The 144,179-nt window shown below is 40.7% G+C and overlaps 1 protein-coding gene and 1 long non-coding RNA gene across 3 annotated transcripts; one reads left to right on the plus strand and one right to left on the minus strand.

Moving 5' to 3' along the window:
• Positions 1-25,079: 25,079 nt before the first annotated feature.
• Positions 25,080-84,393, minus strand: LOC127427953 (protein FAM107B-like). 2 transcript variants are annotated; one of them, XM_051675928.1, is made up of 5 exons: positions 84,110-84,393; positions 58,552-58,609; positions 36,639-36,870; positions 28,776-28,932; positions 25,080-26,650 (listed from the first exon to the last, which is right to left on the minus strand). In XM_051675928.1, exons 1-5 carry the CDS (start codon positions 84,131-84,133, stop codon positions 26,534-26,536), a joined length of 588 nt encoding a protein of 195 aa, XP_051531888.1. In that variant the 5' UTR covers positions 84,134-84,393; the 3' UTR covers positions 25,080-26,533. The 2 variants fall into 2 exon arrangements, with proteins under 2 accessions (XP_051531888.1, XP_051531889.1); XM_051675929.1 differs by lacking the exons at positions 58,552-58,609; positions 84,110-84,393 and adding an exon at positions 56,737-56,923.
• A 15,749-nt stretch (positions 84,394-100,142) lies between these two features.
• LOC127427954 (uncharacterized) lies at positions 100,143-102,805 on the plus strand. Its single transcript, XR_007895007.1, has 5 exons — positions 100,143-100,280; positions 100,594-100,683; positions 100,756-100,817; positions 102,130-102,499; positions 102,630-102,805. It is a non-coding gene; the product is annotated as an uncharacterized LOC127427954 (long non-coding RNA).
• The last annotated feature ends 41,374 nt before the right edge of the window (positions 102,806-144,179 follow it).

Below are 144,179 nucleotides of genomic sequence, written 5' to 3' on the forward strand. Positions count from 1 at the left end.
ACCTCACCATGTTTACATGGCTGGCATCACCTAGCAACCTACCACCAGGGACACCACACATAGTCACAGGAAAGGGTGTCAGGTGTGCCAAAGTTCTTAGGTGCTCATGTGAACAAGCAGCTCTACCTGACAACATTCTTTAAAATTCCTGCTCTCAACTCGGGTGGGGCAAGTAGAAAGTCTCCTTCTTTGTCCCTTGGTGGTTAAGATATCAGAAACTACCAGTATTTCATGCCGAATGACATAGATTTTGAGCCATGTCTTTGCATGTTTGCAAATTAGTAGAGAGGGGGGCGTTAAGGTACAAATGGGGGGCGTTTATCAGTCATAATAATCAAATCTATTGTCAAGTTTCTCTTCGCATTAAAACGTTTATCAAGACTTGGAGTATATTAGTTGGTACTCAATTATACATGTTGGTATGCATTTGTAACATGATTCATCTGATTTTGAAGTCTAGTGACACATCTGAAGTATCTGGTTTAGCAGATATTTAGTACATATTGTACCTCTGAGCATAAAATCAGTGAGCCCCGCACCATATAGTGTAGGAAAGAATGCTGTTGAGGTGAGGCCTGACAAAGCACATAGCCGTGTTTGACTGTGCTCAGTGTGTGGCCGACCGTGGCTGAAGCCCAACAACCATTGGGTTAGCTGGATTTTTGCGCACTTTTGTAAACATGTTTGTGCCTCGTGCGGCTGCTACGAGGTCTGTCAGTCATGACAGAGTTCTGGCATACAGAACAGCAAAGACTAAAAATAGCATTCTCGTTCCAGGCACACAATGGCGGGGAAAGCAAGAGAGTTGTCCTGGGAATGTGGAAGAAACCTCTTCACAGGGTCTTTCCTGCATGCATGCCTCGCAATGATGATTTACCTTTGTGTTGTGACATGTTCTCTGACATGAAGAACTCTGACAGTAAAAACAGGCATAGAAATGAAGTGTCATGCCACAAACTCTGGTTCACAACAGCGGGGAAACTGTTGCCCTGGGCTGTCCAGATATTCTAAATTCTCTGTGTTGTGAAAAGGCAGTCTTCTGATAGGGTGGTAACAACAGCAAAAACCACCCAAAGACCTGCCAATTTCCTAGGCAGAGATCTTGGTGACCAGAGTGCCAATTCTTGGCATTGCACTTTTAACCAGCACCACAAAGGCGGCTGCACTAGAGACTTGAACTCTTACTGAATAGGGAGAACATCAAGTTAAAAGGTGCAATGTAAACACATTACTAACCCGGAAGAATTTTTGAAGAGGTACTTCTTTGCTGGCGCATGTATGCAAAAGGGTAGATTTCGTCCTCGCTGACCAGTTGCAAGAAGCTCAGCGAAGCATTGGTTTGGGTTCCAAAAGCAAAAGAAATGCGAACGTTGACCTGAAAAAGGAAAATTATGATGGTGTGAAGCTGGGCTCCATCTTACAGTTGTGCTCAAAAGTTTGCATACCCTGGCAGAAATTGTGAAATTTTGGCATTGATTTTGAAAATATGACTGATCATGCAAAAAAACTGTCTTTTATTTAAGGATAATGATCATATGAAGCCATTTATTATCACATAGTTGTTTGGCTACTTTTTAAATCATAATGATAACAGAAATCACCCAAATGGCCCTGATCAAAAGTTTACATACCCTTGAATGTTTGGCCTTGTTACAGACACACAAGGTGACACACACAGATTTAAATGGCAATTAAAGGTTAATTTCCCACACCTGTGGCTTTTTAAATTGCAATTAGTGTCTGTGTATAAATAGTCAATGAGTTTGTTAGCTCTCATGTGGATGCACTGAGCAGGCTAGATACTGAGCCATGGGGAGCAGAAAAGGACTGTCAAAAGACATGCATAACAAGGTAATGGAAAAAGATGGAAAAGGATGTAAAAAGATATCCAAAGCCTTGAAAATGCCAGTCAGTACTGTTCAATCACTTATTAAGAAGTGGAAAATTCGGGGATCTCTTGATACCAAGCCAAGGTCAGGTAGACCAAGAAAGATTTCAGCCACAACTGCCAGAAGAATTGATCGGGATACAAAGAAAAACCCACTGGTAACCTCAGAAGAAATACATGCTGCTCTGGAAAAAGACGGTGTGGTTGTTTCAAGGAGCACAATATGATGATACTGAGCTGCATGGTCGAGTTTCCAGAAAGAAGCCTTTACTGCGCCAATGCCACAAAAAAGCCCGGTTACAATATGCCCGACAACACCTTGACATGCCTCACAGCTTCTGGCACACTGTAATTAGGAGTGACAAGACCAAAATAGAGCTTTATGGTCACAACCATAAGCGCTATGTTTGGAGAGGGGTCAACAAGGCCTATAGTGAAAAGAATACCATCCCCACTGTGAAGCATGGTGGTAGCTCACTGATGTTTTGGGGGTGTGTGAGCTCTAAAGGCACGGGAAATCTTGTGAAAACTGATGGCAAGATGAATGCAGCATGTTATCAGAAAATACTGGCAGACAATTTGCATTCTTCTGCACGAAAGCTGCGAATGGGATGCTCTTGGACTTTTCAGCATGACAATGACCCTAAGCACAAGGCCAAGTTGACCCTCCAGTGGTTACAGCAGAAAAAGGTGAAGGTTCTGGAGTGGCCATCACTGTCTCCTGACCTTAATATCATCGAGCCACTCTGGGGATATCTCAAATGCGCGGTTCACACATTTGACCAAGACGACCAAAGGCTTTGCATGACCTGGAGGCATTTTGCCAAGACGAATGGGCAGCTATACCACCTGCAAGAATTTGGGGCCTCATAGATAACTATTACAGAAGACTACATAGTATTAAGAACTAAGGGTATGCAGACTTTTGAACAGGGGTCATTTAATTTTTTTCTTTGTTGCCATGTTTCGTTTTATGATTGTGCCATTCTGTTATAATCTACAGTTGAATATGAATCCCATAAGAAATAAAGGAAATGTGTTTTGCCTCCTCTCCAAGGGTATGCAAACTTCTGTGCACAACTGTATATGCTCATGATGGCATCAGCATAGGTGGAGTGCTAGAAATGTAATGCAACAGACTGCAATAGAATTGGCGTGATGGCAAAAGGTTTCAAAGTCATGCCCCCTAAAGAGTTCTCCCATAGCATCAGCTTCTGATGCTGTGTTGAAGTTACCTTCTTGAAAGGCAACCATAGTTAATAAGATGTAGCCCTTGAGAAAACGAATGGCCCTTTTCCACCGAAATGGTGATGGTTCACATGCCGAGTCTGTGCTCCGCTGGTTCATGGCCGGGGCAATCTGGAGCCTTTTGTAAGCCGGCCGCACTTTTCCACTGACTTCAGAACCGAATGGTGACGTAATGGGTTACGCGACTACTTTACCTGCCCATAAACAAACATGGCATGTCACAACTGTGTTTGTGTACAGATTTTACTTTTGTTTTTGAGGACATATTAAAATATAAGGAGTAATGCAATCCAGTGTTATTACATTGCTTAACATTTTGAGTTTTGCCATAGCATATAATATTATGTTTACGTCTTGATTGAGAATCCTTACGTTTACTTAACAGCCACGATCTTCTGAAGCTGGTGAGTAGCTGGTTAAAAATGCCCTTACTGAACAAAACAATGGACAAAATAAGAGGGCAACAGTGTAAGGAAAGCTAACAAAGTTGGCAAATATAATAACTTACTGAGATCAGCAGCAGAGGACACGGCGATTCACTGTTTATCTCGAGCGTGACTGGCTTAATTGAATGTCCCGTTTAGATAATAGGCTGGTCGGTGTCCGAGTCCAAAACATTATTGTTCTGTCCACCGTTGCTTTTCTTTAGGTCCTTCTTATGGTCCCTGCACTCCCTTAAGTGTTTTTCAATTTGTTTATGATTTGGTCTATTGTCTGATTGAAGCCAGTACGCATCATTTCTTGCTGTATCTTCTCGTAGACGATTTTTTTTTCCCCTTTGCAATTTCTCTAGTTCATCACATATCTCCGTAAAGACCATATTGCAAGTAGAATGCTTGTTTTGTCTGCGTTACCTGAAAGCTTTTGACGTCTGAGAGTTTTGTGGGTTTTTTATTGTTTGTATAGAGTAAAGAAGTATTCCTTGCTGCAAACGGTAGCTACTGTTGTTGTTTGGTAAATTTGGTGACAAAATATTATCCCGCCCTCCACTCCCTGATGTAATCGGTTCCTGCATGGAGACCAGCAAGCTTTTGGGGTCGGTGTCAGACCAGGTTTTCAGCCCCGGAATGGCCTTTTCAGTGTAGAAACGTGCGGAACAGTTCAAGAATTTGCACCGGCCCAGGAACCCGCCCCCTACCAATGTTGGAGGAGAAGGGCTAGAAGTTGACTACAACTAAATTCAAAGGCAAGGCCTCAAAATTTGAGACAGTAGAAGAAAAATACTGGACACCCAAAAATCATTTTTACACCTTAGAATCTTTTTTTTTTTTCTCTAAAAGTTGAAGACACAATACAGAAGATTTTTAAAAAAATGAACAGAATGCCATTATTGAGTGACTACATAAAAAAATCAGTGTTCAAATCAATGTCCTTGCCTTACCCAGGTTCACTATGGTAAACCTACAAAAATTATTTGTAATTAGAGATGTCAGGTTGAATTTGACCTGAAATTCGCAGGCTTATGTCATTCATCCCTGCGTCTTTACATCATGTCCGTAAACGTAGAAAAAGCTTTTACATGTTCTGGCTGCTGGGGAACAGGGACGTGCAGAGAGTTCCTGAGGGGCAGGGGCTCAAAGCTCTTGCAAACAGACATCCAAAAATGTGTAGAAGAGTCTGACCCAGTAAAATTCCTCCAGTGTGTGTGGCTCATGATCCTCAGCTGCTGATATTGAGCAGTGCATCAACTTTGCAGGTATTTTTCTTCTTCCTTGTCCAGGAATGGCATCAGGAACATCAATACCTGCTGCCTCAGCATTGTCGGTGGCTCTTTCATATGACAGACATGCTTTCCCGGGCGGCCGCGAGCGTCGGACTATTGTGGAACCCTCCGCTCTCCCCTGAACACTCGCGGCTCAACGATTGGTTCCTGGGCTCAGGGCGCCGCTCACAGCCACTCCCCGCCCCCATTCCTTTCTTCCCGGAAGTGCATTTGGAGCTGACAAGTTGGTGAGAAGCACCTTTTACTGACCGGTCCCGATCTTTCAGCTCCCCCGTTGTCGCTACCCTCGATGGTGGAGCGGCCAGGGGGTATTCGGTGATCCCTCAGGTGGAAAAGGCGCTTGCGGTGCACTTGTGTCCGCAGACGCCGCCACCTGGCGTGGGCACCCGAAGCTCCCATCCAAGGCCTGTAGGTTTACGTCGTCTCTGACGGCTAAGGCCTACGGTGCCGCTGGACAAGCCGCCTCCGCCCTGCATGCCATGGCTGTCCTGCAAGTACACCAAGCCAAGGCACTAAAAGAACTGCACAAGGGTAGTTCTGACCCAGGATTGATGCAGGAACTGCGCTCAGCGACCGACCTCGCTATCCAGTGACAAAGGTCACAGCGTGGTCTCTCAGGCAGGTGATTTCCACTCTCGTGGTCCAGGAGCACCACCTATGGCTCAACTTGGTAGAGATGCGAGAGGCCGGCAAGGCACGGTTCCTTGACGCCCCCATCTCCCAGGTTGGCCTGTTTGGCAACACTGTCGAGGACTTTGCCCAGCAGTTCTCGATGGTGAAGAAGCAGATGGAGGCTATAAAGCACATCCGGCCCCGGCGCACCTCAAGATCCCGCACCCCGTCTGCTCGTCGCCAAGGATTTACGTGCAGCCCATCGCAGGAAGCAGATGCCCCCCGTCTCATGGCCGGCCACCAAGAACCCAAGGAAGGCTTCGAAGCGCCCCTGAGACGGGCAGCCCAGGGGCAAGGAGACCCATCTCTCTGGAGCTGGTGCACAGACCACTCCATCCCCTGGTGGAGGGCTGGGAGGAGAATCTTTTTTTTCTTTTTTCGCCACATGCCCCAGAGGCTGCGGTACCCAAAGGTTCAGCAAAAGAGCAGTTTCCTTGTTACCTGGGTCACATGTCCAGTGTGCACGGCCGTCATCATGACCGCCGTCCACCGTTCCTTTTTGGCAGGGTTGGCGCTCCAGCGGCGGACCCCCCGCCCCTGGGCGCCCAGCTGTGGCACGAATACCCCCACACAGGATTAGTGCCGATGGACCTCGGGGATGGGACTCCTCCTCCCCACTCCTTGGCCAATCTCATGGTGGGCGGCAGGAGCCAGGTAAGTGCTTTGTTGTCCCTCGACTCAGCATGGCCATGGGGCTCAAGACCCGCGACCAGACCTCTGGAATCTCCACGTCTGGACCTTGGACGGGACGCGGAGGACTTAAGTGGCCTACCGCCTGCGGTGGTAGACACGATCACTCAGGCTAGGGCTCTCTATGAGGCGCCTGTATGCCTTGAAGAGGCGTCTGTTTGCTAAGTGGTGTTCTTCCCGACGGGAAGACCCCCAGGGATGCGCAGTCGGATCGGTGCTTTCCTTCCTGCAGGAGAGGTTGGAGGGGCAGTCCGGGTTACTCTCACATGATCCTGAGACCCCTATGTGTCCAAGGTTCCCTTTTAGGGATCAGGTGGTGAAACTGCAAGCATTGCCCCAGGAGGAGGCAGACCCAGCCTTGGCGTTGCTGTGTCCGGTGCGAGCTTTACGCATCTATTTGGATCATACGCAGAGCTTTAGAAGCTCTGAGCAGCTCTTTGTCTGCTTTGGTGGACAGCGGAAAGGAAGTGCTGTCTCCAAACAGAGGATCGCCCACTGGGTCATTGACACCATCGCTATGGCATATCAAGCTCAGGACGTGCCACCCCTTGCGGGGTTATAAGCCCACTCTACCAGTAGTGTAGCGGCCTCCTGGGCCTTGGCCAGTGGCGCCTCTTTGGCAGACATCTGCAGAGCAGTGGGCTGGGCAACACCCAACACCTTTGTGAGGTTCTACAATCTCCGGGTTGAGTCATTTTCGTCCCGTGTAGTGGCAGGCACAAGCAGGTAAGTTCCGGGACAGCTGGCCGGGAGTACCACTTGCGCATAGCACCTTTCCCCTCCCTTGAGGGGAAGACGTGTGCTCTTGACTCCCAGTAGTGTTCACAGACTGTGATCCCTGGATGACTTCCTCCTTTTGCGGAGAAACTCGCTGACGGCTCAGTAAGTGCACTGGTAAGGCCCTGTACTGAGGTAGGTGCTCCGCATGCGGTGGTTCCTCATAGATAACCCCATGTGCTATATCTTCCATAAAATAGTTTCCCTCTTGGTAAACTACGTCTTCCTTGGGCAGATGGCCCTCTGATCCGGTCACCATCCTTGTAGAAACTCCCCCCCCCGCTTGGGTAGGACCTACCATGCAACTCTCCACATGACATACTTCTGACAAGACTCTGTAAGACCATGTGATGTATTTCCACTTGAAGTACCCCCCCCCCACACTTTCTCTGGGCGGGGTGTGGTCCGCCACACATGGACACTCGCGGATCCCAGTCCGTTAACAAAATTCCACTCTTTTTGGGGAGAAAAAAGAGGGAAAAGAGGCCTCGGCTAGCTAGCCTGTCCCTATAGTTGGGCAGTCGACTTGTTCCTGATGGACCGTTCAACGCTCATAAGAGCGTTGGGGGAGGTTACGTGATGGCCTGGTGCGCTGGCTATGAGGCACACAGCAGTCTGCCCGTCAAACACCGCCAGTTCACGCAACACAGTTCAGCTAGTTGTGGTGTTTTGTATAGGGACCCCTAGTGTCACTACATCGACACAACGTTGAGTGAGTGACAGATAGGGAACATCCTGGTTACTTTTGTAACCTCCGTTCCCTGATGGAGGGAACGAGACGTTGTGTCCCTCTTGCTATAATGCTGAACTACCCACTGAAATGGCCGGGACCTTGTCTCGGCTCCTCAGCACAAAACCTGAATGAGTGGTTGCATACCAGCTCCTTTTATACCCATATGTCCGGGGGAGTGGCATGCAAATTCCACTCGCCGATTCTCATTGGCCTTTTTTCAAAAGATCAGAGGTGTTTTGGGCAAGAGTGACCCCTAGTTTCACTACATCGACACAATGTCTCGTTCCCTCCATCAGGGAACGGAGGTTACGAAAGTAACTAGGACATTTCTGCGTCTTCACAAAAGAAACATGCCACTTTGAAGAGTTTGCTATGAAAGCATAAAGCTGTTCCACCAAAGCAAAAGCTTGCCAAAGGCAGTTCCTTGTTGTGTCAAGAACAATGTTATATCAATTAAATGAGACAACAGGGACCTGTTCCTCTGTCTTTTCTGTTCTCTGGCTGCCAGCATTTTTTGGTCAGCTCTTTCAAATGCTGCGGTTAGAGCATTTCTCTTAAGTACATGCCATTTTATCATACTCAGCATATGACTCTCACTACTACTGTGCTCTTTGATCTTTTGTTTTGCGTTCTTCCAGTTTATAACACCAGCTGTCATCCTCCCACCTTGGTGTTTGTACCTGTCTCATGGCTCATAAATAATCGACAGTTGAAACAGTACATTCTGTCATTCTCAGGTGAATATTCAAGCCAGGGACTGTCACTGTACCACTGCTTCAGGAGAAGCGATTTATCTACAGGAGTCTGCAGTTGCATTTAAGTGTGTTTATTTCATTGGTTTACTTTATTGTAGTGTTTGTTTACTGGCTTGAACTCGCGTCGCTTAAACGTGTGTTGGTGTGTGTGCTATATTGTTTTGACTTGTCCCAGGGTATTCACTGCTAGATTTAGAGTTGTTTGTCCAGTGTTTGTAAAACCATCATTGTTTTTAGTGTCTATAAACAGTGCTTCAATTGTTGTAGAGTATTATTTATTGCTAAAGTGTAGCATAAATTATTTGCGGTGTACTGAAGTCGCGTTTGTTCTCACGCTGTTCACCTCGCCCGACCCGTAGTTTCGGTTGCCCACGTGACTAGCTTTGTGCTAAGTAGCATTAAGGCGTGTCTTGTTTTTTCACTGTACGGCTCATTAACATTGTGTATATATTTGGCGTGAATACTGACGCGGCAGCGGAAGTGGTAGCCCTCGTGTAAAGCCCTCCTCGTGTGAAGACCTACTCGTGTAAAGACCAGCGAGTCTACCTGTGCGAGTCCACCGAGCAAGGACACCGACCAGGTGCCACTCACCATAGCACTGAAGTATCTTTTAATTTGATCTCTTCTTATTTTCCTTGTACATACTAACATGTCTACTTCACGAATAACCTATGCCTTCAAGCACATCCCTGTTATCTGTTACAGACCGTTTACACAATATAGAAGCAAGACAAACCACAACCCACACAACCCGCGGCCACTTTGCACTTCAGCACCTGCTCCTCTCTCTTTCTCAGTGGGACTCTGGAACTGCCAGTTAGCTGTGAACAAAGCTGACTTCATTCCAGCCTTTTCCACACAGTCCACCCTAAGCAACCTGGCACTGACAGAAACATGGATACATCCAGAGGATACAGCAACACCTGCTGCTCTTTCCAACAACTTCTCCTTCCCTCACACACCTCGAGACACCGGTAGGGGTGGGGGAACAGGTTTGCTCATTCATAACAACTGGACTTTTTCACCACACTCTTCTCTATGTAACAATACTATTTTTGAATTCCATGCTACATGAAATACATGTTGTTGTCATTTATCGCCCTCCAGGTCAGCTGGCAAACTTTCTCGAGGAGTTGGATGTCCTGCTGTCCTCCTTCCCGGAGGATGGTAAGCCACTTGTGGTTCTTGGTGATTTCAACATACACCAAGACAAGCCCCACGCCACTGAACTGAATGCTCTTCTGGCCTCATTTGACTTGGAAAGACTAAGCACCACAGCAAATCACAGATCGGGCAACCAGCTGGACCTCATTTTTACACGTAACTGTACCAACTCAAATATTCTTGTTACTTCTTTACATTGCTCTGATCACTACTTTGTTCAATTTAACATGACTCTCCCATCTACATTAAAACAGACTCCACCTTTGGTTTCCTTTTGCCGTAACCTCCGTTCTCTTTCACCCTCTCGCCTTTCCACTGCTGTTTCTACCTCTCTTCCCACACAAAATGTATTTTCCACTCTTGATGTAAACACTGCCACAGACACTCTAAGCTCTACTTTAACAACCTGTCTAGACAACATCTGTCCTCTCTCCTCAAGGCCAGCACTTACTACACCACCCAGCCCCTGGCTCTCTGATGTCCTTCGTGAACATCTGACTGACCTCAGGGCTGCTGAGAGGAGATGGCAGAAATCTAAAGATCCAGCAGATCTAGGTAAGTATCAGTCTCTGCTTGCAACTTTTTCAGATAACGTTAAATCTTCAAAAACTTCTTACTACCAGAGCAAGATTAACAGATCCATAGACACTTGCAGCTTGTTTAGAACATTCAACACACTTCTCAGTCCTCCCCCTCCACTGCCTGACACATCACTGACAGCAGATGTCTTCGCCACATTTTTTACTAATAAGGTTACAACCATCAGCAATACATTCTCAGCACCTCACCCTGTCAAACACCCGTATCCTGTATGCAACCACTCTGTCTCTATGTTCTCTCCTCTGACTGACACTGAGGTCTCTAAACTCCTCCTCTCTAACCACCCCACCACCTGTTCCCTTGACCCCATTCCTTCTCACCTCCTCCAGGCCATCTTTCCGTCCATCTTACCTGCACTCACTCACATAATTAACACATCTTTACTTACAGGCACTTTCCCCATTACATTTAAGCAGGCTCGAGTAACCCCGCTGCTGAAGAAACCCGCACTTATCCCCACACAAATAGAACACTACAGACCAGTCTCTCTCATCCCATTCATGGCAAAAACACTTGAAAGGGCAATTTTCAATCAAATCTCTGCCTATCTCTGACAGAACAAGCTGCTGGATGAAATCAGTCAGGCTTCAAAAGTGGACACTCCACCGAGACTGCCCTGCTGTCTGTCACTGAGTCTCTGAGACAGGCAAAAGCTGAATCCAGATCATCCGTCCTGATTCTACTGGACCTTTCTGCAGCCTTCGACACAGTCAACCATCAGATCTTACTCTCCACCCTCTCTTCGCTGGGCATCACAGGAACTGTGCTTGACTGGTTTAATTCCTATTTCTCAGGTAGGTCCTTCAAGGTAGCCTGGAGAGTTGAGGAGTCCAAGTCACATCAGCTACTTACTGGGGAACCTCAGGGCTCAGTGCTTGGGCCACTTCTCTTCTCTTTATACACAACATCACTGGGACCCATCATTCAGGCACATGGTTTCTCTTACCACTGCTATGCTGATGACACACCACTCTACTTGTCTTTCCAGCCCAACGACACCACAGTGACTGCTCAAATCTCTGCCTGCCTGGCAGACACCTCGGTCTGGATGAAGGAACACCACCTGCAACTTAACCCAGCCAAGATCGAACTCCTTGTCTTTCCAGCCAACCCTGCTGTTGAACACAACATCACCGTGCAGCTGGGTGCAACTACAGTACACCTTTCAAAACAGTCAGAAATCTAGGGGTAACTATCGATAACAAACTAAATTTCACAGACCACATCTCAAAGACCGCAAGATCATGTAGATTTACACTATACAATATCAGGAAGATAAGACCCTTTCTCTCTGAACATGCCACACAACTTCTTGTTCAGTCACTTGTCATAACTAGACTAGACTACTGTAACACTCTCATTGCAGGCCTCCCTGCATGTGCAATTAGATCCCTGCAAATGATCCAGAATGCAGCAGCACATCTGGTCTTTAATCAACCAAAGAGAGCACATGTTACACCACTCCTTGTCTCTCTTCACTGGCTGCCGGTTGATGCACATATCAAGTTCAAGGCTCTGATGCTGGCATACAAAACAGTCACTGGGTCTGCTCCAGCATACCTAAAATCATTTCTGCAGAGCTACGCGCCCACTAGAAGCCTGTGGTCAGCTAAGGAACGTTGCCTTGTTGTACCAACACAAAGAGGCATCAAAACACTTTCCCGGACTTTCGGCTTCATCATACAACGTTGGTGGAATGACCTTCCCAGCTCCATCTGCGAAGCTGACTCACTTTCTGTCTTCAAAAAACGGCTAAAAACACATTTTTTCCATGAGCACTTAACCATGTCACTAAAAAAAGTTGCACTTTAATCTGTTTTGAATACTATTATGATGCTAGTGAAGCTTTGTAATATGGCACTTTTCATACCACTGTCTCCTTTAAGATGATTCGCTTATGTGTTCCTCTTTTGCAAGTCACTTTGGATAAAAGTGTCTGCCAACTGAATAAATGTAAATGGAAAGATCGCCCCCCTCCTTTTTTAAGGAATTTCATATCAGGTTGGCATCCTTTTTTGATGGCAAACTTAATATAACCTTGATTTGACTTGATGACATATATCTGTACTAAGCCTGGATCTGTTGGATGTTTACATTGTAAAAGTTTTTCAAATTCTGTGTTGCTTTCTGTGACGAGGAGTAGGGTGGGGCCAGGCTGTGAGTGCGCACTCCTGGCCCCCAGTCGGGCTAATCAGCAGAGGAGAGGGATAAAGACGAGTCGGATGTGGCAATTCGAGAGAGAGAGCCACACGCAGTGTGTTTATGTTTGTGTCTTTTTGTTTAAGATTTCATTAAATATTACTTTTATTGTTCAGCCGGTTCTTGCCTCCTCCTTTCCATTTTAATCCCCCCTGTTACATTGGTGCTGAAACCCGGGAAGGAGGAGGGATGTGCTGTCGTGGAGTCCTCGCCACTGCCGTCCACCCAAAAGAGCAGCCGCGGCCATCCGCCGGGGAACAGAGTCACCGATGCCGGCTGCCTGGACACGGAGGAACGGCCGTCATCCGCGAGGGGAGGAGGGGCTCGCTGCCGACTGCCTGGAGTGGTGGAGCCACTGCCAGGTGTGGAGGGGCTCGCTACCGGCTGCCAGAATGCAGAGGGGTCAGAGGAACGGCCGCCGTCTGCAAGGGGAGGAGGGGCTCGCTGCCGGCCGCCTGGAGCAGTGGAGCTGGGCTGTAAGTGCACACGCCCGGCCCCCAATCGGGCTAATCAGTCGGATGTGGCAGTTCGAGAGAGAGAGAGAGCAACACACAGCTGCCGTGTGTGTGTTTATGTTTATGTCTTTTTCATTAAATATTACTTTTATTGTTAAGCCGGTTCCCGCCTCCTCCTTCCATTTTAATCCCCCCGTTACACTTTCTTTTTTCATCAATTTGTGTATCTGGTGCTTCCTTTTCAGCTTCTTGTCCCAGGTCAGATTCCACCTATTCTCTCTCTCCCTCCTCAACATGCATCTCTGACTGTTCTCTTACTTCTCTCTCTTTCTCTCCATCTTCAATCTCTTCTCTCTTTCCTTCCTCAACAACATGCATCTCTGGCTGGTCAATTTTGCTTTCTAAATTTCATTTTAAATAGATAAATTGAGATTTTAATGAATATATCACAATATTAGGCATTAGCCTATTTTTGTAGGCTATGTTAGTCTACAGGACAAAATTTACCATATTAGTTAACAAGGGGCAAGTTACACTATATATATATATACAGTTGCAATCGAAATTATTCAACCCCACTGACCAGCAATACATTCTGGTGATATGAATTAAAACACATCAACTAAAACCTCAGTAAACAGTCAAATTAAGTTTTTAATACACATTTGAGTGATTTTGAGAACAAAGAGTTCAGTTTACCCAAATTTTAAAATAAAAAATAACTAATTCTCTCCATAAATGTCATGTCAAAAATATTCAACCCCCAAAGTCAATCATTTGTTGAGCATCCTTTATCCTTAATAACAACAAATAAATGTTTCAGGTAAGTGCTCTCAGGCTTCGGACACCTCTCTATTAGAATTTTTACACATTTCTCATGAGCAAAAGCTTCCCGCTCATTGGCATTCTTTGGTTTCTGTGCTGCCACTGCTTCCTTGAAATCCCAACAAAGGTTTGCAATGGGATTTTAATGATGGACTGAAAGGGCCATTTAAGGACATTCCATGACCTATCCCTGAACCAGATTTTGGACAACTTGGATGTATCCTTGGTGTTATTGTCTTGCTGGAAATTCCAGTGATTACCGAGCTTCAATTTACACATTGAAGGCATCACATTTTTCATGCCAAAATGGCCTGATACCTGAAAGAATCCATGGTGTCAGTCACATAGTCAGGATAGCCGTTTCCTGCAGCCGCAAAACACCCCCATAACAGGACTGACCCACCTCCATGCTTGACTGTGGGGATGGTGTCGTTCTTGTCATCACCTTGTCATCTTACTCCAGATGTACTGCTGACCCATGGGTCTAAAACTCATTTTCAGTTTAGTGTCATACATCTATAAAACCTTCTTCCAGGACTCCACAGGTCTTTCCTAATTACTTCTTGAATATTCAAGTCAACATTTCCCTTGGTGAAGTTTTGCTTTCTTCCACACCCCAAGAAGGTTGCTATTGTACCATATTTAAAAAAAATGTATGAATGGTGCTGCCAACTTTGTCTATTGGAAATTGAAGTGCCTTGGAAATGTACTTTTAGCCATGACCTTTCTTGTGTAATGAAATAATCTCCTCTATCAGCTTTTTAGACAGCTTATTTTTAATTGCATTTTCTGCATAGAAATACATTTTTGCTTACAACGCTAAACTTACATTTTAAAACTTAAATAAGTGCCATTGCAGATTGATGACTTAATTTTGTTTTAAAACAATTACAGCTACATGTAATAGGGGTTGAATAATAATGACATGGCTGTATTTAAAAAAATAATCCTGCTATTTAGAAATATTAGGTTATATATTCACACTATGACTTTGAATGTGTCACTCAACTGATATAAATGTAAAGTTAAACAATTCTGGGTCATCAGAAAAGCTTACCTTTGTAAATCCTTACTGTCTTGGGGGGGTTGAATAATTTCAATTGCAACTGTAGGTTTTTCAAAGAATGTATTTTTAACTTGTATATTTTGTCTTACTGTACTGACAGAGTTTTTATAGTCAAAACAAGTGAAAACATCTACCAGTGCTGAAGAAGTATTTCAGAGTATTTAGAATACATTACTGACCTTGAGTAATCTAATGGAATACGTTACAAATTACATTTTACAACATGTATTCTGTAATCTGTAGTGGAATACATTTCAAAAGTAACCCTCCCAACCCTGTATGTATAAGACTAGGCTGACTCTTTATACACATATGATGAATGAGCCTTTTTGCGACTATCAGTCTCATATTACCTCACCTTTTTTCACCCAAGTTGATAGAGAAAATGTCCCTTTCGCTGCCTGCCTCCTTCTTCAACTTTTCTTTAATTTTCTGCCGTCTCTGTTTGTTTGGCATCTTGCCTTTACTGACTTATAAAATAAAATAAAAAAATACAATAAAATAGCCTAATATAAAAATAAAAAGGTTAGTACAATTGTGTAGAATAATCATATTAAAATATACTGGAAACTGCTGGTGATAGAGGAAAGTACCCTGTTCTCAAACCATGAGATTCATTTATCAGAAGAGTGCTGTAACCAGTGTTGCCAGATCTTGAAAGAGAAACAAGCCCAAAATAAGCAAATTGCCTCACCAAAACAAGCTAAAATAAGCGACCCTATTTTTTATTTAGGTGTTAGAATTATGATCTAAATGACATTTATCAGCATAGAAAGATCAATCATAGGATAGACAGAATATAAATAAGGTATTTCAATAAATGTAACCGTAGTAAACAAATTCCTCAAAACTATTATTTCACATATACAACTTTCCATCTTAACTCATTTTAATAAATCTCACATGTTTCTCTGGAGTTCATAAAGACACGAAACAAGGTCATATTGCTTAAAATATTAAAAGTCTATAATTAACACAATGAATATTCTAATTTTTCTCTAGGCTAAATATTTAATGAGTTTGAAAATGCTCGTCTGTAGAGTAATTTGAAATCCACTATGTCTCATTTGTCAGAGAATCGTTCTTTTGTGTCTGTTATTTTGAATGAGGAAAACACATGGAAATGCATAGGTCAAAAAGGGTGGGAACCCTGATTTTATCTGTAATAAACCCGCTGAAAACAAATGTGATCACAAACTAAGGATTGAATAAAATCATTTTAATTTCAGGTCTTCTTCTCCGTCAAACTGTGGTCGAATCAAATCTGTATTAATGCATTATATCTGTTTAACCAATCAGTGACTTTAAAAGACCGCGCCGTCATTGCGGAATTCCGCTGCATGTTCGTCTTCAACTGGGAGTGTGTTTGACACAACTGATGCACTTGAGAGCACTGTTTGAAAAGTAGGTGGGGTTATGCGGCAGCTGCTATTAGTGGTGGGTCGCAGTATATTGTGCTCTGGAAGCACAAGCATCAGCAAGCCAAAAAACACAACTGTACTCTGGAAACAAAACCACAACCCACAATTTCCCTTATTTAAAAGCGACTTCCTGAAATAATAAGCCCAAAGTCACTCATAATAAGCGGACATGGTAACACTGGCCGTAACATAACTCACTTAAAGTGTTCTTCCGCAAGTTGCTTGCAATTTCAAGTTTCAACCACAGATGTCGCTAGAAATCACAAAGTTCCGTAGTGCAGCCAGAGATTGCTTTATTATTGTAGCGAGCATAACATCAAGTAGTGTGTTACGACAGTAAGTCACCGTTTGCGGATCCTATACAAATGAATGGGGAGAGCCGTAAAGTGACAACTACCTTTCGGAAAAATGTCAGTGTCTTCTCTTCAGAAACAGGAATACTCCACACATAGTTCATTCAAAAGGGATTGTTTAGTGTAAAACATGTTGAATATTAGCGGGAAGGCGGTCAATTTGAGCTGTGTCCTCACAAAAGCTGTTTATTCAACACACTGAAACATTTTAGGCTATTAGCTTGTAGCTAGAGCACCTTAGAAGGGCTCTGGTGCAGCTTAAAATACTACTGTATTTCTCAGGCAGAGAAGGTGGAGGACCCCTAGTGATCGATGTTGGTTACACAAGCTAAAAAGTAAAGGCTATTTATACATATATCTTATTTTAAATATATTAAAATATATACTAAATTATAATACATATATTAAAACTTAAAATATATTTTTCATGTAAAAAACTTTTTTTTTACCTCACTATTTTACAGCATAAAGTAGAGTTTAATCTTTTTTACTCTCTGACTCCAATGGAAACTGACCCGACAAGCTTCATGTCATCTTGTTCTCCCTCTTTATGATAGCACTTAAATCCTTAAAAAAACTATGTTTTGAACTATTTTGACATTATGAAAAAACAAACAAACAAACAAACAAACTCAAGACTGTGCCTTTGGCCAAGATATTACTGTTACATAATACATAATTTTCTGCCTGAACAGTTCCAGCAAGGATGCAGTAATGCTGTTTACCATATAATTGCATGGCTAAAACAACATTTTGTGTATCTTTGAGCAAACTACATAAATCAACAGAAATGCTGACATTTTTTTTCTTCAAATATTGAGACAAAGCAGAAAAAAGGACATTTGTGATCTATTTACAGTATAAGGCAGTTCATCTTTATTTCAGTGTGTTCATCTTTATAAACAGTATTTATTATATAATTTGCACATTTGCATAAGAAATTAATTGGAAGCACTTTATAGAACAAGTAAGCTAGTGAAAATAGTAGAAAAATAGAAGAACAAATTAAAAAATATTTTTATGCTAAACATAGCAAAGAATCCAACATGAGAAATATTATATGTTGTGTTGTAATAGGTTTTGATAAGTAGACAGATACAGCAACACAGATCTAAAACCACCCAACCTACAAAAAGCACTGTACGGCATGGTACTGAATGATTACCAAATACCATGGTATTGTATTTAAAAGGTACATTAAGGCATTTCAAAGAATAACCTATACTATAATAACCTATATTCACAACACACACATTATTCTCCATACTACAATGTAATATTTTGTTTGTTTGTTGTGTATTTTGATAGTAATTATCCAACAAATTATTAGCACATTTTCTTTTTTTACAGTGTAGTTAAAAAAAAAAAAAAAGGTACCTTTTTGTGAAGAAAAAAAAAAAGACAATTTTTGTTTAATGACAAATTGTTGTGTAAGGAGTTTGATATCGAATGATTTCCATATTCTTGTATCATGATATTTACATAGTACTCCAAGGTACTAAACAGAATACCATATCTGTACCATGGTACTATGTCCAAAAAACTACGGTAGTTCCGTTACAAGTTTTGGCTATTTTTTGTTAGTGAAGGTACATTTTGTGAGGTTCATTCATTACATATGTATACTGTCTAAATACTGTCCTCTAAAATGAATAATGTCAGTTTAGCACCATGACTATAGTGTCAAAAGGTAAAGACTTTCAGCAGCAGCATTCGTAATAAAACACCAAGGTTGGCATCACCACATCCATGTTAGAATTACAAGAGAAACTTTTCCATTCAAATTGAGTCATAATTTTGAGCCTACTTTTCTACACATTTGCAAAAATTCAACATTCCAAAACACTTTAGGGTTCTCATTTGTAATACCAATTGTCCTATTAGATTATTAAAATATCATGTTGGAGCACCTGTGCTTGTATCCAGTTGTGCAGTACAGTGAAGCCCTTCAGGCATTCTCTGTCTCCCCTGCTGTGCGGATACTCGCAGCCCTTGAGCCATCCGGCGCTGGGCTACATACCTGAGCCCTCTCCTTGAGGCTCACTGTCAGGCCTCTGAGAGGTGAAAGGTGGGTGTAGAGAAAGAAGAACAGAGAAGCCCCAAATGCATAGATTGAGTTACATGAGTTACATTCCACTTTACATGTTATCAATGGAGAGATGTAATCGACTAATTGAACATGCAGTACAGCCTCTCAACCAGGGAACAGTATCCATTCATAAATAAAGACATGGAATGACACATAAATAGAATGGCACATACATTTCATTACACTATCAAGGAGGTTATTTAAATACAGTGACCCAAAAAATTTATTTGGATACTATGCCACACTTAAAAATGTATGAATGCCTTTGCATTATATAACATAATATCAAACATATGATATTAAATATAGCACAAAAAAAGAAAAACATTTCACAAAAATAAGTTTGCTAGGTTTTTTTTTTTTTTTTTTTTTTTTTCAAAAGTAAAAATAAAAATAAAAAGTGTTTGGACACTTTCTGTTAAACTTTGTTGAATATGTCCAAAGTTAATGTGTGTGAACAGCCACACCTTGTTACCAAAAGTAATTGCTAAAATGGCAGTGAATATTTTGGAGAAAAGGTCTAGCATCCTTTGTTTTCAAAGCCCACTTGCTTTGATATTTTGCATCTGATGCAATAACATTTAGACATTTTGCGTGACATATGTTAAGTGTTTAAAAGTGTCCAAATACTTTTTGGGGGAACTGCATGAAAAAGTCTTACCATGTTTACCCCAGATTGAGCTCCACCATTAAAGAACATCTTTGAGTTGTCTTGCTCCTGATATGTGACAAAGAAAATACATCACATTAAATCTGCTTGTTTAACTAATAATATTTGACAATAAAACAATACAATTCACCACTTCAAATTTTCTGCCTGTCTCAGTGCATCAAGTCACTAAATTACTTAGATTATGTTACTAAAAGGCATGAAAACTGAGCTGAGATTGATCGTAACCCCATTGGTGCTTACTATTGATTTTAATATGTTGGTGTCTGCTATCTAAGACACTGTCACAGATAGCTGCAGTGAGCTTTTCCTTCATGTGCTTTGCGGTCGACTCACATAATCTGAGTTGGCCTCCAGTAGCTCTTCTGCCTCACTGTCTTCTGAGCTGCAGCCACCGTTTTGACATCTCACTGCACGCCTCTCTCGTCCAGATCTCAGAAAGTCCACTGCGGAAGACTTCCGGAGCAGTGCTGTAATAAAAAATGCTCAAAGAAATCACATTATCAGTTTAGGAATCTTCTGCAATCTAGAAGCGACAAACTACAGGTATACATTGGCTATACCCTATATTTTGAGCGTGTACAAGATATAATTATTCTAAACTTTCATTGTCTACAGTTTAAAGTGTTTATGTCCTTCTTCTCCAGTATTAACAAATGTAATTCAATTAGCGAATTATATAATTAATAAAGTGTATAATATACTGTAAATTAATTATAATTATAGTATTATTAATTACTTTATTATTATATAATACATATAATGATATGATTAATGTGCTTAAAAGCAAACTAGTACTATGATTGAACTGCAATTAGCAGTTTATCTAAATATTTTTCCTTTGTACCAACATTTTGCTACAATATTTAATTAATACCAGTTGAAAGTTTGGACATGTCTACTCGTGCAATAATAGTACTATATTCCATACTTTAGAATCCTAGTTAAGTCATCAAAACTGTGAAATAACAAAAATGGAAGAATGGGAATTATGTAGCAAATCATAACTACAGTGTATTTTAACTTTTTCAGTGAAGCCACCCTTTGTTTATATTACAGCTCTGCACACTCTGGCCATTCATTCAACCAAGGAGTTCCGTTGTATGCTGGCCACTTGTTTGCTGTTTGTCCTTTACTTTTCTACTTTTACTTATTATTATTATTATTATTATTTATTATTATTATTAATTAAAATGTGAGTTTTAGAGAACCATAAATGAAGTCCAGTGGTTAAAATGTTTTTGATAGATAGGCCATATATCTATACTACAAACTCTAAATTGTCAATTCATTATCAGAAAATAGTTAAGTGTTATGGAAAAGGAAAAGAGTGAGTGGCTTAAGCCTCCCATACCTGCTTCACAGATGTAGGTCACAAACATCAGGATGAGTAGCATTAGAATCACCTGTCTGTGTGGCCCCATTTCTCATCTCAGCTCTGAGCACAAAGTCTGACTCCTGCTGCTTTGTACCATACCTGAGAGTCAAGCCCCTCCCACAGCAGCATCAACAACAACAGCAGTGTCTCAGAGGGGTGTGGCCTTCAGCATCCACACTAAACACATGGAACTGGACCGAGGGAGGAATTTAAATTTACATAAACCTTAGCACAGTTTACCCAACACTGGGCAAAGAACTGCATTGCTTTAGGTGATATCAGAAACCGTGAGAAGTAAACACTGGTCACAGGGCAGATCATATCAAGAGACACAAGAAGCAGGTTTTATGTGAAGATGTGTCATTTTACATTACATTATCCGAAGTGTTATGGTACAAGTTTACAGTACATAGCACTTATCGGGCTCTATTTTCATGAACGGGCTAAATACAGTGATACGTGCAACAGCCTTGCGTGACGTCATCCCATATTCATGAGTTTCGAGAGTTGACTGAATGAGCAAAATTTTCTTTCAATTGGGTGTGGGTGGAATTGTCTGCACTATATGTGGGTGTATGCGCGCAAACTGTAGGTGTATTGTATGTAAATGAAGTGCACTAAGATGTTTGAGAGGCACCTCTATTCTCAGCGCAAAGTCTAAAATCAGTTCCTGCATTTACGGTTTGGAGATTCCATCAGCAGGATGTCATAAATTCCATGTCCAAACTCTAAAAATATAGTGGAACATCAAATTATTAGGAACAAAACTTTATATTTGTGTAAAACCTTCAGGAGTTCATGGTTTGTTTTTCAATTATTATTATTATTATGTTTATTTACAATTGTATTTATGATCTAATTTGTATTAATACTTTTCCACCTGTTGTCGTAAAGTGATTTTTAAGTCACTGCAAAAGAGGCTGGTGAAAGAAGTTGGAGAGGATAACATTTTTGGATTTGGGGAGGTGAATATGTTAGATTTTGATCACTTCATTATTTTAATTATATTTTCATTTAGTTTGAAATGTAATGTGAATTTAGAAATATTTTTGGTTTAATTTTTTTGTTTCAATAAATGAATTTAAAGGTGGAGTATAATCCAAGAAACTTTTCGTCCAATTCCATGAATATCTCTGTTTGTTTGAGTGTGTTTGTTTGGCTGTTGAGTTCAAATATCAACAGTCTTTCTCAGGAATCACTTACTCCACCTTTAATTTTTAAAGCAAAATCGACCGGTTGAAGTGATGTGCGTGCAAATATCCACAGCTTAACCTGGAAGGCTGATACAATAACTGTTAATACTAGCCATGATTTGTGTGTCATTATATCAAAACTATTAATAATACTCACATTCTCTATAATTTAGTGGAGCCTGCATCCAAATCCTGACAATAACCAAATTTTCAATGCATATAAAAGGAATAGAAGTATGCCTGACATTCAACAATGGCACAGTTAATACACAAAAGAACATAAGTCCATATTTCTGTTCTTCTAATTAATTGCCTACAGACCATTTACACTACCAACTTCTTATGAATGTGTTGTCTTTGTTTATATCATTGGTGCTTGACAGGGAATGGACTATAGAATAGGACACAGATGGTGCAAATCCAGAGAAGAACCTCAGAATTAAATTGCACTTGACCCAGCCCTTTAGTGATTTGCGCACACAACAACAGACAACCAGATGGCCATGCCCACTGACTTTTCACTTATATCATATAGCGCTGCACTTAGCGCTAGCGCTCTTAAAATGGGCCCATAAGATTTTCGCTAAATAATGTGAGACACTATCCACTAAAACTGTATTGAAAAGATGGAGGGCATTTTCATTGAAACACTCTTTTGAGTTCCGTATAAGAAAGAAAGTCATATGGGTTTGGAAAGACATCAGGGTGAGTAAATTATGACAGAAAAATGTGAGCTTGTATTAATAATAATTTTTTTTTTTTTAAACTGGCTTACCTCTCTGCCATGCACTTAACATTTCATCCTAGCTGGTAATGGCAAAATGTTTGTTCTTATCAGCTTCGCATGAATTTCACATGTTGAGTTCAAGACAAAACGTAGCTTTAAAAAAAAAAAAAAAAAAAAAAAAAAATATATATATATATATATATATATATATATATATATATATATATATTTTTTTTTTAAAGCTACGTTTTGTCTTGAACTCAACATGTGAAATTCATGCGAAGCTAATAAGAACAAACATTTCATATATATATATATATATATATATATATATATACAGGGTTGGGGAGTAACGAAATACATGTAACGGGAATACGTATTTAAAATACAAAATATAAGTAACTATATTCCACTACAGCTACAATTTAAATAATTGGTATTTAGAATACAGTTACATTCAAAAGGTATGTAGATTACTGAACAAATTACTTTGCATTTTATTGTCATTTGTTTCATTTAATATTTAGTCCTTTCAGATGAAAAACATTTATACATATAAATGATGCGATCTAAAGTGCATTTGAACAGCGGTGAAACACTTTCTTATGAAGTGTTACATTCATACGAGCAGACAGAGAAGTAAGTTTGGAGCACAAGAAATAGAAATAAACCTTGTGTAAATTGTCAGCTTTACGCTAAGATAAAATGCTATTTCTAGCCATTTTACATGCAAATGTTACCAGGCACGATCATATTTGTTTTATCAAGAAAATTCATGTTAGATGTTAATTTCTTTTTTTCTAGTAAGACCTTTGATATTAGGGCAAAAATTTTATTCTTGATAATAATTTTTGTATTGTTTTCCTGTAAAAATATCTAAAAATCCTTAAAACAAGATCAATTTGATTAATCTGGTTTTAGAAATAACACTGCATAAGATATTTAGGTTTTTCAGAGAATATATTTTTAACATGTGCATTTTGTCTTACTGTACTGGGAGAGTTTTTACAGTCAAAACGAATGAAAAAATCTACCAGTGCTGAAGAAGTAATCCAAAGTATTTAGAATATGTTACTGACCTTGAGTAATCTAACAGAATACGTTACAAATTACATTTTACAGCATGTATTCTGTAATCTGTAGTGGAATACATTTCAAATATTACCCTCCCAACCCTGTATATATATATATATATATATATATATTGAAAATTAAAATGAATTAAATCAATGATTCATAACAAATACATTGTGCTGTGGCCAGGTCTGCATTTGTACCTGTAGCATCCCCTGAAACAGCCTTGTTTTTCACTGTGTTCATGTTCAGGCTGTTGTGTTGCCTGTAGTTAAGGTGTGCCATCACTCAGTTCAGGTTCACAGCTGCCTCACGTCAAACAATTTAGCCCTTGTTTACCAGAGCACAACAAATCGGATCCTGAAGATTCTTTGGGATTAAACAGATTAGAGGTGGATAGTGTGTTTTTGTGGACAAAGGGTCTTGTGATTCAGGATATAGCATTACTTGTCCTTCTAATTAAGAAGCCATCGAGAAGCTGGACGGAGGGCACACATGGAGACTTTCCATCAGTGGAAAAACTCCACCGAGGACCCATTAAAGTGAAACCAAGCATGATAACCCTGAAGCAGACCATGTGACCACCTGTAGCATCATGCCACTTCACATTTATAGTATCTACTTAAAATTCACGACACACACATTATTCTCCACTGTTTCACTTTAGAAGTTTGTGAAATTCCACAAGCAGGAAGTCTGGAAACCTAGCCCCGCAGACATAGAGCTGGCACTAAATATAACCGAACTGAATTTGATAGCTTATTGTTAACTTGCTGGTGCATGTATATAGATGTTTTTCTTTGCAGGTGTTATGCAAAAGCAGAATTCATTGTTTTGGCTGGAATAAATGAATTTCAATTAGTCCTCTACTTTTAGTGCATTGTAAAAATAAAAAATAAAAATGGTCAGGTAAAATAAATAATGTGGGTAACACTTTAAAATGTACCATTAGTTAAAAACATTAGTTATCATGAACTAACAATAAACAATACTTCTACATCATTTATTGTTTTCAACATATACAGTAATAATACACTTTCTTTTAACAAACGTTATGTTAACATTAATGAATGCACTATGAACTAACAATGAACAATTTTATTTTTGTTAACGAACATTAACAAACATTAATCATTCCTGTAAAATATTAATTGTGCATTGTTAGTTCATGATACCTAATGCATTTACAAATGTTAACAAATGTAACCTTATTATTAAGTGCTACCATAATGTGCTTCATGTGGCTTTGTATTTAATATGACTTAATGTATACAACTGACTATATTAGGTTACAGCAATAAATGTAATTTTAAGAGCAAGGCCAGGTAGAAATAGCTCCTTTAGATTACAGTGTAAAAAGAGACCACAAAGTCAATGTATACATCTTTTTTATTTTTTTTATTTTAGTTTTTTGTTTTTTGTAAGTACTTTGTTTATAGTCATGGCTAAAGCTACTGAAAATACAAGTAGCCTATACTTTGCCATATTTAGTCAGTTATCAACTGTAACAACATCAAAATTAAATTAACATTAAATTAAATGCAGGGCAGAAAATATGAATATGTACATAACCAAGTAATACATTGATTGTTGTATTTTCCATTGGCTTTAGGAGCCAATAAATGCAAGAATATTTTTTTTGTGTGTCTTAAAAAACGTATGTTAGAAACAAATAAATCATTTTCTGAGAGAGAATGTTCTGAACCTTGCACTTATCCTTGCTCTCAGTTCATTCCATAGTGCCCCATATTATTTTTCTTTTTAAGTGGTCAATTTAAGTCAAAGATTAAAGCAGTCCATCTTCTGAACGTAAACCCCATTCTTTTTCTTTCAGACACAAACAGCTATTTGCTTTAGGGTACATTTCATAAAGATGAAATTACAAACAAAATCTATGCAGAAATGCTTGAACCACAGAAACAGCCAGGCAGCCTCTCCTGTTCTGTTATTTTAACAAAGGCACTGGAGTAAGCACAAACATTTCCAAACCAGACAACTTCCCTCTTATTTTACACAGCTCTAACTATCTGTTGTGTCAAATTAGAATGTTAGCTTTGTATCAAGGTTCACTTGTGAACATTCACAAAATCATAATTTTAAAAATGTTTCTTAATTACTGGTTGTCATTTTTGAGCTGTAAAATAATGATCTCTTGCACACAGTTTCATGGTCTCAGAGTTATGCTTCAAATCAAAACCTTTGAAAGGCTGAAAATAATCTTAGTCATTAGGTTCTCTTTCAAAAGTGTCAAGTGCTGATTGTTAAGTATTAGAGACAATGTTCAAATTTAGGCAATGAACATTTGGCGGTTAGATAAGCAATCACTTGTCTGGTTATAATGAAATGTTTCTCTAATTGACACCTTAAATGTTCTGCCTCTGTTTAGAGATCAATAAATGTCAGAAGACTATTTATTAACTTTGAAACAACACATTATACCTTGTTTTCACCCTTTCACCTTGTTTGAATAAACCAGAACATAGCTATCCATCTATTCAAACAAGAACTCATAAGCACCTTCATCTTTAACTTATCAGATCCAATCTGGAGCAGATACAGTAAAATGAACAAATCTAAACCAAACACTTGTTTTCTCCTTGCAGTCTCTCAAAAACCCTTGAGCCTCAACTTCCTTGTAATGTGGAGCTGTAACAAAGGCTCTTGTACTCTGCTCTCTGTTAACCTGCTGCATAAAGAAGTGATGGTGTTGTTGGTGTGAGTCAGGAAATAGAGACGCACAGTCATGTGGGTGGTGTTTAGGAGCTGCAGCAGGTCTCTATGTTACTGGTTGTGCACAAACATATGCACATATGGATCCAGTCTGTCTACACCCTTACACCTCCTTCTCTCCAGAACTTGTAAATGATGTTCGTCTCAGCTTCTCCTTCACTTTGATGAACTCCGGAGCGTTGCAATTACTGTCCTCCAGTCTTGCTTGTTCTTTCTCCAACTAAAACACCAAGAAAGTCAGGTTACTTTCCAGTGGAGCTGAAATATCTAGTATAACCTAAAGCAGGACAATCCATTCAGCAAATATTTGATTGTTTTCTTTTTTCTTTTTTTGTGTTTTTTTGTTTATAACAGGTCTCTTCAAATTTTTTCAGGCCAAGGACCCATTGGTGGATAGAGAGACATATACATTGACATCTACTGTACATTGTATAAAATAGGGCCTTTCCCACTGGTGGTACTAAAGCCCATTTTAGGTACTTTTCTCTGGGACTAGTGATCCAGGAATCACACAAAGACGGAAAGGCATCTTTATAAAGACGCGTCTTTAAAAAGACGTTCAACGTCAATGTGTGTGTTCTAACAGAGAAAATATACTCATTAGCAGGAATATACACCCTTTTAGTGCTGTCGAAGCGCCCAGGGGCAAAATCTGCACTTGTCGTGCAGAAGGAGAGAAAGCCACTGGAAATGCGCCGTATATCCAACAGCATACACTTCTTAAGAGGTGAATGGAACAGCAGTAGTATTCAGCTCGCTGATAGTACAACCGCTCGGCTACGAAGAAAAAATCTGAATGAGTAGTTGCGAGCCAGCTCCTTTTATACCCGTATGTCCAAGGGAGTGGCATGCAAATTCCACTCGCCAATTCTCACTGGCCTTTTGTCAAAAATCTGAGGTGTTCGTGGCTCTCAAGAGCGACTCCAAGTGTCACTACATCGACACACTGTCGAGTGAGTGACAGAAGGGGAACCCCAGTTTAGGGTGAAGTAAATAGGACAGAAATATATTAATTTATCTTTAACAAATCTTATCCTGAAAATAATAATAATTCAGTTCCACAGTAATAATTTATTTCATCTGGTTTCTAAAAAAGAAGTGAAGTAGTTTTTGCACACCTTGTTCATTCAAAGAAAATGTTTTAGTAAAGATATATGAATGTAAATAAGATTTTTTCATTAAGCTTCCATATAGCTTCCAGTATAAACATGCAAATCAATGAAAATGATTACATTTTACTCTCCCTTGTGTTATTTATGTGAAAAACTGTGGGAAACATGCCTTCATCATTTTTATAGCTTTAATAAATGTTATTTAATGCCTTTGAAATATTAATTCTACATGGCTACAATGGCTGTTTAGATGAAATGATGGTTCCTCTGATTAAAAAATAACAGTTTTATCCTATTTCAGAGCAAAAACATAATTATCGAGATATATATCGAATATCCTCAATTTGCTGAAAAATATTAATATAAATTCTGAAGCCATATCACCCAGCCCTATTTCAAAGTTATAGCCACAAGACGTAAACAAAATGTTTAAACAATTTGCGTGTTAACGCGATTTTAGTGTGATAAAATCACTTACTAACCTTTTCTGTGTAAAGTTATATCCAATTTTACAACTTCGTTGCCATGATGACATAATGCCATTAACCCTAAAATGACTGCAAAAACGTTATAAACAACATTACAGCTCAAATAATACACTAGTTTCAACATAAGAATTAATGAAGTTGCTTTTATAAAATTATAAACTTCACATTTCTGCCTTTAAACCCTCCGAACATTGGCCCCATTCACTTCCATTGTATGCATGTGCCTCACTGCAACCTCAATTGTTGCTTTTTAAAAATGATTATTTTTAAAGAAAAAGAAGGGATGAGTCGGAATAATTTTTTGTGTCAAACATAATGCTACAAATGCCGTCGACTGAGCTTAACTTGCATTGAACACAGTATAATTGTAATTTTACTTAACAATACACTTTAATAGAGGGACAATGTTTTAGCTGAACTTTAGCTTTTAAGCACTGGCTAAACTTAAATATATATATATATTTTTTTTTTTTTGTTTTTTTTTTGGTTAAATGCATATTTCCTTTTTTTCACAAAAATTATTTTGAGATCAAAGAATAATTGACAGACCCCTGCAGAACTGCAGTGGGTCCACTATTGAAGACCTCAAATTAATTTGATACACATGTGGCATATTTAACCCCCAGAGGCAGTGAGCTTAGTATTGTAAGACTCCTAAGATAATGGGAAAACTAAAAGGTTACATAGACTAGGACCCTCATTAGCCCATATCAATTTTACACAGGTGTGGATGAATGGTTCCTACCTCCTCCAGTTTCTGCTGTCTCTTGAGGAGCTCCTGTTCCAGTGGAGAGATTTTCCTCCTGGCCTCCTCCTCCTGCTTTCTCTGTCTTATCATCTGCTCTCTCTTCCTTTGCTCCAACACTTGCTGCAGTTCTGGCTTATTCTCCACACAAATTCCCCTGAGAAAGAGAGGGAGAGCAGAACATAGTAAAAAAAAAAGAATAAAATTGAAGAAATAAAAATGAAGAGAAGAAATTAGAATAGAATACATCAGAAGAAAGTAACAATATTAAGATAGAACAGAATAAAAAAAACTGAATACAATAGAGAAAGAGAAAAACATATAATATAATAAATTAGATGAGAGAAATAACATTTAGTGTAGTGTAGAATAGAATAGAATAGACGAGAGAAATAACATTTAGTGTAGTGTAGAATAGAATAGAATAGAATAGAATTAACCACATGGGCCAGTGCACTTAATTAGCCATCCAGCAGGTGGGAGTAGTGTCATGTTTTATCAGCTCCATGTGCTCAATAAATTTGCTTTCTTACAGCAAGATGAAAATGTGTGCATGAATGAAAAATGTATGATTCAAGTATGGAAATCTGTGTATGACTGGAAGTCATTAATGTAGCCTGGGAAAATGTAAAGGAGAATCAGGAGACCTTGAGATTTGATTCCCGTTATATCTGATTTACATTTTTTATTTTTATTTTTTATTTTATTTTTTTACATCAGGCAGAGCATCCATTAATACTCCACTGTTCTTACCCTTCTGTTTTGAGTCTTGCCATCTTATTCATATCGTGGCCAATTTAATTGATATTAGAATCATTTTGACAGCTTTGATGTCTGAATTGTGTACTGTACTTCAATCTTTGACTGCAGTATGGCAGTAAAATTATCAAGTACAAATGAAGTCAGAAGTTTACATACACCTTAGCCAAATACATTTAAACTCAGTTTTTCACAATTCTTGACATTTAATCATAGAAAACATTCCCTGTCTTAGGTCAGTTAGGATCACTACTTTATTTTAAGAATGTGAAATGTCAGAATAATAGTTGAGAGAATGATTTATTTCAGCTTTTATTTCTTTCATCACATTTCCAGTGGGTCAGAAGTTTACATACAATTTGTTTTGCCTTTAAATTGTTTAACTTGGGTCAAATGTTTTGGGTAGCCTTCCACAAGCTTTCACAATAAGTTGCTGGAATTTTGGCCCATTCCTCCAGACAGAACTGGTGTAACAGAGTCAGGTTTGTAGGCCTCCTTGCTCAAACACACATTTTCAGTTCTGCCCACACATTTTCTATCAGATTGAGGACAGGGCTTTGTGATGGCCACTCCAATACCTTGACTTTGTTGTCCTCAAGGCATTTTGCCTCAACTTTGGAGGTATGCTTGGGGTCATTATCCATTTGGAAGACCCATTTGCGACCAAGCTTTAACTTCATGGCTGATGTCATGAGATGTTGCTTCAATATATCCACATCATTTTCCTTCCTTGTGATGCCATCTATTTTGTGAAGTTCACCAGACCGTCCTGCAGCAAAGCACCCCTACAACATGATGCTGCCATCCTCATGCTTCATGGTTGGGATGGTGTTCTTCAGCTTGCAAGCCTCACCCTTTTCCCTCCAAACATAATGATGGTCATTATGGCCAAATAGTTACATTTTTGTTTCATCAGACCAGAGGAAATTTCTCCAAAAAGTAAGATCTTTGTCCCCATGTGCACTTGCAAACTGTAGTCTGACTTTTTTATGGTGGTTTTGGAGCATTGGCTTCTTCCTTGCTTAGCAGCATTTTAGTTTATGTCGATATAGGACTCATTTTACTGTGGATATAGATACTCGTCTGCCTGTTTTCTCCAGCATCTTCACAGGGTCCTTTGCTGTTGTTCTGGGATTGATTTGCACTTTTCGCACCAAACTACGTTTATCTCTAAGAGACAGAATGCATCTCCTTCCTGAGCGGTATGATGGCTGTGTGGCCCCATGGTGTTTATACTTGCATTCTATTGTTTGTACAGATGAATGTGGTACCTTCAGGCATTTGGAAATTGGAAAGGATGAACCAGACTTGTGGAGGTCTACAATTTTTTTTTCTGAGGTCATCGCTGGTTTCTTTTGATATTCCCATGATGTCAAGCAGAGTTGGAAGGTAGGCCTTAAAGAGCACCTATTATGGTTTTTAAATGTGCCTAATTTTGTTTTAAAGGTCTCATACAATAGATTTACATGCATCCATGGTCAAAAAACACTTTAATTAGTTCATAAATTAAATTGCAGCATTACCTTTTTTTCGCAATGTCAAAAATGACTCCTTCAATGATCCGTTCTAAAGGATTCATTCTAAACTCCTCCTTTCAGAGAGCCTACTCTGCTCTGATTGGTCAGATGTCCCAGTCTGTTGTGATTGGTCTACCGCTTAGTGTAGTGTTTGAGGGCGGGTCAAAGCTGTTCGCGAGCAGCCAGTGAAGACCAGAGGCAGATTTTTTTGTTACCAAATTACGTAGGTTAGTACATGAAGTAAGTCTGGAATTACTAACGACTCGTTTCAGGTGTTCAGAATCGGTTCTTTCTTTTGGGAGTCAATAACTCCATTTGTCGTGCACTTTGATTTTTTAAACTTTGCAGACTTTTTTACATTCACAAACAGCTATATAACACACTACATGAAAGGTAATATTTGAAAAACCATAATAGGTGCTCTTTAAAATACATCCACAGTTACACCTCCAATTCAGTACACCTCCTATCAGAAGCTAATTGGCTAATTGTCTAAAGGCTTGACATCATTTTCTGGAATTTTCCAAGCTGCTTAAAGGCACAATTAACTTAGTGTATGTAAACTTCTGACCCACTGGAATTGTGATATAGTCAATTAAAAGTGAAACAATCTGTCTGTAAACAATTGTTGGAAAAATTACTTGTGTTATGCACAAAGTAGATAAACAATCCTAAACAACTTGCCAAAACAATAGTTTGCTAATATGAAATCTGTGGAGTGGTTAAAAAATTAGTTTTAATGACTTCAACCTAAGTGTATGTAAACTTCTGACTTCAACGGAATATCTTAGCACACACTCAAACCAACGCTGCATAAACTCTCATGACTGTCTCTCAAGGTGCCAAGCTGCTGTTAACATGAGAGATAATTATTAACTTTAGTGCCAAGATAGACATACTGCACAGACTGCTAATTAAATTAGGTGTAAACTTGCTCTCTCCATGGGGAGGTGTCGTCAAGGCTACTGAGAGGAGGGAAAGGAAGGAAGTGTGTGTGTTTACCAATTCAGAACATGTGGGAGTTCCAATTAGCATCCCTGCTAATTTAGATGGTGTCCTTTAAACTGAGGAAACAACCAGACAACAACAAACAAACACAAGGGGCAATTAATGAAGATAACAAGAGAGACATCAGGCCCCAGACAGCTCCTGAGTGTCCTCATTATAATAACAGGCTGGTCTATTGTCCTGTTTCAACTCTCGACTATGAATAGTAACTTAGCGAACATTGCTTTGATCACTGACATCGACCTGTTCCTGAAATGATCCATACTGTAGATGGTGTCCATTTACCTGTCATGGCCCTGAGCATGTATAATAGTGATATCTGAGCTGTATTTGTCTCTCTTTCTTCAGTGTCTTCTTTTAGCATCTATTCTTTTGACTGATAAAGTCAGAGTTTAGCATTGATTCTCGAGATGTGAGATAAAACATGTCCCACACCTTAATCTGCCATTAGTTTGAAAAATAGCAGCATTTTCACTTAAGAATAAATCTTGTTCTTAATACAAACATTTGATCAAAATTATGACATTATATCTCACTACCCTTAAAACCATCCACGAATATTAATTCAGTAGTGTGCAAGTTAATGTAATCCTGCATTGAGGATTGTTTAAACATGTTTTGCTCGCTGTTGCTGGTGGAGGGCTCGAGGCTCAACATTTGACCCGAGCTTGAATACCCCCTGGATTATTTTAGTTATTAATGAATAGACAGGGAGAGTTGGGGTGGTGGAAGGATGCCGGAAAAATCGTCGCAACATGGAGGTAGCAGCTGTTTATATTCATTTACTCTGGCAATATTACTGGCCAGATTCAATTAACATGCTCCTCCTGAACTTTGTTATAAAACTCCATCTCAATAAATCTCAAATATTAACTCAATACTTCATACAGATTAATATACAGTATATATTGCACACAAACAAAAATATTTTTTTTCTCCATACAATGCAAGTCAATGGGGTCCAGCATTTTTTATGCTCCCAAAAGGACATAAAGCATAAAAGTAATCCATCCAACTCGAGTGGTTTAATCCATGTCTTCTGAAGTGATACGATTGGTTTCGGGTAAGAAATAGATAAAAATGTAACTCCTTTTGCACTATAAATCTTGACATCTGCAGCTTCCTTGGCATACATCAAGCAAGCACAAGGAAGTTTATGTTTTGTTTTTTTTGTTTTTTTGTTTTTTTTAGCTTGAAAGTGTTAGACCCCAATGACTTGTGATGTCATTGCAATGTCCTGTTACCAAGCGACTGAGCAATGCTAAACGGAACGGTAACACAGAAGTATCTGACAAGAAACTGAAGGACCTCTGATTCCAGCCTGATCTCCTGAAAATTATGTGACTGTGGCAACATTTTTGCAGAATGACATTATGTGGTTCAGTGCACGTATCACAAAAGAGGCAAAATGTCCACTGTTTGGCAATAAAAGTGAGTTAAATATCCTCCTAATCAGGTTTTGTAGGTTCTATCGAGTTTTAAATCATCAAAACCTAATTCCCTAACGTAAGCCTTAAACCTAAACTTAACTAAAGGTGTCATTAAAGCAAATGTGTGGTGAATAAACGCATTTGCTTAAAAAATCACATCATTTTGTGGTTCTTCTATGACACATTCGGTCCACATGTCAACTCGCTTGCTGTGCTGGACTCATATCCCGGTCCTTTATGTTGCAAGTGCAGCGCTCTATCAGTTGAGCTTTCCTGCAACTTGATCATGCTTGAATGTAGTGGGTTATAATAGGCTACAAACAATAAAATGTATTGCCTTTCAAGTCATGTGCTGTCTTGTGAAATGTTTTGATGTCATAAAATCACGTTGTGTGAAAAGGAAGTGTTTATGAATTTATAATCTGTCATTTTACTTGTAGTTTTCGTAAAAGTGAATAAAACCTATTGCTCTTGTAGTGCCTCTAGTGTTTATTCCACCGGAAAACTGCAGCGATACGTAGAACAAGGCACATAAAGCTCATTTTGCAAAAATGTATCAATAGTAACATAATTCTATAAGACAATGTTGTCTGATTCAGATTAACTGGAGACACTGGCTTGTTTTTTGTTCACAGATTAATTTTCTCTGATAATGTATTTGTCATATTAAAGGAATATTCCAGGTTCAATACAAGTTAAGCTCAGTCATCAGCATTTGTGGCATAATGTAGATTACCACAAAAATTTATTATGACTTGCCCTACCTTTTCTTTAAAAAAAGCAAAAATCTAGGTGACAGTGTGACACTTACAATGGAAGAGAATGGGGCCAATTTCTGAAAGTTAAAATACTCACTGTTTCAAAAGAATGCCTCAAGAAATAAACAAAATGTGTGTTAACATGAATTTAGTGTGATAACATGAATTTAGTGTGATAAAATCACTTACTAACCTTTTCTGTGTAAAGTTATCCACCTTTTCCTGAACGCAGAAGTGTTCCATGATTCAACTGTTTTCACTTTCCGGTCTCCAGTGTTTTCACTCCCATCGGCGTAAATTCTCAGTGGGTAACTGATGTTTAAGGTATTACATTCATAAAAATGGTCAAAAAACATGCCGATACTTCACAGAGTCGAGATGACTGTTTTTAAAAATAATTTTTTTACCCCTTTTCTCCCCAATTTGGAATGCCAAATTCCCACTGCTTAGTAGGTCCTTGTGGTGGCGCGGTTACTCGCCTCAATCCGAGTGGCGGAGGACAAGTCTCAGTTGCCTCCACTTCTGAGACAGTCAATCTGCGCATTTTATCACGTGGCTCGTTGTGCATGACACCGCGGAGACTCATGCTACTCTCCGTGATCCACGCACAACTTATCACACGCACCACTGAGTGCGAGAACCACTAATTGCAACCACGAGGAGGTTACCCCATGTGACTCTACCCATGTGACTCTACCCTCCCTAGCAACCGGGCCAATTTGATTGCTTAGGAGACCTGGCTGGAGTCACTCAGCACACCCTGAATTCGAACTCATGACTCCAGGAGTGGTAGTCAGCGTCAATACTCACTGAGCTACCCAGGCCCCAAGATGACTCTTTTTTACAGTGCTTCACCTGAGTGTGAAGATGACATTAAGTGACGGCCCGTTGTTAGTCACGTTGATATCATTAATTATTCTGAGTTGTTATGACAGCCAACAACTGCACAAGTTGAGCCTGAAATAAATTTTTACTCCAAGTAACACTTAAATGGTTGTTGTTCTCCTCTGGATCGCTCGTTTTGGCAGTTTTTACTTGGCGTCTTGAGACCAGAAATAGAAAACAGTATATTAGTATCATCATTGGCGCCACCCAGTGGTTGCTCAGGAAAACTGTGGATAGCCAATTTTACAACTTCGTTACCATGACGACATAATGTCAACAAACCCTATAATCCTAAAATGACTGAAAAAATTACAATTTAAACAACTTTACAGCTCAAATAATACATGAGTTTTAACAGAAGAATTAATGTAAGTGCTTTTATAAAAATATAAGCTTTAAATTTCTGCATTTAAACCCTCCAAAAACTGGCCACATTTAGTTCCATTGTAAGTGCCTCACTGTAACCTCGATTTTTTGCTTTTTCTTTTTTTTTTTAAAGAAAAGGAGGCGAAATAACATTTTGTGGTAATCAACATTATACCACAAATGCTGTCGACTGAGCTTAACTTGTATTGAACCCAGAATATTCCTTTAAAGCCTACATTGGAAAGAAATGTGTTTAGGTTAAATGTCAAGAAAATATAAGTTATATGCACCCCTGCAATTACCGAATCCTACAATTAAAAAAATAAATAAAATTCAGTGTACTAATAGTTGTAATAAAAGACAACAGCTAAAAGTAGTGATAGACCAATATATTTGCCACGCCGAAAAATTGGCTAATACATTTTGAGATTATCGACACTGCGAGATAACCGTGCCCACTTGGATGATTAAACAAATTGTCCAGTTCCCTTAAGTTCCATTTTTGAGAGAGTATTGAGTAAATAATGTGTAAAATAATGAAAACTTTTAGCAATTTAGTGGATTTGTTATTTGCTGTTATTAAAATATGTCAGGATTATTTTGGCCATCAGCCACCCTGCTCTCTAGATTTCAGCAATGGCATCAGTCATTGAAAAAAACCATATTGATCAACCACTAGCCAAAAGACTTGAATGCACAATCACAACAGCCAAAGAATGGGTTCAGCTGTGCTGAGAAACATTTTAAGCCATTTCCCTGCTCTGTATGTTTGTGTTAGGTACAGTCTGGGGTTTGGTGCCTTAACATTTTCAGGATTTACCCAGCTCATTGTTATTCAGCCAAGGTTTTACCACTAATCTACCATCACCCTGTATGTGTCCATGTGTTTATGTGTGTGCATGTGTGTATGTGTATTTAGGAGAGGCAGGACTGTTTAGACATTGACTCCCTGCTGATCATCTAATCAGCTCTACAGTGCACACAGGAAAACTCCAATCAAGAAAGTTTGTTTTCGGCTCATTATCAGATTGCAGAGTATGGTCACATAAGTTCATGAACAACTGGACAGTCTACATTAAGTGTTTCATCCTTGCATCAGTGTGTATGTGTGTGCATATGTACACTTGTGTATCCTCATACCGTTTATGGTTCATAAGCAACTCCCTGTGAAGTTCCTGGTGGCTTTTAGAGGCTTTCACTGGATTGACCAGCTTTTTGGGCTTGATAAGGTCATCATCCTCTGTCATGTAATCGGGCTGAGGAGCATAACTGGCCACTGGGGGTATCTCGCGATGAGGGTAACCATATGGATCCCTGTCCGGAATTCTTGGCTGGTGAGGCTGTTCCCATTGGATATCAGCATATGCTGAGGCTGAGTAGAGAGGGAGAAAATAATGTGAGACGAAGGACTGTTAAAAAATGTTAAAAGGAAGTAACTTTTCCCTCCTGACATGTTTTTACTGGAAGCCGAAAGGCAAAAAGTAAAATAGCATAACAAACATCAGGAAGTGACAAAGTGCACTATAAACAAAGTTAGTCCCAAATTCTTTGTCACATCTCGTCACATTTTGTTACATCCATTCAAATAAGTATGTTTTTTCAATTGTGCAGTGCAAAAATCCAGCTTCGACCACTGGGAGGATCAGTTTGGACATTTGGAAAGCATACACGAATTTAGCAGACGAAACATTCAACCTCCTGTCGCTGATTTTTAGTGAGATCAGTCTGACCACTGAGGCCGTTCACTATTCACTGTATATCGAGTTTATTCTATGGGGTCAGAGCCTAAGATCCACAATGAACCCAGTCACAGTGCATCATTGCTAGAGCATCTCCTTTCTGGATAAGACAGATTAAAAGTATAGTGATCCAGTGACAGCAGATCAAATGTCATATGCATTGACGCTTACTCTGAACAATGCTTTGCTTGGAGGAGGAACCAGAGACAGTCTTCGCTATTCAATATTAAAAAAAGCTGAGCTCAATTCTTAGCACTTCTCAATCAGAGTGTATGAGAAGAGGAGAAGATAATGATGATGATAACAAGATGATATAAAGATAATTCATGCATGTAAAAGTATTTGTGCTCCAGTGTTTGGTATCAGAGGTGAACAGAGGTGAAGTGCATTTCTGAGTTCAATTATCGGAAGCCATACATGTATCTGTCAACTGATCTTAAACAATTATACAAAGATATAATAATAAGCTTTTAGCACAATTAATTGAAGCAATGCACAGTTTTTAAACTGCAATAAATTCTAAAAATAGACTTAACTTTTTTATACTAAATATAATTTCTTTTTTTTTAATCATTTTGATTTTGATGTTTTCATGAGATTCATTTGTTGATGTTGTTTCTAACCTATACTCTACAGTACATATTTTAACTCAAAACTAAAAGCTCTTTTGCATGCAATACATTTAATAATATTCTTTATAAAATATTGTTAGTTCAGTTACTAAGGCAAGCATCACTTTTGCTCATACTTAGGGTTAGGGATTACAGATAACCCCTATCTGTAATCCCTTATCTGTTACAGATAAATGATACCTCAAATAATGCGGCTAGTTGAGGAGAGGTCTATGCTATTAAACTTTTGCCTGACAGACATATAATAGGCGAAAAATCCCATAGACCTTGGGTACAATGGGGTAAATGGCACTTTTGATTTTATTTTCTCTCAAAACACTAGCAAGAAAAATGCAACATGATCACACGGGAAGTCATCATGTTGTTTCCGAGAGTACCCTGGGATCGGCCACGTTATGCCGACGCACTAACAAGCGGCATCTCCTATCATCAGACAGTTTTGCATTGGCTCCAGGATGTTTGCGTTCCTTGTGTCAAGATCAAAAGCACGTTGCGTCATCAGTGCGAAAGACCCAGGTTTGGATCCTGCTTTGAAACCAAGAAGTAATCGCGTTTGCATAATCAGTGTCCAGCATGATGTGGAGGTTGCATTTTTCCCTCTAACATTTTTATTCCACTGATGGTTAGGTTTAGGTTTGGGGTTTGGGTTGGGGGGTACAGTTTATAAAATATGCACACCTCTTCACTGCCTTTTACAGCCTGTCCAGCTGAACACAACTTGTTTCACAACGGAGCTCACACAAGCCTATACACCCAACACACTTACCGATTTGGCCACAGCGGGCATTGTTTCGAATTTCGGCAAGTATAGACCGAATTTACCTAAAGAAAAGTCTGTTTCCAGTTTCACTGTGAGATCAGTCTGCAAAGAAATACCACAGCACTTTCCTTAATACCTGTTTGTCACTATACACTGCAAAATGTTCCTGACCCGTAAGGCCACTGTGTGCACTGTCTAAAGGTTGATTTTGAGGTATTTTTATCTAAAATTTGGTAACATTTAAAATGTTTCAAATTTATGTAGCTAATGAGAATTTTTTTTTTTCTTAAAGGTACACTCAGTAACTTTTTGTTTGTGTCATCTTGGACTTACAGTGACACCTAGTGGTGTGGATGCAGCATCATTCAAAATCAATAGTTTTCAGTTACAGTTGCCATTGTAGAAATTCACTATTCACAACCAGCCATGATTAATTTAATCCAAGAGTGAAAGTGTCCAATAACAAGATGGTTACTGAGACTGAGTAGTATTCAGCAGGTCATATTACTCTAAAATGGCAGCCCCCATGAGGGCACCTCACCACCTTTTTTAATTAAAACAATCTTCTGTTATTATTTATTTCCACACAAACCACGTTCCATCAGTAATCAATAAAAGGAATATACTTTTTCAGTCTTGATTCACTTTGCGACCAGATGCCTTTAGCGCCATTATACCCTACATTTAAGGAGGAACAAAGCCATATAGAAACTTGAATATCATTGAGACTTAGGGGTGGACTCTTTGGGCAAGGAACCAACCACCTAGCAACCACCCAGAACTTCATAACAATTGGATAGCAACATTCTCAGAACACCTTGACTACTGCATAGCAACACCATGGCAACCACCCACAACATCCAAGCATCGTGACAGCAAATTTTGCATGCTCTTTCTGCAATTTTACAGATAAAACAGATTTTTTTTCACATGCCGTGCAAATATCATATTCATCAGGGACATAAAGTTCAGAATAAAGCTGTCATAGTCCATATGACTAACATTACTGATATGAACCTTATTCTGTTTCTACTGCTGCTATCACTGAACACCACTCATCCATTAAAAGAGAGTGAGATGCTTCATTTTGATAAGGATTATGAAACCATGATCTGTGGTTGGACAGAGAATCTGTATATTGATCAGAGATATTCATATGTGTTAAGCCAAGTCAGCTAAGCATATTTAAAGTAATTTGAGAGTGGACTCCAATTAATGTCACTGCAAAGCAGTCTTTCTCAACTTGTTTTGCTTCAGCACCAGACACAGTGCCAAATTTGTTTATCATAGAAAAGTAAACAGAAACAGAATTGATCAATATTACCATGAAATACATAGGCCCAAAAATATTCATATAACATTACAAAGGCTGAATATTTTTTGAAGATTGATGCAAAGTTGATGCAAAATGTGTATGTTGGCATCTGCCAGATTTGGCTAGCTTCTACCGCAATAGACAGATTTGCACTAGAATACCATAGAATCTGATTGGATGCACAGCCTTTGATATCAGAAACAAAAGATATGGGGAAGCGTGTACTCTTCTTTTTTAAAAGTTGATAAGCCTAGTTATTTTGCTATCCTAACTATACCCGATTATATGGTTAAGTACATTTTATTAATTGCATTTAGTATTTTTTCTGTCTGTCCGTGTTCTCATAAGAATAGACCTGCGACCCAATTTGGGGTTGTGGCCTACCAGTTCAAATCCTTTGCAGTGATTTACAGTGCATCCGGAAAGTATTCACAGCACTTCACTTTTTCCACATTTTGTTATGTTACAGCCTTATTCCAAAATGGATTAAATTCATTATTTTCCTCAAAATTCTACAAACAATACCCCATAATGACAACGTGAAAAAAGTTTGTTTGAAATCTTTGCAAATTTATTAAAAATAAAAAACGAATAAATCACATGTACATAAGTTTTCACAGCCTTTGCCATGACACTCAAAATTGAGCTCAGGTGCATCGTGTTTCCACTGATCATCCTTGAGATGTTTCTACAGCTTGCCTGGAGTCCACCTGTGGTAAATTCAGTTGATTGGACATGATTTGGAAAGGCACACACCTTTCTATATAAGGTCCCACAGTTAACAGTGCATGTCAGAGCACAAACCAAGCCATGAAGTCCAAGGAATTGTCTGTAGACCTCCGAGACAGGATTGTGTCGAGGCACAGATCTGGGGATGGGCACAGAAAAATTTCTGCAGCATTGAAGGTCCCAATGAGCACAGTGGCCTCCATCACCCATAAATGGAAGAAGTTTGGAACCACCAGGACTCTTCCTAGAGCTGGCGGCCCGGCCAAACTGAGCGATTGGGGGAGAAGGGCCTTAGTCAGGAAGGTGACCAAGAACCTGATGGTCACTCTGACAGAGCTCCAGCGTTTCTCTGTGGAGACAGGGGAACCTTCCAGAAGAACAACCATCTCTGCAGCACTCCACCAATCAGGCCTGTATGGTAGAGTGGCCAGACAGAAGCCACTCCTCAGTAAAAGGCACATGACAGCCTGCCTGGAGTTTGCCAAAAGGCACCAGAAGGACTCACAGACCATGAGAAACAAAGATTGAACTCTTTGGCCTGAATGGCAAGCGTCATGTCTGGAGGAAACCAGGCACCGCTCATCACCTGGCCAATACCATCCCTACAGTGAAGCATGGTGGTGGCAGCATCATGCTGTGGGGATGTTTTTCAGCGGCAGGAACTGGGAGACTAGTCAGGATAAAGGAAAAGATGAATGCAGCAATGTATAGAGACATCCTTGATGAAAACCTGCTCCAGAGTGCTCTGGACCTCAGACTGGGGTGAAGGTTCATCTTCCAACAGGACAATGACCCTAAGCACATAGCCAAGATAACAAAGGAGTGGCTACGGAACAACTCTGTGAATGTCCTTGAGTGGCCCAGCCAGAGCCCAGACTTGAAGCCGATTGAACATCTCTGGAGAGATCTGAAAATGGCTGTGCACCGATGCTCCCCATCCAACCTGATGGAGCTTGAGAGGTCCTGCAAAGAAGAATGGGAGAAACTGCCCAAAAATAGGTGTGCCAAGCTTGTAGCATCATACTCAAAAAGACTCGAGGCTGTAATTGGTGCCAAAGGTGCTTCAACAAAGTATTGAGCAAAGGCTGTGAATACTTATGTACATGTGATTTTCTTTTAAATTTTTTTTTTTTTTTTAATTTGCAAAGATTTCAAACAAACTTCTTTCACGTTGTCATTATGGGGTATTGTTTGTAGAATGTTTAGGAAAATAATGAATTTAATCCATTTTGGAATAAGGCTGTAACATAACAAAATGTGGAAAAAGTGAAGCGCTGTGAATACTTTCCGGATGCACTGTATGTATAAATTATGTCTCTTACCAATATTTGATGACAAATGAATATATTACAATGGCTGATTGCAGGGCATGGCCTATTCACTGTGTTAGCATATGTGCACAGTATTTTACAAATAAGTATTTTGTACAGGGACGATATTGCATCATGGTTATGAAATACAAATGGTTTTGGTGTATTTATTCAGAGCTTACTTATAGAAGTCTACATGGGATAAAGTTCTTGCACATATGTACACAGAGAGAGACAACTCTAAAAGAAATGTAGTACTCCTGCATAATCTGCTGTTGTGGAAGACTGTCCTTGTTCTCATTGATTAGAGATCTGAAACTTGGTGAAGAGCAGCAGTGTCTGTACTGTGTACTGTACTGTGTCTGCTCTGAAAGTTAATATCCTTCTATTAATATAATGTAAAATCCCCCATAAACCCACAAGTCATGGAGACAGGGAACTCGTCACCTTGTGCTGATCAAATCTGAGTCCATTTCCAAGAACTGCAGATGATACATTGTGGGGTCAATTAGATTTGAATTATGTCTGTTGATGGGGCTGCAACTAGGGCTAGGAATTGCCACAGACCGCCTGATTCAATATTACAATGATATTTCCTAGCCGATTCGATATGTATTGCGATATTGTGATTCTGTAAGTATTGCAAGATGTTTTGATATAAAAACTTCATAAAAAGATACAAACTTTCTTACAAACAGTTAATTCCTGAGGAGCAACATCGAAATCTACCTGACCAGCCTTGATTTGTGACAGCCAGGTAAGGATAATGTTTGCCCTAAACTTCGACATTGTTTGCCACTGCTGTGAAATTAAACCACTATAAACAAATCTCAATAGAGCCAGCAGAACTTAGGCAATAGCCCTCCATTAAGCTTAACAATAAGCAAGCTAATCAGGCGTTGGCTCAAAATAGCATCGTGCAGGGTCAGAAATGCCCCCAAAATTCAATATTTGAATTGCTCCTGTTTGAGTTGTTTTTTATATTGATAACATAATATAGTCAATCCTCTGTGGTTCCAGAGGTGCCGGCGCGATCACCTGACTTTTTCCCTGATAACAGCAGAAAAAAAATCCTCCGTCATTTTTGGTCATACAGATAAGAGTAAGACATCATTCGAAACTATAAAGGGTTTACTTTTATTTGTGTACACTCACAATAACAGTAAAACATTGTGGTTTTGTAAAATTAAGAAATCATACAGGAAGCGCTTTCTACCGTCTCGGTCTCCGTGAACTTCTGTCTGGAGCTCGTCACGAAAATGAACTGAAACTCAGCCTATACTTGCCTCGCAGACATGATAAATATGTCTATAGAAAGCTTGAATTGTCTACTTTTAAATGAACCAATTTGAAAACAAATATTCTCTGATTGTGTAATCTGTATGAATCCAATGAGAGGTACAGTCTTTCCCGTTTGAGCTCATTATCGTTTTTGGAAGAAGAAACGCTGTGAATTTACCTCAGGAGAAGAGCGTGATCTGAAATAGCCTTACTAACACAAAAAGTGTCCCACAAAAGATAATTTTGTGAGTGAAAACTGGAATCTATAAATCTATAAATCAGTTATGTGTTTCATGGCCTTATTTCAGTGACTTGAAAATTACTAACCACACATAATCTTGATTTTCTCAAAAATGCAATGTACATCTCATGTTTGGAGGCTCTTATGTTACAACACTGCTGAGAAAATGATGCAGTTTATTTATTAATTTTGTTAATTATTCTTTTTTGGCATGATGTCTACAATCATGTCAACTGTATCTGGGCAAAATTTTGTATTGTTATCTCAAAGCAAATTGTGGCATTTGGAACCAAGTTAGCCTTTTTTATCAAAAGTGCAAAAAACTCTCCAAACAAGTGATCTGAGTGTTACATTTGTAAATGCCACAATAAACCAGAAACATAATTGCATAGAATAAGTAACAAGTAATAAGATCCAGCACTGTTTCAGTTGTGCGCATGGTAAATCAAGACCTGTCAATCTAAGCGATCAATCCAAGCTGTAAAACAGTGGCCGGTTGGTCTCTACACATCATCCCTTCCCACCATACCCACCCACATACCTGAGATCAGAGATGATCTTATTATCGGTTTAAGAGGTTAATCAAGTTTGCTGTTTGTTAACTATAAATGAACACATTAGCTGTTATGTTGTATTTAATTAATTTAATGTTGAACAGGTTAGCTTTTTTAATTAAATACGCTATAAGTTGATAATTGTCATTTTCTTCAATCATCTAATTATTAGAACACCTAAAATATGTTTGTAACACAGTTCAATGGAAAGGAGGAGGCGAGAACTGGCTTAACAATATAAATATAGTTTAATAATAAACGTAACCAAAAAGACACAAACATAAACCGGTTTCGTATTCCGTATACTCTCTCTCTGTCGCACTGCCATCTCCGGTCAGCCTTATCCCTCTCGGGCTTCATCAGCCTAATTAGGGGCCGGGTGTGCGGAATCACGACCCGGCCCCGCCCTCTGCCCTGCCACATTCCTCCCTCGTTCTCTCAGGCCGGGGCGCCCCTGTCTGCTGGCAGGTCATCCCCACCTTCCTGGAACTGGGAGGGGACAATGGGAGGGAAAACAACAACAAAAACACGGTACATACACACAGTAACGGTGATGATACCAATTTAAAATATTATAAAAATAATATTTAAAAAGAGAGGGAAAGGCCAACGTGGAGCGGCAGAGGGAGAGAGAGAGGAGAGAGAGAGAGAAAAAAAAATTAATTACTCACCGGTTCTCTGATACGCAGTAGCCTGGTCCTCGGCCACTCCTCCACCCTCTGGTGGATGACAGCCGCGCCTCCCCGGGCGGATCGGATGCAGTCCTCCGGCCCCTGGTGGACGGAACGCCCGCCGTATTTTCGGTGGATGGTAGGGGTCTCCCTCGCCCCTGGCAGCGGTCCTCCTGCTCCAGGTGGTTGGCCAGGAGCCCCTCCCCGCTCACGGTCAGTGGTCTCAGACCCCGCTGCGTTTTTAGCGGCTGGTAGGGGTCTCCTCCACCCCTGGCAGCGGCCCTGACCGCTCCGGGAGGTCGGTTAGGAGCACCTCCTCCCCTCGCGGTCGGCGGCCGTTCCTCTGTTCTCAGGTGGCCGGGCTCCTCCATCCCCCGGCGGATGGCCGCGTCTGCTCCATTGGGGTGGATAGTAGTGGCGAGGACTCTACTACGGTGCATCCCTCCTCCTTCCTGGGTTTCGGCACCAGTGTAACACAGTTCAATGGAAAGGAGGAGGCGAGAACCGGCTTAACGATATAAATAATAATTTAATAATAAACTTAACCAAAAAGACACAAACATAAACCAGTGTCGGACAGCTGTCCGTAACTCTCTCTCTGTCGCACTGCCGTCTCCGGTCAGCCTTATCCCTCTCGGGCTTCATCAGCCTAATTAGGGGCCGGGTGTGCGGAATCACGACCCGGCGCCGCCCTCCTCCCTGCCACATTGTTGCTTGTAAGTGTTTGCTTCAGCCAGTGGAAGGCATGGTACAAGTGTATGTGTGCACATGATCAGGATGGTACCACCTCTGCCTCATTTTGAGCCAGCAAAAGCCCTGGTTACCCCTTTTAATTTAATTCTTTATTCTCAACTAATTGTGTCTAATGTCAGAGACTATTTAGCAGAGACGGGCCACTTCTATTCAAATGAATGGGAGAAACTGGAATGCCCAACCAAGGAGCTCTAGCGCTCAATGGTCAACTGATGTACAAAGGAAGTCCCGCCTTACAGGTAAAAGAGCCACTCACCTTTTAGATACAGACATTGCCTGTCAATCAACTTGAGAATGTGTATGCGCATTAGCTATACAAGCCGGGAAAATTTTGTTTTTTAGAGCAGTATGAGGTAAAGAAGCACAATTTATGATATAATTTCTGTCAGATTTTACTGCTGATTTAAATTATGTTCTTTGATCGTAATCTTGACCAACTGTTTTTGAGATTTCAGTGTTCCCCCATTCAAGTAGATAGGAGCTGCACTGGCATGACTGGAAAAAGCCTCCCGTGCGCATTCCAAATATGGCTGACAGTGGACTGACTTGCTAGAAAGACATTGCTAATGTTTACCAAACTCATTCAGGTGATGTCTAATTTCTTCTGTGTCATCCTCTAAAAGATTTATTCCTGTTGTATATGACAAAGTATAGAGAAACAGCATGTCTAAAAAATATACTGAAAATACCTTTGGATAAAAGTTTCAGCTAAATAACTCCTTACTAATGAAAATTATGTAAAAAATCTAGGGTGAAGAGTGTACATGGAAGAGTGTATGGAATTATTTTTCCCTTACCCATGTTTGATTTTACAAAGATGTCTGGCATGTATACCTAACATTAATTGGTTCAATCATTACCAAAAATTCATAATAACTGTACATTGTGCTTGTTTTCAATGGTTATTTTACTTGCAAAACAGTAATAGTTTGAAGATTTAAAGTATTTGTTTAACTTTTGAGTTTGTACAAAATGCAAAACATTTTGAGTATATTGGGTGTTTATTAGGTGCTGTTTGGTGGACAATTTTCTCAAGCTGTTTGGTATAAATGTTTTGCGCCTTTCATTTAGTCTTTCTTATTTTTTTGTACAGATTCAACTGGAACATATGGTTCCATCAGGATTGTGTTGGGAATGACAACAATTTCCTTTGCCTGCATACATTTCACGTACATATGTACAGTACTGTATATAGACTTCCATTTGTATATTTGTTCTGTAAAAGATTGAGCAGGGCTGACAACAATTTGATGTTCAAATATTGTTAGAGTTGCATTATATTAAAGTCTTCTTTTGTTTTGTATTGTTTTGCAGTGTGTACATTTATCTTACACCTTTTACCCTATTCTTTTTTCAGGTGATGTAAAGTTGAATCTAACCTAAATCATAAGCAACTCAGCCTTACTTATGAAATTAAATTGTAGACTCCTCTGTTCTTGCTCAAGGTGGACAAATGAAGCCTCCCGAGAGAATCTCAACAATAAAAGCCTATTTTATTGGTTAAAAAATCTTAGCAGGAATAAGCAAAGGTACAATATAAATGTAAAATAAAAATCAGCTGAGAATTTCAGCAGAAATGTAGATGCCGTAAGTGCCCCCCATTAGTGTACCAAGTGCTGTTGTATGCTTAATGCCACTGGCAATGAGGCAGCATCTGAAGAGTTGTGCACTTTTCTGACCTGTTTTATATTACTCAAGCTCATTTACAAGGGCGTCTCCCGGCGATGTCAGCTGTAACATAATGAGGGCTGTCAATGTCAGTTTCCTGATGACCCTCCGTCTAAACATGGTCATATACCACAGGAATAAATATTTTAGAGGACAACACTGAAGAGATTAGACATCACATGAATGAGTTTGGTGATCATTAGACACATTAGTTGGAAATAAAGAGGGGTAACATATTTCGGTAATCTCTAATGTACTGTCAGATTTGGTGACCCTGCTGTTTCTCTATACTTTGCCATATACAACAGGAATAAATCTAATAGAGGATAACACTGAAGAGATTAGACATCACCTGAATGAAATTGGTGAACATTAGACACACTTAATCGAAATTAAAGAGGGGTAACAGATTTCGGCAGCCTCTAATATCAATATAATTTAATATTGCACTGTCAGCATGGGTGTACCTGCTTTTCACAGACCAATGTAGAGGACACAATTTCACCAGAGTAAGTGTGGTGAATAGATGTAAGATGAAGAACAAATACAATAATACAAATAAAGTATTTCGTGCACAAACTCTATAAAAATAAAAAATAAAAAAAACGGAATACAAGTAATTAAGAACAACATTAAAAGTAAAACACATAATGGTATATGGATTGCTTCTCGTAGAATGCGACTTTAAGAAATCTGTTCGCATTAAACAGCCCCGCCCCCTCGACGTGCCTGTTTCTCACGTCACTTGTCAGTACGTGGTGACGCTCACTTAGCACGAGCACAGGACGCGGTCTCACATGAAAACTTACTGAACAGCGGCCTCTAGTCGCAGATTCCAAAAGATTTCAGCACAACGGCAGCATTTTTCCGTCTGTTCTTCAAAATATAATCAGGTGTGTTTCCTCAAGCACACGTCTTTGTGTCTAGCGGCATTTCTTGTCGACAGTGGTGGGAAAAATGTGAAATTACCCGCCACTGCCCATGAATACACTGGATGTTAGATTTAGGGTGCGACATGTCGTTTACGCCATCCAACAGTTTGATAAGCCTTTTTACAGGTAAACTTTTTATTAAAGCAGTGTCAGACAGAATATGCAGAGTAACTCCTGACAAATACTCTCCACAACACCTTTCAAATAAACTTTTAGATTATTCATAATAACAGTAACATTGATCACAGCAGAGGATTTTGGGGTATGACAGTGAACAAGCGGCACTTGATGGCTGTAACAGCATGCATTAAAGGACTAAACATAAAGAATTAAATAGACAAAACTTCTCAGAGAGAAAATGGTTTAGTATGGAACTCTGCACAAATACAGGTTCCTATATTTATTGTTGTATCATTATGATAAACATGTTTTATATATATATATATATATATATATATATATATATATATATATATATATATATATATATATATATCGATTATACACCAGGGAGATGATTTTTAAATCGTTTGGCTCAAGAATTGCGATTTGTAACAGAATCGTTTTTTTCCCCAGCCCAAGCTGCAAAAGGTGATGTTCTTTTCTCATCTATGCAGCTTAATTAAAATAATTCAGTACAATCCATAGTTCAGTGATGGTATCAAATGGTATTACCATGGTATTTTCATATACAGTACAGTGGCCACAAAACGTATTGGACACTTAAGCCACACTTTAAATGTTTGAATTTCACTGCACTGGTTTAAAAGAGTCCTAGCAGAGTAACCACAGATGTAGTTTATCACATTAACTAAGGACATACAGTATACCACTAATGGACAACCAGAAAGTGTCCAAATACTCTTTGTCTTCATTTTGAACAGCATTGTTTTATCATTTAAAACCTAGCAAACTTCTTTTAGTAAAATGTTTCGCTGGGAGAGTGTGCTTGTGCTATCATTCTTTGATATTTTGTTATCTAATGCAATGTCATATATTTCAGTGCGCCTTCAAGGGATAGTTCACCCAAAAATGAAAATTATCTCACCATGTACTCACCCTCATGCCATCCCAGATGTGTATGACTTTCTTCTGCAGAACACAAACAGTTTTTTTAGAAAAATATTTCAGCTCTGTAGGTCCATACAATGCAAGTGAATGGGTGCCAAACTTTGATGCTCCAAAAAGCACATAATGGCATCATAAAACTAATCAAGACTCCAGTGTTTTAATCCATATTTTCAGAAGTGATATGATAGGTGTGGGTGAGAAACAGATCAATATTTAATCAATATTTGCTAGATATTCTTCTCCCTGCCAGGGGGCGATATGTATGAAGAATGTGAATCACCAAAAACACAAGAAAAAGAATGTAAAAGAGATTTGTTTCTCACTCACAACTATCATATCGCCTCTGAAGATATTGATTTAACCACTGGAGTCTTATGGATTACTTTAATGCTGACTTATGTGATTTTTTTAGCTTAACATTTTTGGCACCCCTTCACTTGCATTGTATGGACCAAAAAAGCTGAGAAATTCTTCTAAAAATCTTCATTTGAGTTCAGCAGATGAAAGAGTCACACATCTGGGATAGAATGAATTTTCATTTTTAACTGAACTATTCCTTTTAAGTGTCCAAATATAAGGGCCACTATAACCTGTACCATGATATTTGATTATTAATATGATTACTGACTATATTTATATAATATGGTATCTAAATGGTATTGTAAGGTACTTCAAAGAATATAATTGTTAGCGTGGTACAATATTATTGTTGTTTTATTTATGGTATGTATTTATGGTAATACCAAATGCATTTTAAGTCTTGGCCTTCAGTGCGATTCATGCCATTAAGAAAACACTGTTTCACAATTAATAAGACACCCTATGTCTAGGACATCATACATTACATCGCAGCCAAATAATAATACCAACTGACATTTTTAAAACACGTCCATGCACGAAAGCCAAAACCAAGAAGGTCTAATACCAGGAAAAATCTATCTAATAATATTTGCGATCTAAATGTTGCTTGCAATCATTTTTGTTTCGTAAGGGTACACGGTTACTTTTCAAAACTTAAACTGACACTGAATGTTCCAGCCAGCCTAATTTACACTTAGAAAACTCCTGATGTTGCTATAACAATGCAAAAAACACTTACCAATTAGCTTGAAGTGAAAATCTGCCCTCCATTCCTATTTACATCTCAGGTTTTTAAATCCATTAGGATCTCTTTCTCAGTGGTGATAGAGGCAGTAATAGCCGTCTTGTCAGCTAGATCTCGCGCTCTTCACTTTCAAATTACGTACATCACTTAAAGCGTGATTGCATCACTCAAGGCCAGTTAGAAGGCCTTGACTGGGACATATCCTAAAGACCACACCCACCAAAACAAATAAATCAATCTGATTGGCTGATGAATCTGACAGTCTGACTTTAGACTACCTTATTCACTTGAACTGTTAGTGGATTCTGTAGTAATTCTGAAGGCTTAATGGGGTGGAGCTCAGACTCACGTGCTGCTTCGGAAGCTCTCAGCTTTGGGCATGTGATTTGTGAAACAGCTGTCACGCTTCACTTGTAAGGATCAAGGTATAAATTCTGATTGGATAAACTATTTGTTGTTTGCTATTCGTTTTCAGATGAATTAGGAGTGGAAAGCGATCGAAAATAATAGGCAAAAAGGTGAATGAGAATGAAAGGATGAAAAAATATTTATTTATTAGACATGCCAGGCCAGCAGAGAAGGCTTTGCTGGCCCTGAGAATTCACTACTGCTGACTTCATGGTTATGTAGCACAGTTTAGTTTTCTCTGTATCACTGAATGAATTGTCCTCTTGACCACCAAGCATTCAGCATTAAAAAGACAATTTTTTGTTTACATAAAAATCCTCTGTTAGATAAGGAGTTTGTTCCCACATTGGACTGTATACAAACAGAATGATGGCAGTTGTCATGGCGACATCAGCATTCTCAGAGGATGCCCATTCTCCCATGGGTTTGAGTGTTTGTATCTGTGTTTGTGTGGAAGTGCAGCGTTATTTCCCTTAATCCCTTCTGAATACTGGCCCTTGGCAAGCCATTCAATTAAGGCAGAGCTCTCAGACAGGGAATTAGCATTATAAAGGTCCACGGCAAGAAGCAAAGTGCCATTCTCTATGGACAATAACACACAATAACATAGTTCAAGCATATAAATGTGGACTAGAAAAGTAAATTAAAAAAGTTCCCTTACAACTCAGTTCGCTCGACATTGCGTCATGTTGACCCTTCTACAATAACGGCAATCCTAAGATTAGATATGATGTTTAAGCCCCACCCTTTTAGGCGCGAAGCTGTCCGGTATATAAGCGGGCACACAAACACTATTCCTCAGAATTTTCTTCCTTCAAGACTGCGAGCATCTCTCTCGTCTAGAACACTCTACAACTCCGCCATAGACATACACGAGTCAGCGGGTGGGATCTTAACGGCAACGAAAAGACTCTCCACTCCCCTGCAGTGTTCCGGCGAACATTTACTCCACCTTGCCACTTGTAGCTTCGTTGGTGAATGGGCCAATTCAGCTTCCTGATTCCCTGCAGTGCTTTGGCAGGAGTTTTGTATCCTTATAAGCTTATTGTTGATATTGTGTGTATATATATATAACAAAAGAGCCACTTGCGTGTACGCATCTTTTTAAAGATTTCGTTCCGCTTGCGTTCCAAGCGGCACATCCAGTCGTCAGAAGGTCATGAGAGCTGTGTACATTGCTTGGGCTGCAGCCACTCCCCAGCTCTTATGGAGACAGTTTGTCCTCACTGTGAGAGAATAAGTCTCAAGACGCTTCGCTCTCGGATCGACCTCGTTCTGAGGGATGATTCTGCCTCATGCGCTCTCCCACTTGCCCCTTTTGTGACTCCCGAAGGATCACATGAGGGGGCACAGCGGGGCCGAGAGGCTGAGCTTGATGAATCAAAGGTGGATCTCGTGCTGGCGCAAGCCCTGCGAGCTCCTCAATCTTCTCTTGAAGCGGCTTTGCCTATATATTATATGCGTGACGAGCTCTGGTCCTCTGTTGGAGCACGGGACCTCATTTCATTTGGCGGTTCTGATGATGGAGATGATGCCATGTCCCTCGCAGCATCAGAGACTGCGAATGGTCCAATGCTGTAAAGTGATTCCCTCCTAAAATTATGAGTACTGTGCACAACTGCTTCCCGGTGGCAAGCGGCACTCAGTCTCATCCAGCGAGCGAGCCGATGTGCCCGTTATTCTGCTCCGTGGATGTGTGGCGGGTCTACATGGCTGCACGATTCAGTTTGCATGCTGGCCACCTCGCTCCCAGTTTGAAATTAATCTTCCCTCCCAAATTCACTAGGTGGGGAAATTAATCATTATTATTTATCACACTTGAGGTGTGAATTTATGAATATTGTGCACAACCGCTTCCCGGTGGCGAGCGGCGCTCAGTCTCATCTAGCGAGTGAGCCGACGCGCCCGTTATCCCGCTCCGGGGATGCGTGGCAGGTCCACACGGCTACCCAATTCAGTTCATACGTCGGCCACCTCGCTCTCAGTTTGAAATTAATCTTCCCTCCCAAATTCACTAGGTGGGGAAATTAATCATTACTATTTATCACACTTGAGGTGTGTATTTATGAATATTGTGCACAACCGCTTCCTGGTGGCAAGCGGAGCTCAGTCTCATCTAGTCAGCCGACGCGCCCATTATCCTGCTCCGCAGATGTGTGGCTGGTCCACACGGCTATACAATTCAGTTCTTACGTCGGCCACCTCGCTCTCAGTTTGAAATGAATCTTCCCTCCCAAATTTACTAGGTGGGGAAATTAATCATTATTATTAATCACATTTGAGGTGTGTATTAATGAATATTGTGCACATTCGCTTCCCGGTGGCGAGTGGCACTCAGACTCATCTGGCGAGCGAGATGACGCGCCCATTATCCTGCTCTGTGGATGCGTGGCTGGTCCACACGGCTAGACGATTCAGTTCATACCCCGGCCACCTCGCTCTCAATTTGAAATTAATCTTCCATCCCAAATTCACTAGTCACATTTGAGGTGTGTATATTGAATGCTGTCACCGTCCTGTGTGGTCTGTGAAATCCTATTATTTTCATTCCTCCCAAATTCATTAGGTGGGGATATGAATCATTACAAATCACACTTGAGGTGTGTATATTGAATGCTGTCACCACCCTGTGTGGTCTTTGATATCCTGATTATTTCCTTCCTCATTATTAATCACACTTTGAGGTCTCATTCGACACACTATTTTCCTGCTCCGTGGATGAGGGGAGGGCCCAAGAGTTTTAAAGATGGTCGGACACGGCTGTATGATTCAGTTCGTACACCGGCCACCTTGCTCCCAGTGTGAAATTAATCTTCCCTCCCGAATTTACTAAGTGGGGAAATTAATCATTACTTATCACACTTGAGGTGTGTACTGGATGCTATCACCACCCTGTGTGATCTGTGACATCCTAATTATTTTCCTTCCTCCGGGACCGGGATGTTACTCAAAATGTTGTTCACAAAGTGCATCAATGCGGCACTTGCCCCTCTGAAACTGAGCAGTGCATTTTGAACTACCTCGGCAATTGGCTATTACTGGCCCAATCAGAAGCTCTGTTATGCCAGCACAGGGACTTATTGCTCCAACATCTGAACAGCCTGGGCCTCAATGTCAACTGGGCGAAGAGAATGCTCTCCCCCAGCCAACAAATCTCCTTTTTGGGAGTCCATCTCGACTTCATGAGAGAGCGTGCACATCTCATGAGTTTTCAGGCCATTCTCCAGTGTCTGTCAAGAACACTTCCACTGAAGCTGTTTCAAAATGCATTAGGGCTTATGGTGGTGGCATCCACCATCATTCCATTAGGTCTTTTACACATGAGACATCTTCAGTGCTGGCTCCAGCACCATGTGCCACGGCATGCCTGGCACCAAGGACACATGCGCATTGCTATATCTCGCTGCTGTCTAGCTGCTATAGCACCTTGGACAGCTCCTGGTTTCTACCAGCAAGGTGTCATGCTGGGGCAGGTTTTCATGGAGAAAGTGGTGACTACGGACGCTTCAAACACAGGTTGGGGTGCATTGTGCGATGGATGCCCAGCCTTCGGTACCTGGACAGGTGCGAGGAGGGCGTGGCACATCAATCGCCTGGAGCTGTCGGCCTTGAAGGCTTTTCAACCCGAAATAGCTAATTATTATGTTCTAATTCACTTAGACAACATGACAGTTGTGGCATACATAAACTGTCAAGGCGGAATTAGTTCCCTGCCAATGAGACTGACGTGTCGCCGCCTCCTGTGGAGTGAGTGCCATCTCCTCTCCCTGCGGGCAACATATGTCCCAGGTCATCTGAATTACGGTGCGGACATGTTGTCACGCAAAGGAGCGATGCCGAGTAAATGAAGACTTCATCCTCTGACTGCCCTGAGGATTTGGCTGGTACTCCAAGTCCCAAGCTCCATTAGGAGTGGATGCAATGGCCTACAAATGGCCTGCGAAACACAAATACGTGTTTCCCCCAGTGTGCCTCCTTCACACAGTCCGAAAGAACAAGGAAACATTTCTATTGGTTGCACCGAAGTAGCCCAATCAGTCCTGGTTTCCAGAAATGGTAGAGATTCTGGATGGCTCTCCATGAGAAAAGGGATCTCCTCTTTCAAGTGCAGGGCACAATCTGGCATCAGACTTGGGCTGTAGAACCTACATGTATGTTCCCTGGACAGAGCACGCTAAACGTCCCAGAACTGACCCAGTTGGTTATGAACACCATTTTACAGGCTAGAGCTCCATCTAAGAGTTGCCTTTATGCACTGAAATGAAATGTTTTCACTAATTGGTGCTTTTTACACAGCAAAGACCCAGTGAACTGCCCCATACCTGAAATTCTTACATTTCTTCAAGAGCGACTGGATGCAGGACTCACTCCATCAACGCGTCAAGTTTATGTAGCGACTATATCTGCATATCATGCACCTGAAGCCGGCACTTCTATAGGCAAACATGATTTGATCATAAAGTTCCTTAGGGGTGCGAGGCAGCTAAATCCCTCTCGCCCGGCTACAGTCCCGACTTGGGACCTAACTTTGGTCCTAAAAGCGCTCGAAGGGCCCCCTTTGAGCCTTTGGACAAAGTTGAATTGCGTGTGCTTTCTCTTAAGACCACATTACTGCTGGCTCTGGAGTTTGGTCCGGGTCTTTTAAAAGCCACCATCAAACCTAGAAAAGGCTATGTGCCTATGGTTTTATCCACACCTTTCATACTTTCATGCATACTCATGTCAGTCGCCATCCCGCAGGACTGTGGCGTCATGTTCTTTTGAGTATTATGCTTCGGTATCCTTCTCTGGGAGGGTTATGTTGTGTAGTGCAGCGTGATGGGACTTGTTTTCCCATGTGTATCAGCATGATGCAATTTCGAGTGAACTGAATCGTAAGGGTACGTCTCGGTTACGTATGTAACCTCAGTTCTCTGAGATAAAGGGATTTATTTTTTATGGGCCATTTTTGGCCATTAGACCAGTTTACTGACTTAATGACCCATAACTTTGTGTAAAATAGACTAGAATAGAATAGAATAGAATTACTTCCAAAAAACATCCAAAATTCAGATTTAAGGTTTAATTCTCATAGCTTAGTGGGGCAAAAGTCTTAATAAATTAATAGACTTCCAGGATATGTTGGTAAAAGGCGTGTTTGGTATTCCTACAGAGCTGGATGATTTAAGATAACTGTTCAAATACACACAGCAGGGTTTATTGGTGTTGATCATGGTTGGTCAGAAATGTATTGTGGACCTTGTGCTTTTCAGCTAAAACAAACACAAGGCCAGATACTGCCAGTAAAACATTACTTCAACAAAATTGTGAAAGACTGTCAATAGGATGCAGGGATATTGATTTATGTTTGTGATCTATCATCAGTCTACAAAAACTACACTCAATAGAAAGCTAAGATCAAAATTGCAATAAGATCTGCCATGAATCGGCACAAGACGTGCAGGAGTTGTTGAGTTTAGAATTCTACCTTCGTGTATGTTTCTATAATTCCATTCAAAGGAGCTATTTTGTTATTTGAATGGCAAGTAGTGAATTCCTATTGGTCAATGAAGTCTGTAGGCTCGCTGTGCACCAAGTTGGGCACTATGCCCAGAGCAAGCATGTCTCCGCTCTCTCTTTCTCTCTTCCTAATCTCACTGAACTGATTTCTTCAAGTGTCTTTTATGTGCTTCATTTGCATTGCCATTCTTAGTTTTTCTTTTAGATGATATGAATAGTTTGCTCTCAAAAACATTCTGTATTCCTTTGGAAACAGAAAATTTTGTTTTTTGTGTGTGAAGGAGGTAGAAATCAGAGTGTTTTTGAAAAGCATGTACAGCAATCACGTTGTAAATCTATCTGTATAGTTGACATTGAACAATTTAATTGTTACAATTAGTTGTTACAACAAGCGCTAACAGAAACAAAATTTTGGCTAAAATATATCTATCATTTTAATCCACAATCTATCACAAAGATGGAAAGCACCCTGATTCTTGGTATTCTAGATGCTTAGTTAAAGTTTTGTCTTTGAACTAAGCATCATTAGAACAGCATCCTGTAATCTCAGATAGTCTCTATCTCTCTTACCTGACTTTACAAGGACATCTCTGGGTCTGCTGGGCTGGCCCTCAGGGGGGTACAAACTGTGTGCAACTCTCTGGTCCATCCTGGTGTTTCCTTTTCATGCATGTATGCATGTATGAGATCCTAGATGTTTTTGTGAGGGCTGTTTCCCCTAAGGTTCTGCTGCTCTCTCAGACACATGCCTCCTCTCAGAGTGTAAACAGTCACATGACCACTGGCCATTCCTAAGCCACACCCTTCCTCAACTCCCAACACTTTTTTTACTCTCTCTCTCTCTCTCTCTCTCTCTCTCTCTCTCTCTCTCTCTCTTATAGAAGTCAGGAGCTGATATGATTAGTGAAGGGCCTATTCACTCTCTCTCTCTCTCTCTCTCTCTCTCTCTCTCTCTCTCTTGCTCTCTCACTCTCTCTCCCGCTAAATCTCACATTAATCATCAGTCTATCTAGAAGCTTTCATCCCTCACACAAACTTACAAAACTAAGCAATTGAAAACAAACAAACATGCAATGGTCATGTTTACATTAGTGATTACATATGAAACATTGACTCATTTCACTGGACATAGTCCTTCTATGGCCATTTGTTAGTTATATAAGACAAGAATTATAAATTATGCATGCCAAGATGATTATATTAGAGGTTGGTTGGTTGTAATTAAAATCATACATCACAGTATGAGTTACTTTATATTACAGTAACAGTATCTATATCACACTATAATGGTTTTTGTTTGACATTGAATAACCATGTGGTACTGCCTATTTTTGGATAATCGAGTGAATTAAATACTTTACAATTGAAAGGTACTTCATCTCATCTTAACTTAATGGACAAAAACCAATCATTACCAATTATACATCAGGCATCAGTGCAAAAACAGCTGCTTCACATTATGTAACACTTGAGTTAAAAACAGAGGACTCAAAACAGTACAACTAATATTATACAATGGATAGTTCTGATTCTGAATTTTTATTGGATAAGCCACAATTGAAGCTACAAAAAATATATATTATAATGTTATAATTAATTCAGAATTAAACTGATATGCAGTCATCTATTTATTACCATCTTTAATAAATAGATGACTGCATATCAGTTTAATTCTGTATTAATTATAACATTATAACATATATTTTTTGTTCAACACCATGTTTCTTTGTCCCTCTCTACTGTAAATAACATAATACAGGACGCCGTGTGCATCTATCTACTGCGGTATAAACTAAATTACAGTATATAGCAAAATCTCTACTGGTTGACACTTTTATACCATTGCATGGCATATACCATCATACCACCCAGCCCTAGATCATGTGAGTTTTTTCTGAACTGTTTTTGCAATGTTTTCTTTTTGATGGAATATCTCTCCCTAAAAAATTAAAATTCTCTCGTCATTTTCTCACCCTTTTTGAAGCTTGACAGCTCCATTTCGAATTGTAATTGCATAAAAAAAGAGTCACCAATACATTTATATAAAAATATATATAAATATTCCATTCGTGTTTGACAGACAAAAACGTTATATGGGTTTGGAATGACATAAGGGGTAGAAAATTATACCAGTATTTTCATTTTAAGGTGAACTATCCATTTAAAGAGTCTTTTCAAGGGTCAATGGCACGACACATTTGTATTGTTTTACGTCAGGAAGCATTGCTGGAACTTCGGAAGCCTTTTTGACCCAGCTGTGACGTGTCAAGAAACAAGGTCAAAGACATTCACGTAAAGCAGGAGCCGAGGCAACACTGCATTGTTCCTCTGCAGGGCTGTTCGGTGGCTTTCATTGTTCTCTAGGACATGTGAGTGTAGACTTACCCACTCCATTCTGGTGTTTTCCGTTTTTCACACTCTGCTGCTCAATGTTGTATGCTTTCTGAGAGAGAGAGAGAGAGAGAGAGAGAGAGAGAGAGAGAGAGAAAGAGGCTTATCAGCTTACAAATATTCACATCAGTGTCATCAATAACAGCATTACTGACTCTCTCTGTCTGCTCACCCATCCTGCAATTGATTTAGGATATATTATGAGAGACATCAGTGGTTATGGACTCAGGAACAGGTGGATGTAATTTGTCTGCATATTAACTATTATCTCTTTGTAACAAGAGACCAACTGTTCCATTTCTTTTTTTCTTGACTGATTTTGGTAGCAAGTATTTATCGCTAGACTCTTAAAATTAAAGATTCTTAGGTTCAGTTCTAAGAACCATTTTTCACTGTATAGGGTTTGTGAGTTGGCAATTCTTTGGAGATTGAAGAAATTAGTCCAAAAATGAAAATTCTGCCATCTTTAACTCATTTATGACATCTCAAACCCATATCACATTCTTTCTTCCATGGAACACAAAAGAAATGTTTAACAGAATGTTCATACTACTCAGATACTTAACTAGTAGTCCAAGGCACTCAAAGTAGGGTATACATTTAAAAAGCCTTAATTAAAATTATTATTAGGTTAAACACATTCAACAAACCGATGGTTGTGACCAAAAAAGCCTTCATGATGAAGTGTGCAAAAGAACATGTTCTCAGATTTGAGTTTTGACATCCAGCAGTAGAAATTGTTGAGCACACTTTCCCCAAATTAAATGGATTCCACATCACCCAGCATTACTGCAGCCTGCAGTTACAGATTAATGCCTGAGGGCTTTCTTTCCTGAACAACTTTCAAAGCAAAGCTGCATACTCTGCAAGAGTGAATGGATAATGTTTCTTTAGTTTTATGCTGTTGCTAGGAGAGGCCTGCTCAGGCTTAGTGTCTATCAAGCGCCTTACTGTCTACTGTTGATCAATTCTAGAGGTTGAAGCATGGAAGAAAAGATTCTGGTAATACCTTTGTACTACTACCTACATTACTACCATGTAATACCTTTACAACTGTTTAATAGTGAGCTAATATGTTAGATAAATACAGGCAAAACTGTGCATTTTAAGAGCATGCATATTACAGCAAGTAACCTCTAGTAACCCCTCATTTGAGCACGCTCTGAAATACATAGCTGCAGAAGATTACGAGTATCGTACAGTAGGCTATGTCTTGTGTGTGCACCACTCCGATCTGTATAACACATGAGTTACATATATGGCTTGAACAGCCAGATGCATTTACACTTAAATAGAATAACATTAGAGCCCACCCGGTATAGGATTTTTGAGACTGATACTGATTTGGTGGCCGATATAGTTAATTTTTTAGATGGAATGGAAATAGACCTTTTCTATGTGGATTTTGCACCAATTTTACACCGATATGATTATGCAAAGGTTTTTATCAAAGAATATTTGACATTATTATTATACATTGTCAACAAATTCTAGAAATGAACACTGAGAAAATAATTAATAAAAATACAATAAATAACTAAATAAACATCAGTACTGTATGTTCAGTATCAGTCAGATGCTGACCATTTAAATAAAGAATAAATTAAAATTATAGCTAAATAAAAATCAGTACTGTATGTTTAGTATCAGTCAATGGCTGACAATTTAAGTAAAGAATAAATACAAAATAAAATAAATAGTTAAATAAACATCAGTAGTACTGTTTAGTATCAGTCAAATGCTGACTAATTTAACACTGCCAGTCAATATGCATTTACACCTGCTGAGTCAAGAGATAAACAGCGGCAGCTGCGTTACACCATATTCTGCTATACAAGTTCACTGGAAACTTTCAACAGTGGAAAACCAGACTTTTAAATATTACATTTTATAAATGCAATGACTGGAATTGTTTGGTTGAAGGGGGTACCAAATTGCAAATCCTGAAAAAAACAGTTTGGTGAATACATGTTTACACATTAGCTTCCACTCAGCTGTCAAGGTATGAAAGTAGCTATGCGGTTAGCTAGTTAGCTATAAGCTCGTTGTCATGGAGAGTAAAAGACAGATGTTGTTTATTTATTTTCCAGCATTGCGTCTCAACAACATAGCATGAAATCAACACTCAACAGACACAATCCACCACTGCACCGTTGTCTGCTGAGCTGCAAAATGATGCTCTGAAATTTACCTTTCAATCTGCTGCATTACTGACTGCACTGACAAACTATAGCTGGCAAACATAGCAAACAGATGTGATAAACATGAGTAACATGGTTGTCAGGGACAGTGTTAATGTTATATTAGTTATATTGAATAACAAATATATTGTTATATTTCATTTACATTGAAAATGATGGGGTCATTGTTTATTAACTGTCCAGTATGTATTTCATAAACTAGTTAGCAACTTACCGTGAAGACACCGCTTAACTCTGCACTATCAGAAAAACCACCGTCAGCTCAGTTCTGTAAACAATGGAGTCGGAGTGCGCTCTGCTGGACAAACTATATTATGACACTATTCTAAATCACCCCAAGCATTGTTTTCTGCATTATATGTTCTGAAAATTTTTTTTTTTTTCATATCTGCACATATTGGAAAACATATACGCCGATACGATATATCGGTGAAAGGCTAATATTGGCCGAAAATATCGGAAGACCGATAAATCAGTTGGGCACTAAATAAAATAATAATAATAATACTCGTCAAAACAGGAGCCTATGTGGTAGATAAACTAATTCAAGAAGGTGGAGAAGGGCTACTTACTTCGCCCCATTCCCATTCTCCATTTTACTATTTCTGTTTCAATTCCTTAGATCTGGCTACCAGGAAATATTCTGGTATGATAGAAAATAAAATATCTTATTCCGGTATAAAATAAAATATTATATATTATTAAATAATATATATAGGCCATATATATAGATCTAAATTACAATTCAGTTCCTAGCATTAACGGTCTCATTCTTCTGACATATTTCCCTTGTTCAACGCTTCAGTCGACCACGGCATTCAAGTTTAAAACAGCTGGCAAGGTGCTCGGCTAAGGAACACTGACATCAGATGCTTTCAAAATCATGCCTCCAGCAATTCGAATGGCAAAATGATACTTTCCATTCGTCAAGCATGGTTGCCGTAGTAGTCCACAGATCTCTGACACTCTATCGGAAGCGCTTTTCTGATCTCAATTACTATTATTTTTACATCTTTTAGATCAGTGGTTCTCAACCTTTTATTGATGAACAGGAGGACTATATCTGGGGCCTATAAAATGAAAATGCAAAGACAGAAACTAATAATAAAAGTGATACTGTTCATATATTTCAAAAATAAGTGAAAAGACCAAAATATTGCATATTTTGTCCCACTAAAATGCTCATTCTACATTACATCATTGATTTTGAGTTGGATGCAGATGTAAATTTAATTGTATCAACAACAGTAAGGTTATTTTTAACATCTAATAAAAGCAGGTGCACAAACACCATTCCTCAGAATTATCTTCCTTCAAGACAGCGATTCATCTCTCGTTAAGAAGCCCTCTACTGCTTCGCTATCGACTACACAACTCAGCAGGTGGAATCTTTACGGCAACGAGAAGACTCTCCGCTCCCCTGCAGTGCTCCTGCGAACATTACTCCGCCTCGCCACTTGATGCTTCGCTGGTGAATGGGCCGCTTCAGCATCCTGATTCCCCGCAGTGCTTTGGCAGGTGTTGTGTATCCTTACAAAGATTTTTATTATATATTGTGTGTATAAATACACATACTGTATAAAGTGTGTGTATATATATATATATATAAAAGAATCGCTTACGTGTTCGCGTCATTTTAAAGATGTCGTTCCATAAGTGTTTCTTGTGCGAGAGACATATCCTGCCATTAGACCAACATGAGAGCTGCATTCTCTGTCAGGGCCGCACCCACGCAGAGTCAGCTCTCATTGAGACAGACTGCCCTCACTGTGAGGGCATGAGTCACAAGACGCTGCGGGACGATTCAGCCTCGCGTGCCCTCCCACCTGCCTCTTCTGTGATACCCGAGGGGTCACACAAGAAGGCGCAGCGGGGCCGCGAGGTCGAGCAGGATGAATTTAAGGAGGATCTCATGCTGGCACACAGCCACTGAGCCCCTCAATCTCCATGCAACACGTCTATGCAGATATTTTGTGCGTGACGAGCTCTGGCCCTCGTATGGCCTCATCTCGTTCAGTGGTTCTGACGCTGGGGTTGATGACTATGTCATGTCTCTTGCTGCGTCAGGCGAGTGGTCAGTGGATAATACTACTGCCCCTCTCCCCAGCGAGGATGAGGAGTGTATATACGCCACTGATAAGGAGATGCTTCATGTCCTTTCAAAGGCGGTCAAAGAGCTCGATATCGAGTGGTCTCCTCCAGTGGAACCTACACAATCTCGCCTTGATGAATGGTTCCTGCAGCCCGGACACCATCAAGCGACCATGTCTCGTAGATCTGCCCGTTCTTCCCTGAAGTTTATAATGACTTATCAAAATCCTGGCGCATGCACTATTCAGCTCGCCCATGCAGTGATTACATCCTCTCTAATGTGGATCACGGGGAAGAAAATGGTTATGCCCAACTACCCCCTGTGGAGGAGACGGTAGCGGCACACCTCTGCCCAGCGAGTAGTAGGGTGTGGAAATCACACCCCATTCATCCTTCCAAGCCCTGTTGACTGACGTCCACACTGGCAGGAAGAGCATACTCAACGGCGGGCCAAGCTGGTTCAGCACTCCACACAATGGCGGTGCTCCAGGTCTTTCAATCCAAGCTCCTCAAACAAAAGCATGAGCAAGGCATGACCCAGAGACATTCAAAAAGCTCCGCACCACTACGGATTTAGTGCTGCGTGCCACGAAAGTTACTGCACAGGCCATTGGCAAGTCAATGGGCAACCTGGTAGTTCTGGATCGTCACATCTGGCTGACACTCACAGACATGCATGACAAGGAAAAAGCCGTTTTGTTGGATGCTCCAGTGTCACCAGCCAGCCTCTTCAGCGGCTCTGTGGATAAGTTTGCTGAGTGTTATGTCACGATTCAGCAACAATCACAGGCTATGAGACATTTTATGCCAAAACGGAGTAACATTTTACAGCTGGCTCGCTCCCACTCTCTTTCGATTCAGCACCCAGCAAAAAGCCCCATGCCCACTGCCTCAGCTCTGCCACCTGTCACTGCTGAGCCAACGGTGGCCCAAACTGAAGCAGCCATATCAGCGCCCGCCTCGTGCAAGCAGAACAAAATCCCACGCACAGCAAAAGCGCTCCTGACGGGCACAGCCCTTTGAAGCAGAATGCAGAGCTTGCTGTTCCCTACGGGTCTGCTCTGAAGAAGGCTCAGTTGGAGACACACAACACTGTTCCCCATCTCCCTACTGCTGGTTGTTGGGAAAGGAATACTGCTGTTCACAATATTGTTCAAAAAGCTGTTTCTGTGTCTCACATTTGTATGAATGCAGTAAAACATGCAATAAATGCAAAAAAGAATACAGTGCTCACTGCACATGCACGAGACGCTCACACATTCTCAATAAAGAGCTCTTTTCCTCTTCAAAGCCCACACTTTGTGCACATCTGCTTCCCACTGGCGAGCGCCACATTATATCATACAATGAACTAACCAAATTCCCCTTTGTCCCATTATGTGGACACGTGGCGAACCCTTATGGGTATTTCAGATTGGGTGCTAAAAATAATCGAACATGGGTATCTGATGCAATTTGCACGCTGGCCGTCACGTTTCAACGGCATTCTGTCTTCGACGGTTTTGTCTGAAGACGCGCCAGTGTTACGAGCAGAAATACACAATCACCTCGCGAAAAACGCGATAGAGGTTGTTCCAAATTGTCAAACCCCAAAAGGGTTTTATAGCCACTATTTTCTTTTCCCAAAGAAAGATGGTGGGCTTCGGACAATCCTAGATCTGAGACATTTGAATCGTGCACTTGTAAAGTGCCCATTCAAAACGATTACTAAATTTGGGGTAACCTCCTCTTGGTTGCGATTAGGGGTTCTCGCTCTCAATGGGTCGAGTGGTAAGTTGTGCGTTAATCGCGGAGAGTGGCATGAGCCTCCCATGCTTTGAGTCTCCGTGGTGTCATGCACAGCGAGCCAAGTGAAGAAAAGGATCTTATCGAACGTCCGCCCACACGACTGGTTTGCGTCGATAGATCTGAAAGATGCGTGCTTTCATGCCCAAATTGTACAACATCACAGGATGTTTTTGAGATTTGTGTTCGAGGGAACGGCGTATCAATTCAAAGTCCTGCCCTTCGGGCTGTCTCTGGCTTCTTGTATGTTCACAAAGTGCATTGGTGTGGTTCTCGCCCCTCTGAAACTGAGCGGCATGAGCATTTTGAACTACCTCGATGATTGGCTGTTACTGGCCCAATCAGAGGCTCTGGTATGTCAGCACAGAGACTTATTGCTTCAGCATCTAAACAGCTTGGGCCTCAATGTCAACTGGGTGAAGAGCAAGCTCTCCCCCAGCCAACAAATTTCCTTTTTGGGAACCCGCTTCCACTCCGTGAGTGGGTATGCGCACCTTATGAGCAAGTGTTTTTAGGTCTTTCTACAGTGTCTATCTCATTTCAAACTGGGGAGAACACTTCCACTGAAGCTGTTTAAAATAGCATTGAGGTTTATGGTGGTGGCATCCGCGGGTCATTCCATTAGGTCTTTTACACATGAGACCTCTTCAGTGCTGGCTCAAGCGTCGTGTGTCATAACATGTTTAGCGCCATGGGCGCATGTGCATCACTATATCTTGCTGATGTATAGCTGCTCTAGCACCTTGGACAGCTCCTGCCTTTTACCAGCAAGGTGTCACGCTGGGGCAGATTGTCTGGGGGAAAGTGGTGACTTCGGACGCTTCCAACACAAGTTGAGGGGTGGTGTGTGATGGATGCCCAGCTTCCGGCACCTCGACAGGTGCGAGGAGGGCATGGCACATCAACTGCCTAGAGTTATCAGCTGTATTCCTAGCCTTGAAGGCTTTTCAGTCAGAAATAGAGAACTATCATGTTCTGATTTGCTCAGACAACATGACAGTGGTGGTGTATATAAACCGCCAAGGAGGAATTCATTCACTGCCATTGATGAGACTGACGTGTCACCTCCTTCTGTGGAGCAAGTGTCATCTCCTTTCCCTGAGAGTGACATATGTCCCAGACCATCTGAATTACGGTGCGGACCTGTTGTCACGCCAAGGGGTTATACCAGGCGAATGGAGACTTCATCCTCAAACTGTCCTTAGGATTTGGGAAATATTCGGCAAAGCAGAAAACGATCTATTTGCCTCAGTGGAAAACAGCCACTGTCCCAAGCACCGCTGGGAGCAGACGCAATGGCCCACAAATGGCCAGCGAAATGCAAATATGCATTTCCCCGGTGTGCCTAATTCACTCTGTCATATGCAAAGTCTGAGAGGACAAGGAAACGATTCTCTTGGTAGTGCTGAAATGTCCCAATCAGCCATGGTTTCCGGAAATGATAGAGATGTTATACAGCTCACCATGGTAAATACTGCTTAGGAAGGATCTTCTCTCTCAGGCGCAAGGCACAATCTGGCATCCCCAGCCCAAGCTGTGGAACCTGCATGTGTTGCCCCTGAACGGAGCTCACTTAATGCACAAGAACTGACGCATTCAGTCATGAACACCATTTTACAGACCAGAGCACTGTCCAAGAGACGCCTCTACATGCTAAGATGGAATGTGTTCACTGATTGGTGTCTTTCATGTGGCAAAGATCCTGTAAACTACCCATACATAAAATTCTCATATTTCTTCAAGAGCGATTAGACGCAGGACTCACTCCGTCAACGCTGAAAGTTTATGTGGCGACTATATCTGCGTATCACGTACCTGAAGCCGGCGCCACAATAGGCAAGTATGATTTAAATGGAGTGGTGGTGGCATAGTGGACTAAAGCACTGAACTGGTAAGCAGAAGGTTGTTGGTTCAATCCCCACAGCCACCACCATTGTGTCCTTGAGCAAGGCACTTAACTCCAGGTTGCTCCAGGGAGATTGTCCCTGAAATAAGGGCACTGTAAGTCGCTTTGGATAAAAGCATCTGCCAAATGCATAAATGTAAATGTAATCAAAGTTCCTTAGAGGAGCAAGACGATTAAATCCACCACAGCCGGCAACAGTTCTGACTTGGGACCTAACTTTGGTCCTATAAGCACACGCAGGCCCCCCCCCCTTCGAGCCTTTGGACTCTGTTGATTTGCGCATGCTCTCCATTAAGACAGCATTACTGCTGGCTCTGGCCTAAGTAAAACGGGTCGGTGACTTACATGCTCTATAAATTGACAATTCATGTCTGGAGTTTGGCCCTGGTCTTTTAAAAGCCACTGTCAAACCCACAAAAGGCTATGTGCCTAAGGTTCTAACCACACCCTTCAGAGTGCAGGTGGTTCACCTTCAAGCTTTCTTCCCTCCTCCATTTAATTCAGATGAGGAACAATCCTTGCATTGTTATGCCCTGTGCGGGCACTACACGCATACATTGAGTGTTGTTACCAGGCACGAAAGAAAATTTATGTTGGATCATAATTTCTTTTTTTCTAGCAAGACCTTTGATATTAGGGCAAAATCATATTCTTGATAATAATTTTTGTATTGTTTTCCTGTAAAAATATAAAAAAAAATCCTTAAAACAAGATCAATTACATTTATCTTGTTTTAGAAACAACACTGCATAAGATATTAAGGTTTTTCAATGTATTTTTAACATGTGTATTTTGTTTCACTGTACCGGCAGTTTTTATAGTCAAAACAAGTGAAAAAATCTACCAGTGCTGAAGAAGTAATCCAAAGTATTTAGAATACATTACTGACCTTGAGTAATCTAACGGAATACGTAAAAAATTTCATTTTACAACATGTATTCTGTAATCTGTAGTGGAATACATTTCAAAAGTTACCCTCCCAACCCTGACGATCACATACATACACAGGCCAAAGTTACTTTATGAATTGCATCAAAATTCATCTATTACCATTTTTAATGTTCACGCACTCACGCAGTTCTATTTTGTCGATCTCCATGTACAGGGAAGCAAAGAGAAAGTCAAAATGAGCCAGTGTGTGTGTGTCTATGACAGGCTCCGGCTGAAGAGAACGAGACGTCAAACACAGTATTCCGTATGTATGTGACATCCTCTGCGAAAAATAAAGTTGGAAAATAAAGCTCATGGAAAAGATACCTTTTATTGCCTGTCGCAGCGTCGCATCTGGTAAGGACACGGTGTGACAGTGAGAATTAGTTTTCTTTTATGGTTTCTTTTCATCAGGATCTTGCTGATTAAAATACAGTCATCTGAAGACAAACAAAGCCTTTTTCTACAACCAGAGAACATTCGAAAACAAAATTTACACAGAAGGAAAGTTACATTTATCCATAGTTTTAACTGTGGTATTTGCAATAAGATCATAGTAACCATTCTCGCAGCGCTGTTTATGATGATCTGCGCGGCTGAGTGCCTGAGACTCGTCCACGTGTAAATGCACATCTGCGCTGATCTGTCCATTGAGCCGCGCTGACTGATCCGGGTAGAGCAGTTTCCTTTAGCGTTTTGAAGGTTTGCCATTTTATATTTCTCATGCATTACAAAAAATGACAACATCCAATCACAGAGTCGGCCAACTTTGTAGTCGCACCAGTGCGGCCTTTTGCAAAGTTTAATCGCACTGTTAGGGAAAATGTTCATTTAGTCGCTGTCTGGAGCCCTGTGTGATTATTATACATATATTTTTTATCTTTTGTGTTCTATGGAAGAAAGAAAGTTATACGAATTTGCGATGACGTAAGAGTGAGTAAATTATGACAGAATTTAAATTTTTGGGTAAACTATTCCTTTAAGTATAATATAGTACTGTAGTGTAATGTAGTGTAGTGTAGTGTAAAATAATATTGTACCATTCAATACAGTAGTGTATTGTAAAACTACATCAAGCTCAGTGACAGTCGAAAACAGAACTGTAGAAAACAATGTCTGACTCTTTGAAATCAAAGTTGTCCTCTCCTCCATCACATGGGACTGAATTTAGGGTACAGCCAAAGCAACCTGGCATCACTTAGCCTTGAGGAGAGCCAAGCGTGACCTCCTCTAGAAAGCACCATTGTCCTCCAAGACGGGCTGGATGCCACAGTGACCCACCTGTAGTGTCCAGTTACTGGCCAAAGTGATCGTTTGACCTTTCTGCTTGTGGCCCATTCTGATCTCCCATGTTTTATTTATGCTGTTCAGAATGTGTCTCTGTACCCACTTACTGGAAAGTGATATTGCATCCTTGCGCATGGGTCACAAACAAAAAGGGTGTTTTTTTAATAGATTTTGGCTTTGCTTTGCCGCTCTGGTTTCAAGCTGAGGGTTCTCAGGTTTCCCAGACAACACAAACAATTAGCAGAGGCTGTGGAGGGGACATGCAGCCTGCTAATTATCCACGGAAACCTACTAGTGAACATGGGCATGGATTAACGCTCCAGTCTTCTGCTGGGACCCACTGCGGCAATGGAACAAAGACTCCAACAGAACGATTTTATGTATGATAAATACAATGTTTAATAGTTTATCTTCCTGTTTATTACACGTGACAGAGTTTTGCAGATTTCTAAGGTCTTGGTCCTCTGGCAGGGCCTTTACAGTATGTTTATAAATCTATATGTAAATTTTGTTTAAATATTTACAAGTAAACCTTAAGACATTAAGAAACCCCTAAAGGCGTCTTTCCTTATGTAAGTTAAACTTTTCCCATTGCCCTAATGGTCATTATGTGTTTTAATGACAACTAGAGTGGTAAAAACCAGGAAAACGGCACGAGATCAGAGTCCATCTTCTGATTTCCTGATGAGATGAAAGGAAGTAGAGATGGTAATAAATCTGGGGCTGTATGGGGCCATGCTATTAAACGAGTGTACGGGTGTGTAGTCGAGTGTGTGCACAAGTTTCGTTAACAAACAGACCTGTTTGGCAAAACATCAAAAGAATGACAAACTCTAATCAGTAGCTATTACTGGCAATCAGGCTAGGGATGGGTTATAATTGCTGAATAGTCGCTCGGCAGCCGATTAGTGAAGATGACTAATACGTTTATATTGATTTTTCCTTTTTAGCTTTAGTCTTTTACTAGGACGAATTTAGAGATGCAATTTCTAAAGATTTTTAGCATAATGTTTTCAGTTTTGAGCATTTAACCATGCTGTGCTTTAGCGTGCTAACAGTAGCTACTTTTGTTGGATTGTCAGCACCCTAAAAGTCTCTCTGGGGTGTTGTGTCAATCCCATTTCTTTTTGAAAATTTGGCTTTCGGATAACTAGTTACCCTGTCATTGCTCCTGCTACACCCATCAAAGCATTGACTTTATTCACACTAGCGCCATCTTTGATTTTTTATTTTATTTATTTTTAATGGGAATGACAACGAGGCTGCGAGGGATAGATTACTGTCTCTTCAATGGCACAAACGGTATAAAGCTGTATAAAGTTCCTACTGTAGATCACATCTGATTTTCCACAACTCATGTTTTCTAGAATTCTTTGTATACTTAATGTTCTTGGACAGATATTTTATCAATGTTTTTTCCACGGAACGATCCAAAAACACTTTAAACTGCAGTACAGCCCATTGAAGAGAAGGGTGACCATACGTCCTCTTTTTCCCGGACATGCACTAGCGTGAATAAGGTCTACCAAGGTCAATAAAATCCACCACTTTGAACAATGCATTCCAAAACAATTATTGTCAGACTCTACATAAATTATAAAAATACGTATCTGTTCTGTTTCATTCAGAACATGTCAGAACAGTGTCTGTTGGACGTAACCACTAGCACATATTCTTATACAGGGCTAAGTAAAATTGTTGTTTAGACAACCCACTGACTAGTTGATTTTGAAAATATGTAGTTTTGCACATCCCTAATCCAGGAGAAATCTCCTCTTTAAACCACTGCATTAGCATAAATCCCCATAAATATTAGCATTAGCATGCTGACATCAGTTAGCACAGCCTGCTCATCTCTGGATCTAGGATTTAGAACATGCTGTACAGATGTTTCTCGCTTGATCATCTGGCTCTTAAAAATGAACTTAAACAGAGAACAACAATTTGCTGCATATGGTAAGAGGCTTCATAGTCTCTGAAGGCTTTCTCAGTTGGACAAATTCTGCCACCTGGTGGGTAATACTAATATCAAGCATAAAGTGTTGGAGCTATAGTTCGGTGGGAAGTGTATGTGCACATGACAGTATAAGATTGGCTGACAGGGATACAGGTTTGAATCCAGTGAAAGCAAACGCATATAGTAAACAATATTTTGGCATAAGCAAGAATGTAGATGGTCAAAACAAATTTTTTACATTTCATAATTAGTGGAAGACCAATACAATTGTATGAAAAAGTCAGCAAATATCTAGTCTAAAGACAAGCATTTGATCAGTCATTTTATAACAAACATTTCAGAGTCTCAAATTAACCTAATCTAATAATCGTATCCCATGGTCCACAATTCAACCCTCAAATTGAAGTGTGTTTTTTTTTTTTTTTTTGCTTCTTTTTTCTTTTAATGGACTGAAATGGGACCCGTACTAATGTTAAGAGAAAGAAAGAGACAGGCAGATGAAAGAAAGAGAGGTTTCTGCTTTAAGAGTCTTCTGTGAGGTCCATTGACTCATTTGTTGTGGACTGGTCCGGTTACTCGTCTCTAGAGTTTATATGCATTCAGGTGTCTGGACCCATCTTACTTTGAATCTGACCCATTTTTGCTGGTATGCATTCACTGACCAACACCAGCCAACAGAAGCTTCACTGTAGCTTTGCATAAATTCAGCATGGTTAACAATTCACGATCCTCCATCTAGACTACATGCTGCATGTTTTTAATTTAAATGAACTACCACTGAACTGGATCAACATAGCTGTGGGTGGTCCAATGCAAACACAAATTTACCAATAAAATTAATGTTTGATTTACAGCATTAATATGAGCTCATATAAGGTGTGGGTACTTAATAATAGCAGTATAGTGGCCTAGTGTTGGCATAATAAATTAGCGGCGTCTTTCTCATACAGCCATATCAGGGAAATTTTAATCATAAAACATTTTAATCTGTCTCTGTGAAAATTATTTAATAATGTACACTCAAGGAGATTAATAATACCTGGAGAAAGCTATCCTTTAGCATTGCCATTCTCAACTCAATGTTAGTTGCTCAGCTGGCACATGCAGCCCCAGAAGAACATACGTACGTACAACCTGCATGCCATCTTTGCTCATGGGCACTTAGTTACAGAAACAGTTTTTTTTTTTTTCAACTGAGCTGTAAATGTCATGTGACTAATCACTCAGGAGCTACTGGAAAATGACTGCCTGACAATCTGATAAATCGAATTGGCTGGTGGCACCACAAGAATGCACACTTGCGACTACCCTGAGCTGTGACATGTAAGGCAGCAGACAGGGAAAAATATGTCCATTTCCCACTTTTAAGAGCCCTCCAATATCAATCAGGCACTGGCTACTATGGAATGGACCCTAGAAGAAAGTAGAATGTTTGTGTAGTTACAGCCATCTACTGCTAGGGGCTAACTGCCGAACATAAATAGACAAACACTGACCCCTTGTACATAATCAGAAATCGTTAGACAATAACACTTGTGTGGAGGCGAGGGCGTGGCCACTTGTGTGGAGATAAGTGGAAAATGATTGCCTCTCATGCTTATCACATGTCTTGTGCTTCAGTGAGGAGTGATTGGGGCTTTTAAGGAGAGGAGACAGCAGCAGTCGAGAGAGAGAGTGAGCTGTGTGCTTACCTGAACTATTTGAGTTGAATTGAAGCTGCACCGTTGCGCTGTTATGCGAACAAGTTTTTGTTCGTTTAAATAAAGAGTGTCGTTCCTGAGCAGAATCGCCATCTCCCGCTTCCTCATTCCTTTGAACCGTTTACAACAGCTATTAAGCACCAGCATGAAATCATTCTCCTAATAGATTTATAACTGCTTTTAACTGTTGGCAAAGTTGTTTACCTGCTATAATGCTTGTATATGTTTTCTGGTAGGGTTGTTGAAGCTTAAATTGGTTGTCATGCTTTAATGAATCGATCATTACTCATGTGTTACTAATCGTGATGTGTTTATAAGTTTCATTTTTCTGGTGAAGTTACTGTAACATTTTGACTAATATTCATGCCTTCTAAGTATTTTATAACATCGCTGCAGTTTTGAGATTCCCAAAGTGTTTTCCGCTGTTATCTTAGAGTTTTTTTTTTTTTTTTTACCTCAGTCACAGAAATGCACAAGTTGTTATCACTTTCCATTGTTCTTTTAGCAGATTATTTATTTAATTTTATTTTATTTTATTTACTTATTTATTTATTTTTTGCCTGCAGAAGACCTAATGGTGCAAGCAAGTGTAAGCCAATAAAGTATTTTGGAGCAATAAATCAGTGTGTGGACACACCATTTTTTTTCTTCCTTTTAGCAGATTTAGCCTGTGTAAACAGATCTAAAACCACTATAGTTACAAGGTAGTTCCCCATAAATGTATGCTCATCTCAAGTTTAAAATGTACCAATTTCATAGCACAATAATGTATATTCATTTGTTTAACGTGTACCCATCATTCTATTTTAACTTTACTTTCAAAGAAAACTTTACGTTTATTATTGTAATTTAGCATGTCAACTCAGGACTCCTGCTCTGCAGGTATCTCCTAGTCCACAAACCATGAGATTCATCCGCGTAGAAGAGCAGTGCCTAATCACAACTCACATAAAATGTTCCTCTGCAAGTAACTTGCAGTTTTATGATTCAACCACTAGAGGACCAAATGTTACATAGTGTAGCTTTAAATCCAGGGTAATACTTAAATATGTGTAATATGGGGTTACTTTATTCCATCATTCATAAAAAAAAAATAATAATCTATATAAACCTGTGTACAACAAATTATTAACTCTTAGTCCCTCTAAATGGCTAGATATTTTTCCTAGATCTCAGAGTAGGTATTAGTAGGTACTGTCTCAAATAACATGTTTTATTTACTTTTTTTTTATTATTATCTTTTATATTTCATAAATTCATTATAGATTTAAATTCCTTTTGAGAGGGAGTTATTATTTTTATCTTGGCTGTTGGATCATTTTGAAAGGATTTTGTCTGATTGGCCTAATCTTTCTCAGTAGGTCTCTGGCACAGGAACGTTAGCTCAGCTTGATATCCCATTTAACAACAGGGCAATCACATGCTATAGTTCTCTGCTCAGCAGTTGGTTGATGAAGCCCTCTAGTATGTATTCCAGACCAGATTTGTTATTATTTTTACTAACTAAAATTTAAGCTTGGGAACAGAGATGCTCGTTTAAGAGCAGTTTCCATCCATAGCATGTACAGAGCGAAAAAGGTTGGAATGGAATGGAATATTAGCATGCTGCACAGTATGTATTGTATACTGCTTACTAATTAAAAAAAAAAAAAAAAAAAAAAAAAGAAAAAATATATGAAACTGAGCAATGTAGAACGATAAAAATTTGTAAAACGTAGTATGCCACTTTCACATGATCTCACTATGTTGCTTATTAAATTCAGTGTGGCGTCCACTTATCCCCCACTTATTAATAAAAAAAATAAAAAATAAATGCTTATTTTGCTTTTTAATTAACTTTTCGCACTCAGATCAAATTATAAGCTAAATAATGAGATAAAATAGATGTCACTGTGTTGCATATTCAGTGTGGTGTCCACTTATCTCCCAATTATTAATAAAACAAACCATGCTTATTTTGCTTTTTAATCAACTTTTGGCTCTCAGATCAAATTATAAGGCTAAATAATGAGATAAAATTGATGTTAAAAATTGTGGTTGATATAGTTTTTGGTTTATTCTTCACATTAAAAATGTGTTCTAGGTATTTTGTGCATAAATTCGAAGAACATTTGCATGCTGTGCACAGTATATATATACTGCATAAATAATAAAACGCAGCAACTACGCCAATACAAAAAATAAAAATTTTCTGACCAGTCAAATGTGGATCATAAAATAGTCTCGCTCTGTTTTCTATTAATCTTAGCATAGTTAAGACAAATCTGTCTGTCACAGGACAGATCATGGTATAAGAATCTAGATTTTGGTCATTACTCTGTTTTGTAAAAATGTGTAATTACTGGGTTTTGCCTTTGCAGGGCATTATGGTAGTATGCTATTCAGAACATAGCCAGGATGAGCAGAGATGCTTTTTTTGCCTTGGAATGAATCCAGCCTCCCAATTGGCTAATGTACCACATTTGGTTTTCAGCAATTGAGTGAGTTTATGAAGGTGTGTCTCATTGCGCCCATGCATGAAATGTCATGAGAGAGATCTATGATACAATTGAATGAAGCTTCTAATAGGATGAATGCTGAACAAAGTTTTACTAAAGTTAATTGAGTCTAACCAGACACAACAATAATGCACATCATTGCAAGACAAGTTATAAATAAACACACATGTTTGCGTGATAAAGTTTAGGCCTTAGCTCACAGGCTATTTTGGAAAGTGAAAAGGGGGTCTTGTGATGTGAGTGTCTATAACAGCACAGTGAGGTCCAGTCGAGGCATTCAGCTCATGCCAAGCAGCCCGGAAGCTGGCAGAGAGGATGAAATTACAGCTCTGACAAGCGGACATTTTCTTCTTTATTACTGAGAGCTGCTTTCTCTCCCGCACCTTAGGCGTTACTGTAGAACTTGCATTCCAATCACTGATGAACTATCAAAACAACAGTCTGCTCAAGGGGTGTCAAATTCAACATTCTCATTTTATATCAAATATAAGTTTCAAGGTATATGAAGCACCATTCCTGCTGAAAATAAGCATAGAAAGACAAACAGCTTAAGATGGGTTGCTGGTCAGGTTAGTCTGTTGGTTGATTATAGAGGGGTTTTGGGCACTTTTATCTGACCAGCTATCGCTTGAACACCAGCTTGGCCAGGCTGGGAGACCAACCATAAATACATTAAACCTTAAAGTTGATCATTTGGGGGATTACAGTATGCTGAATTGGTCTGGCACAAATTTATATGTGGTATTCTTCTCACCACTATTTCTGTGTGGTGCTCTTGTGGTACTCCTTCCTTCCTGGAAGGAAAATGCTAGGTCATTGCTTGACTATTAAGGACTGCTTTTTGATAGCGTATCTTGCAAGCAAATTAGCATTACGCCATAACCTCTTCCATACTGCTAGACTGATGGTAAAAATACAGCCACAAAACTAACATATTTTCTGGAATTATAAAATGGTAGTTAATGGATAATGGACGTCCTGGATGCAGGTCCAAACAGCATTCCAGATGTTTTTAAATGAATAGTTCACCCAAAAATAATAATTCTCTCATAATTTACTCTTTATGTCATCTCAAACACACAATTGATGGAGATATGCAATATTCTTGTCCATACAATGCAAGTCAATGGGGTCCAACACTTTTAAGCTCTCAAAAGGACAGTAAAGACAGCATAAAGGTAATCCAAACAATTTGAGTAGTTAAAGAGAAAAAGCAGTTACATTTTGGTCTGTTCTCACCCAAAACAGATCGCATCGCTTCAAAAGACATGGATTTTTGGATGAACTATTGCTTTAAATATATCTAATATAGCAACAGACTATAAAGTTAACAAGCAGGCTGAAGACACAGGAGCAGACGAAGACGATGAAGTGTGCGAACCCAAGTGCAGTTTATTTACATGAAGAGTGAAGTATCCAAAAATGTGAATCCAAAACAAAACAAACATAAATTACTTGACTCGACTCGACTTGAAACAGTGTTACATTAACACAATATTTGACAACCGACAATGGTAAACATGAGGGCTAAATACATGAACATGGGTAACTACAAGACAGAGACAACCAATGACAAGACTAAACTAATGAACATGATAACAAGGCAATGAAACAAGAACCAATGATAAAACAGAACTGATAACAAGACTCATAAACATAGACCAATGAAGAGACAGGACTAATAAACATAGTGGAACAAGAGGGTAACATGACAGTAACATGAAAAGGAACCAATAAGAACAAAACACATGAATACACGGCAGGAACAGGAAATCACATGACAGGAACAAGGAACTTAGTTTTCAAAATAAAAGACATGAACAAAAACACACGAAAACTTGACATATCCCCCCCACAAGGGGTGGCTCCTGACAATAGAGTTCAATATGGAGCAGGGGGGGGGGGGTCATTGATGCATGGTCTGGCAAGACAGGACATGGAGCATGGCCTGGCAAGACAGGACCTGGAGCGTGGCCTGGCGAGACAGGAAGTGGAGCATGGCCTGGTGAGACAGGAAGTGGAGCATGGCCTGGTGAGACAGGAAGTGGAGCGTGGCCTGGCGAGACAGGAAGTGGAGAATGGCCTGGCGAGACAGGGCGTGAGGCGTGGCCTGGCGAGACAGGGCGTGAGCCGTGGCCTGGTGGAGCATGGCCTGGTGAGACAGGGCGTGGAGCGTGGCCTGGTGAGACAGGGCGTGGAGCTTGGCATGGCACGACAGGGCGTGGAGCATGGCCTGGCGGGACAGGGCATGGAACTTGGCTTGCTGAGACAGGGCGTGGAACATGGCCTGGCGAGACAGGGCATGGAGCAGGAGACCAGGGTGGAGCCAGTGATCAGAGAAGAGGCTTCCAGGAAGAGATCAGGTCTGGTGGTTTGGGTGGTGGCTCTAGGAAGGGAGCAGGGTCCAGAGGCCTGGGGGTGACCACAGGGCAGGGTCAGGAGGCCTGGGAGGCAGCCACAAGGCATGGTCATGAGGCCTGGGAGGCAGCTACAGGACAGGGTCAGGGTCAGGAGAGAGTGGCTCAGAGGGCAGAGCCGTGGAAGTCTCAGGGATTGGCCGCAACAGGGGAATAGTCTTGGTGGCTGTGAGCACAGGCAGCGGCAGGGTAATAGTCTCCATTGTCAGGAGCACAGACAGTGACGAGGAAATGACCTCCGTGGTCATGGGCACTGGTATTGATGGGGAAACAGCCTTTGTGGCTGTAAGTACAGGAAGGGACAGGGGAACGATCTCTGTGGTTGTGGAAATTGGCAGTGACAGAGGAACGACCTCCGTGGCCGTGAACACAGGCAGTGACAGGGGGATGACCTCCATGGTCAGGAGCACAGGCAGTGACAGGGGAATGGTCTCTGTAGCCGTTAACACTGGCAGTGACAGGGGAACAACCTCCATGGTCATGAGCACAGGCAGTGACATGGTAACGGTCTCCGTGAACACTGGCAGTAACAGGAGAATGGTCTCCGTAGCTGTGAACACTGGAAGTGACAGGGGAACAACCTCCGTGGCCATGAACACAGGCAGTGCCTGGGGAGTAGGAGTCCTTCTTCTCCTCCTCCAATTCCAGTGAGCACAGCTGTGGGAGAATCGGAAGGTGGAGCCGTGGGAGGCTCAGGGGATGGAGGACATGGTGACTTGGCATGATGGGACAGGCGTGCTGACTTGACAAGGCGGGGCAGATGTGGCAACATGGCAAGGCAGCGCTGCATGACTAGGCATAGCAGGCATAGTGGCTTGGCTTGACATGGCAGGTGGGACAGCCTGACATGACGAGACAGACGGGACAGCTTGGCATGACGAGGCAGACGGGACAGCATGGCATGACAAGGCAGACGGGACAGCATGTCATGACAAGGCAGACGGGACAGCATGGCATGACGAGGCAGATGTGGCTACATGGCATGACGAGGTAGGAATGGCAGGCGTGGCAACATGTCATGATGTGGAAGACGTGGCAACATGGCACGATGAGGCAGATGTGGTGGCTGAGGCTTGCAACGCTGGCTCTGGGACAGACGAGGCTTGCAACGCTGGCTCCGGGACGGACGAGGCTTGCAACGCTGGCTCCGGGACGGACGAGGCTTGCAACGCTGGCTCCGGGATGGATGAAGCTTGAAGAACTGGCTTGTTGACCGTGGCAGGCCCACCGTGGCAGGCGTGGGCCCTGGCTCGTCGAACGTGGAAGGCGTGGCGGCCATGACAGGGGACTCTGGCGTGGCGGCCGTTACGGGGGACTCTGGCGTGGCGGCCATGATGGGGGACTCTGGCTTGGCGGCCATAACGGTGGATGGCTCTGACATGGCAGCCACTGTAGGAGTACATAGTTCCTCATCAGCCACTCCTACAGTGAAGTTGGAACCAATCAGCAGCAAGACAAAATCAATCAATTCCATCAAAGTCCATGTGATTTGGTCTCGAGGCAAACAAGATTTGATAGGCTCTTCTAGTCCAAAACAGAAAATGTCCTTCAAAGCAACATCATTAAAGTTTACCTTGTTAGCCAAATCGCAAAATCCACCACAAAATCCTCTAGGGAACGATTCCCCTGGCGGAGACGCAGCAGTGCAACTGCTGGGTTCATAGTGGGTCAAGTATTCTGTAACGTTACTGAACAGGCTGAAGACACAGGAGCAGACAAAGATGATGAAGTGTGAGAACCCAAGTGCAGTTTATTTACATGTAGAGCGATATATCCAAAAACGTGAATCCAAAACAAAACAAACATGCAAAGGGAGCGTGGAAATCCAAAGGATGTGACGTTTACGCACGCTCCCAAGAGCATTGCCTCAGTAATAGCTTCTCTTCCACTATTCAACAGCTACAACAAACTGCAACACTAGGTAATGTTATTTTAGAGATAGAATCCAGCAAACATCCGGCTCTCAGCACCACCGAATCCTACACAAACTCAGAGTAAGCCAAAAAAAACAAAAAAAAAACGTGTATCTACTGAATCCAGTCTGGCTAAGCGGGAATGTGATCGTGGTCGAGCGAAAACTAGAGTGAACATCAGCAGGGCATTTGATTCCTGGACCTTCGTTCGGTTTTGGGGATCAGAACCAACCCTGAATTGGCATTCTTCTTATTGGACAGGTAAGCTTACATAAATGCAAAGCATGTGAAATATAGTGCCATAAGGATTGATCTGTGTAATTTTAGCTAACTTGATCTTGCCTGCTAACGTTGACAAATTGCAAGCTACCTTGCTTCGTAACTTTAAAATAATTTCAATGATCTTCTCTTTCTACTAAAAGTCAGGTATACAGGATAAATTTCAGCAAATATGCTGGTTTCTTGATCGTAGTACAACATATGATTTACAAAACATACAATAGTGAAACATAAAAGTGCAGTGCAACAGTAAACTGTCTGGTATAGTTTGGTAGTACGTAGTTGTATATGTGTGATAAGTAGCTTTAGTTTAGTCTCAAAGTTTGTAGTAAAACAATTATAACTGTGTAATTTTAATTATGCTACCTCATCTGTCAGCATGATGCCAGTGAATCACGTTCAGCCTCTTTGTACGTTACATCATTATGGAGTGTGTGCACAAGCACGAGCAACAGGTAGCTGGCTGCAGTTCACTTAACAGCCACAGGTGTCATTAATAACAAGGGTTTCTGAATCTTACATACTGCACCTTTAATATCACGAGGAATATAATTATAAATCTTTTCACGTTAAAAAGCAGCTAAAATTTACCGCCCCTTACTGAAATGGAATATATAATGGGCTATCTTGCTCATGCCTCCCGCTGCTTCGTGCACCTTTAAGGAGAATCTCTGTACACATTTTAAACAAAATCACAATTCACTCAGTGGTGTTGCGGCATCGTGTCAGTAGATAGAAAAGTTCTGGGTCAAAAGCATAATCGCTGTTCCGGCAGCCAAATAATCATTATTTGTTTTAGGTGAGCATACGGAAAATTAGACAGGTATATAGGGCTGAAACGTTTAGTCAATGTTATTGACAACGTCAACAATAAAACGTTTTTGACAAAAATGTTCATTGTCGAATAGTCATTTGATCTCATTTAACCTATTATGAGATCACATTAAACTTTATTGATGACGCGCAAGAGCAGCACTGCAGCTCGTGCCTGTCTGAGGAGAGGAAGAATTACACAGCTCACAGTCCAGATGCACTCTAAACTTTTACAGCTTCAGGTGACGTAGATCGCAATGTATAGGGGAATTATAAAAAAAATACCAAATAAGTAAATACAGAGGCACTCTCATTGTGGAATAAGCTGAGCCGGAGCTCTTTAAAGGAAACACCCCAGTGTTACATCTTAAATGCAGTTATATTTAATGCGTTATAGCTTTATTAAAGTTCAAATAATATGGAAGAAGATCATGTAAATAACTACAAACTCTGAAACTGGCATTTCTCTGTGCAGTCGGTGCCTCTTCTATGAGTTGCATGAAGTGTTCCGATCTAAGGAGGAGAGATTGAAACTGCACCCTGATGAGGCACACTCTGTCACGGGGATGCTCGTCCCTCGAGCGTGCATGCTTAATGCAGCTAGATTTACTGAATCTCGCGACTTACTGAATCATAATATATTTGTCACTGTGTGTTTCTTATCGTGAAAAAAATTGGCAATACACAGCTTTATTAATAGGAGACTTTTTTTTTTTTTTTTTTTTTTGTGAGTTAAAGATGGATTGAAGTGAACAGAAAAGTGGAAGTTTGCCCCGTTATACACTGCAACAAAATTTGTTTTTTATTTGTTTTTGTTTTGGCTTGTTTTCCAATATAAATATCTAAAACTCCTTTCAAACAACGTACATTTTCCTTAGCAGTTATACTGCAGAAGAAAAAATTGTTATCTGAGAATGTTGTGTAATATTAAAAATACAAATATTTTAAAATATCTAAAAATCCTTTAAAAAAGATGCATTCACCTGAAAAGCAGTATATAAGATATTTAGACTTACTTTTAGAGAATAGATCTTAAATATACGTATATTTTGTCTTTACTGTACTCGCAAAGAATAACCAAGTGAAAAAATACACTTATATACAAAATGCACTTATATTTAAGAGACATTCTCTTAAAGCAAGTCTAAATATCTTATATATTGCTTCTCAAGTAAATGTATCTTGTTTTAAGGATTTTTAGACAATTTTAAATGGAAAACAAGACAAAAACACTTGATAACAATAGGATTTTTTGCAGTGAATTTCTTTACTAAGTTAAACTTAATAAAATTATTTTTTCCCTTTAATACAGTGAATGTCATTTAGAGGTATTTTTAAAAGATGATTTTGTCCTCTTTATTGTGAGTAAGCATGTTTAATACAACCTTTTAAGTCAGGGCACAATAATCAGTTAAGAGCTAATGATTAATTGCTGCAATAATCAACGAATAGTCGAATAATCATTCTAATAATCGTTAGTTGCAGCCCTACAGGAGTACAAGATAGGGATGGGCATACGGCCGGCATATGTCTGTGTATGCGCTAGACTACTCTGATGCTTGGTAAGATTTCAAGTTAGGGACTACATAGAAATATGAAATATTCTGGGTTCAATACAAGTAAAGCTCAAACAACAACATTTCATTTGCAGCATTAGGTTAATTACCACAAAAAACTTATTTCGACTTGTCAGTCCTTTAAAAAAAAAACTTCTGTTTAAACTTGTGTATTAATTGAGTTGTAAAATTGTTTAAATTGCCGGTCATTCTAGGGTTTTAGGTTTTACGGGGTTACGTCATCATAGCAACAAAGTTGTAAAATTGGATATAACTTTACACAAAAAAGGTTAGTAAGTGATTTTATCACACTAAAATCATGTTAAAAGGATAGTCAAACCAAATATGAAAATTCTTTCATCAGTTACTCACCCTTATGCCATCCAAGATGTTTATGACTTTCTTTCTTCTGCTGAACTCAAATGAAAATTTTTAGAAGAATTTTGGTCCATACAATGCAAGTGAATGGGTGCCAAATTTTGAAGCTCCAGAAATCACATAAGTCAGCATAAAAGTAATCCATATGTCTCCAGAAGTTAAATCCATGTCTTCAGAAGCGTTATGATAGGTGTAGGTGAAAAACAGATCAATGTTAAAGTCCTTTTTTACTATAAATTCTCCTCCATGCTCAGTCAGTCTCCACTTTAACTTTCACTTTCACATTCTTCTTCTTGTGTTTTTAGTGATTCACATTCTTCATGCATATCGCCCCCTATTGGGCAGGGAGAAGAATTTCTAGCAAAAAAAGGACTTAAATAATTATTTGTTTCTTACCCACACCCATCATATCACTTATGAAGATGTGGATTAAAAAAAAACTGGATACATATGGTTTACTTTTATGATGCCTTTATTTGCTTTTTGGAGCGTCAACCTTTTGACACCCATTCACTTGCATTGTGTGGACCTACAGAGCTGAAATATTCTTCTAAAAATCATAATTTGTGTTCTTCAGAAGAAAGAAAGTCATACACATCTGGGATGGCATGATGGTGAGTAAATGATGTGAGAATTTTCATTTTTGGGTGAACTATTCCTTTAACACGCATATTGTTTACTTCTTGTGGCTATACTTTTGAAACAGTAAGTATATTTATGGATTGGCCTCATTCACTTCCATTGTAAGTGCCTCACTGTGACCCAGACGTTTTGCCTTTTTTAAAGTAAAGAAGAGTCATGTTGAAAATAATTTATGTTGCAATCAACATTATGCCACAAATGCTGTTAATTGAGCTTAACTTGTATTTAACCTGGAATATTCCTTTAATAAATAACCTTTAAATGAAAAATTTTATTTTTATGTAGTAACATACAAGCGATAGAGCACTCAAAGCTATGCTTAACTGTGAATATAATCACAGTTAAAGAGGTTGCAGGGAGCTGAGCATTGTGTCTAACAACAGACTTTAGCAGTGACTACTCTATGTTTACAATTTAGAATGGCCTCTCCTCATTGCTTCAGTCAAGAAGATGGATCAGGATTGTTTTCATTCTATGGTTGTGACTCTTGCCCTGATAAATCTGACACTTGCTTGAACAGTCAAATGTCTCAGGCTCAGACAAAGGTAATAAGACGACGATCCTGTCTCCCATAATCCCTCTCTACAGCAGCTGTCAGCTGTCACTTGCAGGGCTAAGCAATGAGTCAAATTCAGCCACCACCACTCCCTCCATCCACACCTTCCCAGCATGCAGTCCTCCTCATAGCTTAGAAAGAACTGAAACATTATAGACACTTTAAACAAACGGTTGTACACTCCCATTGCTAAATAATTAAAATGTGCACTCGAAAATTAAGTATATCTTTGAGAAAACATGTCTATTAAATAGCAAAGACAAAATAGGAGCACCTTAAATTCTTGGTGTTGATTGTGAATTTCAAAATGTCAACAAGTCACAAGAACCTCCTAAGACAGAGGTCTTCATCTCTGTTCCTGGGGACCCACAGCACTACATATTTTGGATGTCGCCCTTATGTAACACTCCTGATTCAAATCATCAGCTCATTAGCAGAGGCTCCATGACCTAAACTGGGTTTGTCAGCTAAGGAAGACTAACAAAATGTGCAGTGTTGTGGGTCCCCAGGAACAGAGTTGAAGACCTCTGTCCTAAGAAACATGTCAAGTCTATAAGCACATCATGGCCTGTTTTGTCCATGCAACAGTAACACAGACACTTAAACTGCTTAATGCTAATTACAAAGCTAAAGGCTTACTTACTTTCTTGCCATAAGAAGCCCCCATGCTGAGACTGTGTGGCGTTTAATGAGGATGCTGCCTGACTTCAAGGTCCCAGATTCCAGAGTTTTCCTTGTGATTCCAAACTCTGAACCAGTGCTGGAGCTATGTCCACGACTGGAGCTATGTCCACCCCAGCTCCTCCAGGGAGGGAGGGGGCCCTCTCGCTGTCCCTGGCACGTCAACAACAGTTGGCTAGTCCAACAAAAGTGGCTAGTTTGGTTAGATAACTAAGACAAATTCTCTTCAAAGCAGATTATTTGGCTTCACAAAGAGGTCCAGCTCAGAAGCATGAGATATTTTTAATTATGTTGTCATCATGGGCTTCTTAGCACGATTCCAAGGTTTGATCAAACTGAAATGAACTGACGTACACCAAAACAGAGGCAAAAAGCAAACTTAGCGTATGAGTCAGAGTAAACCAGACCTTCAGTGGCACCTGTTACTCCCCTTTCCTTACAGGGCTTATCCACTGCACCAAGATTATGCTAATTGGCAGTGACAGAGTAGGAAGTCTTGAGAAAAGCTCATGGTAGCATGGCCTCTGTAACTGTCAGGATTCAGGGATGGGGGTTAGACTTTTGCTGGGATTATAGAAGCATGGGAGGACTTGGGGAGTGGTCTTCTCTGTATTTACTTTAGAAGGGAAACATAGTGATGAACAGATTTGGTCATGACAGGGCACTGATATGGCAAGTATTATTACTACTTTTACATTTATGCATTTGGCAGATGCTTTTATCCAAAGCGACTTACAGTGCACTTATTACAGGGACAATCCCCCCGGAGCAACCTGGAGTTAAGTGCCTTGCTCAAGGACACAATGGTGATGGATGTGGGGATTGAACCAGCAACCTTCTGATTACCAGTTATGTGCTTTAGCCCACAACGCCACCACCACCATTCCTATTATTACTATTGGCCACACTTAAAGTTGGGGATTTTTCAGAACCTCTAACTCCAAGTATTAAAATTTGGTGTATAACCCATCCAGCACTGTTTTTGCTCCTGTACAAATATGAATGATACCTAAAATCATTTTTCTTGTTGATGGGAAATGTGCTATAACTTTTCTAAGTGATCAGCCTGCCGGATTATAAATTGAGTGAAAACATCCATATAGATTTACACTGAAGCCATATGTAGGGATATAAATATCATAGAGACTTGGTCGGTTCTTATGACTTATGCCATTATTTTCTTCAGAAAATGTCAAAATTTACTCTGTAACTTGTAGTCTACTACAGTAGAAGCATTCCTTCACCAAAATAATGAGGCCCTGCCCAATCCAATGAACAGTAGTGCTGTATTATTTAGCAACTTCATCAAGGATTGGTTTGCACATTTTTGCATTTTAATCTAATGCATGAGCTTTCATATTAAATGCAGCAGAGGGCATCCTTGGCCAGGTAAGGGCTTTTTGGTCATTACTGCATGTCTAATCATTTCTGCAAACACTCCAACACTCGATACATAGTCCAACACTGACTAAATATACAAGATTTTTGCTTACTACCTTTTCAAAAGTCCTCAGCATACATACAGTATTTACATTTCACAATTTAAGCTTTATTCCAACTGGTTTTGGCTTTTGCTAACATTCTGGAGCTTTCAATAGCTTTTCCAACAAACAGTGTAACTTACATTCATTTGCACTATACATGGAATTGTATGTTTCCTTTTGCTTTGAATATTACATCTAAGGAAATGGTGTTGGTACAGTTGGAAATTCAATCTAAATACAATAACATATTTTTGAACATTTGTTTTAGCTGCTAAATTGATTTTACTCAGTGAGTGCTCCATGCTGAGTAACTCTTCAAATCATTTCATATTCTGAAAAAAAAAAAAAAAAAAAAAAAAGTTGAGACAGCTTTACTTGTGTTATAGGTCACAACACATTAGTGCTGGTCAAACATTGGCAAAATTACTTGTAGCAATAACATTGTCAACAATATTTGCTACAGCCAGTCCATGCTCTACAAAACTATTCTTAGAAGCAATTTACCTTTGAGAGCCTCATTAAAAAGTCATTTTTCTTTCTGAGAGCATTCACCTCTGCAACACCACTTTGTTCCCTAAATAGAATGACCATAAGAGAAAAACATGTTAACTTGTTGAGACATGTCAGGTCAGTACATGCATAGCACCAAGCAGGGACGGACTGGCCATAGGGAGAACCGGGACTATTCAAGGTGGGCTGGCTGCAAAACAGGGCTGAACGGTGATGGATGGCGATAAACTGAAACGGGCTGCCGCGTTATGCCGAACGTATCGCGACTGGCTGAAGAGGGGGGAAGTCTCTATAAATTTAATAAAAATCTAAATCAAATTATATGAAGAGGGCCAAGGCTTACCAGAAGTGGGCAGGCTAGCGACAAGCTAAATGTTCCCCCTGAATAGACACAAATCACCACACGTGTGTGACAGACTGAAAATACGTCTGAGAGTGAAAGACAATGTTAAGGTTAAAAAAATAAATACAAATTAATTAGACACCCCAAATTTTTGAGTCTTTATTAAGTGTTCCAGAGTCTTTATTAAGTGTTCCAGAGTTACATGGATTTAAGTTCAGTGTCCTTTACAAGTTGCCTGTAGGTGGCGGATTATGCTAGAGTGATGGGGAAGTTAGGTTCAGGCAAAAGGTCAAAGCAATTAAAGAAAGCACCAGAATTCTGCAGATGTTAAACTGTGTTGTTTCTCATCATATTCTACAGGTATGTAAGACTGTTTTATGGACCAATATTCACCAATATTGACATGTGAGAGATTAATAAATGTTCTTTGATGATGTATGTCGAGTTTAAAAGTGATTGAGTTTTAAAATGATTATATTATTCGCAGTTCAAACAAAATTAATTATATTCTTAAAAATGTGATTTAAAACTAAGAGATGTGAAACAATCACATATATTTCTTGTGTATTTTTAATGGATTGACATGTTAAACTCCATTTTGTGTTATATTGAGTTAGTGATGCATTTTGCCATGTGGAGGAGCTTAAATGTAAAATGGTGGTCTGCATTAAGAATAGAAAGGGTAAAAAGCAGACACTGAACACATAGAAGAGTAACATTAATCTGTGATTTGCATGAAGTGATATTGTTTTGTCATATCGAAAGAGTTTTTAAGTAGGTCAAAGACGAGACGTCCCCATTTTGTGTCCGCAATGAATTAAATTTATAAAAGTGATTTTATGAACAGAGAAAACCTATTAAATGCAAGTAAAGTGTCTACTTTAATGTTTCAAATAACTTTTGCTGAGATAAAATGTCAAAATATGGGTGAAATAATGTTCCAAACTGCGAAATTGTCATTCAGTGTAATGGTCCGAACTTTGATTTAACCATTACATCTTTAAATAAACATATAAAATACCAAGTAAAAAATTATATTTGTTTTGGCATGTTCAAATAAGTGTTGGCTGTGTTATATTAAAAGGAATATGTCTTATAGTTTTTTGTAAGTATGGAAATAACCAGGGGACTTTTGTCCCAAATATGCAATTTGTTAGAGGTCATTCAGTGTACAGGATCAAGAAGCCATTTTGAAATCTCATCAAAAACTAATAGGCTGTGTCTCGTTTGGAAGGATGCGTCTTCCTGAGGTCGCATTTGTCGGCCGCATACGTCATCGAGGCTGTCTCGTTTCATTTTTTATTGGGAATGCAAAAAAGGTTAACAATTGTATAAATGTAAGTGCATATACATAAAAGGCATTGACAATAGATAAAAAATAAGAAAAAGAAAGACGAGGCGTATGCGGCCGACAAATGCGAACTCCGGAGGACGCAGCGTTCCAAACGAGACACAACCATAGTCATTCAACAGTCTGTGACATCATCAAAAGGCACCCTGAAGACTGTGTGGTGATGCAGCAAGGTGAGTTTATTACTCTTAAATATTTGATAATTTCACCTTTTCATGGTGTGGTAACCTAAGTTACAAAACCACATGTCATTCAGTGAAATGCCAAAAAGAGAAAGGTATGGAGGATTGCAATTGTCAGAATAATAGCTTACCACTATTTCTGGACAGGGAGTCCCCCCTCCCTATGTCAAGTTCAAGAGTTTTCCTATAGAGGTGCTGGTTTCAGGTGCATGATACACAGATATAATTGCCACATAAATTTTAAACGGTGTGAGCCCTGCATCCGATCGCTCTTAAGAAATGTATGAATTTCAGGTATGGGGCAGTTTCTGTGAGGGTCAGCCAGATGTGATGATCCAGAAACACCAGGTTGCTCATTGACTTGCCAATGGCCTGTGCAGTGACTTTCGTGGATCGTCCGTAGCAGTGTGGAGCTCCCTGAACGTCTCTGGATCATAGCCTTGCTCGTCCATTTGTTTGAGGAGCTTAGCTTGGAAAACTTGGAGCACCGTCATTGCGTGGAGTGCTGAACAAGTTTGGCCTGCCAATGAGTATGCTCTTCCAGCCAGTGTGGACGTTAGTTGACACAGCTTAGAAAGATGAAAGGGGCATGAGTTCCATACCCTGCTACTCGCCGGCATAGATGTCCCACTGCCGCCTCTTTCGGGGAATGGTTGGGCATAACTTTTGTCTTCCCCATGGTCCACTTTATTGAGAAGAGTGGAATATTGTGTTAGTCATGGTATTTACTTTTATGCGGCCTCCGAGTGAATTAACTTGACCATCCGGGGAACCGGGATGCCGGTTTTGTTTCTTTTTGTATTGGTTCTGCCTAGCGGCTGGAGCTTGTTCTATTAAATAACACTCCTTTGGAACAGCTGTGGATTAATCTGTTCGTTCTTCGTGCTTATTCCTCCTGCTGACTGTAGTTTGTTTTGTTGAGTATTTTTACGGGACATTGGAATGATGACGTCATCTGTTGAACTCATAACAGCCAGCTCACTGAACATTCGTCTGTCTGTTTGAGGAATCTGAACGGTTTTATATCAGCTGGAATTTGTTTTGTGGAAGATCACACCTTTGAGATAGTTCTGTGAATGAATCTACACGTTCTTTGTGTTCATTCTTCCTATTTGCTGGGGTTTATTTTACAAAGTATTTTCTGTTATGTAATTTTGCCTCACAAATTTGTGAGGCAAAACTGAAAAATCCGATGTCAAAGTTGTCATGGGGGCTTGTGGGCGTTCATGGACCTTTTGAGTTTAGAGGGATTGTCGCCGGTTGGCACTCTCGTGCGCGGGGTTAAAGCGCACGTTTTTCTTTTTTCTGTTCGTTTTGTTCGGGGGGAAGTTCGGGGTTTGATTGTTTCACTAAGGGGGAATGTGGTCTGTATAATTTTGTTTTTGACACACAATTTATTTTTTCTACTATATCAAAATGTCAAATGTTAATATGAGTGTACTATCTCTCTCCACATGGAATGTAGATGGGTTGGGGCACCCCATAAAAAGTTATTACTTTTCTTAAACGTAAGAAATATGATATAGTGTTTCTTCAAGAAACACATCTCTTCCCGCAGGAAGCTGAAAAATTTGGGAAGATATGGGATGGACATGTTTTCTTTAGTGCTGGCTCAAGTAAGAGCAAGGGAGTCATTATATTGATTAATAAACATCTATAATTCAAATGTCTCAAACAGGTTAAAGATAAATTAGGAAGAGTCATTATTGTTTTAGCTGAAATTCAAGGGCAAAGGTTGATTTTGGCTAATATTTACGCACCTAACGCTGATGATCAGGGCTTTTTTATAGATCTTGAAGGGATGTTGCAAGCCGCTGGCACCCCTCATGATATAATATTGGGAGGAGACTTTAATCTTTTGATGGATTCAGTCCTTGATCACAGTGAAGCAAAAGTGTGTAAACCCCCTAGAGCAACATTGACGCTTCACAGGATGTGTAAAAATCTTGGTGTTATGGATATTTGGAGACTTTTGAACCCATCTGGTAGGGGCTATAAATGTTTTTCACCAGTCCATAAGATTTATTCTAGAATAGATCTTTTTTTGATATCCAAATCCCTCATTTCATCTGTTGTTGATTGCTCAATTGAAAATATCTTAGTCTCAGATCATGCCCTGGTGAGTTTAGAGGTGTTGCCATATACAGAGAAAAAGAAATCATATAGTTGGCACCTTAATGTGTCCCTTTTGCAAAATCCTGATTTCCAACAAATGCTAAAGACTGAAATCAATGTTTATATGGAGACCAACTGGTCCTCAGTATCCTCTGTGGGCATGGCTTGGGAGGCACTTAAGGCAGTTCTTAGGGGTCGGATCATACAGTATGCCTCATTCATTAAAAAATCCAAAGCACGAGAACTCGTGGAGTTGGAAGAGAATATTAAAAGTGCAGAGGCAGAGCTGAAGCACCGTATGTCAGCTGATGGCCTCAGAGAATTGACCCAATTGAAATATATTTATAATACTATTTTGTCGCGGAAAGTGGAGTTTTGGTTATTCAGGGCAAGACAGTCATACTTTGAGATGGGTGACAAGGTAGGGAAGCTTTTGGCTAGATATATAAAGCAGAGAGAGTCTCTTTCTATCATTCCCTCAGTGAAATTTGCTGGTGGTGAAATTTTTACCTCGGCCATTGATATTAATAATGCTTTTAAAGAACTCTACCTTGATCTCTATAGTTCCTCGTCTACGTCTACTGATTGTTGGGCCTCATGTATTCAGATAGAAGACAAAGGCAGGCCTAACAGTCATAAAAACCTAACTCAGGCCCCCACATTCCAAGTCGTAAATCTTACTGATAAAAATCGCGCCAAAATCAAACAAAGGGAGTCCAAAACAGACTGCAAATTCCATGAAGGATTCCAAAATCCTTTGCTCACTAAAGGATCGAACTCTCAACTCCTACTGGATGAGGCACACAACAGAACGTCCCTCAAACATGACATCATCAGGAGTTGAAATACCTCTGAAATGCTTTCGGGATTGGCTTCCAGCGACTTTGTTTGCAGCGTGTGGACACAGCTCAGTGGTTAAGGCTCTGGGTTACTGATCAGAAGGTCAGGGGTTCAAGCCCCAGCACCACCAAGATGCCACTGTTGGGCCCTTGAGCAAGGCCATTGACCCTATCTGCTCCAGGGGTGCTGTATCATGGCTGACCCTGCACTCTGACCCCAGCTTAGCTGGGATATGTGAAAATAAAAGAATTTCACTGTATATGTGCAAATGTATAATGTGTGATAAATAAATATAATTAATTAATTAAGTAACGTCTGACTTGAAACTGTAGCCATACAATCTCCATCTTGCTGGATGAGTTGAGATCCGAAGGAGACTGCCGAGCAATTCGCATCTTCATCTGTTTGCCTACAGAATTGAAGAGATTAAAGATTTCTCTTCAATCAAGTCGACATTTCTGAGTTCTCCGCCAGCCCGACGAGAATCAACAGACGTACCGCCCGCCGAGGAAACGGCCTCCTGTCATCACCCGAGCCTCAAGGAACCGGGTCAGAGTTAAAGGACGGAGGAAAACACATTCTACCTCTGTCCTCATGCGATTCAAGTAAGAGGTTTACGTCTGGGCAGAGATAGAATATTATACTGTGTTATTCTTGTGTTTCAAGGTTTTTGCTTGTACAGTTTACGGACCGCCATGTCCGCTCATTATTAATACTCAGGGTATTAATTATCACAAATTTGTTTTGCTGTATTGTGGTCCAACCAAATTGGATTGTTGTGCAATTTCGCCATCGCGGGTGAGACAGCAACTGAGTTCATCCATTAAAGAGTCAAATAACGCGGGACTGTTTACGAGCCGTCCACCGCGCCTCTGAGTGATAAACTAACAGCTGTTTTCTCTCCCACTGTCACGAAATCGGCTTTAGGGCTGTCACTTTTCTCTCTCTTTCTCTCTCGTACTAACCACACTCACACCTTATGTGTTATAGGATTATTTTATTTCCATATCTAATCATATCACTGTTTAGTTTGTAGTTGTAAGTCGGAAGTTTATTGACTGCATTGTATTAATTATTAATTGATATTACTGCATAAATAAACTTTGTTTGTATTACAAAGAGAAGTGTTTTGGTTTGTTTTGCATATGCCTGTGTCATGCTGATGGGATGTCAGTGCTCGGATTCAAGCCTTCATTCATTGTTTTTTTTCCCCGAAAATCGATATTCTTCGGATGTCGATTTTCCTAAGAAAACAATCTAATATTGAGACTGTTTTACTATTTGGTTATTAGTCCCTGATTCCAGGGTGGTGCCCCGTCAATGTTAATCCTTATTAATATTCTATTGATTTTTGATAATTGATAATTATCTTTGATGGTTGTTGAATTTGAATGATCAATAAGCTAGTGTTAATTTTAATTAATGTTTCATCGATGTTAACAATTAACGATTATCTTTGATAATTGTTGATTTTAAAGGATTAAAAAAGCTAACATTGATTCTCATCAATGTTCTATTGATTTTAATTATTAATAATTATCTTTGATAATTATTAATTATTGCTAATAACCAAACTTGCTCCTAAACGTAGCACACTACATTTTAATGGAGCCCCATATGAGGTTTTAATGAGTTAGATTCAATTGATTAATTTAAATATTAATTAATAACTACAGAAATAATTACTAATTATTTCTGATAGTAACACTGATCTAAACAACCAGTAAAGCCTGACATGATGAAGATATTAGAAACTTTGTGGAACCATTAGATCTTCCTAAACTGACGATTGAGCAAAAAAACTCTCTTGATTCTGAGATAAACTTGGAGGAGCTTGACGAGGTAATTAAGTCCCTACCTACTGGCAAGTCTCCGGGGCCAGATGATTTTGCCGCAGAATATTTTAGATCCTATGCTACAGAACTGGTTCCACTTTTGTTAGAAGTTTATACTGAATCATTAAAGAATGGAAAGCTTCCTCCAACCATGACACAAGCCCGGATCAGTCTGATTCTTAAAAAGGACAAAGATCCAAGCGAGTGTAAAAGTTACCGTCCAATCTCCCTGATCCAGTTAGATGTAAAAATATTGTCAAAAATTCTGGCTAACCGATTAAGTAAGGTTATGACATCTCTTATACATATAGATCAGGTGGGATTTATTCGGGGCCATAGCTCTTCTGATAACATCAGGCGTCTCATCAATATCATGTGGTATGTAGCGAATGATCAGTCTCCAGTCGCTGCTATCTCACTTGACGCCGAAAAGGTGTTTGATATGGTAGAATGGGCTTATCTATTTAAGATTTTGGAAATGTATGGGTTCGGGAGTACATTTATTGGTTGGATTAAGTTACTTTATAGACACCCTGTAGCAGTGGTACAAACAAATGGATTAATTTCAGATTATTTTACTCTGGATAGGGGCACTCGTCAGGGTTGCCCTCTTTCCCCATTATTGTTCTGTCTTGCCCTGGAACCATTAAAAGCCACGATAAGAAAGGAGGATGATTTTCCAGGGGTGGTTGCGGGAGGTGTTGCGCATAAGCTTTTGCTTTACGCAGATTATATTTTATTATTTGTCTCTGAACCTACTAGATCTATGCCTTGCCTCCACAGAATTATTAATTCCTTTTCCAGGTTCTCAGGATACAAAGTCAATTGGTCTAAATCCGAAGCTTTGGCTATGACAGCCTACTGTCCAGTTACAGCTTTCCAGCCTGGCGCCTTCCAGTGGCCCAAACAGGGCATTAAGTATTTGGGGATTTTATTCCCAGCAAATTTGTCTGATTTAGTTAGCGTTAATTTTGACCCTTTAATAAAAAGTTTTTCGAGTGATGTGGGCAGGTGGGCTTCATTATATTTATCTATGATTGGGAAGGTTAATGTTATTAAAATGAATTGTATTCCAGAATTTAACTACCTGCTACGGTCTCTCCCTGTAGATGTCCCCCTCTTTTATTTCAAGCAATTTGATAGCATAGCGAAGTTCTTCATTTGGAATGGTAAATGTCCCAGATTGCTTTTTAATCATTTACATAGGCCGATAGACAAAGGTGGGCTAGGACTACCCAAGATTTTGTTTTATTATTATGCGTTTGGCCTCAGGCATTTGGCTCATTGGTCGCTTCCACCTGAAAGAGCCCCTCCCTGGTTTTCTATTGAACAGGAAGTCCTTGCCCCTATTTCGCCACTGCAGAGCCTTTCTATCAAAGTAACCGGAGAAGTTAAATCACATCCTGTTATTTCACATTTGCATGTGATTTGGACAAGAGTGGCCAGAGTATTTAATTCGGACATTTATTTAAATGTTGCCTCAAGCATATGGCTGAACCCCAAATTATGTATCAACAAGTCCCCTTTCTGCTGGTCAGAGTGGATTGTGATGGGGGTTACTACACTCGGCGACCTGTATGAGAGTGGAGTGTTGAGATCTTTTGAGAATTTGGTTCATCATTTTGGGATTCCCAGATCTCAGTTCTGTAAGTATTTACAGCTGCGCCATTTGCTCTGTACTGTTTTTGGGAGTAGCACACACCCCCCTAAGGCAGCAGGTGCTTTGGGAGAGGTGATTGCTGCTTTTGGAAAAGGTCATGAAGCATCAGTGTATTACTCCCTGCTATTTCAGAGTCTGGGGGATGAAGCCTTGACTTCTCTCAAGAGAGTATGGGGAAAAGATTTGAATTTGGTATTGGAGGATGGAGAGTGGACTAAGATTCTTAAAAATGTCAAATCTGTATCTAGAGATGCAAGGGTTCACCTTATGCAATTTAAGATTTTACATAGATTTTATTGGACCCCCTCTAGATTATATGGGCTTGGTCTTAAAGACACACCCACCTGCTGGCGATGCCAATCAGAAGTTGGAGACACTACCCATGTCTTTTGTTGGTGTGTTAAGATCCAGGAGTTTTGGTTGAGGGTTCGGAGTTATTTGTGTGATGTTTTGAACATTCAGGTTTTGCTTTGTCCCAGACTCTGTATTTTGGGTGATGGGGCGGTCATGAATCTAGGGGAAAATCACATTAAAAATTGGGTTTTGACCAGTCTCATGATCGGCAGGCAAGTAATTTTAAGGGGTTGGAAGTCAAGTGGAGCACCCTCTTTTTCAGAGTGGTGTGTGGTGGGTAGCTGCATTTGATGAAGCGGTAAGTAGAAGGCTGGGGTTTAGGGACTTATTTCTTAAAAAATGGTGCAAATATTTAGTTTTTTTGGGGGACTCTCGGGGAGGGGATGTGGAGAGTGTAGTTTAGTTTAATCATGTATGCTTATTATTTTATTTATTTATATATATATATTTTATTGGATTGTGTGTGTGTGTTATGTGGGTCCACAGGGGTGTTCATTAGGGGTCTGGGTGGGATTGTATTAGGGGGGTTTAAATGTAAAATGTTGATTCTTTATATATGTGTTGAGTTTTTCACTGTCATGTGCATATGAATCAATAAAAATGTTAATTACAAAAACAGCAAAGAACTGCTTGCCAAAAGTACAAGAAAGGTAAACTTGTTTTTACTTTTGAATCAAGTTCTTTTTTCTTGCCCAATTGGCTAATGGTTATTTCTTGTTATAAGCATATTTGTAACTACATTTGGTTAGATTTATCTGAAAACAAGTATTACATTTTGTGTAATTTTTAAAATGTTTAAAATGAAAATATTGTGAAATTTGGCTTCTCAATAAATGCATCTTATTTTAAAAAAGAAAAACAACAAAAAAAGTTTGTCTCCTTTGTTTGGCATGGCATCATATCAAATCTTCTTTTGTGTGTGAGTCATCTCATACATATTTATACCAATTTCTTGTCTGAGATCAGATCTTATTAAAAAATCCACAATGGTATGAAAAAAAAAAAAGAAGAGTGGAATCGCTGTGCAAGCAAGCTTAACAGGGCACGCGCCAGGATTTTGTCAGTTTGTTATGAACTTCCGGGAAGAGTGGGGCAGATCTGCAAAACGCGGTCACGTGGTGTGTCCGGACTGCACGAATCATTCATCAAGATGAGATTTTTCACATTTCTCTGGAGATTACTCGAGACCGAGCTCTTTGACCACCCTTGAAAGGACACGAAGCATTTCCTTTTCAGTGGCACATGCACGCTCCTTGCCCTCGCTGGGGGAAAGGGCGGTAGCGTCATCCACTGACCACTCACCAGATACAGTGAGAGACATAACATCAGCATCTCCAGCATCAGAACCTTAGAATGTGACAAGGCGGCGTGCTCCTACAGAAGGCCGAAGCTCGTCACGCACATACTGTATCAGCACAGACACAGTGTAAGACTGACACAGAATTGTTTGCATCACTTCCGGGAAAGTCAAAGAATTCTGCGAGAACCAACATCATAAAACTCTCACACAGAGGAGCATCTCCACCTGAGAAAACACACCCTACTGATTGGGGACCATAAAACGCAAATCACACTCACATCTGCTCTCTCTCTCTCTCACCTCAGGTCACTTTAAAGACACTAAAAACTAAGTTATGACTTATCCTGTTCTGTAATGTAAAAGGTTTTCTGATCATATATGTTTGGTATCATTCAAGAGGTCTCAGTGCAACTGGTAAAACGGTCTCATTCCCTTTTAGCAAAGTCAAATCACAAGTAAGATTTAAGAACTTAGTAAAATACAGTATTCTATCCGGGGCATGCCCCTCCCAAGTCTCACACAGAGACCAGATGCTGTATGCAGATTAGGTGTATTCTTTGTAAACATCAAACAACCTACTCAATCAAAGGTCGACTTACAACTCCCGAAATTGTAAACCAAATCCTAAATAACATCAAACACACACATCTGAAATAACAATGGAATCATTTGGTACATAAGGAAGGATGGCAGAGAAGCTCTGGGAATCTGTTAATCAGATCTCCCATGCTTCGTCGTTTGCATGTAGTTTTTTCACTACCAGGTAATTGCAATTTGTATTTCTTATGTTTTGGTGAGTGTTTGAATGGAATGCAACATTAATTATATTATTATGCTTGATTCATTGATAGCTTTGAGTTTGATTTATTATTTTAATTGGATTGTTTGAATGTATTACTATTACCTGGTAAATAAATTGTTATTATGATTCATTCTGAAGGACTGTTTTCTAGTATATTTCTTGTTAACTACAAATCTATGGAGAGTTGGCTTAATTAAGCTACTTCAGAAGTAACCCATTAGTTAAGTATGTAAAAGGCTAAACGGTAAACCGAGAATCTATAATAGAACTTAGCCAAGTAGAATTAAACGGGAATACTAAGGGTAGGACTGAGAATCTGTAAAACAGAGCTTGATTGACTGGGGCTAAACGGTAAACCGAGAATCTATAATAGAACTTAGCCAAATAAGACTAAATGGATAAAGCCGAGAACCTATAAAGACTTAGTCTAAAACTTACTAATATCTGAAACTGATGAATTTGTAGTTAAAGGACCTGTGTCCGGCCGGCACAGGACCCAAATAACATTGAAATAACAAATGCAGTCTAGAAGAGAGAATTACTAAAATTCAGAGCGTAGATACATCAACGAGGTTTTTCATAACTGAAGTCAGATGAAATAAAGAAAATAATTAATGATAAGATTAATAAAACATGGAACTCAAAACAAATAATAAAAGTATTATTTAATGTCACGCACGATAAGACAGAACACGCAGGAGACCTTCAGCCACGCCACTGGATACTGTCCTTGGACCAGTGGGTGACTTCCGCCTTACACACAGTACATGGAGATTGAGGGTCTTGCAGGGTGTGATCTGGCACGAGGTACACCTCAAATTCATCCCGATCGACCTCGCAGCCCTGCCGTGCCTCCTCGTGTGATCCCCTAGGTGTCACAGAAAAGGCGGTTGGGAGGGCGCGTGAGGCTGAACTTTTCCTCAGAACAAGGGCGATTAACGAGCGAAGCGTCTTGAGACTCATGCCCTCGCAGTGAGGGCAGTCTGTCTCCAAAAGAACTGTCTCTGCGTGGGCAGTGAATGCAGCTCTCATGCTGATCTGACGGCAGGATGTGTCCCTCACATAAGAAAAAATTGATTTTTTTTATTATTATTTTTTATATGTGGTTAATATTAGTTTTTCTTTCGTGGTAGTGCTCGTTCGTGCATGTGTTGTATGTTGTCAACTGAGTGCCGTTGGTTGAACGCTGCCTTCCTTCAGGTATGTTTGTAGACATCAGCCTTGTTTGCATTTGTATGGGCCATCAGTTCACATGGCGTTTCATATTTTAGAGTGTATGCTGCTTGCGGTGGGTGTTGCTGACAAACTGATGACGGCGCCTCACCTTCTCGGTATGTAAACATCAGTAGTCATACTGCAGTAACTTGAAAGGCAAGTGTCTTTAGTCTTTTTTTTTTTGTAAATATATGTATATGTATATATATATATATATATATATATATATATATATATATATATATATATATATATATATGTTTTCATTTTATTTTAGGTAAATAAAGCTGCATGTCAGAGTGTGTCCTTTCTGCTAAGGGCTTCAGGGTGGAGTTCTCAACGCTACCATTTTGTTTCTCGTTGGCTTTGTTCCACTTCGTTGGTTTAAAGTCATTGCTGCTGTGGTTAAGCAGCAAACTAACTTCTTTGGTTTGATCGCTGTCTGCCCTGTTGACTGGGCCAACTATACTTTTTTATTTTCATTTGGATGTTTTGATTTCAAAGTGATTTATTTTGTATTTAAAATTTTATATTTGCTTTTGTTGCCAGTGACCATCTTCCTTTTGAATTGAAATTGATTATTCTTTTTGGATTTAAGGTTATTTCCTTGTATATTTTGTTTCTGATTTGTTTGTTTATTTGTTGTTTGTTTGTTTTTTTGTGTGTTGGCAGAATATCGTCTATATTCTTCTGCCATTTCAAACTTTATATTTCAACTGGTTTTGTGGAATTAATACTAACGTCTGAGCTTTTTTTTGAGTTTCTTGTTTTATGTCTGCCATTTTCTTTAATTTTGTGCTCTGGCCCTTTTGTATGGCTAGAACTTTAACTATTTGGTTGTTTGTTTATGTGACACACTGGAAATAAGTCTGACAGTGAAAGACAAAGTTAAGGGTAAAAAAAAAAAAAAAAAAGATTAGACACCCCCAATTTTTTTTTTTTTTTTTTTTTTTACAGTTTTATCATATAAATCAGAGTCTTTATTAAGAGTTCCAGAGTTACATGGATTTAAGTTCAGTGTCTTCTACAAGTTGCCTGTAGGTGGCGGATTATGCTAGAGTGATGGGGAAGTTACGTTCTGGCAAAAGGTTGAAGCAATTAAAGAAAGCGCCAGAACGCGCGAGTAAACTGAGTTCAAAATTAATTATATTCTTAGAAATGTGATTTAAAACTAAGAGATGTGAAACAATCGCAGATACTTATTTTGTATTTTGTATTAATTTACATGTTAAACTCCATTTAATGTTATATTGAGTTAGTGATGCATTTTGCCATGTGGAAGAGGCTAAATGTAAAATGGTGGTCTGCATTAAGAATTGAAAGGGTCAAAAGCAGACATTGAACACGTAGAAGAGTAACATTAATCTGTGATTCACATTAAATGATATTGTTTTGTCATATCAAAAGAGTTCTTAAGTACATTCAAGGCTTTGAACTTGAGTGTATATAAAACTAAATGAGTGAGACACGGAACACAAGTTTAATTTAATACGTTTATTGAAATTGTAAAATACAATATGTGGAATATATTGTATTGTTGTTTACTAATAACAATTTATGCATTTATGCACTGTATTTTGAAGACTGAGTCATTTTAATTGAATGCTGTAAATAAGCAAAGCACCAGCAATGTCTTCAGTTAAACCCGTATAGAAACTGTTGTTAACGTTGACCTGTAAAAGGAAATGTTGTTAATGTGTTATACTTACCTGTTACCTGCAAAAGAGAAAAAAGGTCGAAGCAATTAAAGAAAGCACCAGAACGCTACAGATGTTAAACTGTGTTGTTTCCACTGATCTATACATTTAACTGGATTTCTCATGACCTCACAACAGTGAAGCTAATGGGCTGCCATCTTTGTATTCCCTAACATTCTGTATTCCTATGGGTCTCAATGGGAAATCATCTGTTTTGGTGAGTAATATTTACCCATCCAGTAACTTTAAAAAAAAAAAAAAATTGAAGTCTGCATATACAGCATCACAATGCAATCTTCCTATACATGTAATTAGTTATTTATTTGGACTCTCATTTTTCCCCCCTGCTTATTCTAATGTGAGCGTGTTATGTTACTCTTTATTGCAGCAGCATTACCTTCAGCGGCGCACGTTACCTCAGTAGAAACAAGTTTAAGAAACTGAGGTAAGGTATCAGTAGACATTTTCAAACATATGTTTGGCAGGCTTTAAAGTGTTTATTCTGAATACATAATTATGCTTCATAACTTTTAATTACATTGAACATTCATTGTGGTTATTTTCTTAGGCAAATTAATATTAGCTATGTAGCTAACGTTAGCTTAGGAAAATAACCACAATGAATAACAGTATAGCTTACCAAGTTAGCTTTTTTGGTCAAGTTGAATATCAATTTGCAGATCAACACCGGTGATACAACTGATGAATATAATGTGGGCTTGCATTAATTCTCCGTGTGTGATTTGTAATTTTTGCAGTGCAGGCCTGAATACGGCCCAGCTCACGGGCATAAAGGTGGTCAATTGGAATTGACGAGGAGCACATGGATATTGTAGAAGTTAAACAAGGTAAGTTTGCAGTTTGGATTTCATTAATCATCCAACTGAATGTTAGATAAAACCGGAATTGGTTTGCAACAGGAGGAAAAGCTGTATGAGGAGACAGTTGTCAGCCTGGCTTCACTGAAGAGCTGTTTTAACAGGTAAGACAACAATAACTGAGTAAAAAAGATTATACTATCTGTTTTTATTTGCAATGAAGATACTTTTGCAGCATGCAGTAAAACAATAGTCTTATACAATTACTCTGTTTCAGATAGTTATAACTTTTAATGTTAATCGGAAAAAAAAATCGAAATTCTGTCATCATTTACTCAACCTCATGTCCTTCCAAATCCATGTGACTTTCTTTTGCAGAACCCAAAAAAAGGTATTTTGCATTCCATATAAGGAAAGTAAATGGTGAGGAAAATAGCTTGTTTTGGTCACCATCGACTTTCATTATATGGACAAAAACATTCTTTAAAATATCATCTTTTGTGTTCCACAGAAAAAGTCATACAGGTTTGGAAGGACATGAGTTTGAGTAAATAGCTGTGTGTAAGATCTTACGTTAGTTTGGATGTAAAGTTCACACTAAGGGCTTAGTAACTACTAGTTAGTTTGTAACTAAGTCAGTGCTTAATTTGGTTGTACCACCTGTTCTTATGGCAAGACTTAACTAGTAGGTCGTAAGCTCTCAGTAAAGTAATGTGTTGTCGCATAATATGACGTTTACCTTAATTGATCCAATAAGCAGCCTTCAAATTTGTACACAGAAGTGTTAAAAAGCTGTGAATTTCAGTTTGATGTTGTTATGATTGATGTTCAAACCTTGTTTGCTCACGTAACTGTCAGCTGTAATAAATTATATCCCCATTAAAGTACGATACATGATATAAGTAGACCTGATAAATAGTATATTTGCCCTGTGTAAATAACAATAAATAGGAACTGAATCTAAAATAAATAAGGGGTGATAAATAAATACTAATACAACAGGCTGGAAAAACAGACATTTATTCATTTTAATATCCTATATATATTTTGAATGTTGAAACTTGACACCGGGCGACGCACCCTGAAAACTGCACCATTAGATCGGTTTCATGCTGAAGAGCCACTTAAAAGTATGTTTGTTTTTTTCTCTCTCTCGTAAATGTCAACGTCATACTGTCTGTCGATAGGACTGAAGCCTGTCACGCAAAACATGAGCTCATTGATATCATAAAATATCAGTCTGCTTTTTTTATTCCATCAGTTACACCTGGTCGGAGTCTTCCGTAAATATTTAATTTATATGTAGGGTTACGTTCTACCTAAATTTAATAGTGCAACTCTTAAATATTTAGTAGTGTGTAAGTTGTGACTTAGTGCCCATTTACACCACAACTAGGCTAAGTTGTAACTTATGTACAGCTGGTGCAACCAGCCCCTGATCTTTATATCTTACTGATTCTTTTTTTTTTTTTGCAGTACAAGCTTGCCCAGAGTTTTCCTAAGCCGTTTGGAGTGTGATGCAGCACGTTTCCTTGGCAATGAAGTAGAGCCTGATGTTAGTGCAGCTTTCTGCAATGCACTTTGAGTATGAAGATGTGATTGTTGTATGGTTCTAGGTTGAACATGTGTGCCTCAAGTTCCTTGAATGCAGAACCACCATGGAGTTCCAGAACCTTTGTGGGGACAGAGAAGGGCCTTGTGAGTGTGAGCTGTTGAATAAATTTCTCAGCTGTCTTGCAGACTTTTAGGACACAGTCTGACGGTCTGATAAGTCCACCTCGGGACTTCATGTCGATCAGTGTGTTCATCTTGGGAAGAGCTCTCGACACTGAGTGCTGATAAACAGGTAGTGCACTGAATCTTCTTCATAGCAGGCTTTGTAGTTAAAACAACTATGTATCCCACCACAGCCTCTTTGAACATGGACAAGCTGGGAAGACTTACAGTGATGTTTTTCACTGTGTCTTCTGTTTCAGGCTGAAAGTCACTATGCCTGAAATGCCAGCATATCAGAAGGTGTTGCCTCCAGTACCACTGTGCTATCTGGTGGAGAACAGTTGCCACTAGCTCTGATGGCATGTCTTGCTACTATTCTTTTGAAAGCTGACTTAAATTGCCTTGCTGTGGGATTGTTATTAAATCCATTAGCAGATTTGTCCCCACATATCTTCAAATTTTTATTGTATTGTTCAGTTTAATAGTCCGTTTTTGTGTGTACTTGGAAGCTTCTGTTATTGAACAAATATATATATATATATATATATATATATATATATATATATATATATATATATATATATATATATATATATATATATGTATGTATGTATATGTATGATTTCCTTGAGTGTGCATATGTCAATAAACCTCTTTCTGATTATGATATAATAGATCAGGGAATTGTTGAAATAATTAAATGCTCACAAGCTGGTATGTACATATTCCAGAAATGAATGCAAATGCTTGGGATAATTCCATTAAGTAAAGGTAAATTCATGTATATACTACATACTGCATATGAACTTGTGTGTGTGTGTATATACTATACTACATTTTTATATTTGGTTCTTCTGGATTTATTCTGAAGAGGTACTGTCTGTTTACAATATCAACACGCAAAGCTTTTTATTAACAATCACTGATCTCAGTGATTATAACTTTAAATCCTACTGATGTGCATGCCCCGCCCCCCCAGAACTGATGTCACTTTGCTTAAATGAGTTCACATTTACTATATAGTCTTGTCAAAAAAGAGTTCATGTTGACAAATTATACAAATGTATAATTTGTCAACATTATGAACAATTTTGAACAACACACTATATAGTAAATGTGAACTCATTTAAGCAAAGGTCAAACACATGGGTGGGGTCAATGAGCATCAACAGGTTAAAACTATGAAGGCAGAGAAACATTGCATCCTGTAACAATCTGCACGTCGCTATTGGATACTTTTGCTTTAAAAAGGCGTAATTTATAAACGTTGTTGTATTTTTACTGTTATTAAAGATTATGATTGTTATGCCCACTCTACATGGGGATAACGACTAATTTGTGCTTAATAGGTACATAGTCTGTATAAATTACAACATGTGGGCACTTTTGCCACATCCTTCAGTGAGCATGGTTTTGCAGTTAAACGCCGCACATCGGGTCATATTGAGAGTTTCGTCTTTTGACGGTCGATGCCCTCTGTCGGTAGGGAATAGTAAGATGGCCGCCAGAGCACTTCCGGTGGCTTCACCTAGGCTTCATTCAGTTATATATATAGATCAGTGGTTGTTTCTCATCATTTTCTACAGTTACTAACTCATCCTCCCATGTTTGAGGCCAGTAATATTTTGGGGGCTCGTCTGGGATCGTGGTACCACCTGTGAGAGTGATGAAGTGTAAGACCAGCGTGAACCTGTGAGTGGAGTTACAAGGAATGCAGTGAAGGTCACCGGCCTTGTGAGTGCAAGTCTTCGGGTTCCAACGGGAGATGGCGTCTTCAACTCCTCTTCGTGCACTGTCGTGGGACATCCAAAAGCAACTTCATCTGCTTAGTGAAGAACAGCTGTATAGACTCGCTATAACACTGGAAGATGAAAGAGACACTGAAGTTCCAGCAGTGACTGGTACCAACGAACTTGAACTCGTTGAATTCATCGTCGACTATATGAGAAGTGATCAACTGAAAAGTCTAGAAGATCAAGGCATGTCTTGTCTGCTCACCAACAAAGACAAGATTGATGAGCTGAAAACCAACAAGGAGAGTACGCCAGTCATGGACACTGCAAACAATGACAAAGAGATGAGTAGTGGGTCATCAATGACAGAACAGGTATCTGGGATGGTTAGGCTGACTGATGTTGCTGCATTTTTGCCCCGCCGAGAATTTAAAATGCATGGTGGTGTAATTTCAGATTCTGGTTCAGACATGAGTTACAGCAGTGTATGCAAACAAATTGATGAGGGCTTGAAAGAAAAATTCTCTGAGTCTGAAATAATACTTGACAAACAAAGCAATCTCACGGTAGCAGAACTGAAACGATTCCTGAAGTCACATATGAGGGAAGAGAGCAGTACTGAGTTGTTTCAGGAACTTAGCAATGCCAAACAGCAAGAAAAAGAAACTCCTCAGCAGTTTGCATATAGATTAATGGGGTTAAAACAAAAAGTTCAGTCTACATCACAGCATGGTGGGTCAGAGTTTAACTATGACAAAAGACTTGTGCAGGGTGTATTTCTTCATACACTGTATCAAGGCCTAAATGAGAAATGCTGTAATATCAGAGCAGACATCAAGCCGTACATGTCTGATTTGGCTGTGGCTGATGACTTTATTTTGTAGCAGATCACTCAATCTGTTAATGAAGAAGCAGAGAGACAGAAACAGTTAGGTACGGTACCAAAACACAAGCTCTTAACTGTTAGTTCCTCCCAGTCGCAAGAGGAGAGTGAGAAAAGTAATGACATGTTCCACAGAAGAGTAGAGGGAGAAGTTAGGGCAAATCGAACTGCTTTAATGGAACTGACTACTCAAGTTTCTGCTCTCACCAAGAACCTTGAAAAACTGATTAAGCCAGGTGTCAATGTTGGAAACAAACCCATTCCGCCATTAACAAATGTTAATATTCCAAATAAACCTGATAACAAGTGCAGATGTGATGACTGTGTCCAGCTCGGAAATCAGGACTGCTGCCATTGCTTCCGCTGCGGCCAGGCAGGACACCGAGCAGTTGGCTGTTTCAAGAAGGGACCAAAGTCGGGAAACGCCAGAGGGTCACTGGTGAGGGACGACCACTGACCACTCGAAGCTGTCCGTCCCATGCTGAAGTAAATTGTGTGCCTACTCAAAACCCTGCAAGGTCAAATCTGACATAGAGTAAACAACATAAATGTCGAGCAGTCCAACTGATTGGCAGAACATGCATGCTGTCCTGTTGGATAAATGGAATTCCTACAGAAATGCTGTTGGACACAGGGGCTCAAGTAAGCATTGTTGGAAAGAGGTGGTTCGAAAATGTCCTACAGAATGTTCCCATCAACCCTATAGAAAACTTGCTTACTGACAACCAGCTTCAAATTACTGCTGCCAATGGCTCTGACATCCCATTTAATGGCTGGATAGAAGGACTCCTTGAACTAAGAAGCACTGAACATGAACGCATTGACATTCATGTGCCAATGTTAGTGAGTGATAGCTGTAAAGACAATCCTCTTCTTGGCTTTAATGTCATTGAGGAACTGATCAAAGAAAACATCGACCAGCCGAATAGGGCTGCAAACCTGACTGCTCTGTTAAGTGAGGCTATGAATGTAAGAAAGTATTGCAAATGACATTGTCTCTGTCATCAATGTAACAAATCCAGTGGAGATGTCTGAGAGTTGTGTGGTCAAAGTTGGGAAGAAAGGACTAACAATTGACAGTGGTAACATTTGGGAAGTAAAATGCAGAGTAAGATCATTTCCTGAAGGTGGAGTAATGGCATTTGAACCAGTCCTTGAATACCTACTCCCAGATGGCCTTAAGTTGTTTTCCACGGTTGCTGATGCACCAAGTGGTGCCGCTAAACTTCTCAAGATTCCTATCCACAATTGCACTCAACATGACGTTTATCTTCCTCAGCGAACAGTGTTGGGTACCATTACATCAGTATCTGAAGTCCTTCCAGTCACCCTGAGCTGTGGCGTTGAAAGAGCAAATAACCAGAGAAAGAGCGAAGTTTATGTGAATCAGGTGAACGGAGTAATGGAAGCCTGTTACCTGTTAGAGCTGTCAAATGACACCCACCTGTCAATTTAGAACATATGGCTGAAGAGGAACAGGAAATTGTCGGGCAAATGCTGTATGAAGAATCTGATGTTTTCGCCCAAGAAGATGGAGACATAAGCTGCATCCCAAGTCTGAAAGTAAAGATAAATCTGAAAGATAACTTCCCAGTTCAGAAGTGTTACAATTCCATTCCCAAACCACTGTACAAAGAAGTTAAAGAATATATCCAAAACCTTCTTGACAGAGGATGGATAAAGAAATCATCATCATCTTCCTACTCCTCACCGGATGTCTGTGTTCGGAAAATAGACAGTAGTTTGCGGTTATGCGTTGACTTCCGGGAATTAAAATGCAAGACCATTCCAGACAGACACCCATTACCAAGAATACAAGATTTGCTGGACAGTCTAGGTGGATTCACATGGTTCTCAATTCTTGATCAAGAAGCTTTGTGGATGAAGAATCCAGACACTTGACTGCCTTTAGCACTCCTTGGGGTCTCTACGAGTGGGTGCGTATACCTTTTGGGTTAACTAATGCCCCCGCTGCCTTTCAGAGGTGCATGGAGATTGTCCTAGAGGGCATTAGAGACAAATGTTGCTCACTGTACCTTGATGACATTCTTTGCTACTCTAAAACCTTCAGAGAGCATGTTGATGACCTTAGACAAGTGTTTTGCAGGATGAGTGAATATGGAATCAAACTTAGACACAAAAAGTGTGAACTCTTTAAACACCAGATTCGATACCTTGGTCGGATGGTCTCAGGGGAAGGTGTTGAGATTGACCTGAAGGATCTCGAATCTGTGCTGCAGCTGAAAAGGAAAGAACCAAAAACAGTAGGAGAACTCTGTTAGGGTTTCTGAGCTATTACAGATCCTTCATTCAAGATTTCTCTCAACTCACTAAGCCACTGTATGAACTCCTGCAGAATCCTGAGGAGTCGTCTGCTACAAAAACAAGTCAAGGTAGACAGAAAGCAAAAAGAAGGAACAAAACACAAATGCCATCCAAAACACCTATTCAGTGGACATCCAAACACCGGGCTGTTGTGTCAAGGTTTATTAATATATTGACCAATCCACCGATTCTTGCATACCCTGATTTTAACTTACCTTTCGTGTTGCAAACTGATGCATCTAACGAGGGCTTAGGGGCTGTACTTTATCAACAACAAGGAGGTAAACTTCGAGTCATTGAATTTGGCTCCAGAACCTTGACTCCAGCAGAGCGCAGTTACTACTTACATTCTGGCAAACTTGAGTTTTTAGCACTGAAGTGGGCGATCGGTGACAAATTCAGGGATTGTCTGTACTATGCTCCTACATTTACAGTGTACATGGACAACAATTCGTTGACATACAGTTGTGCTCAAAAGTTTGCATACCCTTGGAGAATTGGTAATATATGTACCATTTTTAAAGAAAACATGAGTGAGCAGGCTAAACACATTTCTTTTATTTCTTATGGGATTCATATTCAACTGTAGGTTATAACAGAATGGCACAATCATAAAACAAACCATGGCAACAAAGAAAACCTGTTCAAAAGTCTGCATTCCCTTAGTTCTTAATACTGTGTATTGCCCCCTTTGGCATCAATGACAGCATGCAGTCTTTTGTAATAGTTGTCTATGAGGCCCCAAATTCTTGCAGGTGGTATAGCTGCCCATTCGTCTTGGCAAAATGTCTCCAGATCATGCGAAGTCTTTGGTCGTCTTGCATGAACCGCACGTTTGAGATCTCCCCAGAGTGGCTCAATGATATTAAGGTCAGGAGACTGTGATGGCCACTCCAGAACCTTCACCTTTTTCTGCTGTAACCACTGGAGGGTCAACTTGGCCTTGTGCTTAGGGTCATTGTCATGCTGGAAAGTCCAAGGGCGTCCCATGCGCAGCTTTCGTGCAGAAGAATGCAAATTGTCTGCCAGTATTTTCTGATAACATGCTGCATTCATCTTGCCACCAATTTTCACAAAATTCCCCGTGCCTTTAGAGCTCACACACCACAAAAACATCAGTGAGCCACCACCATGCTTCACAGTGGGGATGGTATTCTTTTCACTATGTTCCTTGTTGACTCCTTTCCAAACATAGCACTTATGGTTGTGACTATAAAGCTCTATTTTGGTCTCGTCACTCCAAATTACAGTGTGCCAGAAGCTGTGAGGTGTGTCAAGGTGCTTTTTTGTGGCATTGGTGCAGTAAAGGCTTCTTTCTGGCAACTCGACCATGCAACTCATTTTTGTTCAAGTATCGTATTGTGCTTCTTGAAACAACCACACTGTCTTTTTCCAGAGCAGCCTGTATTTCTCCTGAGTTTACCTGTGGGTTTTTCTTTGTATCCTGAACAGTTCTTCTGGCAGTTGTGGCTGAAAACTTTCTTGGTCTACTTGACCTTGGCTTGGTATCAAGAGATCCCCAAATTTTCCACTTCTTAATAAGTGATTGAACAGTTCTGACCGGCATTTTCAAGGCTTTGGATATCTTTTTATATCCTTTTCCATCTTTATAAAGTTCCATTACCTTGTTACACAGGTCTTTTGACAGTTCTTTTCTGCCCCCCATGGCTCAGTATCTAGCCTGCTCAGTGCATCCATGTGAGAGCTAACAAACTCATTGACTATTTATACATGGACACTAATTGCAATTTAAAAAGCCACAGGTGTGGGAAATTGAACTTTGCCATTTAAACCTGTGTGTGTCACCTTGTGTGTCTGTAACAAGGCCAAACATTCAAGGGTATGTAAACTTTTGATCAGGGCCATTTGGGTGATTTCTGTTATCATTATGATTTAAAAAGGAGCCAAACAACTATGTCATAATAAATGGCTTCATATGATCACTATCCTTAAATAAAAGACTGCATGATCAGTCATATTTTCAAAATCAATGCCAAAATTTCACAATTTCTGTCAGGGTATGCAAACTTTTGAGCACAACTGTATGTCTTGAGTACCGCCAGACTAAACGCTGTGGGCCATTGCTGGGTTGGCGAGTTGTCCGATTTTCACTTCGATATTAAGTATAGACCTGGAAAAATGAATGCCGATGCAGGTACTCTATCCAGGTACCCCTTGAACCTACAAGACCACATGAAAGAGTATTCTGAAGCCATGCCTTCTGATGTTGTGTCTGCTGTGTGGCAAGGGAACAAAGCCATGGTTGAAAAGGATGTGCCATGGGTAGCTTCATTGACACTGTGCTCAGCAAGTGATATGGAAACAGATGCAGAAAGGGGAGATTGTACCTGTAATGTCTCAGGAGGATGTCAGAGCATTACAACAAAATGTTACAAATATCAGAGAGGTGGTAAAGCTCAAGGAGAGCCATTGGATTCCAAACAATAAAGACAAAAGAAGCATGACCAGAGAAACCAGGCGTCTTGTCCATGAGTGGGATAAGTTGATGCTGGAGGAAGGAATCTTGTATAGACACTCAGGGAACTGGAAGCAACTAGTCCTTCCTGAAAAGGTGAAACCATTGGTCTTGAAAAACCTGCATGACAACGTAGGTCATGTGGGTGCTGACAAAGTAACCCATTTAGCACGAGACTAATTTTACTGGCCCTTCATGCAGCATGAAATAAATGACTATGTAACCAACAAGTGTAACTGTATCAAACAGAAACATCCAAACATTCATGAGAGAGCACCAATGGAATCACTACAAGTTCACCTTTTGAATTGGTGTCCATTGATTACCTACATTTAGAACAAAGCAAAGGTGGTTATGAATACATACTGGTACTTGCAGATCATTTCACGCGCTTTGCGCAAGCTTATCCAACAAGAAATAAATCAGGAAAAACAGCTGCAGAAAAGATTTTTCAGGATTTAATCCCACGCTTTGGTTACCCAGAGAAACTGTATCATGATCAAGGACGTGAATTTGAGAACAACTTGTTCCAAAGACTGCAACAATTCTCACTTGTGGACTACTCCATACCATCCTCAGAGTAATCCAGTGAAAAGACTGAATCGTACCTTGTTGCAAATGCTTTGCACTTGGATGATTGGAAAGAACATCTTCCACACATTGTTCATGCGTATAATTGCACCAGGCATGAAGCCACTGGATATTCACCTTTTTATCTGCTGTATGGAAGATCTCCAAGGTTGCCAATTGATCTGATGTTTAACCTAAAATCAGACAGGGAGACTCAGACTCATCAGACCTTTGCTCAAAAGTGGGCATCAAGAATGCAAGAAGCTTACATTATTGCATCTGACAATAGCAAAAAATCATCTGCTAAAGGAAAGAAGTACTACGACAGAAGTGTGGAAGGAGTTCCTCTTCAACCAGGTGATAGAGTCTTAGTACAGAATCTTTCTGAAAGAGGAGGTCCCAGAAAGCTTCATCCATACCGGGAGAAGTCAGTGCACAGAGTAGTGGAGAGAATCAAAGATGGGCCTGTGTACAAAATCTTACCTGAAACTGGTGACAAGACAATTCGAGTATTACACAGAAACCTCTTATTACCAGTGAATGACTTACCTCTTGAAGGCAGCATCCCTAAAGCACCTGTGAAGAGAAGACAAATGAATAAGAGAAAAGACATTGAGCAGAATGTGGACCAGGATGAAAAGTCTTCAGATGAGGAAGAATGGTACTACCCTTGCTTACCTGAGATATCAGTAAACAATGACAATCCAGAATCTCCACAAAAGCCTCGGAGTGACCCAGAGATGTTCAGAGAGCTCCGCACTGCTACGGACGAGCCACGAAAGTCACTGCACATGCCATTGGCAACCAGGTGTTTTTGGATCATCATATCTGGCTGACCTTCACGGAAACTGCCCCATACCTGAAATTCATACATTTCTTAAGATCGATCGGACACAAGGATAACTCCGTTTAAAGTTTATGTGGCAATTATGTCTGCGTATCATGCATCTGAAACCAGCACCTCTATAGGAAAACATGATTTAATCATAATTCCTTGGGACCTAAGTTGGTCCTAAAAGTGCTTGCGGGGCCTCCCTTCGAGCCTCTGGACTATGTTGAATTATGTGTGTGCTGACGTGGCAGGGCTGTTTTTTTTTTTTTTCACTTGAGAGGGGAACACCCAACTTGTGAAAAAGCTCGATAGAACGTCTAAAAAGGGGTGGGGCAGCGGGGCGATCGATGAGCAGGAAATCGTCGAGCAGGTGTAGTACAAAAGGGAGCTTAATGTGATTTGAGAAGGATCCAGTATAGGCCTTTCAATAGAGAATTACCATGTGAGGGCTACTTCTGCACCCGAAAGTGAGTTGGACAGCAAAGTAAAATTTTGACTGCCATGGAACTTTAGAGGGGCCAGTTGGTGGAGTGAATGGGCATGATTTTGAAAGCATCTTTGATATCTGCCTTTTTTAAAAAAAATATTTATATATATTTTTGCCCGTAAACCAGCAGACCATGCATATGGTCCATGGCATGCAGCTCCAGTGGACTGAATTTCGGTATCTACTGTGAGAACACCTATCCGGCACTGTGATGTCCAGAGGAACAAATCCTACTTCTTGCTGCTGATGAGAGCTGCCCTGAATATATATATATACCTACACATACACACACATACGTACATTGAGTGGCGCAAAACGAAAACACTGATAACTTTAAAATCAATAAGGCATTTAACATAGTTGAAGAAATAACAAAAGCATTTGGAGGGAGCTATGACTTACCAGCAGGAACAGAAATTAACAGTTGCAAGATTAAATTAGTGAGCTTGATTTGGCACAGGTTTTATCCAATGATTGCAAAACCCACTTACTTGCTACTAAATGTAACGTCCCCGACCATGTGCATTAAAAGTAAACAGCATAATACTGAAATGCGTTGATACTTACATTAATGTAGTTAGGCTGACATGACTGTTAAACTTGTGAGCTTTGAAATTTTGAACATTGATGAAGCCTCAATGCTTGAAGATCCCCATAGATTGAAACATGGTCCGACCAAAGATTTAAGTGAATTATTTATGAAGACATACAATACAAATTACTGCACTTAATAATGCCTGAATGAGTAATGAAACATAAATATGCTGTGAAAAAGGAATTACCACCTGTATGAGCTGATCATATGGGTGATATGCATTGCGCTGGTAATGAAATTATATGATGAATAAGAGAATGCAGTGCAGAGCCTACAGCTAGTCGTGGAAGTATGTATAGAGTAAGGAAACGCTGCATTTTCCGAAGCGGCATTAATGCGCCCTTGAAGGCACTCGGGTAGGGAACGCCGCTCGAAATGTTGAACTGAATGAGATAAGTTAATTATTTCACTAAGGACCCTTTCACAAGACTTTGGTGAAGACTATATTAAACTGTGATGCCGTGCTCTCTCAGAGTGCCCACATCATGAGCTCTGTCTTTCCTAGTGAGAAGGGCATAGGGATGATACCTTGTATTGGAAAGCGCCGCTACGTGATTTAGAGCAAGAGCGACCAACAAAACAGGGATATCTTACTGAATGGAGTGATGGGACCCCGTAAAATGAGCACTGTACATCATGACATGCCTGAATAATGATCTTAATTCCCCAATGGGGAACGCTCGGGCATGCAACATGGTGAATGACATGCGAGTGAACATTGACCTAGTTACCCTCATGTGATCACGCTGTAAACGCATGGTTGCCTGCCGTTACTATGAGAATGAATGCGCTGTTGACATGAAATATTGCCTTTTGATATTGATGCAGATGTGCTATGATGAGCAGACAGTATGGCAACAGAAGGCCTAGACCCATGACTAAATCTGAATGCATTTGATGGGTATGATAAGAACTTAGCTTATTTCTGATGGAAATCAGCTGCTTCCTGAGGCGATGATTTTGATAGACTTGGCACTGGGTCGTGCATTCCGATTGAGGTGGATGCGGTGGCTCCATTGAGGGAGATCTCCTAAGTGAATGAGTTATATATGAAGATCCGGGTTTGCTGATTGTTTACTCCCCATGGGTTTGATGCGGGCAGAAGTTGAGATGAAGAGTTGGGGAGGGAAGGCGGGCTTCCAGAGATGTTCTGTGCACTGATTCTCCTGTGGCCTAGAGAGGTCGGAATATGTCTATTATGATTCCGAGAGGACGCGATCCCACTGAGAATCTGGAAATTTGCAGACGTGTGTTGCGGCGAGGAACTGCTGATTCTGGATAAGGTAAGGAGTGGTGAATAATTCGGTGTCCATAGCTGGATGTTAGCTAGTGGAGAGGGAAATGGACTCGATGTCAGACAGTGCTATAGAATGATGTTGCCATGTTAGCACAACTGAAACAGCAATGTAATAGAATGTGAGCAGACTTATAAAGCAATGGCTTACATGTGATTGGCTAGGAGTTACCTAGCTAATGGTGCGATGGTGTACAGCTGCTAGTCTTCCCGCTAGAACTACAGTGCGCTTACCCCTTTGAGACAATCTTAAACCTACCAGCAGGGCCATTTTTAGCACACTAGATAAATTCTCCTTCAAGGCTATAAGGAAAGACCTTGCACACACCAATGGCACGTTAAAACTCCCACTTTCACATTGTTACTTACAGTATGTTTTCTGTCCTTCAGACAAATGTGCATGTGCACAGATATTATAGGATGTCACGATACAGTGGTCCCAAAAATTATTAATGTTATACAAAATATCAAAGCATGTGTCATTTATTTAAACAGAAGAATTAATGTAAGTGCTTTAATAAAATTAAAAGCTTAACATTTCTGCCTTTTAAACCCTCCGAAAGTGAATGGCCCCATTCACTTCAATTGTAAGTGCCATACTGTAACCCCAAAAATATATATATATTTTTAAAGGAGGGACAAGTCAAAATTAATTTTGTGTTAAATCAACATCATGCCACAAATGTTGTCAATTGATCTTAATTTAAATATTATGTCTAAATATTCTCAATGATTTCAAAAGGTGAGGTAAAACAATCAGATTCTTGTTTTAAGCATCCAAGTATGACTAAAAAGAGCACTTCTGCTACACATACACTTTGATTAAATGCATGTTTGCAAGCCCTCTAGAGATCTGTGTCCCCTTTACAACTATTTTAACATGACTTAATGCAGATCAAACCAGTGCCTCAGATCCAGACACAGAATCACAGTAGCCGCGTTTCCACTGTCGGGCCAAATGAAGCCATGCTAGTGCATGCCAGGGTCAGTTGCGTTCCCACTGTCACTTCCGGGATGCAGTATGGACGAAGAGATGCCCAAAAGAAGAACTTTCCATGGTTCGAGATCATGAACGGTGTGCTGGGACATCGTCCCGCTGTTAGTGGAGAGACCACTCAGGACACCACGGCAGTTAAAGTCGGTGAGTAGTCAACATTAACTTATCTTGCTAGCTAGCTAACGTTTACATTCAATATAAACTTGATATTCAAGATAACTAGATAACATGCATGTTTGTTTTGGCATGTGAAATGGGTGGGGTGTGTGACGTTTGCACCAGGGCATCGTATTAGGAATGCAGAGCGATTTTATTTGGTCTCGTGGCTCGAGGTCCAAGGCCCCGGCTGACCAGTTTATGGCCCTGGCTCGCACTGGTCTGATAATGGAAAAGTGGCCATGTATACTGTATCGTTTCTACTAAGTCACATCTCAGTAAAAAATCATCTTCCTTGCTAGGTGGCATGTTCTTAGAAGATTCTATGAAAGCCTAGTCTTTTTATTTTTAAATAAAAATAATATTATAATAATATAATAATTTTCCTAATCTATTATATTTATACTTCTGCGTCAAACCTACACCGTAGCCTGATGTACACCTTTTCACAAAAACTGTGCGTCGCGTTGACACAGACCACAACAGTTGTTATTGGTCCTCTTTAACCAGGCCAATATTATAAGAGAGAGGCACAATGAATGATAAAATACAAAATACAAATATGTCAACATGACGGCCTTCAGCAGTTTTTTCTTAGCGGCACTGAGGAACACAGCATGCTGTTTGGGATGCTTTTTCAGGTGGCAAATTAAATTGGAAGTGTTGAAACTCTTAGCCGTGCTACCCCCTCTTGATACTTCAGCAGAACACTCGTTGCAAATGACGATTTTTTTGGTCCTTATCCGAGACATTGAAAAAGGCCCAGACTGCAGACATTTTCGTTGTCTCCGAAATACTCCCATTCAGTGTGCATGGCTGATCACACACGTCATTTTAATTTTTTCTGACGCATGTCTGATAAACTATATTTTTTTATGGATTTCATTTATTTGGGTAAATATTTAATTATATTGCACAGAGAGAAAAATGTAGGATTATGCAACAGACATTATACAACTCAGTACATTCATGCAATTAATTAATAAACAACCGGTTTGTTATATGGGAATTTTTTCATGCTTATAGCCGATATGCCGATGGTTTTTAATTTGATCAAAAATCGGCCGATAAATATCAGTGGCCAATACATCAATGCATCTCTACAGTGCATCCAGAAAGTATTCACAGCGCTTCACTTTTTCCACATTTTGTTATGTTACAGCCTTATTCCAAAATGGATTAAATTCATTATTTTCCTCAAAATTCTACAAATAATACCCCATAATGACAACATGAAGTTTGTTTGAGATCTTTGCAAATTTATTAAAAATAAAAACGAGAAAAAAATCACATGTACATAAGTATTCACAGCCTTTGCTCAATACTTTGTTGAAGAACCTTTGGCACCAATTACAGCCTCAAGTCTTTTTGAGTATGATGCTACAAGCTTGGCACACCTATTTTTGGGCAGTTTCTCCCATTCTTCTTTGCAGGACCTCTCAAGCTGCATCAGGTTGGATGGGGAGCGTCAGTGCACAGCCATTTTCAGATCTCTCCAGAGATGTTCAATCGGGTTCAAGTCTGGGCTCTGACTGGGCCACTCAAGGACATTCACAGAGTTGTCCCGTAGCCACTCCTTTGTTATCTTGGCTGTGTGCTTAGGGTCGTTGTCCTGTTGGAAGATGAACCTTCACCCCAGTCTGAGGTCCAGAGTGCTCTGGAGCAGGTTTTCATCAAGGATGTCTCTGTACATTGCTGCATTCATCTTTCCCTCGATCCTGACTAGTGTCCCAGTTCCTGCCGCTGAAAAACATCCCCACAGCATGATGCTGTGCTTTTGCTTACTTCACCAACCCCTCCCCAACAACACTGCACTCTCAATACACCCCACCAAATCCTAATAATCCTGTTTGCAGAGAATAGAGATCAGTGTAAGTAAAGAGTTGGGATTACTGAGAGGAGAGTAAGGATAGGAGGGGTTTCAGAGCAGAACAAGGCATGCATAGCCTAACAAACAAGAAGGTTTTTGACAGATGCACTCCAGATGTAATGGAAAACATCCAATTCAGGGTGGAAATAGGCCTAAACCACCTAATTCAATTCACCTAACTAAGATCATTTGCCGCAGCTAATGTGAGGGACACGAGAACAACGCAATCTCCACACATTTCCCTGAACTATTCTTTTGTAGCATTATGGAGAAAAATAATTATTTTTAGAAAAATAAATCAGGTTGGGTGTTACCAGGTTCAATGTGAAATCCAATGAAAGTGTAAACGGATAATTTATGGCCAATAACCCTCTGCGCCTAGCACTGTGTGCTGAATGACTTATCAGCTGGCTTGAAATGTTTGACTGAAAATGGTTCTCTGCATTTTTTGCTCAGAGCTGGACACGGGCCCAATTTAATCTAGCGGACCCACCGTAATTACGTGAAGATCCTCTTAGGACTCTGTGTGTGTGCTGGTATAATGGATGGACCCTCATCACAGAGGCAATGTGGGTAAATTAGACCATTCTCCTCTCCGCTCTTATTCTCTCTGCCATTCTTCACAGAGGCGACATTTACAAAGCAGCAGAATATGGTTGTCAATCCTGTTGTAGAGTTGTATATATGGTTGTGTTCACACACAGTTTGGTTTTAGATGAGGGTGACAACACAATTCCATAACCAAAGTTACTTCCTTAAATGTTCAGGACTAGAATTTTGAGAGTGAGATTTGAAGCCGCTGTCATTTAATAAAGATTTGATGCATGAAGTTGTGCCTTGTTTGGACATGTTCGTTAAATGATGTTTTTACAGTTGTGACTAAAAAGACTTTGTTGTGTTATGGAAATTACCATCTTGAATATTTGCTTTAGTCTTTAAAATAAATTAAACTTACTTTTCTGGGACCGCACAGCATTGATTCACCATTGGGATCCAGGCACATGAACCCGCTCTTTAAAAAGCAGAATGTGTGCTCGTCTACACCATGTGCATGAATATATGACCAGTTATAACACTCTTTATGCAGCCTTGAAATAAATAAATAATAAAAAAGTAATAAATAACACAAACGTGTCTCTTTAATAAAATTCAGTTCCATTTCAGGCAAATAGTTTTGTGAATAAGGCACAATCTATAATAAGCCTTATTTACAAAAGAATCATGTTTGTGCTGAAAAAAAAAAATGCTAACTGTTTTATTTATATTTTTAGGCTTATTTAGCATCTACCTGGATTGCAGGTGGTAAGTGAGTAAAATGCTGATTTTTGCACTGAAATACTGCACACAAAATTGGGGTGTTTAACCCTCATGTTATGTTCCGGTCATTTTGACCCAAAGAGGATTTTATTTTGCCTGAAAATGCTAGTTAATGTTATCCTATTGGACTAAAATTTACTGACTTTGGCACACTAATTTTTCTCTTATTTTTTTATCTCCCCCATTCATTTTCAATGGCCGGTCATTTTTACTGGGAACACCACAAGTGTGACTTTGTGCATTTTGTACAAAATAAAAGAATTTCAAAACAAACTTCCTGGTTAAACATTAAAACATACTAGTGTGATAAATAGTACAGACTGTTTTCATATTTTGTTTAATATTGCCAAAATTATCCACAAATAATGCTTTTTTCACTCAAAAACAGAGGTGCATAAGCTCAGGTCAATGAGGCTTACAATCAATAATCTCCAAAAAGAAATACAAAACCTGTGCTACTTGAAAGAAAACAAGTTGGCAAAAAGATCTAATTCAGTATTTGGTGATAATATAGCTTAACGAGAGATTTATAAACAACTTTTAATAGGCTGGTCATTTTTGACCAGGAACACCAAATTTTTCAACACAGCACAAGGTTAAAAATGTTTAGGGAATTCACCCCTGACTGCATGTACATAGCCAGAAAGAGAAAACAAAACATTGTCAGTGTTTGCTAAATGTGCTTTATAGATCTCAAATCAATACTTATTTTAACCCTAACCTGTATGACACTGACCTAAAGTGACAGGAAACTGAGATGAGAACAGCAGGCTCCCAATGTCATTACATTACCAACATCCTCCATCAGGGATTAAGCATGTGTGTTTTGAGGTCAGTCTCAGAAAGAAAAATTGCAATTGAGAGCTGATGCACTCTCTATTGATTTGGCATAAATGCAGAACATCTCACATACTTCTTGCAGTGGAGACCGAAACCATGACAGATTATTGCACATTTAATCTGATGCAGTATAAAAATCCCGAACTGTGCTGTGTTTTGAAATTTAGTTATCATTATAATTTGTTATCATTAATTTTCTGAAAAAACTGTCCTCATAATAAACATTTGTTACCAAAGATTCATGCACATTTATTACATTTACTGTATTTTGCTGCATTGCTAAACAATACAACTTCTAGCATGAACACTTTCATGAATGTGCAAAGGACGCCAAGATTTTCAATTAATAATGTCTTTCGGGTTGTTTCTCATGAAAACATGCCTTTAGAAGATTTGGAATTTGACCCAAGAGTCACATGGACAACCTGTATGAAACTTGTGTCCTTTTTGAAGCTTGAAAGCAAATTCACCATCCACTGCTATTATATTGAAAAGAGGGACCGGTATATTCTTCAAAACTCCACCCTAAATTTTTATGACCTCAACATGTTTTTGGCCTCAAAATGGGACTACAGACTTGCCAAACAAATACATGCCAGATTTGGAGCATATTAGGTAAAAAGTATGTTTGAAAAGTATGCATCGCATCTAGAGATATTAATGAATAATGTATGAGTGATTATTTGTCGCTAATAATTTGAATAATTAAGTATGTCACATCCTGTCAGCAGCACCTAATAATATTAATAATAATAATTAAATAAATAAAAAAAATAAAAAAAACAGATATATTTTGTGCAATGTGGACAAAAGCCATGACGGATTGTTGAGTAGACCAGGAAAGATTCAAACTTTCATAAACTCAGTGCATTCTTTCAGGCTAAAATTAATCAGATTTGGATTGTATCTGTTTTATTTCAGAAGTTAGAGATGTTTAGTATTACCTTCAAAGATGATTCAGGACAATAAAGTGAAATAAAACTGCAAAATAGAATAGAAACATCTATTTAAATATCACACATAAAGACATCAAGACAATCCAACATACTTATTGTAGTGCAGACAAAAACCATGACTGATTGTTGCATTCTTTCAGGAAAAATAAGCCAAAACTGTGTTGGGCTTTGTACAATCTGTGTTATTGAAGGTTTAGTTTTATCTTCAAATGATGAATCAGGACAATAACTATAGAGTGAAATAATAAATAAATAACCACAACTCCACAAGTATAATAGAAATGTACATGGTAGAAACAGCCGCTCTAATTTTTCCTGACCAGCGGCGCTGTGGGTGGGGGGGGAGAGACGTATCTAGTATGGAAGCAGGCCGCGCCAGCAGCAGCCTTTTCTCTCTACGTTTTCTCTCTACAGAGTATTCAGTTATTCGTCTGGGGCCATTTTAATGCTCAATATTTGTGCTGGGGAAGGTGTTCTTTTCCTATCGTATTCTTTCAGGGAGAAAAGACCCTGCGGAGACCACATCCTACCCGGAGGGGAGGTAACATGTGGCAAGCACGTCATGTGGGCTCAGAGCCACACATGGAAGAGGCGCGGTGGTAGGTCCTGCCTGAAAGGGGAGGAGCTCTAGAAACACGGCGACCGGAACAGAGAGGGCTCTGTCGAAGGGAGATGCAGGTCTGCCAACAGGGAGACCATACTGCGGAAAATACATCACAGGGGGTTACCGGAGTAACCGGCAACTGTGGAGCACCTACCTCAGTAAGGGCAAATTAGCACACTACTGGTTCTGGCTGTGAATTCCTCCACTGAATTCACGAGCCACAGGGCTAAGGAGGAAGGATATCCAGGGTTCACGGGTTCGTAAACTCGCATGGGTAAAGAAGCGCACATCTTCGCCTCTTTGGATGGGAAAGGTGCTGTATGCAAGTGGAACACCCGGCCAGCTGTCCGTATTCTTGAACTTACCTGTTCGTACCTGACAGAACACAGGACGAAACCGGCTCAACCTGGAGATTGTAAAATCTCACGAAGGTATTGGGTGTCACTCAGCCCGCTGCCCTGCAGATGTCTACTAGAGAGGTGCCATGGTCCAGTGCCCACGAGGATGCCAGACTCTGTGTGGAGTGTGCTCGTATGCTCGAAGGGGCGGGCACGGCCTAGACCTGGTATGCCATAGTGATGGCATCCATGATCCAGTGGGCAAGCCTCTGTTTGGAGACAGCGTTCCCTTTCTGCTGTCCACCAAAGCAGACAAAGAGCTGCTCAGAGTGTCTAAAGCTCTGCGTGCGATCCAAGTAGATGCGCAAAGTACGCACCGGACACAGCAACGACAGGGCTGGGTCTACCTCCTCCTGGGGCAGCGCTTGCATGTCCACCACCTGATCCCTGAAGGGGGATGTGGGAACCTTGGGCACATAGCCTGGCCAGGGTATCAGGATTATGTGAGAGTCACCCGGACTGAACTCCAGGCAGGTATCGCTGACAGAGAATGCTTGCAGGTCTCCGACCCTCTTGATGGAGGTGAGCGCAATCAGGAGGGCCATCTTCAAGGAGAGGGCTTTCAACTCAACTGACTTTAGCGGCTCAAAGGGGGCTCCACAAAGGCCCAGGAGGACTATGGGAGATCCCATGAGGGGAACAGGCGTGGCCTAGGAGGATTCAGCCTCCGGGCGCCTCTCATGAACCTGATGATCAGGTTGTGTTTCCCTAAGGACTTACCATCCACTGTATTGTGGTGTGCTGCTATGGTGGCCACATACACCTTTAAGGTGGAGGGTGACAGCCATTCCTCCAGCCTCTCCTGCAGGAAGGAAAGCACTGACCCGACTGCGCATCTCTGAGGTTCTTCAGCTCGGGTAGAACACCAATTCGTGAACCGACGCCACTTCAGGGTATAAAGCTGCCTCGTGGATGGAGCTCTGGCCTGAGTGATCGTGTCTACCACTGCTGGTGGTAGGCCACTTAGGTCTTCCACGTCCCGTCCAAGGGCCAGACGTGGAGGTTCCAGAGGTCTGGGCACGGGTGTCAGATGGTGCTCCATCCCTAAGAAAGAAGGTCCTTCCTCAGGGGAATTCACCAGGGAGGGGCTGTCGCGAGGAGCGTGAGGTCTGAGAACCAAGTCTGGGTGGGCCAATACAGGGCCACGAGGGTGACCTGCTCCTCGTCCTCCCTGACCTTGCACAAGGTCTGTGCACATAGGCTTACTGGGGGGAATGCATATTTGCACAGCTCCCGGGGCCAGCTGTGTGCCAGCACGTCTGGGCCGAGGGGGGCCCCCATCAGAGAATACCAGAGTGGGCAGTGGGAGGTTTCTCAGGAGGCAAATAGGTCAACTTGTGCTTTGCCGAACTGACTCCAAATCAGCTGGACCACCAGGGGATGAAGTCTCCACTCTCCACTGAGCATCACCTGCCGCGACAACGCACGTCCACTATGGCGTTGAGGTTGCCTGGGATGTGAGTGGCCCGCAGTGACCTCAGTCGCCGCTGACTCCATAGGACGAGACAGCGGGCGAGTTGCGACATGCGACGTGAGCGTAAGCCGCCTTGGCGATACATGCTACTGTTGCTGTGTTTTCCGTCCGGACCAAAACATGCTTGCGGCAAAAGCCTCCGCAGGGCGAGCAATACTGCCAGCAACTCGAGGCAGTTGATGTGCCAACACAGTCGCAGTCCTGTCCAGGAGCCAGCGGCTGCATGCCTGTTGAACACGGTGCCCCAGCCTCGCTTGGAGGGATGTTGTAATGACGACATGCCTGGACACTTGCTGTAGGGGAACTCCTGCCTGTAGAAATGCAAGGTCTGTCCAAGGGCTGAACAAGTGGTGGCAGATCGGCGTGATGGCCACGCGATGTGTGCCATGGTGCCATGCCCATCTCGGGACTCGAGTCTGAAGCCAGTGCTGAAGCGGTCTCATATGCATCAACCTTAGTGGTATGACCGGTGCCGAGGATGCCATATGCCCCAGGAGCCTCTGAAAGTGTTTCAGTGGAACCGCTGTTCTCTCCTTGAATGACTTCAGGCAGTTCAGCACCGACTGCGCACTCTCGCTCGTGAGACATGCTGTCATCGAGACTGAGTCTAACTCCATGCCAAGAAAAGAGATGCTCTGAACCGGGGAGAGCTTGCTCTTTTCCCAGTTGACCCGAAGCCCTAGCCGGCTGAGGTGCCTGAGCACAAGGTCCCTGTGTGCGCATAGCAACTCTCGAGAGTGAGCTAGATCAACCAGTCATCGAGGTAGTTGAGTATGCGGACACCCACTTCCCTTAATGGGGCAAGAGCTGCCTCTACGACTTTTGTGAAGACGTGAGGGGACAGGGACAGGCCAAAGGGGAGTACCTTGTACTGCCACGTCCTCATAGTCCATCACAACCACCTGGCCGTGGGTGTGAGTGTGACCAGACGCGCGAAGGCGGGGAGCCCGCGTTCGCGGCGTCTAAGTCACAGGTGCTCAGTGCCCAGTTGGCGTGATAACGGTGGTCGTAAACACTAGCTATGTAACCCAGGGAGTGAGGAAACTGCTCTTTTAAGAATATGGGTACTGCAGCCCTTTTGGGGTGCGGCAAACATAAAAGAAAATTAAACCAAGGATTTACCTCCCGGCCCTCCACCGGGGGATGGAGTGGTCTGGATTCCAGCTCCGGGTTTGCAGCAGACATCTTACTCCCTGGGTCGTCCGCCTCAGGGGTGCTTAGGAGCCTTCTGGGTCCTCGTGCCGGCCTATGAGGCAGGGGGTGTCAGTTTCCTGCGGGGGGCTCTATGCTTGGGCCGAGAACTGGGCTTGGACTTTTGCCGCCGCAGGGGGACGCCCTCGGTGAGCAGACAGGATACGGATCTTGAGCCGCACCGGGGCAAGATGTGTTGTATAGCTTTCATCTGCTTCCTCCCGCCTAGAACTGCTGGGCGAAGTCCTCGATGGTGCCGCCGAATAGGCCGATCTGGGAGATGGGGGCGTTGAGAAAGTGAACCTTGTCTGCGTCCCTCATCTCGACCAGATTCAGCCACAGGTGGCATTCCTGGACCACGAGGGTGGACTTCGCCTGCCCGAGTGCTCGCGCCATGACCTTCATCAACCGGAGGGCGAGGTCGGTCGCCGAGCGCAGCTCCTGCATCACATCTGGATCAGGACTACCCACGTGCAGTTCCTTTAGTGCCTTGGCCTGGTGTACTTGCAGGAGGATCATGGCATGCAGGGCAGAGGCGGCCTGACCAGTGGCGCTGTAGGCTTTGGCCATCAGAGATGACGTCGTCCTACAGGCCTTGGAAAGGAGTGCCGGGCGATCCCGCCAGGTGGCTGCGCTTTGCGGGCACAGGTGCACCACAACCGCCTTATCCACCTGAGGGACCTCCTTATACGCGTGGGCAGCCCCACCATCGAGGGCAGTGAGAGCAGATGAGCTGGGAGGTCGGTTTCGGGCAGAAAAAGTGTCCTGCATGACCTTGTCAGCTCGTTGTGCACTTCCGGGAAGAAAGGGACTGGGGGAGGCGTGGCTGTGAGCAGCACCCCGAACCAATCATCTAGCCGCGAGGGCTCAGGGGAGGGTGTAAGGTTCCACTCCAACCCGACACACGTGGCGGCCCGGGCAAGCATGGCGGTCATCTCGCCCTCAGCCTCAGACAAGGGCAGGCTGACCTGAAGGTGGCAGCCTAGTCAAGTCCTCGGCATCTGACATCGCCAGTACGCTCTCCGATGCAGCGATCAAGTACTCATCCTGCTCCGGAGCTCCGAATGGGACACTAAGCTGGCCCTGGAGTGAGCTGGTCTCCTCTCGGAACTCGCCAGGGGCAAACGAGAGTGCTGGGGAATGGGAGGTCCGCGGGGATTTACCCGGCGGAGCCACGCCGATTGAAGCCCCCAAATCACCTCCAGTGCCAGCCAGGCTGGCCTCGTACTCGGAGGTAAAAGGCGAGGCGCAGGGGGCGGCTAGAGTGGTTTTCCCCCGGAAGAAGGAAAGCCGCGACCGCAACGTTGCCATGGTGATATTCTCGCAATGAGAACATGAACCATCCACGAATGCTGCCTCAGTGTGATCGCTGCCCAGACACGTGAGGCAGCGCCCGTGGCCATCGGAAGTGGAGAGATAGTGACCGCATCCAGGAATCACACAAAGAATGAAAGGCAAATTTATAAATACACGTCTTTAAAAAGATGTTCAACGTCAATGTGTGTGCTCTAATAGAGAAAATATACTCTTTAGCAGGAATATACACTCTTTTAGCACTGTCGAAGCACCCAGGGGCGAAATCTGCACTCGTCGTGCAGAAGGAGAGAAAGCCGCTGGAAATGCGCCATATATCCAACAGCATACGCTTCTTAAGAGGTGAATGGAACAGTAGTAGTATTCAGCTCACTGATAGTACAACCGCTCGGCTCCGAAGAAAAAATCTGAATGAGTAGTTGCAAGCCAGCTCCTTTTATACCCGTATGTCCGGGGGAGTGGCATGCAAGTTCCACTCGCCAATTCTCATTGGCCTTTTCTCAAAGATCCGAGGTGTTCAGCGCTCTCAAAAGCGACCCCTAGTGTTACTACTTCGACACAACGTCAAGTGAGTGACAGAAGGGGAACTGCGCTGGGATTTGTACAGTAATAGTGTTTTATTAATTTTATTGAGAGAGATTAGTCTTATATTCACAAGAGGAATCAGGACAATAACTACTGAGTGAAATAACTACAAAATAAATTAGAATTGTATGCTGTAGAGACTCTCATTTTTAATGTCTTGTTGCATAACAGCCCCTTGTTGTCACTTAAAGATGTTCTAGTGGGGTTTGACATAAAAACAATTAATAAAATGACATATCCTCTCACTCTAAATTGCATCTTTAGAGAGACCTTCAGATAAAGACAGGAAGAACTAACCTTTTGTTTTCAAAAGCATATTGTGTGGGAAGCTTGGCTCAAGGGCTGTGTAATAGCACATATTTTTCTGTTTTCTGAAGTTGGCTGAAGTTCACTTGCGTTCAGAGAGAGTGATTATCAGATATATCTCATGTGCCTGGAGCTCAGCTCACCGGCTCATAGCACTATTCTCCATGCTTTGATGTGAAGGTTGCTCTCTTTCCTTTCACCTCCTCACTTCAGTCCCTGTATCCAACATCAGAGCACACGTATCATACGCATATGCCTGTGGGCTTTAAAACCCGCTCAGAAATGGTTCAAATGATTAAATCACTTAGAATAGTCTCACAATTGTGATAAAATATGTAATTAAGATATAAATCAATAAGATAAATACAGGATCTAATTTTCACCTCCTATCATATAATGGGATGAGGAGGTATTTTTAGAGATATAATTAAAAAGAATTATATTTTCGAATCATCTGAAACCAGTGCGTTTCTGTGAGTAAAACAGAGAGTGATGGCACTTTGATATGCCTCAGCATTTCTAAAATATCCCTTGCTTGAACGGCAAACACATTTCTCCTTGGCAAGCACTGCTCTGATGATGTGTAATCTCTAACTGTCTCCTTCCCATCATGTACTCTGTCAAAGAGAATCCTTCACATAGTCAGATGGTGAAAAATCTCAAATGAGGGTTTGCCTCATCGTTCAATATTAATGTTACACAGTGAATGTTTTGAGAAAACTTTCAATGTACCCCAAGCTTGTATTTTGAGACATGCACAGAAATCTTCAGATGTAGAAATATATTTTGATACCAGGTGGGAAATTATAAGCTATGTAGGTAGTTGACATGAAATAGTTTTGGGATGTCCTGCAGTGTGACATCCTATACTTCATCTAAAACTATTTTAAACAGCATAAAATAATTATTTTATAATTATTACACATGCTTCATGATTTCATATTTATTGAAAAACTACACAGAATAGTTGTACTTTTAAAAGCCCATTTGTCACACTGCAGGACCATTTACAATGAACCAATGAAGGGAAAAAGGTTAATCAAATTTCATGTCCCTTGTATCTCTCTTAGATCACCCTGTCAGGGTTTATTTTGGAATGACCAGCTGACTGTCCATTATTCCTTAAATATATTAGGCTATATAATCCATGTTTTGGGTAAAAAAAAAAAAAAAAAAAAAAAAAAAAAGGAAAAAGAGTTAATCAATAGAAAAGTCCTGACAGAAACATTTGGCCTTATTTTAACAAAGAGCAAATCACTGCCTTTTATTTCAATCTCTTTATATCCATTTAATCAGCAGAGGGAGCCAGTGAGCCGTAATTCTCAATCTGCAGCTGGAACGAACAAGGACAAGCCTCGGCACAATGCAAATTATGCTTTTACCCCCACCACTGTTCTGCTCTCTCTCTGGCCATTTATTGAAAGCAAGGACATTAAGATACAAAGAGAGCTCTCACAACTCTACGGCCCTTGCTGAGACATCCACACTGCTGTTCCTAAGCACAATGGCAAACAACAATAGGCTGAAATGAGTGAGAATAGCAATAAGAGAAAACATTCCCATTTTTATTTTTTTATTATTTTTTTATGTCCTCTGCGACAAATTTATTAAACAAGGTAGCTCTAAGTTGAAATGTTACTCTGAATTTGCGCATTTATGCATGCGCTAGCGACTCCAGAGGAGGGCTTCTCTCAGCATTAGGCATCGTGAGGAGATAAGAGTTCCTACCACAGATGACAGAGTTCCTGATGCAGCTTTCTTTAAGAGATTTGAACCTGTACATATCAGTCAAAGGCATATTGTAATTCACGGTAGACTGGGGTGTAGAGATGCTTCTGAAAGTACCTGACACTCAAAAGAGAATTGTTTCTATCTTGTAGACACAAATAGAAGCAGACTACTCATAAAACTGAGCAGGGGGTATTTATATCAAGTAGAGGCTCTGAAGCCTCCCATGAAGCACGGAAAGCGTGCAGTATCTGGTCTGTCATGATAGACTTGAAAGTAGAAGTGGTAGAAGTTAAACAGATCTCTGATGTTAAAATGAGGAAAAGCATACGCTAACTAGGAAGAGATGCTCCAAAAGCATGAAATATAGTGTGTAAAGCATGCAGTCGTGGCTTTTTGAGATGTTCTCCAAATGTATAAATACATACTTCTAGCCTTCACAGTGATAAAGGTAATGGAAATATCAAACACAAACAATTTGTTTTGCTGCTCATGGCTGTGTAGTTGATTATGTACACAGGTTGAATTTTCACTAAATGAATTTCTTGAAATTGTGTGTTTGGTTCTGTTTCTATGTACTTGCTGCAAAGTTTTGGGAGTGACAACTGCATTTATTTGTGGAAGTCAAATCTCTAAATCCCATTTACACCTTGCATGAACATGCATTTCAGATCCGAATAGTATCTGGATATTCTTTAGCTGGACTGCATTTACACCTTGCAGTCAAATGCATCTCCACTGTGATCGGATAGAAATACGATCAAAGTTGGCTGTTCAAAATGAAAAACTTATTACAACAGAGGCTGTGGTAACTGAAAATTGTCTGTCTTTTACAAATTTTACAAAAACATTGATGGATAATTCAAATGCTTTCTATCACTTTGACAGTAAGGGTTTTTCCTTCATTTAACATTTTCTAGTGGCCACTAAATCTAAATTACAGGTCGCCAAAGCAAATTGAATGATATTTATCGCACTTTCAGCTCTTTGTAAGTGCTAAACATGCTTTTTATCTGAAACACGGGAGTGAAGCCTGGTTTCACGTGAGTGTTGTGAGCCACATAGTGATTAGAAACCAGGAGAGAGATGCAAGCGAGTGGGGATTTGAGGAGAAAGATGAGATATTCCAAGTGTATTCCAGTGGAATTATTAATGGAATATTGTTCATTGTTCGGGTGACAAGACTGTAAGACTGCAGTGTCTGTTGTGTTCTACACATTGCAATAGCGGAATAAATAGAAAAAGGCAAGAATCCGCAACACAGCACTTTAACAAAGGATAACTGAAATTATGTAACCTCATCACATAATTAATTACTTATGTAGTTTTATCCGGATATCAAAAACGCATTTCCATTTACACCTACTTTGAATGTGCTCAGAATCTGTCCCTGAACACCTCAGAATGTGGTGTCAGTGATCAAAAAACACTTTGTAATGCACTCTAAACCTATTTATCAGCACAACTGTTTGCAGTAAAGGCATTAATAAAGCAACATAACACTTTCTATTCCAGCCTGATCTCATGAAATTAACATGAACATGACAACATTTTTGCAATTCAAACTTTACATGCTGTATAAAACATTTGGCTCCAATTTTTCAGTGAAATTTCCAGATGGGGGTGCCAAAAGCAAGTAAAATTGTGTTGTTTTCAGACGAGGTTTTAAGGTGAATTTTAGGTGGATGTTTTGAAAACATACCTCACTAACTGAAAACCTTTGCCTGAACCTAACCAATAGTGTTTTAAAATATAAATGAGACGTTTAAAAAAGACATCCATAACAAATCAACGCCTAAACCTAACCATAAGTGTTTTAAAATATATATGAGACGTTAAAAAAGACATCCTTACCTAATCAATGCCTAAACCTAAAGCGCAGAAGCGAAATAAAAAAGCAAATTTTGTGAAGCAACAACATCATTTCGTGCCGCTTCTATGACTCTGTTATGTCATGTGTCAGCTGGACTTGCACTGCGGTCCTCTGACACTAAGTCCAACACTCTATCAGGTGAGCTACTGCGCAAGCTATTCATGTTAGAATAAGTGTGTATATGTAGTTGGATCTGTACTAAAAGCATTCAAATGTATTGTTTTTCAAAAGATGTGTCGATATCTTAAAATAGCAGGGTCTGAGTAACAGAGAGAAAAATAAGTATTTATAAACTCATAATCAGCCATTAAAGTCATGATCTGAGTGAAAGTGAATAAAACACACCGTTGCTGTAACACTTATAGTGTTCATTCAACCTGGAAACTGCAGGGAATTGTACCTGAAGACGTATAACAAGTTTTACAAAAATGTATATGGAGTCACGTTTTCACTATGAAACCAGGTTGTTCTATTCAATAAATCAGACAGAATCAAGATGATTTAAGAAGTTGCAGTATATTCTGGAAATTGTGGTTCGGGTTCCGGTTCCGTGTGAATTAGAATTAGCATTTGAATGTAAATGTGGTATTCCTCCTCATGCAAAATAGATTTCATGACAATCAAGTTTGTAAAAGTCCTCACTCTTGATAACCATTTTATAATTTAGAATCAGAATCAGAATCAGAATGAGATTTATTGCCAAGTATGCTTACACATACAAGGAATTTGTCTTGGTGACAGGAGCTTCCAGTGTACAACATTACAAAAACAATACAAAAACAGCAGCAAGACATAGATAATAATAAAAAATAATAAAAACATATACACATACGTACAGACACACACATACATACATACACACATACACATGGGTAGTGCAAATCTAATACAATCTGTTATGTACAGTGTAAATACAAATCTGTTATGTACAGTGCAAATGTATTATTTTTTTTTGTGTGTTTTTTTTCAGAGGAATGAAATGACAGAAGAGGTTGGATGTGTTGGATAAATATAAGAAAGTCTAAACTGCGTATTGCTCATTGTTATTGCTCAATGGGCCAATTTAACTGTTCATGAGATGGATAGCCTGAGGAAAAAAACTGTTCCTGTGCCTGACGGTTCTGGTTCTCAGAGCTCTGAAGTGTCGGCCAGAAGGCAACAGTTCAAAAAGGTAGTGGGCAGGGTGAGTGGGGTCCAGAGTGATTTTTCCAGCCTTTTTCCTCACTCTGGAAGTGTATAGTTCTTGAAGGGGGGGGGGGGGGCAACCAATAATCCTCTCAGCAGTCCAAACTGTACTTTGTAGTCTTCTGATGTCTGATTTCATAGCTGAACCAAACCAGACAGTTACTGAAGTGCAGAGGACAGACTCAATGACTGCTGAGTAGAACTGTATCAGCAGCGCCTGTGGCAGGTTGAATTTCCTCAGCTAGCGAAGGAAGTACAACCTCTCCTGGGCCTTTTTCACAATGGAGTCAATATGGGTCTCCCACTTCAGGTCCTGTGAGATGGTAGTGCCCAGGAACCTGAATGACTCCACTGCTGCCACAGTGCTGTTTAGAATGGTGAGGGGGTTCAGTGTTGGGGTGTTCCTCCTAAAGTCCACAGTCATCCCCACCGTTTTGAGCGTGTTTAGCTCATTGTTGTTTTGACTGCACCAGACAGCCAGCTGTTTAACCTCCATTCTGTATGCAGACTCATCATCATCTCAGATGAGGCCGATGACAGTGGTGTCATCTGCAAACTTCAGGAGCTTGACAAAGGGGTCCTTGGCGATGCAGTCATTGGAGTATAGGGAGAAGAGTAGTGGGGAGAGCACACATCCCTGGGGGGCACCTGTGCTGATTGTACAGATGCTGGAAGTGAGTTTCCCCTGTCTCACAAGCTGCTGCCTGTCCGTCAGAAAGCTGGTAATCCACTGACAGATAGACATGGGAACAGAGAGTTGGTGTAATTTATTCTGGAGTATAGCTGGGATGATGGTGTTGAAAGCCGAACTGAAGACTCGTGGACGGGTCATGTTCTTACTGCGAGAATGTGACCATGGCAACTTTGCGGTTGTGGTTTTTCCTTCGTTAGAGGGAAAGACCATCCCAGCATCTCCCCACCTCGATCCTTCTACCTATGGGTTTGAGGCTGCATCAGTTAGCACTGGGGGCGATTTGGGGACCCCAATGGGAGCCACTCTGCTGGGTAACTCCCCACGGACCTCCCATTCCCCAGTACACTCATTTGCCCCATTGGGATGAGACCGCCGGCTCATCTCAGGGCGAGTTCGTGATCTCGTTTCGATGCTTGTGAAGTGGATGAGCTCTCGATTGCAGCATCAGAGAGCGGGCTGTCCAGTCTGACACAGAGGACTTGACTGGGCTCCTACCTTTGGATGCAGTCGCCCAGTCGCAGCCTGACGTGCTGCTGGCACGGGTGGCTGCATGTGTCGGGCTGGAGTGGAACCCTACCCCCCCGAACCCTCGCAGCCTGACGATTGGTTCCTCGGCCCGAAGCGCCGCTCACGGCCGCGCCCCACCGCGCCCCACCGCGCCCTGGTCCCTTTCTTCCCGGAGGTGCATGAGGAGCCCACGAGGTCGTGGCGGGCACCTTTCACTGCACGGACCCGGTCTCTAAGCTCCTCCACTCTCACTACCCTCGATGGTGGGGCTGCCAGGGGGTACTCGGCAATTCCCCAGGTGGATAAGGCAGTTGCGGTGCACCTGTGCCCGCAAAACGCCGCCACCTGGCGGGGCCGCCTGAGACCCCCGTCCAGCGCCTGTAGGGTTACATCATCCCTAAGACTAAGGCCTGCGGTGCCGCTGGACAGGCTGCCTCTGCCCTGCAAGCCATGGCTCTCCCTGCAAGTGCACCAAGCCAAGGCGCTAAGAGAACTGCACGAGGGTAGTTCTGACCCGTGATTGATGCAGGAGCTGCGCTCGGCGACCGACTTCGCTCTCCGTGAGATGAAGGTCACTGCGCGGACTCTCAGGCAGGCGATGTCCACCCTGGTGGTCCAGGAGCACCACCTATGGCTCAACTTGGTCGAGATGTGGGAAGCTGACAAGGTACTGTTCCTTGACGGCCCCGTCTCCCAGGTCAGCCTGTTCGGCAACTCAGCAGACGGAGGCTATTCAGCACATCCTGCATCGGCGCGGTTCAAGACATCACACCTCGTTTGCTTGTCGCCAAGGGTGTCCTCCTGCCGCAACAACACCGGCTCCGCCACAGCCCGCCCCTGCGGCCTGGCCCTGGCGTGGAGCCACCCACAGGAAGCAGACACCACCCGTCTCACAGCCGGCCGCCAAGAACCCGAGGAAGGCTTCGAAGCGCCCCTTAGACGGGTGACCCTGGCACGTGGAGACCTGCTGCAGGCCTTGAGATGGTAAGCAGACCACTCCATCCCCTGGTGGAGGGCCAGGAGGAGAATCCTTTGCCTTTTCGTTAATTTGCTGCATGCCCGAAGGGCTGCGGCACCTACACGTTCAGAAAAGGAGCAGTTTCCTCATTCCCTGGGTCACATATCCGGTGCACCAGGTTGGTTCTGACGGATTGCGGGGACGATATTCCTCCTTCCCCCTCCCCGGCCGATCCTATGGTGGGTATCAGGAGCCACGTAAGTGCTTTGATGTCCTTGGACTCAGCACGGCCATGGGGCTCGAGCCCTCTCGACGTGGCACCTCAGGCTCCGCCCCGCTGCGAGGCCCCATCCGCTGGTCCATTCGATGAGATTGTCCCCTTGGTCCCCCTCGCCCGGAGCTTGGATGCGTGGCTTGCGCTTCCCAACCCGTTGCGATGGCTGGCCCAGACCATCCGACTCGGCTACGCGATTTAGTTCGCCAGGTACCCACAAAGGTTCAGCGGCATCCACTTCACCTCGGTGTAGGGCGAGAATGCCGCTACCTTGCATGCGGAGATTGCTACCCTTCTACGGAAGGGTGTGATAGAGCCTGTCCCTCCCGCCGAGATGAAGAAGGGGTTTTACAGCCCCTACTTCATCGTACCAAAGAAAGGCGGTGGGTTGCGGCCAATCTTGGACCTGTGAGTACTGAACCAGGCTTTGCACAGACTCCCGTTCAAGACACTGATGCAAAAATGCATTCTAGCGAGCTTCTGGCATCAAGATTGGTTTGCGGTGGTAGACCTGAAGGACGCTTACTTCCACGTCTTGGATTTACCTCAAAACAGACCCTTCCTGCGGTTTGCTTTCGAGGGCCGGGCATACCAGTACAAGGTCCTCCCCTTCGGCCTGTCCTTGTCAACTATCTCGACGACTAGCTAATCCTAGCTCTCTCTCGGGATGTGTTGTGTGCGCACAGGGACCTAGTGCTCATGCACCTCAGCTGGCTGGGGCTTCAGGTCAACTGGGAAAAGAGCAAGCTCTCCCCGCTTCAGAGCATCTCTTTTCTTGGCTTGGAGTTGGACTCAGTCTCTGACGGAGCCTCACGAACGAGCGTACAGAGTTGATGCTGAACTGTTTGAGGGTGTTCAGATGGAGGACAGAATGGAGGTTCCATTTAAACTTTTTCAGAGGCTCCTGAGGCATATGGCATCCTCAGTGGTGGCCACACTGCTCGGGTTGATGCATATGAGACTGCTTCAGCATTGGCTTCAGACTCGAGTCAGACGCTCCTCACGACAGCCCCCCTCTGGCAAATTTTCCTGAGGAAGGACCTTCTTTTTCAGGGACGGGGCACCATCTGGCACCCGCAACCAGACCTCTGTAATCTCCATGTCTGGTCCTTGGATGCAGACCTAAGTGGCTTACCACCCGTGGTGGTAGACATGATCACTCAGGCTAGGGCTCCCTCTACGAGGTGCCTGTATGCCTTGAAGTGGAATCTATTCACTAAGTGGTGTTCTACCCAATGCGAAGAACCCCAGGGATGCGCAGTCAGATCGGTGCTTTCCTTCCTGCAGGAGAGGCTGGAGGGGCGACTGTCCCCCTCCACCTTGAAGGTGTATGTAGCCGCCATTTCGGTACATCACAATGCAGTAGATGGTAAGTATTTGGGGATGTGCGACTTGATCATCAGGTTCCTGAGAGGCGCTAGGAGGTTGAATCCCTCCAGATCACGCCTCATCCCCTCGTGAGACCTCTTTGTAGTCCTTCTGGGTCTACAGAGAGCTCCCTTTGAGCCCCTGGAGTCAGTTGAGCTTAAGGCACTCTCTTTGAAGACTGCCCTCCTGACTGCGCTCACTTCCATCAAGAGGGTAGGGGACCTGCAGGCGTTCTCTGTCAGCAAAACATGCCTGGAGTTTGGTCCAGGCTACTCTCACGTGATCCTGAGACCCCGACCGGGCTATGTGCCCAAGGTTCCCACAACCCCATTTAGGGATCAGGTGGTGAACCTGCAAGCGCTGCCCCAGGAGGAGGCAGACCCAGCCTTGGCATTGCTGTGTCCAGTGCGTGCTTTACACATCTATTTGGATCATACACAGAGCTTTAGGAGCTCCGAGCAGCTCTTTGTCTGCTTTGGTGGACAGTGGAAAGGGAGCGCTGTCTCCAAACAGAGGATTGCCATTGGGTCATTGATGCCATCGTGATGACATATCACACTCAGGACGTGCAGCCCTGACCAATGGCGCTTCTTTGGCAGACATCTGCAGAGTAGTGGGCTGGGCAACACCCAACACCTTTGCGAGGTTCTACAATCTCTTGGTTGAGCCAGTCTCATCCTGTATATTGTCAGGTATGAGCAGGTGAGTTCCAGGATAGCTGGCCGGGTGTACCACTTGTGCATAGTGCCTTTCCCCTCCCCTGAGGTGGAGACGTGCGCTTTTGACTCCCAGTCGTGTTCACAAGTTGTGATCCCTGGATGACTTTCCTCCTTAGCCCTGTGGCAGGCGAGTTTGTGGAGAAACTCGCTGCCGGCCCAGTATATGTGCTAACTAAGCCCTGTACGGGGGTAGGTGCTCCACATGCGCTGGTTCCCCATAGATGACCCCATGTGATATATTTGCCGCTAAATCATTTCCCTGTCGGTAAACTCCGTCTTCCTTGGGCAGAGGGTCCTCTGCCCCCGGTCACCATGTTTGTAGAGTTCCACCCCTCTCGGGTAGAACCTTCCATGGGACTTCTCCACATGACATTCTTCCGACAAGACTTGGTAAGACCATGTGACATATTTCCACTCAAAATGCCCCCCCCCCACCTCCGGGCGGGGTGTGGTCTCTTCGGTGTCTTCCCCTTGGGAGTGACACCCCCCCGACATAGACACTTATGGCCCCAAGCCGGTAAACAAATTCCACTCTTTCTGTGGAGAAAAAAGAGGAAAAGAGGCCATGGCTGGGCTAGTCTGTCCCTATTTATTGGGCATGTCGACTTGTTCCCAAAGGACCGTTTGATGCTCATAAGAGCATTGGGGGAGGTTACGTGGTGGTCTGGTGCGCTGGCATCGAGGCACACAGTGGTCTGCCCGTCTCGTGCCGCCAGTCCACGTAACACAGTTCAGCTTATTGTGGCGTTTCGTATAGGGACCCCTAGTGTCACTACATCGACACAACGTTGAGTGAGTGACAGATAGGGAACGTCCTGGTTACTTTCGTAACCTCCGTTCCCTGATGGAGGGAACGAGACATTGTGTGCTTTATGAGTGCTGTGGAGTAATTGTAGAACGATTAAAGGGATAGTTCACCCAAAAATGAAAATTATCTCATAATTTACTCACCCTCATGATACCCCAGGTGTGTATGACTTTCTTTCTTCACCAGAACACATTTGAAGAAAAAACAGAAAAATATCTTAGCTCAGTAGGTCCTTAAAATGCAAGTGAATGGAGATGTCTCTTTTGAAGCTCCAAAAATCACAGACAGTCAGTATAAATGTCATCCATACGACACCAACTGGTGAATCAATGTCTTCTAAAGTGACACAATCACGTTCGATGGAAAAAGATAAATATTAAAGTACTTTTTTAACTCTAAATCATGCTTCCAGTCAGGAGCAGTACGCACGTGTGACGTAATCACATTGGCATTAAGCTGTTAAATATTTGAGGGTTGTAGGAATGCTGAATCGTAGGAATATCGCAATGGGCCGTCAGTCAAAACACCATAAGATGTACAGTATATCCATTGACACTTTATTATGCCAGTACATAAGAAATGTCTCACTATTGGTTGCATCCATAGGTGTAATTTTAGGTAAGGATGATATGGACATGTCCTTATCAACTTTCAGGAAATCGAAAATGTCCTGAACAACATTTGGGCAATTTTACCACACAGAAAATACTTTAACTTTATACTATGTTTTTATTCTAATTTTAGCAACTAATAAATGTCCTTAGTATAATTATTAATGTGTAAATTATTTTCCTACCTCTTCTGAAGCGGCGCATAAATGGTGTTGTCACGTGGCATCTGTTACTTTTCTCTGCGCTGTTCAGGATGCATCAATACCAGTCGTTTGTAAGATGTTTATAAAATTATTTTCTGGAGATTACGTGGGCGGATTTCCATTGGTATCTTACGTCCATACTTTTCATGTCCTGAGTCTTGCATGCAGCCCAGTGGAGGATACTGCTTTTTCGGCCGGTAAGCGCCCTCTTGAAGAAGACACCTTAAAACTTGAATGATTGTGTCAGAGGTGCAGGATTTTAAGATGCTGGTATAACTCCCAATAAATGTTTTATTTTGCACATTGGAGAAGAGCATCGGTATTAGAAAGTCATGTTTGTCAATAAAATAAAGCATTTGTGATAAAGTCATTAATTGTAGGCTAAGCCTATAGCCTTCTTTGTTCAGGAGGGCTACTTTTTTAGATAAAAATATAAGTACATATAAATAAGCAATATGAGAATAGATTATGTGGGAGTGAGGGCAGTTGGAAATCAGAAAGTGGGGTAAAATGTCAGTGCTCTTTTCTTCTCATAATTTTGTGATGTCATTTTGCACATGTAAATTGTTAATTTACCCTTTGTTTAGATTTCCATTTGTTTAATATGTTTTACAGAATGTCACTTTATGTCCAAAAAAAAAAAAACTTTATGTCCCTTGGATATTATTTTCTCGAGGTAAATCTTCTTGAAAAAGAAAACATTTTATCTTGACCCATTAATCTTAGGTTTATCGCGTCGCATATCACTGCATATTATCCAAGTTTATCGCATATCACCGTGCAGCCCTAGTGCTCAGTTCTTAATTTGTTTGTTGTTTAGAAATTCTTTAAAAAAGGCTCATTTTTAATATGGTGGCCAGATACTGTAAATAAAAAATGAGACTTTTTATATGAGGTAATAATATTATTTTGTCTATATTACCAGACTGACTTTATCGCATTTTCTTAATACCAACATTTTGAATTCCTTTGTTCTATGTCCCTGCCAACATTCAAACCAAACCTACGCCCTTGGCTGCACCGTTCAGAGTCATCTCTATGTACTGGCATTGGTTATTTGAATAAATCAAGAAATGTATGTTTGTCTCAAGGTGTTTTAATTAACACCCCACTAAGATACTCCTCCAACGATTCATTATTCCTACACCCCTTTAATATTTTACATAAGAAAAAAAAGTATATGTATACTTTTTGGTCCCGCACACAAATTCAAAGTAATTTATAACAAATTATTTTATCATACATTATATATAAAAAAATCCCTTTTTCAGGATACTGTATTTTAAGGATAATTTTGTAAAAATCCAAATAACTTTACAGATCTTTATTGTAAAGGGTTTAATCAATGTTTTCCATGCTTGTTCAATGAACCATAAACAATTAATGAACATGCACCTGTGTAACGGTCGTTAAGACACTAACAGCTTACAAACGGTAGGCAATTAAGGTCAGTTATTAAAACTTAGGACACTAAGAGACCTTTCTACTGACTCACCAAAAAAACACCAAAAGAAAGATGCCCAGTGTTCCTGCTCATCTGAGTGAATGTGCCTTAGGCATGCTGCATGGAGGCATGAGGACTGCAGATGTGGCATGGGCAATAAATTGCTATGTCCGTACTGTCAGACGCCTAAGACAGCGCTACAGGTAGACAGGAAGGACAGCTGATCATCCTTGCAGTAGCAGACCACGTGTGACAACACCTGCACAGGATCGGTACATCCGAATATCACACCTGAGGGACAGGAACAGGATGGCAACAACAACTGCCCGAGTTACACCAGAAACGCACAATCCCTCCATCGGTGCTCAGACTTGGCCTGTTGTAAGGCAGGTCCTTACCAGACATCACCGGCAACAACGTCGCCTATGGGCACAGACCCACCTTCGCTGGACCAGACAGGACTGGCAAAAAATGCTCTTCACTGATGAGTTGCGGTTTTGTATCACCAGGGGTGATGGTCAGACTCACATTTATCGTCAAAGGAATGAGTGTTACACCGAGGCCTGTACTCTGGAGCGAGATCTATTTAGAAGTGGAGGGTCCGTCATGGTCTGGGGCGGCGTGTCACAGCATCATCGGACTGAGCTTGTTGTCATTGCAGGCAATCTCAATGCTGAGCGTTACAGGGAAGACATCCTCCTCCTTCATGTGGTACCCTTCCTGCAGGCTCATCCTGACATGACCCTCAAGCATGACAATTCCACCAGCCATACTGCTCATTCTGTGCATGATTTCCTGCAAGACAGGAATGTCAGTGTTCTGCCATGGCCAGCGAAGAGCCCGGATCTCAATCCCATTGAGCACGTCTGGGACCTGTTGGATCTGAGGGTGAGGGTTAGGGCCATTACCCCCAGAAATGTCCAGGAACTTGCAAGTGCCTTGGCGGAAGTGTGGGGTAACATCTCACAGCAAGAACTGGCAAATCTGGTGCAGTCCATGAGGAGGAGATGCCCTGCAGTACTTAATGCAGCTGGTGGCCACACCAGATACTGACTGTTACTTTTGATTTTGACCCCCCCCCCCCCCCCCCCCGCCCCCTTTGTTCAGGGACACATTATTCCATTTCTGTTAGTCACATGTCTGTGAAACTTGTTCAGTTGTTGAATCTTTTTATTTTCATACAAATATTTACACATGTTAAGTTTGCTGAAAATAAAAGCAGTTGAAAGTGAGAGGACATTTCTTTTTTTGTTGAGTTTATATATATATATATATATATATATATATATATATATATATGACACACACCGACATAAAATAATGTATGATAAAATAATTTGGGATACATTCATAAATTACTTTGGATTTTTGTGCAGGACCATGTTGGGAGTTAAGATGTTATACAGTATTTAAGGGAAAATTGTCTATCTTGGCTTGTCTTCCCACCTGTTGCCCACACCGCAGCGTTTTGTACTGCATGATGTCACCAGTATAATTTTGGGAGCAGATCTATACTTGATCAGTGAATGCATGAACATGTATCCTATGAAAGTGCTTCCATGTTCAATTGTCCTATTTTGCACTTGCAATAAGCCTACTGCCAACAAGGTTAATGTTATATATAGCTATACAATGATTGTGTAAAAAATAATAGACCACACTGCACAATATAATTACAAAACTATATATTTAATTATTTATTTAATTAGTTTGATTATTTAAGAGAATAACTTCGAACATTTCCCAGCGAGGTATATTAATGTATTTGTACAGTTACGTGCAAAGCTATTTAAAGCCCCTTTTATACTAAAAAATACAGTTTAAAATTTGTTGTGGGCCTCTCTGGGCCTGGGCCTCTAGAATCGTTACCAACTTTCACCCCATTAGCTATGTCTCTGCTCTGTGTTAAGGCTGGATGATATACCAGTTGCAGTGTTTCCAGATCTTACAAGAGAAACAAGAGTCCTGTTTTGGAAAAAAAAAAAGACAAAAATAAAGAACTTGCCTCATCCGAAAATAAGCAGAAATAAGCGATTAAATATATTTTCTCATGTAGAGGAATTTAAAGGATAGAAACTATAACAAGCAAAGTATACAGTAGCCTATATAAAACATATATAAATATTTTCAATAACTGTATTCTTAATATTAAATTTAACCCAAACATATTTAAAAAAAAAATGTAATATTCATTTGGCCACCTAAAATCAATTAGTAGCCTAAATCTCTATCTCCTACATGCACGCACACACTGCATGGGCACATTTGAACTAAAAAAAATTTACATTTTGATTTTAAACTAGCAATTCCCGTCAGAATTAAAGTGCATGCTTTGGTTCAACTAAAAAGAGAAAGCCTTATTTTTTTGAGCAACAGGAAGTGGTGTTATTCCGATATTGGACTGTGATAAACCCTGTTATAAAATTCTTTGGTTTCATGAAAAAAACAAATCTGAACAAAAACTAATCTGAACAAAATTAACCAGTTATTAGCCTTACCACCAACTTGCAAAAAAATTTGCAGAACGTAACCGAAAATGGGAACAAAATCTCTTTCTTTTTTTAAATGCATTTAAAAATAAAGTTTTCACTCCGAAACAATAGGAGATTTTGTTCCCATTTTCGGTTACGTTCTGCAAATTTCTTTGCAAGGAGAGTGGCAAAATGTTTTGTTTGTTTTTCGGTTTTCGTTTTCATTCCTTGAACAGTTTTTAGTCCCTGGTTTTCTGTATCTACCTACTTCTCTCCTTGGTAGTTTTATCTGGTATGATAACAGTTATTCTGCTCCTCTGCCAACGCTGCTGCCAGCATGTTTACCCACTTTAAAATGAATAGAAAACCTTAATGGACCTTGTGTACCCTGGCAAGACTGCACAAAACAGTGATACAGTATGCAATTAAAACCAGCCTCCATGCAAAGCAAATGAAGTTTCACAATGATTTAAGAGCCTCTGGATTACTTAAGAAATTACAACGTTTTGTTTAATGATCTTTTATTTCCTTTAATTCACCCTCTTTTCATTCCAAACCTGTATGATATTTTTTGTTTTTCTTTAGTCAAACATAAAAGTGGAAGTTTCACAGAATGTTGACACTGCTTTATGGTACTTTTATGTTACTCTTTGGAGCATAACAGTTTGTGGTCATTGTATGCTTTCCTTAAAAGTGCAGCATCTACATTCTAGCCAACATCTCCCTTTGTTTTCCATGGAAGAAAACCATTGACAGTGGTGCCATGTTTTGTTTATGCTTTTTCAGTTGCAGCTTTTAAAGTGTGTGCTCTCTTTGGACCAAAATGCATGGGTTACCCAGACTGCAAGGCTGTTCGGAATAACTACTGTAGAGAGACAGACTATTATTAAAATGAACAACTAGTTGTTTAGTGGTTAACTTATGATTTTAATGACAATTTGTTGACTATTTCATTAGTGAATATGGTCTTCACTTCCCTAAATAACTGAACTTTGTGTGTACAGCACAGGAATAAGGCCCCTATTCATTACTAATAACTTGTGATTTATGATACAGATAATGACCACCACAGAGATAAGGGAGATGTTCTTGCACAAAGATGATGGTTAAGTGGTTGTTCTCATCAGATTGCTTTCCTCCCTTAAACCTGCACTGTATGGGGCACATTGGGAGTAATGAGGCTAGTTGGTATTGGGAGAATGGGAGGGTAAGGTTATTAAGATAGCAACACAGATACAGCTGCAAGGATTCTTTACGTCCCATATGACAAACAACACAGACACACATGCTCACAAAATGAACCAACTAGCAGCATCCATGGGAAGCAGGATTATATTGATATCTGCTGTAGTTAAAGCTACAGAGCTGGAAGAGTTAGTGATGAATATGTGGGTGAATCTCAAGGAACCTTGCCAAGAAATGCCAGGGTCATATTTCAACCCAAAATAAAAATAGTAATAAAAATAAGACCTGGCCTGTTTTAAGATTGTTATGATTTTTGCATTGTGACATTGTTTTCATGAAAGTTAAGAACCCCCAACCCCATCTTAATTCTCCTCACCATAATCCCAAAATTTTGAAATGCGAAAAAGTATTGTAATTGAATGATCTGTTTATTTAAATCAACAGAAATTAAGGGCAGTATGAGCTACCATGATGTATTAATGAGAATCACCACTGAGAAAAATGGGAATTACAAAAATACTCAGAAGTAAAACACCCTGATACATTATGGTAATGAGAGATGGACGGAAAGTGTTTTAAATAGTCCTGAAAATAATGTCACAATGCAAAAACATATAGGGCTCTATTTTCATAAATGAAAATACATGCAACGACTGTGCGCAAAGTCTTATCCGATTTTCGTGAGAGCACTAATTCTAAGTGCACAAACTGTGGGTGTACTGTATGTTAATAAAGTGATAGAAATAGGTAATTGCGCTAAGATGTTTCAAAAGTAGGTCTGTTTTCAGTGCAAAGCCTTAATTCATTTCCTACATATGCAGTTCGGAGATTCCACTAGCAGGTGGTAATAAAGTTCATAAAATTCTCTGAAACTCTGAAAATATAGCGGAACATCAAATTATGTCCCTGGCAATCACCATTTTACGAAACAGTTTGTTTTTTTTAGATTTGTGTTAAACTATCTGTTTGTCATGGTTTATTTTTCAATTATTATTATTATGTTTATATTTAAAATTGTATTTATGATCAAATTTGTATTGAAATTTTTCCTCCTGTTGTCATAGAATGATTTTTGAGTCACTGCAAAAGGGAGCGGTGGAGAAGTTGGTGAGGGTGAGGGTAAAATGTTTAGATTTGGTAATTGGAAAAGCGAAACCACCAGAGACGCCCTGCATCTGCACAATAGAGACTGAGAAGGAAGGACCTGGCTGTTTAGCAAGCTGCAGACAGGTATACTTGTAGAGACTGAATGTTAGCCGGAGAAAATAATAGTGTTGAGATTTTAAACTTCTATAAATTTGCATCCAAATTTTGATGAGAACCACATTTTCCATGCCTATAAAAGGAGCTTGTCACTGTCATAGAAATATTCCAGACATTCAACAAGGATGCAGATGGTGCAATTGTCAGGATCCTGTCACCTTGGTCATGTTTATTGTGTGGTGACAGGATCCTGACATCCATGTTCTGTGTTTGTGTTTTCATGTTCGGAGCATGGGGTCTGGGTCCTGACTCTTAAGCCTAGTTCGGTTTCTGTTCTGAGTCGGAATCCGGACACTCGTGCTCCATGTCTCATCTTTGTGAGTGCATGGTTTCGGGTTCGGTTCTCTTGCCATCCACTCTTCTGTCAGTCTTGTGTGTTGTGTGAGTGCACATGGCTGTCTTTGATTCCTCACCGGCATGTGCACTCATGCCAGTTTGTTTTTGTTTGTTAGCTCATGGCTTTGTGTTTGTCTTGCCATGTGCTTCCCCGACTCTGCCTCCTTGTTCCCTTATTACTCTCCCTTGTTTAGTCATTGTTATGTTAATTAGTTTCACCTACTGCTCATGTGCTTTCCTCTCTATCCACAATATTCCTGAGTCCCATGACGCTTTGCGGGCGATGTGGGCAGAACTTCCAGTTAAGGGTAAAGAATCATTATGTTATGCACTAATGCAGCATTAAAAATGACAGAAACTTGAGAACAAATGAAATAAAATTATAGCAAGGTGATATTGTTCTTCCTCACCTATCTTTCAACGATTATAGGTTTCAGGATGATGGCCAAACATCGTAAATAGAAGCATTTTAGTTATTTTGTTGAGTCTTTATCCACTGATGGTAGAACCTGAGCAAGCTATGTAGCCTATTAGCACCTTCACAGCTGTAAAGTTTAACATGTTTTGAGAACTGTAGATAATTATGTTTATTTTAAAGCATATATTGAGTCTAGTCAGAACCTGAAGAGTTTGTTATACGGAGATTATGTACTTACTGCAGATACAGGGGAGGTCCAGACAGCAGGATGCTCATGTATTGCAGGACTCAGGCGATGACACTGTCATGCTGCTGTTTTTCAGATAAAATAAAATTTTGCGGGAGATGAATGTGTAATAAGCTCAATCTAGCTTTATAATTGTTAGTTTACATACACAATCTCTGTATCTAAATGCTATAACCTACATGAAATATTTTAGTGTTGACTGAACAACTGATCCTGTTGATAGATTGAATTTATTGTTCTTGCATAGGAAATGACGACGTATTAGCAGCAACACAATAAAATGTACCGTACAAAAAGAACTACATGCAATACAAA

This window comes from Myxocyprinus asiaticus, chromosome 37, assembly GCF_019703515.2.
Source record: "Myxocyprinus asiaticus isolate MX2 ecotype Aquarium Trade chromosome 37, UBuf_Myxa_2, whole genome shotgun sequence".
Classification (NCBI taxonomy): Eukaryota; Metazoa; Chordata; class Actinopteri; order Cypriniformes; family Catostomidae; genus Myxocyprinus; species Myxocyprinus asiaticus.

What these genes read in the sequence shown, in the direction of transcription:
- LOC127427953 (XM_051675928.1), bottom strand. Translation starts at nt 84,133, where the DNA reads ATGGGGGCTTCTTATGGCAAGAAA. An exon ending in GGGCTTCTTATGGCAAGAAA is followed by an intron (nt 58,610 to 84,109) that starts GTAAGTAAGCCT and finishes TCTCTCTCTCAG; the next exon opens with AAAGCATACAACATTGAGCA. An exon ending in TTGCTTATGAACCATAAACG is followed by an intron (nt 28,933 to 36,638) that starts GTATGAGGATAC and finishes TCTCTTTCTCAG; the next exon opens with GGGAATTTGTGTGGAGAATA.